General features: G+C 45.8%; 5 protein-coding genes across 14 annotated transcripts in view; 3 read left to right on the forward strand and 2 right to left on the reverse strand.

Annotated features, from left to right (window-relative positions):
- The window catches only part of TAOK3 (TAO kinase 3), a 161759-nt gene extending 135084 nt beyond the window's left edge, over positions 1–26675 (forward strand). For 5 of the 6 annotated variants that reach the window (XM_059676638.1, XM_059676643.1, XM_059676642.1 and 2 more), the window contains 8 exons: positions 1297–1533; positions 3615–3743; positions 7611–7814; positions 15131–15370; positions 17404–17616; positions 24098–24280; positions 25330–25394; positions 26402–26675. In XM_059676638.1, coding sequence (XP_059532621.1) covers positions 1297–1533; positions 3615–3743; positions 7611–7814; positions 15131–15370; positions 17404–17616; positions 24098–24280; positions 25330–25394; positions 26402–26549 — 1419 coding nt within the window. In that variant the 3' untranslated portion in view covers positions 26550–26675. Of the gene's footprint in view, positions 1–1296; positions 1534–3614; positions 3744–7610; positions 7815–15130; positions 15371–17403; positions 17617–24097; positions 24281–25329 lie in introns of all 6 variants that reach the window. The other variant, XM_059676641.1, reaches the window with a different exon arrangement.
- Positions 26676–32317: 5642 nt separating this feature from the next.
- Positions 32318–37731, reverse strand: PEBP1 (phosphatidylethanolamine binding protein 1). Its single transcript, XM_059677007.1, has 4 exons — positions 37472–37731; positions 36309–36418; positions 35455–35555; positions 32318–33039 (listed from the first exon to the last, which is right to left on the reverse strand). Exons 1-4 carry the CDS (start codon positions 37604–37606, stop codon positions 32822–32824), a joined length of 564 nt encoding a protein of 187 aa, XP_059532990.1. The 5' UTR covers positions 37607–37731; the 3' UTR covers positions 32318–32821.
- An 18815-nt stretch (positions 37732–56546) lies between these two features.
- Positions 56547–85985, forward strand: VSIG10 (V-set and immunoglobulin domain containing 10). 3 transcript variants are annotated; one of them, XM_059676308.1, is made up of 9 exons: positions 56547–56964; positions 61211–61492; positions 66909–67211; positions 69031–69298; positions 77716–78005; positions 80326–80436; positions 80726–80741; positions 82250–82479; positions 83229–85985. In XM_059676308.1, exons 1-9 carry the CDS (start codon positions 56892–56894, stop codon positions 83282–83284), a joined length of 1629 nt encoding a protein of 542 aa, XP_059532291.1. In that variant the 5' UTR covers positions 56547–56891; the 3' UTR covers positions 83285–85985. The 3 variants fall into 3 exon arrangements, with proteins under 3 accessions (XP_059532291.1, XP_059532290.1, XP_059532293.1); XM_059676307.1 differs by having other exon boundaries at positions 69031–69294; positions 77712–78005; XM_059676310.1 differs by lacking the exon at positions 69031–69298 and having other exon boundaries at positions 77712–78005.
- Positions 85986–87893: 1908 nt separating this feature from the next.
- WSB2 (WD repeat and SOCS box containing 2) lies at positions 87894–109976 on the forward strand. 3 transcript variants are annotated; one of them, XM_059676129.1, is made up of 10 exons: positions 87952–88030; positions 94186–94370; positions 94456–94624; positions 102860–103104; positions 103268–103399; positions 105985–106085; positions 107174–107346; positions 108091–108201; positions 108310–108417; positions 109016–109976. In XM_059676129.1, exons 2-10 carry the CDS (start codon positions 94247–94249, stop codon positions 109176–109178), a joined length of 1326 nt encoding a protein of 441 aa, XP_059532112.1. In that variant the 5' UTR covers positions 87952–88030; positions 94186–94246; the 3' UTR covers positions 109179–109976. The 3 variants fall into 3 exon arrangements, with proteins under 3 accessions (XP_059532114.1, XP_059532112.1, XP_059532113.1); XM_059676131.1 differs by lacking the exon at positions 94186–94370 and having other exon boundaries at positions 87894–88030; XM_059676130.1 differs by lacking the exons at positions 87952–88030; positions 94186–94370 and having other exon boundaries at positions 94437–94624.
- A 1051-nt stretch (positions 109977–111027) lies between these two features.
- Positions 111028–121596, reverse strand: RFC5 (replication factor C subunit 5). Its single transcript, XM_059676132.1, has 11 exons — positions 121350–121596; positions 119849–119913; positions 119459–119595; positions 118242–118321; positions 117332–117405; positions 115757–115916; positions 115013–115094; positions 114495–114624; positions 113832–113909; positions 112808–112862; positions 111028–111599 (listed from the first exon to the last, which is right to left on the reverse strand). Exons 1-11 carry the CDS (start codon positions 121427–121429, stop codon positions 111503–111505), a joined length of 1038 nt encoding a protein of 345 aa, XP_059532115.1. The 5' UTR covers positions 121430–121596; the 3' UTR covers positions 111028–111502.
- Positions 121597–142445: the final 20849 nt, after the last annotated feature.

Raw genomic sequence — 142445 nt, forward strand, 5'->3', positions numbered from 1 at the left:
GGTTTAGATTGAGAAGAAGTGGCTAATAGTACATAGGAATGACTAAATTGCTTAGTGAAAAACAAAACTAAAGTTATAATTTTTTTTCTAAAATAAATACAAGAGAAGGAAGTGACAGAGAATCTGACAGGAAAATAACGAGGGGTGATAAATTGAAGGAAGGACTGAAAAATCAGAATAGGTTAAATAGAAACGAGATATCAAAATTCACATTTGCAATGTTCAGTTTGTTGGCCATTCACTTGTGAATGGGTTAAGGAAAAACTAATGAGAATAGTGGCCGTCCAAAAAATCATAGAAATGTCATTTTTCTCTTTAGGACAGCAAGTAGATGTATTGTAATTTGTTAGCATCTCTTCTGAAGATTTAAGGGAGAGAGTTCTTTCTCTTTCTCTCAATTCATATTAAGAATAGGAAATCAGTCTTGTTCTAACTATTTTTTAAAGGATATTCAAGATTCCTATGACTGTTCGAGACATAATCCTTAACAAACAGCCCAGCAGTATGATATGGTGCAGTGGTTCTCAGTCAGAGGGATTGAGATGCCCCTACCCCCACCCCTACTCTGGCCAGGAGACATTTGGCAATGTCTGGAGACATTTTTTAATTGTCTTGACTTGGGAGGTGCTGCTGGACTCCAGTGGGTAAGCCAGAGATGCTGCCAAACATCCTACAATGCACAGGACAGCCCCCACAACAAAGAACTATCCAGGTCCATGTGAGTCGTGCCAAGGGCGAGAAGCCCGGGTGTAGTGGAAATAGCATTAGTCTGGAATCAGACAGAAATGGGTCTGAATCCCAGCCCCACTCCTTATTAGCTACGTGACCTTGAGCATATACAGAAGCGGGCAAAAGTAGGTTTACAGTTGTTTGTATAGAAAAAGACATGCAGGTTATGATTATTACAACAACTTCATTAACGCAAAAGGATGTTACTCACAACTGTAAACCTGCTTTTGCTCACCTCTTGTATATAATGATATATTAAAAACGTGTAAATCTATTTTGGCCAAATGAATAAATAAATTCCCCACAAGTCTCAATTTTTTTTCGTCTACAAACTCGGGGTGGTAACATTAGTCAACCACATAGATGAATAAAATGGATGAGTGAGTGAGATGGTTTTTAGGATTAGAGATAAAGTATATGAAGAGCATCCAGCACAGTGCCTGGTACAGGTAAGTGTTCAGGAAATAGTACGTAAATAAAACTATGCCAGAGGGTTCTTCTCCTTTGCCTGAAAGTTTGCCTTTCATGAACCTGGTTATCTGAGTTCTGTTTCCCAACCCAAATCAGGTTACACGGCAGATCCATGAGCATGAGCAGGAGAACGAGTTGCGGGAACAGATGTCAGGATATAAGCGGATGCGGCGCCAGCACCAGAAGCAGCTGATCGCCCTGGAGAACAAGCTGAAGGCTGAGATGGACGAGCACCGCCTCAAGCTACAGAAGGAGGTGGAGACGCATGCCAACAACTCGTCCATCGAGCTGGAGAAGCTGGCCAAGAAGCAAGTGGCTATCATAGAAAAGGAGGTCAGTATGTGTATGCATGCTTTCGTGCCATGGTCTTGCCAAGCCTGTTCCAGCCAGTTAGCAGGAGACAAGAGGGGTGTGATTTTTGGTGATAAAGGAACAGTATTCCTTTGGTGAGGGAGTAGGGATGGTTTTATGGGGCTACTTAAAATTATCTTAAAAGTTAATATAGTAGCCCTAACCGGTTTGGCTCAGTGGATAGAGCATTGGCCTGCAGACTCAAGGGTTCCAGGTTTGATTCCAGTCAAGGGCATGTACCTTGGTTGCGGGCACATCCCCAGTAGGGAGTGTGCAGGAGGCAGCTGATCGATGTTTCTCTCTCATCGATGTTTCTAACTCTCTATCCCTCTCCCTTCCTCTCTGTAAAAAATCAATAAAAAATATTTTTAAAAAGTTAATATAGTAACTAAAGGTGCGTACCATGTTCTTGTCTATTCAGATATATTCTGAGCATCAATCCTTTGCTGTTGGCCTGGGTAAAATTAAAACACACATACACACACACACACACACACGAAAGATGCTTCTAACCTATGGAAACTTGGACGGTGCCTACCACACCTACAGTCCTCTTCAAAGGAAAATTTCTCTACAAATAGTCCCTTTTGCTGGTGATAATCCTTGCCTACAGCTGATTGGACTCTGGATGGGCACCTGACTAATTGTAGCAAGTAATTAGTCTGGCTATTGTTTGAATATTCTAGAGAACATTTTATCTTCCCCATCCTGATTCTAACTAATTTTCAAAACAGAGGGATGGGTAAGGCAGAAAGTCAAAATTATCACCTTTATTGCTGATAAATGTTAGATGGGAGAAGTGATTTATATGTGAAGAAAGATGGGCCTAATCCTACTGAACAAAATTAGCCAGGCCTGCCTACCCAGGCCCTAGTAGTACTAAATGAGTTGCCTTCTCTGGCACCTCCCATAAGATTTACAAAGTGTGGAAAAGCAGGGTGAACATGTGTTCCCTGGGGATGAAGTGACTGGGGACAGGATGCCAGGGTATTTGAGTAATTAGACTCTCTCTCTCTAGCTACATGAAAGGAAAATATAGAATTATAGAAGAAGCATTCCACCAACAGCTATCCATCCATGAGGTCTCATGGATGTTGATTAAATAAACCAGTCAGATTCTTTCTTGGAAATTTGACTTGGTAGATATGTGGGGAGAATCATTCATAGTGGAAGAATGGTTGTTCATGGATGCTAAACATCAGATAAGATATATAAAAAAGAACCATGAAGCATGATTCTTAAGCACCTTATCTACATAAGTGCTTCATTGAATGGTTCCCTAAAATTTAGATTTGTTCACTCTCAGGAACCAATATTTATTGGGTTATCTTTTATTTGTTTGGCATTCAATCCACTAAGACGCCCCCAAATGTCCTGGTGTCTAACTGTTGTGAATTCTGGCAGGTAACTAAGAAATCAAATGTCATCAGTATATTAGATGTGAGATCTGATAGTTGCAATAATTAATCAATTAAAGTTAGATTCTTGGAATAAAACTGACCAGTTATGTTTATCTATCTTTATAATATAACCCTTCAGCTGTCAACAATATGAAAAAAAATTTATAATTTAATATAATTATTATTAGTTTACCATTCATCCCATATATTTTCGTGTATGTGTTTATGGTTTTCCTTCATATTTTTCCCATAAAATGTTTATTGAAGATACAGGGAAATCAGAATAGAAATTTCCTTATTTTGTTTTTAATTAATAATTTGTTCAAAAATTACATTATTCAGCATTTATGGATTCTTTCAATGCATTAGAGCAGCCGTGGACAAACTATGGCCCGCGGGCCGGATCCGGCCCATTTGAAATGAATGAAACTTAAAAAAAAAAAAAAAAGACCGTACCCTTTTATGTAATGATGTTTACTTTGAATTTATATTAGTTCACACAAACACTCCATCCATGCTTTTGTTCCGGCCCTCCGGTCCAGTTTAAGAACCCATTGTGGCCCTCGAGTCAAAAAGTTTGCCCACCCCTGCATTAGAGAATATATATGGCTAAATTCTGTGTGAAGAACAAGTCATCCAAGATCATATTTGGTATTTTTGCAGGCAAAGGTAGCTGCAGCAGATGAGAAGAAGTTCCAGCAACAGATCTTGGCCCAGCAGAAGAAAGATTTGACAACTTTCTTAGAAAGTCAGAAGAAGCAGTATAAGATTTGTAAGGAAAAAATAAAAGAGGTAAGAATACCAATATTTATAGTCACCAATTTGCCATTAGAATGGTTAGAACTTAAAATTAATTCATCATACATTGTGATCAATATGTAGTCTAACCCATTGATTCTCAAACTTTACAGTAGAATCATCTGAAATGCTTATTAAAACAGATTACTAATCCACTCGTAGATTTTCTGATTCAATGGGTCTGGAGTGGAATTTGAAATCCGCATTTCTAACAAGTTCCCAAGTGATGCTGATACTGGGGGTCCAGGCACCACACTTCATGAACCATTTGTTCTAACTCTAAACCATCTTGCTCACTTCTCCACACTTCAGACAGAGTGATCTTTTCAAACCATAAGTCTAGTCATATCACTTCATGGTTTTAATATTTACTGGCTTCCCATTGCTCTTAATATAGATCAAAATACTAGAAGTCCCCACATGGTCTACTATCAGCCTCTCCTCCAGTCTCACTTCACAGCAGTGTTCTCCCCACCTGCTTACCCCACCCCCGACACTTCACCGCTCCTGCCACAACAGTCACCTTTTGGTTCCTCAAGTGTATTAAACTCTACTCTTCCCCAAGGTCTTTGTTCATAGTGTTTCTTCCATCAGGATGCTCTCCACACGCCTCACCCTCAATCCCTCCCTGACTGTAATTCTGCTGTTTATTTTTATTCCTCCTCCTTGTAAGATTTAGGATCATTTATTAGTACCTTAACTTAAATATCACTTCCTCAGGGTAGCCTTTCCTGACTGCCTTGACCAGGGCAGGTGCCTTTGGTTTCATGACACTAGCTTTCAATTATACATTTTCTTTTAGTGATTCTTTGAGCTACTTTCCCTACTGGCCTGTTGGCCAGTAAGTGATATAGGTAGAGACCATGACTGCTTTGTAGTAGTAATTGTTGTTCTAGATGTTTTGTTGCCCATGTTGTGTGTGTTTTTAGTATCCCTGTGTCTAGTACATGTTAATATTTGATAAGTGAATGATTAATTCTTGAATGTTTGGTTGAAGACCACTAGTGTGGCCTCAGAGGGACCTGAAAGCTCAAATTTCTTCAGCTCTCCTTTTACCAGTACTTACAAGTAAATCGCCTCCAGTTCCATAGACTTTCCTTCTCCTGAGACTTAGGATTTCTTATTTGTCAATTACTAGTGCAGTGATGGCGAACCTATGACACGCGTGTCAGAGGTGACACGTGAACTCATTGTTTTGGTTGATTTTTCTTTGTTAAATGGCATTTAAATATATAAAATAAATATCAAAAATATAAATCTTTGTTTTACTGTGGTTGCAAATATCAAAAAATTTCTATATGTGACACGGCACCAGAGTTAAGTTAGGGTTTTTCAAAATGCTGACACACGGAGCTCAAAAGGTTCGCCATCACTGTACTCGTGTATGAAGGTTTAATAAAATTCAACATGGGCATTGTTCTAGTATATGAAATCATTCATTTGAGCTCAGATTCTAGGTAACAGTAAGAGTCTTAGCAAGGTTCCTCTCCATTTCTTTTTTCAACTGGAAAGTGAAAGCAAGTGCTTTGGGGTGGGCCCTCGGGATCTTTGGTCCCAGCCAGATGCGCCGCTGGTAATTGCTGGGCCTCACAGACACTTGCAGTGGCTCCACGCTGCCTGAATAGGAAGAACCTCTGACACCGAAAAGTCTAGAAAGCCAGGCTGTGGAGAAAAGTAGTCCAACTATGAAGGTTCACATTCTCTCCATTTTCTCTTAGTTATTGCTTAAGCATAATTATTACATCACAATAGAAGGATGTTTCTGGATCACAGAGATCACCTTGATTTTTAAGTAAGAAATTTTCTCAGCTGCAAATGTCTTCTTATTTCTAACGCCGTATGTTTACTCATGCTCTGGAGGCCATACAATATGACCGCAGCCACCATTTTGAGCTCTTGTAATAGTAAGGCATTTGGAGATTGCATGAGTTCTGCCTTTAGAAGATTCTGCCACAGAACAACATTCAAGAGTCCCCACTCAGTCTTCAGACATAAGACTGTTTGGGGTCCACCATGCTCAGATTTATGAGTGCAGGAGGCTACAGGCCTGAACTTACAAGTCACTCAATGCGCTCATGAAGAAAAATGGGCCTAAACCCAATTTGAGATAGCCTCACTAAGCCTTTCTGTGCAAAGCTAGTATTACTCCTTATGAAGTAAAGATTGGTTCACACTGTTTAAAGTGACATGTATATTTAGATGTTGGTATACTTAAAGGAATTGTCCTTGAAATGATAAAACAATCTCCATGATCCCCACTACAGATAGATACCAGGGGCATGGGTAATACAAAATGATGGGTGGTCCAGAAATAATTTATTCTTGATTTTGGAGAGAATTTTTATGAATATATATGAATTTGGGTGTGCAATGTGGTGGTTAATGCTAACCCTAGTAGTAAAGTTATGGCATTAAGAAGTGAGTCACCAGCTTCCTGTTGTGATCCCAGCCTACTCCATGCTGGAAACAGCACATGCTCTTGTTGATGCTAATATTTCACGTAAGCCTTCATTATAACAGGAAAGTTGATTTACAAGGACTTATTGACTAAGCACAAAAATAACCTAAATACTGTGTGATGCCTGTTGCATCACAAAACTTTAAATAAAACAAGTGTTAGCAATTAAAGGGGATTTCACTGAGTAGTTAACCAAATATTATAGGTCAAGCTTGTCCATAGGAACAGTATGAACAAAGAAGAGTATACTGTGCTTTCCCTAAAAGTGGTCATCTTACTTTCCCCATAGATTAACATCTTCTTAACTGTTCCGATTCACTGTTTTCTTCTCTTTACCATTATGGGCTGAAATACTAATGATTTTTGTCCTTTTGAAAATATAAGTGGCTTATAATCCCAAATGAAGACTGTTTTTCCCTAAAATTCAAATGAGTGACATTTGCAGAGATACCTCCTGTCTTTAAAACCTGTCTACTTCTCTGGGTCTTTTCCCCACCTCCTTTGTTCAAGTTTCTGTCATCTCTCATCTGGACCTTTGCACTAGTCTCCTAGCTGTCTCCATGGACACACTCTTGCCTTCTTTATTCTGTTTTCCACATAACAGCTAGTCATCTTCTTGAAATGCATCTCATTATAATAACCCACCACCACCATATGAAATCCATTTCTCCTATACTAAAGATCCTTAACTCAGCCTGTAAGGCCTCTAACCTAACGGTCCTGCCTGTCTGTCCAGCCTCATCTCATGTAACACTCTACCACACTCTGGCCTTTCAGTTCCTTGACCATACACATACCATGTTTCAGTTAACTCACCCTAATGGTTTTGCATATGCTGTTTCCTCTACCCAGAGTATTCTTCCCTTTCCTTTTGAATGATCAATGCCTATGATTTTTCAAATTTTAGCGCAGTTGTTACCGAGGTTCAATAGTTTCTGTTAAACATTCTTGTAGAACCAAGAACTCACCTTCAAAGCAGTCATCACAGTCATTTTTAGTTCATAGGGTTCTTTGTTTCATTTTTTATTCTAGACTGGAAAGCTCCATGATGATAGATACCATGTTCTTTTGTTCACCATTGTATCCTCATGCCTTGCACAGTGCCTATCACATTATGGGAACTCAGTAAATATGTATTTGATTGATGAGTGAACAAATAATTTCTGACAGTTGAGAAGTCAGAGACTTGGAAACTAACAAGTCTTCCTCTCACTTAATATTCAATTAATTGATTTTAAAAGGTGTATGTGTGTGTTTGGGGGAAGGGGGCAACATCAAGTCAGGCTGTGTTTACATTTTCATTTGCTTTCCAAATAATTCAATCTACCATTGCAATAAACTATTATAATTTCTCTGGCTGATGAGACTGGCATGGTCCCCCCCCCCTTTTTTTTCTTGTGAAGGAGATGAATGAGGATCATAGCACACCCAAGAAAGAAAAGCAAGAGAGGATATCCAAGCATAAAGAAAATTTGCAGCACACACAGGCCGAAGAGGAAGCCCACCTTCTCACTCAGCAGAGACTGTACTACGACAAAAACTGTCGTTTCTTCAAACGGAAAATAATGATCAAGCGGCACGAGGTGGAGCAGCAGAACATTCGGGAGGTATTTATGTTCCTAACTATTGTCATTTACTTATGGGACAGCAAGCCCCTTGCTCTGTCTAGTCTTTAGCATAGGACCTTGACACAAAGTAGGTACACAAAGAGCCAGGGAATGAATTTATCACTGATAAGCGAAAGCCCATTTACAGAACAAGAAATCAACTTTTTCCAAATAAATGTTATAAAGTTTTATTGAACACTCATTACAAGCCATATCATGCATTGGAGGATCAAAAGAAGTAAAATAACTTGCTTTCAGCCTGCTTTTCACAAACCTGTGTTTTTGTGACTCTACATCAAACACTTAAAAAACAACACGATGCTCTACAGTCAAGTTCACTCATTCAGTCATCCAGCACTTAGGGAGCGCCTCCTCTGTGCCAAGCCGCGCTGGAGACACCAGGGCTTCCGAGAAGCTGTCCTCCTTGCCTTCAAGTAGCCCTAAGTCTCAGAGGTGAAACAGACATGTAACAGACTAATTACAATAGAACATATTAGGTGCACTAGTAATAGACATATAAATGAGGCATCATGGGCATATAGTCAAGAAAGAGCTTGTAGGATTCAGTGATTGATGAGATGCTGAGTGTCTGGGTGTGGGGACTGCAGCATCAGAACAAGAGTAGCTGGAAGCAGAATGTGGAGGGCCTTGTTTCTTAAGCCAGTGCATTTAGATTTTAGTCTGAAGGCAGTTGCATGGCCGCCAGAAGTTTGTAAGCAGAGGAGTGATAATGAGTTTTCTTTATTTTGAGGAATGAGTGCATCAGTGTGAGGGTAAGCAGGAATGGTCAGAAGTCAAGTACAATAAGTTCAGCTAGGATGCTCTTCTCCAGTTCTACCTGGAAGAGGCAATGGGGGTAGAGAGATGTTAGATTTTTTTTATTAGCATATATCTTCCCTAGCCCAATACTATAAGATTCATATAAGCTCTTGAAGATTAGATCTGAGTGACATTTCTGAAGCAGAACTAAAAATAATTTGGACCTAATGGTGTGAGAATTTTAGAAGAGAGAAGAGTCAAAAATGACTTCAAACCCTCTACTCTGGGAAATTGGATGAATGGGATGTTTTTCACTGAGATGAGGAATAGAGAATGTGAATCAGTTGCAGATACAAAGTTCAATAGGAAATCATTGTAACCTGGTATAATCAAAGAGGAACCTCACAAATGAGCTAGCACATTGGTAAAAACAGCAAGTTTGGTAAAAACAAAAAAACAGTGTTTGTCTGCATGAGGGAAACAAGCACTTCAGGTACAATTAATGGGAATTGGTGTAATTGGAGAGCAATAGTATTCAAATGGCAAGGAAAAGGGCAGTGCAAACTTAAACTTATTGACCACAATTGTGAGCCAGGCTCAGGCTCTTTATCTGTGTTCTCTCATCTTATTGGAAGAGGGAGAAACTGCTGAACATTTTTGAGCCAGGCAGTGATATGGCTAAAATTTTACTATAGTGAGATCAGCCCAGTTTGATTAGAGCATGAATTCTCAGGGGCGGGCGGGGGGGGGGGGGGTGAAATGGTTCTTATAGGGGAGGAGTCTTAGATAGTACAACAATTTGAGGCCCTCTGAAGGGTCACAGTACATAAACAGATACACAGTATATCTATGGTATTTACATTTTAGGGGCAGAGATGGTCAGGGAAGGGGAAATCTAAAAAGGCTCTGATGGGGACAGTAATGGGGGGAAAGGGTTGAAAAATACCGGATTAGAGGGAATTAATGAAAGCAAAGAGATCTGGTGGTAGGAAATAGGCTATAGACAAAGATGGTGGTGATGGCTATCAAAAGAGAGGTGGGTTTAAAACATATTTTGAAGTATAAAATAAGCAGGACTTGGCATACAGTAAGATATGAGAGAAAATATGAAGGTAGAATCAGACTTATTTCTAAGGTTTAAGACTTGGGGAAATGCAGATTTGGGTGGAAACAGAGCTTAGAAAGGTGTTTTAAGAAACTGATTAATGCAGTACTAGGCATGCTGAGTTTGTTGGAAGGCAAAAAAAGTCTAAATGAAAAAGTCCAATAGCCAGTTGGAAATAACATATTTGGGATTCTTTTCATCTGGCAATTATTAGTTATTCTAATAACACATATTTGGAAGAAATCTGAGGCTAAGGGGACAGTTATTACCAATAAAAGCTATAGAAGAGAATTATTTCCCCAAAATGATAGAAACTATATTCATGACTTCATTACTATCAAGTTCTAACTAACTGAGCGAAGAATAGCTCTATGAGGGTATTTTTCTTAAGAATTTAGATTTTCTTTTGTTTAGTCTTATTCCAGAGCCTTCTTCATGAAAATGTTCAATTTTTCTTTCTGTTTGCAAAAGTAATCAAAGAACATTGAAAAAATACAAATAGAGAAAAATACAAAGTTGATATTCCCATCCTATCCAATCTCTACCCTGAGACAATTACCATTAATTTGCACACATATTTCCAGTTTTTTTCTGTACATATGTATGCATACATAAAGCTTATATATATAGAACTCTCACATATTATATAGAACTTTACAAAAATAAGGTTACATTATTATCAGTGGTTTATTTGATTTGAAAGCAATAGAAACAAACTGGTTGATTTAGCACAGGAAGAAATTTATTGGAACGACAACGAGATAGATGGCAGAGCTGAAAATCACACTGGAAAAGAGGAAGAATCAAGCTGGGAAAGCAACGTTCATGACCCAGAGAGCAAGCGCCAACGGACATTGCTCAAAGCATTTTTTGAATGTATCTCCTCCAACCATGTTTAATTTGTGTTTCATTGCTTCCGATTCAGATTTCTAGGAGAGAGAACTTGATTGGGTGATATGCTTACTCTTTTAATCCCTGATTCCAGAAAGGGTGGAATAGCATTTTGGGAAAAGCGGAGACTTAAAAGAAGGGGAAAGGATACTGAACTATACAAAGAAACCCCAGATGTCCACTATACTGTTTAGTAACTTTTTTTTTCCATTTACTATCTAGGACATACAGCTCTGCCTCATTCTTTTCAACCATTGGTATGGCTATGAGATTATTTATTTAATGAGGTTACTTCTCAGTGGGTATTTTGAAGTTTTACAGTATTACTGAAAATGCTCCAGAGAACATCTTTGTACAGAGATCTCTTTACACATATGCAAGTATTTTGTAGGATGCATTCTCACAAGTGAAAATTTCAGGTCGGAGTATATACATGTAGATTTTTAATAGATATTGCCAAATTGCCCTCTAAAAGGGTTTATACTCCCACCAACAAAGAGTACCTGTTTTTCTGTATCTTTGCCAAAAGTGAGTATTAGCAATCCTTTTAATTATTAAAAACATTTTTAAAAGATCAACATAGACTAGGTTGAGCCTCTTCCACTATTATCACTGTACACAGATGCCCACTGTTTTCTAAGCAGTTATGAAATTATGAACTAAAACTAAGAAAGCATTAAATGTCTTAGGCTAACAGCATCTCTACTTAAAATTTTTTTTTCTTTTTTTTAAAAAATATATTTTTATTGATTTCAGACATGAAGGGAGAGGGAGAGAGATAGAAACATCAGTGATGAGAGACAATCATTGATTGGCTGCCTCCTGCACTCCCCTTACTGGGGATAGAGCCTTCAAGCTGGACAGGTACTCTTGACCAGAATCAAACCAGGGACCCTTCAGTCTGCAGGCCAACGCTCTATCCATTGAGCCAAACCAGATAGGGCTCCATTTAAAATTTTGAATTCTAGTCCTTACTCACCCTCAGTGGTCATGAGGACAAAATTTGACTTGAGTGAGATCAACTGCTTTTAAAGAAGTGAATAGCACTTTCCACTGAAATTTAAATAAAATGGAATGATTGGGCCACAGTTAGGAAGGGTTGATTAGGGGACACACCCTGGACCCACATCTTATACAGGAGGTACATTCACATAAACTTTGGTGATGTGCTTTAGGGGCCATGGTATTTGAAAATACCTGTTTCAATACTAAGCTCAGACTCAACTTGGCGAGATGCTTAAAGTATGTGATGTTTCCCATTTCACACTCTTCCAGGGCGTGTACATTGAGTACACTGGTGGGCAGAATCACCTGTTCATGACATATGTTTTTGTATTTTTTCTTGGCTTACTTTGTTGAATTTGTAGAAGCTACAGGCGTGCACATGGCATGGCTATACTTTAAATTATGTCTTTTGTACAGATGAAGCAACCATTGCAGAGTGTCTAGCTAGTGCAGAGGAATTCTTCCAAATATTGTACCACAGACTGATAAAACAGAAAAATATAAGCCTTCAATGGGACATCTTTTAATGGAAAATGTCAAAAATCTAAAAACCTGACTTTTAGCCTCAGTTCTGCTTTATAGAAGTTATATGGTCTTATGTTAGTTTCTCAATTCCCAAATTCCTTACTATCTTGTATAAAAGTGGTAAAGCCTCATAATCTTACCACTACATAGGGTTCCAATTAGGATTAAAATATATGAAATCATTTTTAAAACTTGAAAGCACTTTCCACATTATTATGTAGGCACAGCACTGGGTAATGTTTTCCCCCATGTTTTAAAATATTATAGGCAGCTTACCATCTTACATCTCAGCAACTCAGATGTATGAATTAAAGGTTAAGGGAACAACCTACTATTATAACAGAAAAGCCACTTCAGTATCATGTTTATTTCACTTTCTAGTAGTTTATAAAAACTAGTTTTAAGACATTAACTTCTGAATACAGAAAAATAATAATGACATGTTTATGTATTCTGAAGCATTTTCTTAAGTTCTTTCATTTCATCTTCACAAGAATGGTAGTTGGTAGTGGAAGAGTTATCCTCACTTTACACCTATGGAAAATAAAACAGATTAAGAGACTTGCCCAGAGCTGTACATGAGTCAATGGAAGAGCTGAAACTGACTTACACCCTGAATATGATTCTCAAACTTTAGTATATGTCAGAATTAGCTGGGTAAGAACAATAGCTTGTATCCCAGGTACTTCTGATGAACAACACCTGTAGCATTCCATTAAACATAAAAAGAAGCATTTGATTTCTTCTGAAAGTAAAGTTTGCTTTTGCTTTGATCTTTTATTCCCCAGCACTCCTCCTCCCCCCCACCCCCCACCCCTCACCTCCCACCTCCCACCCTGCACCAGGAGATTCAGAGCTCTGGACAGCTCAGATGCAGTTTGGACTTCTCAATTTCGGAAAGTGTGGAATGTATAAGTGCCCAATATTGGGAGATCTGGTACTCAAAGGTTCAACATGACATAGTGACTTAGAACAGGATATTTACCCATTTCAAGGGCTTCCCTTGGCTTCCCTTGGTCAATGGACTGGAATAGCTTTAGTCTCTGGGAAGGACTCACTGTTCTTTAGTGCCACCTAGGGGCCAGTTAGTGCTTTTTAAAAGAAGACATTTGATGGCCCAGGCAAAGAGGAAAAATTAAACAAGGAAAAGTAAAAGCAAGAGGCGATACAGGGAGATGCTCTGGGATATTATGTTATATTCCTTAAAACAAATGTAAATCGCACTTCTGATATATCCCCACTAGAAAATAAACTCCACAAGGGGTGTACTTGTTCACTGCTCTCTCCCTGGTGCCTACAACAGTGCCTGACGCATAGGGTATGCTCAACAAGTAATTTGTGTAATACATAAATGAATGATTAGTGACTTTGCTCCAGTAATAGAAGCTATCTTCAGAATAGAAGGCCAAGGTATGCAAGATATTCTCATCCACACTAATATACAAATGTTATTGATAATTCTATGAAATAAATGACTTGCATTTTCTTCCCATAGTGGATCCCATTAGAGAAGAGAGCCAACCTATCATTCTAACTTAAAGCCCAGCTCAAAATCTTTCCCCTTGGCCTTTTTAAGTAGTAGTAATACTACACTTTTCAGAAATCTCACAGCATAAGATTTTTACCTGTTTTATAGCACTTAGCACTGCCAGCCTTGCTCTGTCTTTTTTTTTTTAATTTATACATAAACTTATTTCCCTGTATGAATTAAGATTCTTGGTTTGCATGTTACTAAAATTTATTTGAGCTAGCTTAAGCCAAAAGCAGGGAATTTACTACAGAAATATAGGAATGTCTCATATAGCAATAGCAATAGTACAGCTGTACCTACAGGAGTGCTTAGAACCAGTCAGAAACTTGGGCATCAATATATTCCCTGCACTTCTTTCTTCTTTCTTTTTTATTTTTGCTCTGAAGCCCAGCTTTCTCTAATCACTCAGCCTTTATAGCAGCGGGTGGCTACCACATATGTAGTTTTTATATGCTCCTCCATTCTAGCTGTACATAAAGATTCACTGTTTATGAATCTCAATTCCAAATTCCTAGTAGAGAAAATAAATTGACTCATGTAGCTGTGAGCTGAGCATATACTTCCTTACATGTCTAATACAGTTCCTTAGTTGAGGACAGAGTCATGGCTTAGTAAACATTTTTATGCACCCAGAGCACATGGTTCAGATTTTTGATACACTGCCATTCAGGAAATATTCTTGAACTGGTGAATGAAAAAAATTTCATCGAACTTATCCCTCCTTTTTTCTAGTTTCCTTTCTTTCCCCACTTCAACAAAAGAGAGAGACATGAGTAGAAGTGGTAAGAACAGAATGATTAGAACTAGAAATGATCAAACAGACTATAATGGACAAGATGAAAGAGAGATCTCTGCTTTTCCTCAGCATGCTGTGAACACTGAGATTTAAAAAAAATAGATAATTGGCCTACTTCTGATACATACAGAAAAAAAGGGTATTTTCCCATAAGAACACTGCAGACGTGATCAGTTTACTTCTGTGATTCTCAGCTCTAAGTGCCTATTAGAACCACCTGGGGAACCCTTAAAACTATTGATGTCATGGTCCCACCCCAGACAATTATCTGAATTTTAGGTTATGGGATTCAGTCATCTTGTGTTTTAAAAGCTTCTTCACATAATTTTAATGGGCAGTCAAGGTTGAGAACCACTGTTTTAACTGAAGAAACGTGTATTTAGACCTATGCATGTCACACCATCTAATTAAGGGTCACAACAACTCTGTGAGGTAAGAAGGGCTTGGGTAGAATTATTCCCATTTTACAGATAAGAGTCATTGTGATGGCGGGAAGTTGACCATCTTGTAAAAATGGTGGCCCCACATACAGAACCTAAATCTCCAGGGATTGTTAATCTAATCTTATTAGGTTATGCTGCTAAACACTAGTGGGTTTAATTAAGAGAGTTCATAGTGCTGTTCCTTGCTCTCCCTCAGTTGTGAATTCCATCCAGTCTGTCTCCATTCATCTCTCTCCCTTCATCTTTTGTTCCTGAACGCAGGAACTGAATAAAAAGCGGACCCAGAAGGAAATGGAGCATGCCATGCTGATCCGGCATGATGAGTCCACCCGAGAGCTAGAGTACCGGCAGCTGCACACGTTACAGAAGCTACGCATGGATCTGATCCGTCTACAGCACCAGACTGAACTGGAAAACCAGCTGGAGTACAATAAGAGGCGGGAAAGGGAACTGCACAGAAAGCATGTCATGGAACTTCGGCAACAGCCAAAAAACTTAAAGGTAAGAGGAAATGGAAGTATTTCCCTGTCTGTGCTCCAGAACAGAGTGGGCCTGGATCAGTGGCTCCTACTCCAGGATGATGATGGTCAGAGTCATCTGGGCGTTTCAAAATTACAGATTTCTGGACCCCACATCTACTGAATGAGACTCTCCAAAAGGGAAGCACAAGAATCTGTATAGAACAAACTCCTGAAGAGATGTTGCTGGGCAGGCTGGTTTGGAAGCCTTTCTACGAGATGATCTCTCCTTCTTTCTTTATATCCATTATGCAATTTCTCTGACTCCCTCATGACCTGCCCTTTGAAAAATTGTCATGTATGGACCAACAGCAGCCCATGGTTCTAAAACCAGGAAATAAGAAAGCTACCTGGCAGGTGTAGAGCAGATAAGTTTCATCTGTCAGACCAGTCATATGATTGGTAGCACTGCCAATTGAAAAAGACTGTATTGAAAAAGACTCTAAGCACACCGAGCCTTTAGGAAAGAGTGTGACATCTGCCATGTGGATGGGGATCAACAATGAATCTAGATGTGCCTGCGCTAGGGAGATGGAGCTCCTCTGGCCCTCACTGCCTCCAGATCACTGTAGCTGACTGCTAAATGGGCTCTAATGACTAGACCAGCGGTTCTCAACCTTTGGCGGTCGAACGACCCTTTCACAGGGGTCGCCTAAGACCATCCTGCATTACAATTCATAACAGTAGCAACATTACAGTTATGAAGTAGCAACGAAAATAATTTTATGGTTGTGTCACAACATGAGGAACTGTATTTAAAGGGCCAGAAGATTGAGAACCACTGGACTAGACTATTGCTCTATGTCAAGGGAGACATTGTCAGTTTTGACACAGATATGAACCATTCGATCACTCTGGCCATGCTCCTTTCTAGTCAAATCCTAACCTGTCCAATTAGTGATCCCTGTAAACACAGCTCCTTCAGAGGTTTAAGAAATACACATGTGATTGTGAGGCAAACTGATGGAATGCCTTTGGACTTACAATACACCCCACCTTCTCCTTGCCAAAATGCACATTTGATATTGCTACATGCAGTATAACCTCTTAATAGGGGGGCAGGGGTAATACTAAAATCACTTTTCCTTTTTATTTATGCTGAAATTTAGTGGAATTGTCAAGGAAACACAGAACAGTGAGAGCTGGCTTACACATTGTCATCTTTTTCTTACTTGGAAATGAGGGGAGCAACAAAAAATGGGGGAAAACAACAAATAATTGAGGACACTAAATATTTTGACTAGGAAACCATTAAAATAATGAACAAACTTTTAACAAACTGAGCTTTATAGTATGCCACAATCTGCTTAGAGTTGTGATTCCCCTCGTAACAATTCATATTTTCATCCATTCATAAATTCAAAATTACTTGTATTTATCCTATATAATAAAAGCCTAATATGCTGTGTCTGGTCGACCATTCGGCCATTCAACCAATCAAAGCATAATATGCTAATGATATGCTAAGGCCGCTCAACTGCTCACTATGAAATGCACTGACCACAAGGGGGCAGACAGTCGACTGGTCGACCATTGCTATGACATGCACTGACCACCAGGGGGCAGATGCTCCGACCAATAGGTTAGCTGGCTGCTGGGGTCCAGTTGATGGGGACTGAGTGAGATGGGCCAGACACGCCCTGGAGCCCTCCCGTGGTCCCTCCCCAGCCCCAATCGTGCACCAGTCATGTCCCTTGGCCTGGCCTGCACCCTCTCGCAATTCAGGACCCCTCAGGGGATGTCGGAGAGTCAGTTTCAGCCCGATCCCGCAGGCCAGGCAGAGGGACCCCACTGGTGCACAAATTTGTGCACTGGGCCTCTAGTTTAATATAAAAACGAAAGTATTGGTAGAGTTAACTCTTGCTGTGTCATATGTATTATTTGTCATTGACCAGTGGTCAGGGTCACTGCACAAAAAGACAGATGGTCCCAGCACCTGTATTGTATCGTTACAATGGAAGACTTCCTGTATTTACTGATGTGTCTTTATTTTCTTTTTGTCACTTTATCACACAGGCCATGGAAATGCAAATTAAAAAACAGTTTCAGGACACTTGCAAAGTACAGACCAAACAGTATAAAGCACTCAAGAATCACCAGTTGGAAGTTACTCCAAAGAATGAGCACAAAACAATCTTAAAGACACTGAAAGATGAGCAGACAAGAAAACTTGCCATTTTGGCAGAGCAGTATGAACAGAGTATAAATGAAATGATGGCCTCTCAAGCGGTAAGTGGTTAGGTTTGGTGCCATGGCTTCAAGAGTTTTGGGAATCAAGAAAACTCAAGATCCAGCCTTTTACTCTCAAGATGATTCTTGCACAAATTTAGGATATTGGTGTTCTTCTGCCCAGAGAACTGAGGAAATGACGACGCTGAATAAACCCAAGCCAATTCGGATACTTGCTGGAGTGTGTCTTATAAGATGGAACTCAAGGAATACCAAGCTAAACAGATCTGTGGCACATAGGGACTTTGAGAGCAAGATGTGATAGATATTGCATATAATATCACGTTTTCATTCGTCAAAAATTGCTCAACCAGTGTCAGGCATAAATGAGTAAGATGCACAGACACATTCATTCAATAAACTTTTACTAAGCGTCTGTGTTCAGCACCCTGCTGGACTCAGAGATAGAGTGGTGAGCTAGAGAGACAACATAAAGTAAAAATAAAGCATAATAAATGCTTTGAAGTGGGAGGTGAGGGGGCGCTGTGGAGGGTAAGTGGGAACAACTTATCTAGTCTAGGGAAAGTTTTTCAGCAAGAGCCAAGAAGATTGAAGAAACTTACTGCAGCAAACAGGTTCCATGGAAAGGGGCCTACATAAGCAGAGGTCCAAAAGTTGTAAAGTGTGCATTTGGGGACTGAAAGAACTTTGGTGTGAGCCCAAAGTTTAAGGAGGAGGATTGTGGGAGCCTAAAATAGAGAGGTCATAAACGTCCTGGTAAGCCAGAGATGGGAGCTTGCCTGGTAATTCTGTGGAGTTTTCACAAGGAGATGAGTCTTAAAGAATAATAGTTCTCCAAACAGACAAGAGGAAAAGTTATTCCTAGCAGAGGATACTGTATATGCAAAGATTCAAAATCCCGAAAGAGGATGGCACATTTGGGGAACAAATAGTAGATATGGCAGGAGTATAAAGGGAAACAGGTAGGTGGTCGGGGTCAGGTCCTCAAAAGCCATTGTAGAAGCAATGGAGAGCTCCTGAAGCCTATTTTAAGAAGGAAAGTGACAGGGTCACATTTGTGTGATAGAGACTGGCAGTCATGTGTCACATACAGGTAAAGAGACCTGTTAGGAAGCTATTGTAATAGTCCAGGGGACAAAGGGAATAAAGGCCTGAACTAAGAGAGAACGTGCTAATGGAGATGGGGAGGAAGGAGGAGGATTTGAGAAATATTTAGGAGGTAGAAATATTTGAGATCGAACTTAGTGACCATTGAAAGATAGGTTTGATAACAGTGGAATAGGTCATCATTTTACCAAGATAAATAGAAGAAGGGGCGCGTTTAAGTGCCTGGTAGATAATTGGCTGAGTGTGGACATGTTATCTGAGCTATGTCGGTATCCAAGCAGAGAGGTACAGAGATGGAAGTCTAGAGTTCAAGAGAGTGTCAGGATTAAAGACAAGCAGTTAGGCATCATTATTATATGGTGGCAGTTGTAGCTTTAGGAATACCTGAGATCTAGGGACAGGAGATAGTATTAGAGAGGGAGGAGGCCAAGGACAGAGTTGTGAACACCAACATGTGAGGGCCGAGTAGACGTAGACCGAAGATGAATAATCAGCAATGTGGGAGGGAAACTAGGGAGAGCATATCGCAGAAGCCAGAACAAAAGTTTCTAATTGATTTTAGATGTTGCAGAAAGAACAATTGGACCTACCAGTGGATTTGTCCATTGATTGTCACAATCAGTGGAGTGGTGGGAATGGAAGGCGAGATAGTGCATTGAAAAAGTGATTAGGTGAGCCCTAGCCGGTTTGACTCAGTGGATAGAGCGTCAACCTGCAGACGGAAGGGTCCTGGGTTCGATTCCAGTCAAGGGCACATGCCCAGGTTTCGGGCTTGATCCCCAGTAGGGGGCGTGCAGGAGGCAGCCAATCAATGATTCTCCCTCATTATTGACGTTCCTCTCTCTCTCTCTCTCTCTCTCTCTCTCTCTCTCTCTCTCTCTCTCTCTCCCTTCCTCTCTGAAATCAATAGAAATATATTTTTTTAAAGTTATTATGTGAGGTAGAAACTCACATAAGTAAGTGAGATTGCTTTTCCCAGTACTTCATGGGTGAAGGAAAGGAGAAAGAGAACTGTAGCTAGAGGAAAACACAGTTAAAAGAAGGACTTCTGTTTATTGGGAAAGGCTTAATAAACATGTCCTTAGGCTGAGGATAGAAGCCTGTGTACTCATTCATTCATTTATCCAGTAAGTATAGAGTGTTTATATACTGCGCCCCAGGCATCCTGGATGCTGTGGTGAATAAGACAGTCATCAGTCGTGTCTTCATGGAACCTAAAGAAGAGTGGAGGAAACAGACATTGAAAAAGTCTATTCATTGTAATGGCAGAGCAAGTGCAGTGTGTTAATAGAGTGTAAACCAGGAGAGGTAGGCTGATCCGGAAAGGTCTCTCAGACACAGTGATCATTTAAGCTGAAGTGTGAGAAGCACATTCCAGGCAAAAGGAACAGCATTTTTAAAGATGGGAAAGACAATGGCACTATTCTCGAATTCAAGCCCATTATGTTTAGAATGTAGAGAAGAAACAAACGCCTAAATGAGGAGAAGAAGAGGGTAAACATGCTAGGTCAATGGTCGGCAAACTGCGGCTCGCGAGCCACATGCGGCTCTTTGGCCCCTTGAGTGTGGCTCTTCCACAAAATACTGACTTCTGCGCATGGGCCATGAAGTTTCAATCACACTGTACATGCGCGCCCGCACGTGGTATTTTGTGGGGCCAAAGAGCCTCATGTGGCTCGCGAGCCGCAGTTTGCCAAACACTGGCTAGGTCATGTGAGGGCTTGCAAACTTTCTTAAGAATGTTTATCTTTATCCTAGAAGCAATGGGAAGCCACTAATGAGTATTAAGGAGGGGACTAATGCCAGATTTGCATTTTTTGAACAATCACTCTGGTGATATGTGGAGAATGTCCTGAGCGATGGCAAGGGCAGACATATAGGATATGGGCATGAGGGAGTGGTGGCTAGCCAGAGAGGGATCACTGGGATGAAGGAGAAGTGACTAAATTTGAGAGATAGGCAACAGATGGATTTGAAAGCACTTAGAAACAGATTGAATGTGGAGAGTGAGGTATTAAGGATGACACCAAGTGTCTAGTTTGAACAAAATGGTAGATGGTACTACCATTTACCTATATGGTTAAAAAATAATAACAGGGAAGTGGAGCAGATTGGGATAGTGGGAAGGGAAATATTTGTTATGTTGAGCTTGACAGCCTGGGAGACATCCGGGTGAAGACGATAAGCTAGCCTGGACCTCAGAAGAGAAGTCTGAAATAGAGGGACAGATGTGGGAGCTATTTGCGTGTAGATAGTAATTGGAGTCTTTGGAATAGATGAGATTCCTTAGGAAGTGAGATTAGAGGAAGAAGAGTGCCCACAACAAAGCCCTGAGAAACACCGACACTTAATGGTCCCGGAAGGTAGTGTGTACCTGGAAAAGGAGAGGAGAGGGAAAAACTAAGAGGGTGTGTGGTATCAGAAGACAAGAGAAAGAAAGATTTCAGGAAAAAGGGGGCAATCCATAATATCAAATGCTGCTTGGGAAGAGCCTTCATTAGTGACCTTAATGTGAGCAAATAAGTAGAGGAGTAGGATCAGAATGAGGAGTGCAAGATGGGTGTGCAGAGAGGCTGAAGGGAAGGAGAGGGAGAGAGAGTTGATAGGGACATAAAGGTTGAGACGATTTTCGTCTTGTTCATCTTTGTACTCTCAGCATCTGCATCGATGCCTGGGATACAGCAGTGCTCACTAAATGCTTGTTGTAGAAGATGGGAGATAATGTGTCAGGAATATAGGTTCAAGATTGCCCTTGGATAAAAGGAGAGAAACAGCCTTTTCTCTGCAGCAGGAAGGAGAGAAAAACAGAGATGATCATTGCAGCAGTCCTTTACTGACTGCTTACCATGTGCCAGGCACTGTTTTAAGTATTTTCTAAGTGTTATTTCATTTTTGTGAAACTCCTTTGAAGTCATTACTGTCTCAACCCTAATTTACCTCTAAGGAAACTAAGGTTTACTGAAATAGAGCCACTTGCTTAGGGCAGGAGTTGGCAAACTTTCTCTGTAAAGGGGCAGGTAGTAAATATTTTAGGCTTTGTAGACCACTGGATCTGTGTCACAACTGCTCAACTCTGATTGTAGTACAAAAGCAGCCATAGACAATACAAACTGAATGAGCATGTCTGTGTTCCAACAAAACTTTATTTACAAAAACAGGCAGCAATGCAGGTTTAGCCCTTGAGCTGTAGTGTGCCAACTCCTGACTTAGGGTCACATGACTAACTGGAGCAGGAGCTAAGATTTGAACCTGTTTTCAGGTGAGCTTATAAGCCTGTATGCTTGGCCACTACTACGTTATGCTGCCTCTATCACATTCTTTTCTTCAGTTTAATTCACTTTACAAAACAGACATGACATTTACCTCTACTTTTACTAATAAAATGTTGTGATGGATTTTGTATGTGCAGCTTTTAGGGGATCAATAGAAAATACTGGAATACCCTCTGATTTTTAGACTGGCACTTTTGTAGAGTCAGAGTGGTATAGAATAACATAGTTACTGACATTAATAGTAGAATGCCAGAAATAGGAGGAGCTGGCAGTGTTTCTCCAGTGCCCACAGGAGAAGCCTCTCCCCCACTTGGCCAGGGTTTATAGCAATTAACACAGATGAGTAGAAACGAACAGATTTTCATTCCCTTTATTGGTAAGGGCCTGCCATATAAGGAGGGAATTGATAACAATCTCATTGGGTCAGTAAACCCTTTGGCATTTATCTGTAAGGCTGTTCCTGCTGCAGATTAACTGCTTTTGTCTAGTATTTCTTCTGCCTTTTTTTCTCACTGAGAAAATGAGGAGAGATCCTCTTTAGTGGGTTTCAGCTAAAACTTACTAAGATGAATTATTGGAAAGCACCTTGGAAATATAATTTATTTTGTACTTATTTGCTATATAGTATATTTCTCCAAAAATACTTAAGAAGGTACTATGCAAATAACTTTCTAAAACTATTCTAATAATATTTCAGAGAGTCATTTCTCAATCAACATATTGAGATATATTGGTAATTGTCTTGTTCATCTTTGTATTCTCAACATTGTACAGATAGGGAAGGAAGCATAAGGTGAATGATAACTATCTTGCAAAGTGGTCTATGTGTATGGATACGTGCTGATAAACTCAGTAGAAATGTCTAATTCAAGGGTTCTAATCTCAGAGTTCCCAGCTGAACTGAGGGCTTGTCAAATCTAGACAAAACCAAGCCTGGGACAGGAGGGTCGTCATCCCTAAACAAACTCCTGCTCATGGCCCCAAACCTGCAACTATGCTCACCAAAAGGTTGTCATTTCTGCTGGCTGGCTTGGCCCATTCCCCACACAGGATCGGTATCATCGTGCACAACAAACACGAAGTTCAGGTGCTACAGGGAAGCGAGAAACTATTAGGCTGGTTTATACTCTGATTTTACTGCTTCAAACCAGAATATGCCCCTTATGATTATCAAGGCTACCTTCTGTGGGGAAGAGATTTTGAGCCACTTGAGTTTTAGATTGGCTGGCCAGCAGGGTAACATATAGCCAACCACAGGGACCAACATTACTTGCTAGGAGCATAACAGCACTATGGTGTATTCCTCAAGTGGACTCATTATATGTTTTTAGACTTAAGGTTATCTAAATGTATTATGATTTTAGTATTAAAGATATCTAAACATGGAAATGTTAGTCAAAACCAAAATAACAATAACAACTATTTATTGAATAGTTGGTATACATCAAGGACTATGCCTTAAGATTTTATATGAATTTTTTCATTTAATCTTCACACCAATCTTAGACACTTGTTGTTTAGAACTTGTTATTTTCCTGAGATGAGAGAGAGAGAGAGAGAGAGAGAGAGAGAGAGAGAGAGAGAGAGAGAGAGGAGAGAGAGAGAGAGAGAGAGAGAGAGAGAAAGAAAGAAAGAAAGAAAGAAAGAAAGAAAGAAAGAAAGAAAGAAAGAAAGAAAGAAAGAAAGAAAGAAAGAAAGACTGGGAGAGGTTAAGTAACTTGCCAAGGTGACACACCTAGGTGAATGGTGCAGCTAGAGTTTAGGTTCAGGAGTCTGCCTCCAAAGCCCAAGTTTAATCACTGGAGTGTGTAGCATTCCTGACTCCTGCTGGTGTGGTTTTTCTTAAGAATGTTTTTGTGTGTGTGTTTTAAGAAATAATGTTTTTTTTAATTGTTTTATTGCTTAAAGTATTACAAAGAGTATTACATATGTCAGAATGTTTTAAGAAAGAATGTTTTAAAGATGTGTTTTTAGAAGTGTGTAGCCCATTGGGTAGAGTGTACTATTTTTGATTCCTAACTCTGGATGTACCCAGGGCATCTCTCTTTTTTTTTTCTGAGAGGCCTGTTACAATCTGAACATCTTCCCTAGTTATTACATGCTTTAAGCTAGATTACAGTGTGTGTCTTCTGTGCCCACAGTTACGGCTAGATGAGGCTCAAGAAGCAGAATGCCAGGCCTTGAGGCTACAGCTCCAGCAGGAAATGGAGCTGCTCAATGCCTATCAGAGCAAAATCAAGATGCAAACAGAGGCACAACATGAACGTGAGCTCCAGAAGCTAGAGCAGAGGGTGTCTCTGCGCAGAGCACATCTTGAGCAGAAGGTATGAGTGTTCCTACGGGTCCTATGCAGCTGGGTGGAGGATGGGGCACAGCCTGGGAAACTGCCATTCATTGAGCCCTGCCGATGTACTGGGGGATTAGAGCAGACACTGTTCACTCATTACCTGCTTCTACACTCCTAGTACCAGAGAGGTAGGCATAATCTCCATTCGACAGGCAGGATACTAAGGCTCAACATGGTTAGGTTACTTACATAAATCTGATCTCAAAGCCTAAGCTCTTTCTATTACTCTGCTAGGAATCCCCCACCTTCCCAGCCAGAGGAATACATGGGTTACTGGGTAGTTGATATGACATGTAAAAGCCACTGCGAGCTGATAGCACGGCTGCTAAATGGCATGAGGAAGCCAAGTGCAGATTTGGCTTTCATTTTTAGCTATTTCTAAATGAAAAGAAATCACCAGCAAGGCTCTTTAAAAAAATTGAAATGAAGAAAGGCTGATATTGCCATGCATAATAAATGTTATCTGAATTGAAATATTCATTGCTTTAAATATTGCTGAGGAATATGAGTAGAAAAGATTTCATAAAGCATCTCCAAGCTGTGTTGACCATTTATTTGCTTAACCAGTTATTTGTACTTTCTTCCGCTACTTCCCTGAGACCAACGTAAAGACTATCATCCCAACTCCTGTTCTAGAACTAAATTGCTGATGACACAGGGGGCACTTGGCTCTCTATGGGACAGCAGCACAGTCTAATTGTGCTCGAGTGTCTTGTACCTTCTCCTGAGTTTTCTTCCGCTGAGACAGGACACTGACCTCCATCAGCCCAGCTGCTTAGCTTGCTAGAATGGTAGAGCTATAGCCCCAGGTGGCCCCAAACATTTTTATTCTTGTGAGCAAGTTTTAGATGTAATGGATTAGATACAAGACATATACCACAGGGCCCTCCCGTCTGTCCCCATCTAGTTTCTTCTGAGTTCCTGTGGGTCTGTGTGTCATATGTGTGGGTGTATGTGCACGTGTGCATGTGGGTGCCTGTTGGGAGATCCTTTCTATTAACAATCTGCTCATTGTGCTTATTTCAGATTGAAGAAGAGCTGGCTGCCCTTCAGAAGGAACGCAGCGAGAGAATAAAGTATCTATTGGAAAGGCAAGAGCGAGAGATTGAAACTTTTGACATGGAGAGCCTCAGAATGGGATTTGGGAATTTGGTTACATTAGATTTTCCTAAGGAGGACTATAGATGAGATTAAATTTTTTTGCCATTTACAAAAAAAAATAAAACAGAAAAAAATTCAGACCCTGCAAAACCACATTCCCCATTTTAACGGGCGTTGCTCTCACTCTCTCTCTCTCTTACTCTTACTGACATCGTGTCGGACTAGTGCCTGTTTATTCTTACTCCATCAGGGGCCCCTTCCTCCCCCCGTGTCACTTTCAGTGCTGGCCAAAACGTGGCCACCTCTTCTACTCATAGTACACGTCACAGTATTGATGTGATTTAAAACGTTTCAGTGAAAACTTCGGAGACAGTTTTTAAAAAACCAATAAACCAACAACAAATGTGGATGTATATTGCTCTAAGCAATCACTCATTACCACCAATCTGTGAAAGTAAAGCAAAAAAATAATAATAAATGCCAAGGGGGAGAGAGACACAATATCCGCAGCCTTACACCTTAACTAGCTGCTGCATTATTTTATTTTATTTTATTTTTTTGGTATTTATTCATCAGGAATTAAAAAAAAAACAAAGTTTTATTAAAGATTGAAAATTTGATACATTTTACAGAAACTAATTGTGATGTACATATCAGTGGTGACATATTATTACTTTTTTGGGGATGGGGGTGGGGGGTGGGGTGAAGAGATCTTGTGATTTTTAAGAACCTGCTGGCAAGAGTTTAACTTGTCTTCAGCATATTCTGATTGTATCATAATCATTTTCTGCTGTTGCAGAGGATGTGAATACACTTAAGGAGCTCACAGAATCCCAGTAGCACAAATTGGGCTTTGGCAAATCGTGTATTTTGTGTATAGAAGGAATTTAAGGAGAGGTATTACTTATTTTCATATTGTATTTTAACTGTTTCTCTGATCAAATTTTTTTACTTCCTCCTCCTATTCTTCCCCACCTCCCTCCTTTTTCCAATTCAGTATTTGGAGTTCAACACTGTCTCTCAATCAGATCATCTTGATCTTTTTCTTTATTTCCCTTCCCCTCCCAAAGTCCCATATCTTCTTGGTCATAAATATTGCATTATTCACACTTTCAAACTGTGTATTTTCTTACAATAAAAAATGATGAAAAAAAAAAGGCTTTACTTCTTTTGCATGCACTTTAAAAAACAAACATTTTTCAGGTTCCAAGGAAGAGCATGATAACTGTCAGAGCTTTTAATTATATTTGTAAATAAAAGTGTTCATCACATCGCCTTGCTGTGTTATTGTAGCAGGAAGTTTCCCTTCTAGGTTTACCGGTTCATAACTGAGATGGAGAGCCACCTCCACAAACCGTTCTCCATCGCCCTGGTTGCTTTGAGAAGAGCCATTCGAGATCCTCAGGTAAAGCTGTGTCTTCCAAGTTCTTCTCTGGGACTGAAAATAATGTGGCACTATTTGAAGTGGTCAATGGCACCTTTTTGTCCTTAAAAATGGAAAAAGGCACATATGTACACGCACGCACACACCAATGTGCCAGTCGTGCATAGAAGTACGTATTGCTGAGGAGAGAAATTAGGCACCCTTAAAGAAAGGCATGCTATGAAGAGAACATCATAGCCAGATATTTGAAATGATCCCACTATAATAGACCCCCACCTCCTATTCTGCTTTTATTAGAATAACTAGAGGCCCGATGCATGAATTTGTGCAAGGGGCTCGGCCCCCACCGCCGGGGCGGCTGCCTCTGCCCCCACTGCCACGGCTTCATCCGAAAGTTGTCCGGCCTAATTAGCATATTATGCTTTTATTTTAGATTTTATGTGCACAACAATGAGGTAGTAAAACATATAACTTATAGGATATGGCTTTGGGGGTTAAGACGACCTCAGTAAGATCTCGTATTCGTAGGGTTCAAAGTCCTGGACATTGAAAATCTAACGAGCATGATGACCTGAAGATGACTCATATTCTACAGGACATTCAGCCATCACAGACACATGTGACCAGTCATGTTCACTATAATACACTACAGCAGAGAGGTATACTAAAAACATACACAATATGTATCCACATGGATTAACCCCAACCATAAAGCCATTACTAGTCATCACCTGGTTTCCTAAGCAGCTTAGTTCATTGAAATTTCTGTTAGGTGCACAGAAAATAATAAAGGGAAGGCTGGAAAGAAGACTCATGATCCACAGAAAATAGATAACCTGTATTTCCTGCTTATGCTTACCATGTGATGGGACACTGAGCATTTTACAGATGAGGAAATAGGCTCAGACCAGCATAAGTGGTGGTGGTGGAGACTGAAGACCTGTCTGATTTCAGAACACACCCTCCTAAGCATAGGTCATCCTGTCAATCAGAATATTAAGTCTTCAATAAGGCAGAAAGGCTTCATGAAATCTATTTCATCCATTTGTCTCCATAGTGAAAGATGTCTAGCTAGCTTGTATAAAGGCCTTATGTCTATGAGATGACAGGTGCTGATCTTTATAAAATTTCCCTCTTCACAAGTTCGTCAGTGATGTGTTCCAAGGTAGAGTTACCAGAAGGAAGGAAGACCAGAAGGAAGACATGTGGGTCCCTGCTCTTAACACCTGGGACACACTGAGTCAACTCTAGTACCTTCACGAGGAGGCAGTTAGAATAGACAAGGACCAGAATGGCAATGGAGAACAGGTATGAAAGCGTTTCTGTGATAGCAACAGAGAGCCTGTGTCCTATAATTTCAGCATAAACCAAACTCCCCTGAGTTAAAAAGAAAATAATGATTGAAGGTTCATCATACATATTAGTAAGGGCTGCTTACCTTTGATTTGCAATGATTCATTCAATGATATTTACTGAGTACCTTATATGTCAGGTGCCAGGCCAAATGTATCTCAAACAGGTAAAGATCCTTGCCCTAATAGAGCTTACAGTCGGGGTGGGAGGAAACTGAAAACACAGTAATTATACTAAACGAGCTGACATGGTAATAAGTGCTATGGCTGAAGGAAAAAGTAGGGAAAAGGGATTGGAAGTGCCAGGATCAGCATATACTCATTCAAAAAGTATTTATTGAGCACCTACTGTGTGCCTGGGAGTGTGGCAGTAAAGATGGATGGGGTCACCCTGCTGGAGCTCATGGTGTAAATCTCTACTGAAACAAGTAAATCAGCAGTAGACTAAGTTAATCAACAGTGGAATAAGATGAGGCATGACAATGGAAGGACTGGGTGCTAGCAAGATTGTGAAGGAGCTGCAACCATTAGTCACAGAGGGTATCAGAGAATGCTTACCAGTGATGTCTAATGAACCGAGTCAGTTTATTTCTTGAATTTATCATCCTCTGCAATTATTTGCTTATATAGCGATTGAAAAAGTATTCCTGGGCAACTGAAAGCATGCCCCTGTAAAAACTCCATATACCCTCTGATTCTAATTTAGTAATATGTTTTGCCATAGAAATGACAGGATATAAAAACCACATTTTTATTGTTCCAGTTTAGCAGAGCAGTGTAGATCCTTCCTGCTAATTACAATGAAAACACTAGATAAACTGAAGACATGGAAGAATAAAAGCAGGTGGATTGTGGAAAAGCAAACAAAACCATTCTCAGATGAAGAAAAATTGAGAATTAATTGCCAACAGACAATCTACAAGAAATGCTAAAGCAATTCTTCCTACTGAAGGGAAATGATACCAAAAGAAAACTTGAATCTCTGGAATGAAGAACAACCAATGGTCGGTATCTAGATAAATGTAAGACTTTCCTCCCTCATATTCTCTGAACTATTTTGAAATACTGCCATGCTTCTAAATTTTACATGAAGTGGTACAATTTTTATTCTAAGCAGATTGAAAAAGTAGTTATGTATATTGTAACTCCAATTACCAAAAAAGAAAAGCCAGCCGAAACCGGTTTGGCTCAGTGGATAGAGTGTCGGCCTGCGGACTGAAAGGTCCCAGGTTCGATTCCGGTCAAGGGCATGTACCTGGGTTGCGGGCATATCCCCAGTAGGAGATGTGCAGGAGACAGCTGATCGATGTTTCTCTCTCATCGATGTTTCTAACTCTCTATCTCTCTCCCTTCCTCTCTGTAAAAAATCAATAAAATATATTTTTAAAAAAAAAAAGCCAAAGAGGTAATAGGCCCAAACCCAATAGATAAATTCCAATATTCAAATAATCCTAAAGAAGGCAGGGAAGGGAGTACAGAGATACCAAGAAAAAGAGGGGCAAACAAAACAATAAAGTGGTAGAACTAAATCTCACCCTAGCAATAATTACATTAAGCATTAGCAGTCTCTAAACAGTCCACTTAAAAGGCAGAGATTGGTTCTCCTTGCCTTCAGGAAGGGTCCAGTTTAATAGAAGAGATAAAATTAAATTTAAAATTACACATAGATGTTACAATTGTAATGTTGCCTTAGCATAGCTAAGAGAACCTAGCCTAGCCAGGGAAGGATTCCCGGAAGGTCAGTTAAGAGCTACTGAGAGAGTGAAAGGGATGTTATCCAAGAAAGTGGGGGTAGAGGGGAGAATCACAGGCAGCATTTGTAAAGGACCAGATCTGGAAGTAGCCTGGCATGTTCAGGGAACTGAGAGGAAGCCAGCAAGTTTGGAGTTTAATGAAAAGACAAGTGGCAGGAAGCTAGAGCGGCTAATGGGGATGAAATCATAGTCTGACAGGTCATGTTGAGGACCTGGTCTATATCCCAGAGCAACTGAAAACTGAAGAGTTTTAAGTAGACAATATAAGAACAGAAGTCCCTTGCTCCCTGATCAAGAAGAGGATTTAGGCCATGTACTATGAATGTTTAAGTATTAGAGAGATAGCAATCCCGTGTTTCTGAGATCTGGTCTCACTTATTAATCAGGGTTTAATGAGGGCCTTCTAGATTAGTCATGTTTACATATGTTCTGCCATGAAGTCAGAATGATGAGCAGTTGCCAAGGTTCCAGAGTTGTGTTAGAAACTGGGGTCTGGAGGGGCTGCTAAAGCTGCACTGTGATACCAAGTGGACTCCTGTAGTCTTCATTAGACCCTTATAAACACGCTTTTGGTAAATTTGTGACCAGACAGGAAGCAGCCTTGAAGAAAGTGACTGTAGACTTTGTTTCTGTCTGTCAATCAGGTCAAGTTAATCATCTACATGTATTCATCCACTTAATCTCAAGAAAAAAAATCATTGTTTTCCAACAACCCTGTGAGGTAAATATGGCAGAATGCTTCTCCCCACCCATTTTTCACATGAGGAAGCTGAACCGTAAAGAGAATTTGTAAGTGGACATGGTGGTTATGAACTGGGCTTTGAGGCCAGACCTGGGTTCGGAACCTGGAGCACCTGCTTCCTAGTGTAGTGCCCTTGGGCAAGGTCGCTTTAATTTCCAATTTAATAGGTGAAACATGATATCCCATTGTTTCTCAGGTTACTAATATATCTTTTCTTGTGTATCATTCTTTTTATGTGAACTTCTTGTGCACACACTTCACCTCTTTTTGGTTGAGTTGTTGACCTTTTTCAGAATCATTTATGAGTCTATCTGTTTTAGACAAGGAAACAGACTACTGTAATTCCTTATAACTAAGTACTGTGGTTAGCAAGATAAAAATCTCAAAGATAACAGTTTAGAGAAACAGTAAATGATTTTAAATATACATAAATACCAAATTGTCAAGTGTTTAAAGTTTGAGAAAATTGGTAATGGTATGGAAAAAGTTACTTTCCTATACCATTAACAGGAATATAATCAGTATGAGATTTTTGGAGGGTGGTTTGTCAGTATCAGCATTGAAAATGTATATGGTCTTTGAAATATTTCAATACTAAGAATTTTTCCACTAAATTACTTGAAAAAGCATTTTATATACATAAAATAGGTGTGTTGAAGCAGTTTATAATAGCAAATAACCAGAAATAATCTAATCACAGTTGGGAATTGGAGTAGTTAATTATGAAACATCCATAAAATAGAGTATTTATTCAAAAAGACATGAATTGTGCTGACCTGTTTACTGAATATAAAATGCATGAAAGTACATTAGTTGGGGAAAGACAGCAAAACTATGTATACCAGTTTGTATAGCAAGACTCTAATTTTTTCAGGATAAATATGTAAATATACTGTTACATTTCCTTCTGAAAGAAAACCAGATCTGCAGTTGAGACAGAAAGAGGAAACGTATTTCTTCCTACATTGTCTGCCTTGTCTTACAGGTGCATTACTTTTCACATTTATTTTTAAGGTCAACAAGGTAGTTTCTTTACAACTTTTGTTTTATAAAATATTATTTTAAAAATAAATTTTAAACCCCTAAAGTAAAAAAAATTACTCTCTACCTTATCTGCCCCCAGAGATTACAAGAGGCAACATTTCCAACAATTTTCCAGAAAAGTACAGCAGCAAAAAGGAGCATAAAGCCCAGCCTGGCTTAGTGCCTTCCAGGCCTAACCCGGGACCCTGTCCCCATCACAGACCAGGTCAGTGATATGGACCTTTCTCTTGGTACATCAACTGTCGTGAGTGATCGATCCACCCCTGCCCCCGCCCCCTTTCAATATTGATTCTATATGGATTATAAGTCAACACAAAGAGAGTGTAGGCTATTTCTTAGCCAACTGTTATGGTGTCCGCACACAACTACACCATGGGGGACCACTTACAAAAGCAAAGGTGCTTTTTGGGCAAAGAGACTTGGCTAAAGTTTTGTGATTTAAGAAAAAACAAAAAACCCTCAAATTTAAATGAATGGCTGTTCCTGCTATAGCTTAATGGCATGTATGGGTCCCTGAATCAAGTCCCAGTCATTTCAGCTGGTCAGTGAAAGGAATATTCACCCTTTCAGGTAGTCTCTTGACTTCCCACATTTCTGAAACCCCATATCCAAAAGGGCAAAATATCCGGAGGCTCAGTTTGTCCACACAATGTTTTTATTTTTATTCAACTGTAAGCAAACAGCAGAATTAACACAACATTTAGCAACTCCATACTGGCTTTCATTACACCAAGGAAGAGCAATACATTGAACAGGCAGACTAACGGGTTTCAGGTCACCGCTCACCCAGCCCTGCGGCTCAGCAGGAAAGGGCCTCTCCCGCTTGCTTTTCCAGTCTGCTCTTCAGAGGCTACGCCTTTAAATTCTGGGTTGTTGTTCTTATATTAACAATCTGATGACCACATCACAGTACCAAAACAGCCCCCCAAATGGAGTTCAAATCTGATCAAAACATAAATCCAGGGTGTGTGGCCCTGTACAGTTATGAAGGACAGGTAGAAGGAAAAGACACCCTACAGCTCTATCTGCTCAGGTCTCGCCTGTAAGAGTGGGAACAGGCAAGAGGAGAAATCAACATGCATCACTGAACTTGAGAACACTGCTTGGGGCCCCGGGGCCATGTCTGTCTCCTGGCTTTCCCCTACTTCCCAGCCAGCTGCTCATAGAGCTTGGGCACATAGTCATCCCATTCCGCCTGGTAACACGTGCCGGCCACTGGGGGCCCAAGGTCGTACTTTTTGCGGAAAGATGCCACCTTGAATTTGCCACGGTTGTCTCCAGATCGGTTGCTGAGAACGGGCTCGTCACACTTCAGCGGCTTGGCCTGCTCGTAAACCAGCCAGACGTAGCGGTGAAGGCCTGGAGGGAGAGGCAGGAGGGAAGATACACAGACAGCTAGGCATCTGATGGAGGCATCGTCCTTTTTCATAGCTTGGAGGGACCCAGACCACCCCATCTGCAAAGATGCTGAGAACCCAGAGAGGTGGAACGAGTCAGGTCACTCACCTGCTGAAACGCACCCAGTGACACTGCACTGCAAGTGGTATACAGTCCACACCCTGCATCACAGCCTCTTAGACGGACAGGGTTTGGCCCTCCTACTGCTCTTTGCTCCTCATTCATCCACTCCAGGATTCCCGCCCATCTCCAATAGGAGCTGGTCACCAGCCATTTCCCACCACTCCCATGAGGATGCCTATTTTACTTCTGTCACAGTAGCATGGCTATCTAAAACGCTTACTTGTTAATTTAACCGTCTCATTGAAAAGAGCCCCATAAAGCTACGGTGTTTGTCTTATTAACCATTATCTCCCTAGAACAGTGGTTCTCAACCTTCCTAATGCGGCAACCCTTTAATACAGTTCCTCATGTTGTGGTGACCCCCAACCATAAAATTATTTTCGTTGCTACTTCATAACTGTAATTTTGCTACTGTAAACAATGTGTAATTATGTATGTGTTTTCCGATGGTCTTAGGCAACCCCTGTGAAAGGGTCGTTCGACCCCCAAAGGGGTCACGACCCACAGGTTGAGAACCGCTGCCGTAGAACCTATCTGACTTCAGTGCCTGGCAGGCAGGAGATGCTAAAAAATACCTGAGAAATGGAGGAAGGGCACAGCAAATCACTGGCTCATCATACCACAATTATACCTGCACCGGCTAAAGGAGAACACCACCTTTCTACCTCCAAAACTGACTTCCTTGGAAGATAAGAGACCTGCTTTAAAATAAATGGCTCAGTTCACTTTAACCAACTAAGCAGCAATGCACGTTCGAAAGCAAGCCAGCAAGCACCCTATGAACCTTGCAGCTTTCTACGAGCTCCAATTAGGGACTGCACTCAAGCAGGTGCCATGAGTTGCTTTATGAAAGAAAAGCTATTTAGAAACTTGTACACCCATGTTTACTGCGGCACTATTCGCAATATTCAAGAGGTTGAAAATAACCCAAATATCCATTGGCAGATGAATGGATAAACACAACATGGTATAAATATACAATAGAATATTATTCAGCCTTAAAAAAGGAGGAAATCCTGTCTCATGCTACAACATAGATGAATTTTGATAGGGATCTACATGAATCTTATATGGATGGATCTTCTGAAACTTTCATATACTGCTGATTAGAGTGTAAAAATTTTCCATCACTTTGGAGAACTTTAGGCAATTTCTATGACCCGACAATTCTTCTCCTGGACACCTATGCCCACCAATGACAAGAATGTATACAGCAGGTTTATTTATAATATCCAAACACTGAAAACAGCCCACAGGAGAATGGCTGCACAAACTGGCATATTCACAATGGAATACCACTTAGCAATACAGAGGAACAAATTACTCACACAGTGACATGGATGAATCTCAAACATGATCTCCAGTGAAAGAGACCAATCACTCAAAACAAATGCATCCTGCATATCATTTATATGAATACAAAAGTAATCGGTGGAGAGCGGTGTCAGAACAGGGTTAGCTCTGGGAAAAGTTAACTGGAAAAGGTGCATTCACCAATACCCGTTGTCTAAACTCTTACAATCTGTGGCTTTATTGCATGTAAGTTACAACTTACTAAAAGAATATGAACAAAAGCAAAAGGAAAAAGTGTGAGTTACTGAGGCTTTTTTTGTTAATGAGAACAGAACTCCCTACTTGAGAGAATTGCTTTATTCTCATGTGTGTACTTACCATAATTAGCTGCCTAATTTTATAACTGCCCTAGAGAACTTAATAGATCCCTGAGAAAGATGTACCTTTACCGTCCTTTTATGAATGCATGAGAGGGGCGGAGAGTTTTCAAGATACCACACTTGATTTTCAGGAGAAAAGGGAAGGGAAATTATAGAGATAAAGGAGCCAATTTTTAATAATTAATTTGGAAACTATGATCATTTCTGAGACTTTTTATGGGAACTAAAAGCTCAAAGATCCCACAGGGCCAAAGTTGAAAATAGTACGTAAATGGTTTATCTGTGTTCAGTCCGTATACAGCCCCCGTAGGAAGCCGTTTCAAGCATCCTGCAACATGACTTCTTTAGTATCTTCTCAGACTTCCCTGTTTACTAACCAGAACCCAAGGTTCCAGCCATCTGACTCTACTGCCTTGGAAGCAAACTGCACTGCCTGAAGCCTCCACCAGGTAAGAGCTCTCATGAATAAAAGAAAAAAGCTCTAAGAATCAGACTCCAATCAGCAGCAGCACTTTCAGGCCAATCCTAATGTGCACCCAGGCTCCCCTCCCTCAACCCCCTAAAAACAGCCTTTACTGACCTGTGCCCTTGGGCGGCCCAGAGCCCACATAATCCGAGAGGACGGTGCCACTGCTGATGTCGTTGCCCTTCATGTTGACCACCAGGAAATGGTGCCATTCCCTATGAGAGAATACAGGACCATCAACACGGGGGAAGTCGGCACGCACTCACTGCGCCGACAAACGTGCGTGAAGCCCACGTTCCATGCCAGGATGCAGCGTCAACTGGACAGTCCTGCCTTTTTGGCCATCGCAAACCTCATGTGTCTGCAGAAGAGACAACCCAACACCTCCCTCCCCGAGACTGTCTAGAGCAGCGGCCGCCAACCGGTGGCCCACAGACCACCGGTGGTCCGTGAGGTCCGAAAGGTTGGCGGCCGCTGGTCTAGAGCAGCAAACTTTCTATAAAGAGCCAGACAGTAAATGTTTTTGGCTTTGCAGTTCACACTGTCTCGTTCACAACAACACAACTTTCTGGCGATAGCATGAAAGCAGCCACAGGTAAAATTTAAATAAGTTATCGTGGCCGTGCTCCAATAAGCCTTTACTTATGGGCACTGAAAGGTGAAGTTCACTTCATTTTCAGGTGTCACAAAGTATTCTTCTTTCTTCAATTTTCCCCCAATTACCAAAAAAATGTAAAAACCATTCTTAGCTTGGGGGGCTGTACAAAGGCAGGCCGCAGGCAGATGTGGCTCTCAGCTGTAGTTCCTGGTCTCCCCTCTGGGGAGGGAGGGCTGGAGACGCACACTCTGGCTTCGGCACGGATGTGCACCTCCCAAGCCAGGTCTAGCACAGCACTGTCCAGCCAGGGGCTGACACCGGGCGAGAAGCACCAGCTCATATGTGGATGACCCGCAGTTCCCCAACTTGCCTAAATTTGGGGTCCTTTCTGCTTGGAGCATCTGGGTCTGTAAGGACCAGGGTGTAGAGTTTACTTGAATCAAGGCCATCCCATGAAATACCAGTGGGCCGGTTCTTCACCTGTAGGAAGGGACCAGTGTGGAGTTAAAAGAAGTCAGAAATGCTAAAGTAACCAACCATCAAATTCCCAACAGAGTAGATTATTAATAAGAGCTACAGTGTATTGACTCTACTAAGCGCCAGGAGCTGAAGTTTAATATACTCTTTACATTATTTACTTTAGCCCCAACAGCAATACAAGGCTGGTAACCTAGCATATTATTAACAGAAAGACTTGGGATCAGGGTTTCAACCCTGGTGCTGACAGGGTCCTCTTAACAACAACCTTCGGCTGTCTGAAATGACGGGGTCTCCAGATTTGGTGACCAGGAGGTTACCTGGGCCTGCTAACGTGAAACCTGAATTAACTGGACATTCAAAAGTAAGTGCACAGAAAAGGTGGCCAGACGTGGAGAGCCAGGAAAAGGGTAGGCTTCAAGATGAGCACTTCATATTTCAAAACAATCAGGTGCCATCGATAGCAGCTGTATTCACACCAAGGCCCCAGAGCTTGGTGACTAACAGCTCGCCAGGGCCTTGGCACGCGGGTTTTCTGGTTTCTCCACTTCCAGGCGCCAGGACCTGGTCCCGCCTCGATCGAGGGCAGTCAGAGGCCAAACAGTAAAACAAGGCCCGTTGCCCTCGGGCCTTCCAGCTCAAAGGAGGCCGCGCTGGGCACTGACGATCACCAGTTACATAACGCGTCCTGTGTCCTCGGGTGGGGCCTCTGCTCCCCAAAACGAGACCTAAAATCCCCAGGCCCGAGGGGAGGCTCCGGGGACGAGGGGGCGACCAAGGCCGACTCCCCGCCCCGCCCCCCGCAGTCCCGGCCGTTTGCAGGCCAAGACCCGGCCGGTGCCTAGAAGTCCCGGGAAAGCGGAGGAATTGCTTCCGCAGGCCGCGCCCCGCCGCCAGGTGCGGACTTCCCTTGCCTCGAGTAACCGCAGGCCTGCAGCGTGGGCGCCCGACCCCCTGCCCTCAGCTGCAAGGTCCGCCCCACCTCCGCCCGGTCCCCGCCCCAACGGCCCGCCGGCCTCCGGGTGCCGGGCAGCCGCCTCCCGCGCCCTCGGGTACCTGGGTGGGCGTGAGCACTTTGCCCAGCTCGTCGACCTCCGCCCCGGAGTATTTGACCTGCAGCGGGTGCTTCGGATTCTCGTCCACCTCCTGCAGGCTCAAGGGCCCGGACCACTGGCTGAGGTCCACCGGCATCGCGCGGCCGAGCGGGGACTAGCGGGAAGACGCGGGGGAACCGGGCACAGGCCAACAGCACCGACTGGAAGCGGTTCCCAAACAGGCCGCAGACCGCGCGAGCCCGCTGCAGGGAGCGCATGCGCAGGAGCCGCCTGCGGCGCCCCCCTCCCCCCCCTCCGCCCGGCTCTCTGATTGGTGGCGCGGGGCGTCTCGCACTCGGGTCCGCCGCCAGCTTCGCCCTTCTTTTTGCCGGAAGGAAATCTGCAACCCGCCGTCCCCGATTTTCCCGGAGCTATGTATGGCTCGGCTTGCGGGATAGTTGCTTCAAGAAATGTAATTGAGCTACCATTGATCTTTTTTCCTTTTTTTTAACCTTTTTGCATGACCTTCTAAATTCAGAAACGTAAGGCCTTGCCTAAAACCAGCCGGACTGCCCGGAGCCCCTCGGTAATCTCGCGCATGCGCGCTTGTTTTGGCAACCTCCTGGTGGTAGGGCGTGAGCGAACTTTTGAGTATTTTTCTCTATGAGCAAATACATTGTATTGGATTCTCAACCCCCTCCAACTTGGTCCAAACAAAATTCCGGGGAAGTGATATTTTTAAACCTTTTTAATCCCTACTTTACTGACACGTGGCTCTCCCTCTACCAGAGCTGCTTTAATGCCCTTCCAATGGGTCCGCTTGTCCACGTCCCTCCATCCACCGCCCTCCCCGTAACGACTGGGGTGCTCTCCCCGCCTCTGACTCCAGTGTTCCTTTCTAGCCGTTCACCTTGCTCGGATGTAGGTCAGGCTCATCTACACTTCATCCCTCCCATTTCAGAAAGTCCTCCATGGCTCCCCTTTGCCTCAGGTGAAACCCGACGCCTGTAGATTTCTCCCACCTCTCTCATATTCTTTTCTCAGATTTGTCTTTCTACCTCTGGGACTTTGCACATGCCGTTCCCTCTCCCTGGAACACTTTGCCCGTCATTCCCCTTTTCCTTCAGTCCTGGTTTTACTCTTATATAACCCACTCGCCTTTACTCATCTTGAAGATCACCTCCACCTTCTCCCACCCATCAAGACTGGGAGGTGCTGCTCCCTGTGTCCACCCCCGTTCTGTCCTTTCTCTTTCCTAATATTCAGAGCATTTGGAATTGCAAACTTATCATCTGAAACACACCACTGCCCACTTGAATATAGACTCTCGTGTTCACTGGTCTTACCCCTAGTACTTAAAATGGTGCCTGCCACACTTGATACCTGGTAGTATCATCATTATATGAAAATAAGTGACTTTTCAAAACATATGGTCAGTGTTAGGTTCAAAGCTTCGTGTTGTATGTGTGTGCTGTTGTTGTTGTTTGTTTGTTAAAATATCACATTCAGAAAAAGGCTATTTTGCCTGTTACTCCGAGGTCAACCGCAACCTCCTTACGTTGCAGCAGTTGGAGGAAGCAGAACACCTTTCCTCTCACTGTTTATTTTAAACAGCTTTCATTAAATGCCCATGGGGCAACAGATGCCGTCCTACAAGCTCTGTGTTTAAAAAAGAAAACAACTATTTGGTCAGAAACGATGGTTGCAGATTCATAGAATATGCTCAGAAAGAGATGTTTTAAAACTTGCTTTGAACCACTCTCTGGGACTAAGCACAGAAGCTCATTGGATGTGTAAGAGGCGGGAGCCACTTCAAGGAGAGCCTATGGGGGACAAAGTGCTTAATGTGCTACATTTAGCTCCCTCACCTGCCCTGGGAAGGTGGTGGTATTCTCCTGGCTTGCTCAGGGAGTGATTGGGACCATCTGGATGTGCCCGTACCTTTCTCTGTCTCCACTGAGGAGAGAGAACTGGAACTACTAGTATTTCCACTAAAACAATGGTTGGAACCAACCAAACCTATTTACCGGGTGCCTCCTGTGTGCGGGTCAGCATGCTCCAGTAATGACCACTCCTGTTTACCAAGTGCATTCCACTAACAACCATACCATCACCTACAGAATGTACGTGCCAATGACAACAATTACCACTTACTGAGCACCTACTGTGTGCAGATCAGTGTGCTCCAATGAAGAAGGCTAACACTTACTGACCATTACCATGTGCCAGGCCTTGACACTGAGCATTTCATTTCACCCTCACATCAACCCAATGCAGTATCCCCTGCTAGTATCCTCATTTTATAGATAAGTAACAAACTGAGGCTTGGAAACGTGTAAGTGACAAAGCAGGAGTGAAAGCCTGCCTCGCTCCCAAGGCCAGATGTAAAGTCCTAAGCCCACCCTAGTGAGGAGTGCTGGGAATAAAGGGGAGGTGGACATGGTCTCTGCCCTCCAGAAAGCTTTCCCCTAGTGAAGGTGTCACATGGTAAATCACCAGGATAACCCCCCATGGCAACCTCGAGAATGCACCTCTGAGATCTGACTGGTGGGGAGAAACTAGTGGGGACCAGCTACGGTGCTCTGCTTTGAGTCCAAGGCCACTCTTTGGCAGATCTGCTGACGCTTCGATTTTAGCCCAGTGAGACCACTTCAGACTTCTGGCCTCCGGAAGTGTAAGATAATAAATGTGTGTCGCCCTAGCTGGTTAGGCTCAGCATCAGCTTACGGACCAAAGGCTCCGGGGTTCAATTCTGGTCAAGGCACATACATACCTTGGTTGCAGGCTCCACTCTGGCCAGGGCCCTGGTCCAAGTGTATGCAGGAGACAACCAATTGATGTGTTTCTCTCACATCAGTATTTTTCTCTGTCTTTCCCTCTCTCTTCCACTCTCTCTAAAAATCAATGGAAAAATATCCTCTAGTGAGGATTAAAAAATCTATATATATAAAAGCCTAAGTGACAGAATGACCGGTCAACCGGTTGCTATGATGTGCACTGACCACCGGGGGCAGATGCTCAATGCAGGAGCTGCCCCCTGGTGGTCAGTGTGCCCCCACAGCCAACCTCCTGTGGCCCCACCCCTGCTGGCCAACCTCTCGCAGCCCCAATGGCCCCAATCACTGACCAGACTAAGGGATCCCAACCATGCACGAATTTGTGCGCCCAGCCTCTAGTACAGCGGTTCTCAACCTGTGGGTCGCGACCCCTTTGGGGGTCGAACGACCCTTTCACAGGGGTCGCCTAAGACCATCGGAAAACACATATATAATTACATATTGTTTTTGTGATTAATCACTGTGCTTTAATTATGTTCAATTTGTAACAATGAAAATATATCCTGCATATCAGATATTTACTTTACAATTCATAACAGTAGCAAAATTACAGTTATGAAGTAGCAACAAAAATAATTTTGTGGTTGGGGGTCACCACAACATGAGGAACTGTATTAAAGGGTCGCGGCATTAGGAAGGTTGAGAACCACTGCTCTAGCAGAAGAATAAAAAATAATAATAAGTTTGTGTTGATTTTAGGTCACTAAGTTTGAGGTAATTTGTAACAGCAGCAATGGGGAACTAATATAGTATATGACTTATCCTAAGCCTCAGCATCAGTTTCCCTCTCTGTAAAATGGGTTTACCAACACCCCTGAAATGATCATTGTGAACATTAAATAAAGCACATAAGTGTGCTTCCTACACAGCCTGCACCCCCATGTGGGAAGCTGTACTGTTATTACATGTCCATTATATAAAAACTAGAGGCCTGATGCACAAAATGTATGCAAGAGTAGGCCTTCCTTCCCCCAGCTGCCGGCACCAGCTTCCCTCTGGCACCCAGGACCCGGGCTTCCCTCCCAGCCCCAGCTTCATGTGGAAGGTGGTCCAGCAGGACGTCTGGAAGGATGTCTGGTCTAATTAGCATATTATGCTGTTATTATTATAGATTCATAAATATCAATAAGTGAATGTAAAATTAAGTAAAGACCTTTAATAAGCCTAACACCCCAAACCAATGAGCATCATATGAATTTCCTTCCAGACTTCCTTCTAGTATATAAATATGAATATGCATATATGAAAGTATGTATTCCATATGAATGGGGCCAGATTATACATACATGCTGTTGTGTAATTTGTTTTTCTTCACTTCTTCCCATCATATCTATAAATAAATGACTACTGCAACATTATTATTTTTTTTAATATATTTTATTGATTTTTTACAGAGAGGAAGGGAGAGAGATAGAGAGTTAGAAACATCGATGAGAGAGAAACATCGATCAGCTGCCTCCTGCACATCTCCTACTGGGGATGTGCCCGCAACCAAGGTACATGCCCTTGACCGAATCGAACCTGGGACCTTTCAGTCCGCAGGCCGACGCTCTATCCACTGAGCCAAACCCTGAGGCTGGACCCCAACGGTTTCGGCAACATTATTTTTTAAATATATTTTTTATTGATTTCAGAGAGGAAGGGAGAGGGAGAGAGAGATAGAAGCATCAATGACAGAGAATCATTAATTGGCTGCATCCTGCACACCCCACATGGGGGATCAAGCCAGCAACTGGCATGTGCCCTGACTGGGAATCAAACCATGACCTCCAGGTTCTTAGGTTAATGCTCAACCACTGAGCCATGCCAGCCGGGCTACTGCAACATTCTTAGTGGCTACACAGGGTCTTATGGAGTGGATTGTCACTTGTTTTCAACACAATCCCTCATTTAGCAATATTTAAGGTGTGTTCACTGTTACATTCTAGAACAGTGGTCGGCAAACTCATTAGTCAACAGAGCCAAATATCAACAGTACAATGATTGAAATTTCTTTTCAGAGCCAAATTTTTTTTATTATTATTATTAGTTAAGGTATTACAAATGTGTCCTCATCCCCCCCATTAACCCCCAACCTCCCCCACACACACAAACTCATGCTCCCATCCCTCTATTGTCCATGTCCATTGGTTTGGCTTATATACATGTATACAAGTCCTTCGGTTGATCTCTTCCCCTTACCCCCGCCCTCCCCTACTTTCCTTCTGGGGATTGATAGCCTGATCGCTGTTTCTCAGTCTTTGGGTCTGTCCCTTTTCATCCAGAGCCAAATTTTTTAAACTTAAACTATATAGGTAAGTACATTGTTATTAATTGGGGTACTCCTAAGGCTTAGGAAGAGCCACACTCAAGGGCCAAAGAGCCGCATGTGGCTCGCGAGCCGCAGTTTGCCGACCATGGTTCTAGAAATATCTCTGCAACATGTATTGTTTTACATGTCCTTTACAAGTACTTTTTGGTGTTTCTCCTTAGGATAAAATCCCAGAAGTGGAGTTACTGGGTCAAAGAACATTCACCTTTTAAGTCTGAGATACCAAATTCCACATTGGGTGGGACCTCTGTGGTTGATCAATTCTAAGCCAAAAGGGAACCTAGTGATCAACCAGGTTTACCCTCTCATTTCTTTTCTTTTTTTAAAAACTTAACATCATCCCCATCTTATTTCTTTTAAATCTGTTTTTATTGGTTTTAGAGAGGGAGAGAGAAACATCAATGTGAGAAACATCTATGGGTTGCCTCCTGCACACCCTTAGTGGGCATGTGCCCTGACTGGAATCGAACCTGACACCTTTCCCTGCACAGGGACTACGCACAGCCAACTGAGTCACACCAGCCAGGGCTACCCTCTCATTTGTTTTCAAATATTTCTATCTCCACAAATTTTATTTTCATGTTCCGGACAATAGGTGTAGAACATGTGACCCACATCTCTTTTAAACGACTGCCCAATACAATGGCATGGTGAATTGTTTAATTCCCGCATGTGTTGTTAGAGTTGAGACTGTTTCTCATGTACCCCTCCTTTGATAGTGGAGAAAACTGAAGTTCAGAAAGTCTCAGGGACTTGCCAAAGGCCACCACCCACCTGAGAAGAGAAGCTATCTGGTCTGTGGTGAGAGCTGTCTGCATGCAGAGTGCGAGCAGGTCTGGGCAGAGGCAGGACACCCAAGAGAGAGCAACTCCCAGCCATAGCGGAGGAGCCGGGTGCTCCCGCAAATGTCTGCAGGAAGCCTCGTTTTTATCAAGAAACCAAGAAGTGCCCTACACACCCAGGCAAAATCCCAGCCTTGAGGGAGGTTAGGGGCTCCTGGCATGTCGCAGATGCTCAATATTTACCGATTACTCAGAGCACTGTTCATGTATTGGAAAGCAATTTTTAGAAAGAAAGAAAAGACAGAAATGTTATATGTTGGCACACATCCACCGTACACTGGGCGTTCTGGATTGTAATGTGTGTGTGTGTCTGGGCGGGCAGCTTCTGTCGGTGCTGCTGTGGGTGGGTTCCGACGCAGGAGCCTGGAAAGCCACAGGATGTGTGTGTTTGTTGAGGGAGAGGAGGAAATACACTGATGTGGTTATTTAGTGGGATGGCCTCACTCCAGTTTTACTAGCTGTGCTTCTGCTGGAGAAAGTGCTTCGAATGGGAGGCCTAGGCAAAAGAAAGCTCCACCCCGTAGCCACCGTTCAGAAACAGCTGTCCAGGCCCTGCCGTGACTTGTACTTGTGACCCCAGGGCACCCAGGCGCTGGCTCTTAGCCAAGGATCTGGACTGAGACATGGTTCTTGAAATCGACCTCCAACTGGTCTCTAGGCTTCCACGTGTTAGATTTTTTATGTTGAGATTTTTGCTTTTTCTCTCTTGAGAATCTCAAAGCATTTTTTTTTTAAAAAAAAACATTTTACATTTTTACTGGCATCTTCTGCATAAAATATTTTTAGGAAAGAGGCAGAAAATTAATTTTAAAAACAAGCAAATTCTAGTTCCTGAAAAAATAAAATTAACATATGATCCAGCATTCCACCTCTGGGTATAGATCCAAAAGAACTTGTTGGGGTCCAGCCCCAGCAGGTCCAGGGGTTCCCAAAGGTGTGGACAGAGTCGACGAAGAAGGAATGACATGGAGGCAGCATTCAGTTGATCAGCAGCCTAGCCAAGTTCTCCAGCCAGGTTCTCTCTCTATTCTCCTGTTACATCTGTATTTATACCATTTGATTTTAATCCTATTCATTCTATTCCAAAGGTTAGGGCGTTTGTTATCTCCATTCCAAGGTCACTACTCTACTGTTCTGTTAAGCTACAAGGACGTAATTGAAGGAGATTATCCTAAGTAAAGATTATGTAGCTTAAGCGTGATTGTTCGTAGTTAAGGTGATTAACTACCCGCCTGGCCCTTAGTTAAGGGGTTTTACTGATTTATTCCCTTCCTTAGTCCTGTTAATCCCTAACTCCAGGGGAAAATTCCCACCTGGGGAAACAACCTTTTTCGGATAGGTGACCCTGGTTAAAACACATAGCGCTAAGAAGGGGAGCAACCATATTAAGAACAGTATGCCATATACACCAGGTCCCTTGAAACATATGCTGTGCAGATGTTTCTTCCCTGCAGCGACTGTGTCAAGCAGCAAGGAAGGACCGGCTTCCAGCAAGACTTAAAGCAGAGGCTTGAAGAGGTATGTGCACGTCAGTCACAGCAGCATTATTCACAATAGCCAAGAAGTGGAAGCAGCCCAAGTGTGCATCAGCGATGGATGGATGGATGAAGGAAATGTGGCATATACTAGTCCGTATAATGGAATATTATTCTACCTTTAAAAAAAGAGAGGGAAGCCCTGTTACATGCCACAACATGGATGAACCTTGAAGACATTATGCTAAGTGAAGTAAGCTGGCCCCAAAAAGGACAAATACTATGAGATTCCACTAATATGAAGTATCTAAAATAGTCATGTTCCTAGGGATGGAAGTAGAATGGTGGTTTCCAGAGTCTGAGTGGGAAGGAGGGAATGGGGAATTGTTTAATGAGTATAAGGTTTCAGTTGTGCAAAATGAAAAAGGCCTTAATGTACTTAATGCCACAGAGCTATACACTTAGAAATGCTTGAGACAGTATATATATATTATTGATTTCAGAGAAGAAGGGAGAGGGAAAGAGAGATAGAAACATCAATGATGAGAGAGAATCATTGATTGGCTGCCTCCTGCTTGCCCGTATTGGGGATCAAGCCTGAAACCCAGGCATGTGCCCTGACTGGGAATTCAACCATGACCTCCTGGTTCATAGGTTGACTTTCAACCACTGAACAACACCAGCTGGGCAAGATGGTAAGTTTTGGGTTCTGTGTATTTTACCACAATTAAACATAAAAAATAAACAAAAAAACAAGCACATGCTAGTATATACACACATGGAATATTGTTCAGCCCACCCCAGGGAATGAAGTTCTGACACATGCTACAGTGTGGATGAACCTGGAAATTGTTGTGTTAAGAGAAAGGAGCCAGACACAAAAGGCCACATATTTTGACTTCTATGAAATGTCCAGAGTCGGTAAATTCGTACACACAGAATGCAAACTGACAGTTTCCAGTAAAGCATTCATCTTATATAAAAACTGCTGTTTGAAATTTTAACCCTGCTATTCTGGCTTCTGTCTTAAATAATAAGGAAAATAAGACTACTCCCATTCCAGAAAGGCCGTAAACTATGCCCCAGACAGAGTTGTCAGTGCTGACACCAGGCCAGGCCTTGAGATATGGTCTCTTGGCCCCTTCCCAGCACGCAGGCCTTCTTTCTCAGAAGGCCCAGAAGTCTCATTCCAAATCTGGGAGACAAAGGACTGGAAAAAGTATAAATAGAGGAGTTTCCGCCGTGTTGGGGGGCCCAGATTTGAAAGACACATTTTTCTCTGGGCCTGCACAGAATTTAATAATAAAATGTAACTCCCTTTCTCTAAGCGTGGCTTGGTTTTTCTCCAACACCAGACGTGGAAGGGGGAGGGAACAGGAGGAGCGACTGCTTGGTGGGCCTGGGGCTTTACTCTGAGGTGATGAAAATGCCCAGGAAGTAGACGGAGGTGGTGGTTGCACACCATTGTGAATGCACTAAATGCTAGTGAGCTGTTCACTTTAAAACGGCTAATTCTGTGTTATGTGAATCTCACCTTAATTTTTTTAAAGCAAATTTTGGAAGTCACAAGCAAAAAATACGTATGTAGGCTCAGGGGTTATTTTGCAGAATTACTTTGCAAACAGCACATCCTTTTAGAGACTGGGAAACAGCAATGAACAGATTAACGGGTGTAAACACTGGTGTTGCTTTGGCCAGGATCCATTTCTCTTTCTCCAATTACTAGTCTCCCCCCCCCCCCCCCCCCCCCCCGACTTTTCCTTTGGAGAATCACCCTCTGTCACTTAGTTCATGTGGGTGGGAGGGGCGGTGGTCCAGGAATGGTCATGTGACCTGAGGCTGGCCAATCAAGGCATTGCATCCCTCTGGCCTAGCTATTGGTTCAGGCATGTACAGGTGAACCAAGCCAGGCCAATGAGGCTCAGTTCTGGGACCTGGGTTGGAACCACTGGGAAGACAAAGATCTCTCTTCCAGCCAGTGCTGGGGAGGAAAGAGGATGTCTGCCTGGAGCTGCTGGTGCCCATCTTGCCACCAGAACAGAAGAGGGTACCTGAGAATGGAGCCAACAATGAGGAAAGTAGCTCAGAGAGAGAGAGAGAGAGAGAGAGAGAGAGAGAGAGAGAGAGACAGAGAGACAGAGAGAGAGAGACAGACAGACAGAGAGAGAGAGACAGAGACAGAGAGAGAGAGAAAGAGAGAGAGAGAGACAGAGAGAGAGAGATTATGGTATGATGACATTGACATTGACCTCTGCATGGAGCCAAGCACGGAGCAAGACTTACCCTGGGACTTTTCAGATACCTGAGCCAGCAAATTCCATTTGGGACGGTGCCTGTTTAAGTTGTTCTTCACTTGTGACAGAAAGAGTCCTTGGTCATTGCACATGACCTGCTTATTCAAAAGGAGCTGGAAATAGAAACCAGGCCTCCCGAATGCTGCTGAAACTCGGTGAAGCTTCATCCATTCAGACTTTAGTGCTGTCAAACTGTGGCCATTAGACCAGAATCTTCACCGTCTTAATGAAAAATGGTTGCCTTGCGTCTTGGACAAGACAAGCTGCAGACACCTGCCATGGCCGCAACCCCGAGGAAGCCCTCCTGAGTCCCCCCTGACCCACCTGACAGCCCCTCCACAGGCCTCTCATACGACCCGTGAACCGGCCTGGCTCACGGGATCCCCTGCACCAGATCCGACCTCTTGAACCTACGCTAGTACATAAGGAGAAACAGGCAGGTAAAGTCGGTAGGAGCGAATGCAGAAAGGAGAAGACGCGCTGGGGCCATGAAGAGCCTTGTGCAGGCCGGAAGTCAGGGGCGGCGGGGAGTTTGGGTAAAAGGATACACAGTATGGAGGACACATGCCATCAGCAGTGGGAAAACAGAGCAGATTCACAGAGAGAAACGGGCACCTGGAGAGACAGAGCCTCCAACCTCCTGCACAGCAGCTCCAGGTGAGGGCCAGGCCTCCAGCACCGGCTCTGCAAACCCTGCTCTTAGGCGACCTGAGCACAGCTCTGTCCCATGCAATGCAAAGAACCTGCCAACGTTTTTTTAAATGTTAATCGGGGCTCTTTCAGTTGCAAGAGACTAAAAGCCAATACAAACTGGAATCTTTAAAGAAGAAAACTAGTTGGGGTCCTGGGAGGTCAGTGGGTGGCTGACTTCTGTGTCTAGATCCGGGGGCTTAAGTGGTGCCATGAGAATCTGTCCCCACCCTATTCCTCAGCTTTGTTTGCTCCTGGGCTGGTTGCAATCTCAGGCAGACTCGCCCTTTATGTTGATTGGTAGCCCTTGTGCTGGGCAGCTTCTAAGAAGACCCAGGGATTCCCACCTCTTGGTATTCACAGCCTTGCGTAAGGCCCCTCCCCTTGCCTACATGCTTCTAACCCCCCAAAATAAGCACCGTTAATGGGAGGTCACCTCTGTAATTAGGTCTCATAAGACTGTGCAATTGTGTCTTGCTAGCACACGCTCTCTACTGCCTTCTCCGCTTTCCAGTTGCCATGACGTAAGCCGCCCGTGGGTGGAGAGGCCCAGGTGACAAGGAACTGAGGGTGCCTCTGGCCAACAGCCGGGGAGGATCCGAGGCGTTGGCCCCGTATCCCCGCAAGGACCTGAAACCCACCAACAACCACCAAGTGAGGTCAGAAGCGATGGGTTCCCAGTAGAGCTCTCCGGTACGTGAGGGGTCCAGCTCCTGCTTAAAAACCCGTGTGTGACTTCTCAGGCCCGCCCCACGCAGTTACAAAGGCTTTACCCCAAGACCTCGCAGGGGAAAGCTGCCCTCCCCTAACCCGGCTCCGAAGGAAGTTGCCGTTAAGGACTTAGCCCCTCTGCCCAGCCATGCTCTCTCTTTACACTGAGTTCTAACACATTTAGTCATCTGGGTCTAAGAGAGGGCAACGGTAAAGCATCAAATTAAAGCGTCAAACTGACAGGAGCAAGAAGTGCGGTTGTATTAATCATTACCAATTACTGGGCATCTGCTGCCTGCTTGGTGCTTTATTGGCACTCAGTAACCCCCAGAAACTGAGGCTCCAAGAGGGAAAAATAACTTTCCTAAGGACCCAGACGCAGCCGTGGGCAAACTACGGCCCGCGGGCCGGATCGGCCCGTTTGAAATGAATGAAACAAACAAACAAAAAAAAGACCGTACCCTTTTATGTAATGATGTTTACTTTGAATTTATATTAGTTCACACAAACACTCCATCCATGCTTTTGTTCCGGCCCTCCGGTCCAGTTTAAGAACCCATTGTGGCCCTCGAGTCAAAAAGTTTGCCCACCCCTGACCCAGAGCAAACCTGACCGATAGGAGGACCCGTGCTCGGTGCCTCACCCACAGGAGGGATTTAAAAAAGAAACAGCAGCCGGGGACCAGTTTGTGGGGGGAGCAGATAGGCCCGCGAGTTCCCGCAGAGAGCACAGCGCAGCAGCCGATTTCACGACGTTCCCACGCACAAAAGCTCACTCCGTGGCTCATCGTAACAGACGTCTGCATTGTGTCCACTGCGCTCTGTCCAGAGCCCTGGACCTCTGCGATACATCTCAGAAATCGCAGACCTTGGAGATGTGGTGAGTCCTGGCTTCGTCCAAGATATGTGACCTTGGACAAGCCGCTGAACAGTCCGGGCCTCTTCTCCTCCTCTGGGCGGTGGGAGTTACTGTTTGAACCAATAATCTCTGAAGCTGTTTTGAGTCCCACGCAGCTTAGACCAACTCTTATCTCTTAGAAGACCTTGGCTGGAAACCCAGAGGCCATCCAGGGTTGAGAGCGCCACCTAGTGATTCAAGTTTATAAGTAAGTTTCTATTGTTTTTGTGTGTGTGTGTGTGTTTTTAAAATTCCTCCTGGACCCAACCAACCCCGTTGACAATTCCAGCTTAGATCTGCAGGATTATCCCCCCCCTCCACCACCACCACCACCCAACCCAACTCCTTAAAATTGCTTTTGAAAATGTTGTAAATTTGTGCATTTTCTTGGGAGGAAAGTACATAGTTTTCATTACAAGACTCTTAATCCTCTCTACCCCCACTGTAAGTTTTTATTCCTGTTAAGTAAATGTGAGGTCCAAAGCAGAAATGATTCATTTTATAAACATGGGCTTGAGGCTCTGACGTTACTTGGGAATTTATTTCACCTCCCTGAACCTCAGCTTCCTCATTTGTGAGATGTGGACAAGAATAGTATCTCCTCGAGGTTTGCTCAAAGATGGAAGGAGACATGCCATGGAGAGCATGCCTGGCAAGAGCAGAATGTATCTTTTGTGACGGAACTTTCTCAAAATCTTACAGGACGTCAGCCGTCAGCTGGGAAAGCCAGTGTGTGAGTAGTTACTGTGCCTCTGCTGGTTAAGCAAGAACACGTTCTCTTGGAGGGAATGCAAAAACCTTAGAGTCGGATTAAGTTTAGTGTGCTTGTCTTTGCAAACATGGGATGGAACTTTTACAAGGCTGGGAGAAAGAACTGAAGCAAACAGTGCTCAGAGGCTGGGACCCTAAGAAGTTGGGGATCCCTGGCTATGCACCCAAAGGTGCTTCACTGAAATCTTTGAAAAAGGAAGAATAATGGCATCAGACACTACTTGGCCAAATCCCTGCCAGGTGCCTGGGCATTCAGAGAGCCCCGTCTAAAGAGGGGCAGGCTTCTGGAAAGAGCCACTCTGCTCACAGCAGAGCAGCCAGGGGAGAAAGGACACGCTATTTCCAGAAAGACACGTGGAGTGAGGGGAAGGCAGAGCGGAAACCAGGAAAGAGGTGGCCCAAGTCCTCTGAGTTCCTCAGTGCCTTAAATATTTATTGGCTGCCCATTAACTGACGAATGGATAAATAAAAGGTGGCATTTCCGTACAGTGGAATGCAATTGGGCCATAAAAAGGAATGAAGTACAGATACACGCTACAACGTGGGTGACCCTCAAAAACATTATGCTAAGCGCTCTGACCAGTTTGGCTCAGTGGATAGAGCGTCAGCCTGTGGACCAAAGGCTCCCAGGTTTGATTCCGGTCAAGGGCATGTACCTTGGTTGGGGGCATATCCCCAGTGGGGGGTGTGCAGGAGGCAGCTGATCGATGTTTCTCTCTCATTGATGTTCCTAACTCTCTATCCCTCTCCCTTCCTCTCTGTAAAAAATCAATAAAAATATATATATTTTAAAAAAACACATTATGCTAAGTGAAAGCAGCCAGTCATGACATATATTGCTTGAATCCACTTATATGAAATTTCCAGAATAGGCAAATCCATAGAGAGAGAAAGTAGATTTGTGGTTGCTAGGGCGGGGGGGGGGGGGGGGAGGGAAGGGGGAAGATAGATAAAGAGTAAGGTATTTCTTTTTTCTTTTTTAAATTTTTTTATTGATTAAGTTATTACGTATGTGTCTTTATCCCCATGTTACCCCCTACCCCCCCACTCATGCCCTCACCCCCCCTGTTGTCTGTGTCCATTGGTTAGGCCTATTATGCTTGCATATAAGTCCTTTGGTTGATCTCTCCCCCTTACCTCCACCCTCCCCTATTTCTTTTTTGGGGGCTGACAAAAATCTAAAGTTGACTGTGATGACTGTACTATCCCCCACTGAATTGGACACTTTAAGCAGGTGGATTTCTGGTGTGTGAAATACGCTTCAATAAAGCTGTTAGAAGAAAACTGTCATTGAACTTAAAAATCTGGACAATCATCACAGACGGGTCCTCTATCATCACGTAAACATTGAAAACACACGCGTTAATGCTGTATGATGCCCCAACAGGTGCCTGGCTGTCCTGCGGAAGAGGCCTGGGGGCGTACGGAGAGGCGGCGGAAGGCTTACTTTCAAGACATAAATTCACTGTACAATTGCTCGGATTTCCTTTATTTGATTCGTTAACAAAGTATCTTTGTTCTCTGTCCCTGAGGTGTACTTTTTCCCCCTCATGGTTTTCCTACTTTCCCATTTTCTTCTGCATTAAAAAATTTAATTGCGGTAAAACACACATAACAAAATGCACTGTCTTAACCTTTTAAGCGTATAGTTCAGGGGCGTTAAGTACATTCACATGGTTGTGCAACCATCACCACCAGAAGTCTTTTCATCTTGCAAAACTGAAACGACCTACCGACACGTTAAACAACTCCCGTTCCTCTCCCCCGAGTCCCTGGCAACCTTTCTGCTCTTTGTCTTTAGGAATTTGCACTAGAAACCTCAAGCAAGTGGAATCACACAGTATTTGTCCTGTGGTGACTGGCTTATTTCAATTTTTATATCTATATATATATATATATATATATATATAGATATAGATATAGATATAGATATAGATATAGATATAGATATAGATATAGATAGATATAGATATATATAGATATATATATATGTATATATTAGTATTTTATTACTTTTCCAGTTAAAAAGACAAATTACTTGTAAAAAAATTCACAATATATACTTGTAATATTAAGTTAAGGAAAAAGAGCAGGAATCAAAGCTTTGTGTAAAATGTTGTGACAACTCTGAAAAAAAATATCACACACATTGGAACTCAGCAGAAAATATGAGAAGTTTCTAGTAATGACTGATTATTTCTAGGTGGGTTATGGTTACATTTTGTTTTCCATTTTTTCTCATTATTCTAGAAGAGCACAGGACAAAGCCAATGCGATCTAAAAAATGGATACGTCACCCTCAGAAAACAATGTTTTATCTGAGCTTTCTCGGGGTACCCCGAGTGTACGACATTCCTCTATCCCCTTAAATTAAATGCACTTACTGTTGTCAATTCCTGTATCCCAGCTGGAGTTAGGAAAATAACACTTATCTTGGCCAACAAATGCATTCCATGGGTGAATGAGGAGAGTGATAAAAGATGGTTTCCTACCTGAGTTATCTGTTTGGCTCCCAGCAGGTGTCCCCGTGGGTGATCCTGCCCCAAGTGTCCCACTTTATTTTATTTTGTTAAAAATATATTTTTTATTGATTTTTTACAGAGAGGAAGGGGGAGGAATAGAGAGTTAGAAACATCGATCAGCTGCCTCCTGCACACCCCCTACTGGGGATGTGCCCACAACCAAGGTACATGGTACCTTGACCTTGACCAGAATCGAACCTGGGACCCTTCAGTCCAAAGGCCGACACTCTATCCACTGAGCCAAACCAGTTAGGGCGTAAGTGCCCCACTTTCTGCTCCCTGGTACTGACTCGGGAGAGCTAAGGGTGCCTATACAGTGTGGCCTTGACTTATGAGTGTCCCGACTAACGAGTTGAGATACGAGCCATCTATCTGCCGATTTTTTTGCTTTGAGTTGCGAGCTAAAATTTGGGTTACGAGCCAGCTTCAGATACCCCACCGCTAGTTGGCGCAGCGAACGTCACAGTGAACGCCACATCAGCCCAACATCACGTGTCTCACTCGTTCACTTTTTGATTTGGCATACGAGTAATTTGAATTACGAGCTCCGTCACAGAACGAATTAAACTCGTAAGTCAAGGCCCCACTGTAATTCCACAACCTCAAGTAGAAGTATTTACACCATGAGAAACGGTGAGCGCTGCAGATCACCCACCCCCGCCTGCAGGAGCCATGCTGGTGGTCAGACCTTCGCCAGCACACACACCTCCGGGCTGCTTCATCTGTTAGGGGGGCGAGCTACCTGCCTCTCCTCAGCCCTTGGCTGCCCACTTCTTAGGGAACTAGATGATCCTTTTCCTGGTCCCTCTGCAAGCGGCACTTCGCCTTCTGGGGTGGATCTGCCTTCTCAGTCCTGTGGTTCTCTGCCAGTCGGAGACTCCAACCTTCACCCCTCTGGTCTCCAGTCCAGAAAGGAGTCGAAAATAGTAGACATTTGACAACTGTCCATTTTCCATTTTTCCATCTCATCCTGTCAGCTTCTCCTTGGAACTTCGCCTGATTTCAGGGACTTTCTTGCTGTAGGATCTGTATCCTGATTCTTTCCTTCTGGGCAGGAGGTCAAGGGGAGGTGGGAGGTGTGGTTCCGAAGGTTTAGCAGGTTTTCTTCTACAGATGATCAGCCAGGCCTGCTCCTGTTCCTTGAGGTGCCAGCCTGTGGGTCCCAAGCCCATCCAAGGGGGGCACACATAGGATTTTGTCATTTGCCTCTTAGTCCTTCTTGCAGTGAGGGGTCCAGAGCTGGACCTGAGGGGCCAGGCTCTCTACCCTCAGCTGTTCCTGGCTGGCAGCCCTTTCTGAAGCCCCCCAGGAGTATAGTGCTAGGAGAAGCAGGTTGTTGCTAAGAAACCTTTCAGCATCACCTCTAGGGAGGAGACATGACAGAGGAGTAGGGGGCAGAAATAATGGGTTGCTTGCTGGCTTCAAAGACCAGGGCGGCTGCAGGAGCGCTGGCTGTGGCGTCAGGCCGAAGCCCCGTTCTGTTCCTCCCTCCAAGACTGAACAAGACAGCACTGCCCCAGACCTGGGTTCAAGTCTGAGCTCTCCCACCTACTTGCTACGCAGCGTGGCCTCTGAGCCGTCTGTAAGTCGGCACTGGCAATGCCTACCACTCCGGGTTGTACTGAGGATTCAATGGGATGTGAAGCACTTGCCAGGGTGTTTCCTGACAGCTCCTGTCTCGGGGGTGGAGAGGGCATATGTGTCCGGGACCAGCTCTGTCCCAGGCCGACTGGTCTCAGGCGCCCTTCAAGCCCTGCTCGGAGGAATGCCGTGGCTGCCGCCCTGAGGACACCAGAGCATCCAGACATGGCAGCCTTTGCGTAAGTGACAGGATTGGACTTGGACTTGAACAGACATGGGTTCCAGGCCTGGCTTTACCACCAGCTGGCTTTGTGATCTAGAACTAAACCTTCTCCAGAACTGTAGGTTTCTCCCTTATAAAATGAGATTGACCTGGCCAGTGTGGCTCAGGGTTTTGAGTGTTGACCTATGAATCAAGAGGTCACGGTTGGATTCCCAGTCTAGCACATGCCCAGTTGCAGATTATGCCCTCCCTCGCCCCCTCCCCCCACCTCCCAATGAGGCAGCCATGGATGATTCTCTCTCATCACTGATGTTTCTATCTCTCTCTCCCTCTCTGAAATCCATAAAATACATTTAAAAAATAATAAGCAAACTAACAAAATGTGGTTCAATGATTCCTTAGGCCCAAGAGTTGAGGGAGGCCCAGTGAGAGTGAGTTGCTACAGTGGCTTTGGGAAAGGCCCCCGCCACGCAGATGTGAGCCGCTACCACCTGCACTGTAGGCTGTGGAGGAGGTGGGTCTTCCTGGAGCTAGAGAGCCATGCATGTGACAGAGCGACCCATCAGGAGGGCCTGTGGCTGCAGTTCCCCTGCAAGCACCCCCAGGGCCATAAAATTCCCACCCTCCTCGGAACACTTGCCAGTTATTGATTTTACTGGTATCCTGTCAGCTTCAGTGAGGACGGAGGTGTCAGGAAAGCTTCAGGAACTGCAATATCAAAACCAATGAGCTTCCATGTGTTTATTTAACAGAATACAGGTTGGGTGACACCAGGCCCTGGGGACACAGGGAGGGGTCTGTCTAAGATGGACTTTGCTTTCCTTCGCCAGGTACAAGGGGAAAACCAACGCTGAAGGGGCTGGGGAAGGCGGGGACGGGCCAGGAGCGGGCTGAGGAGTTAGAATCATGCAGCAGACGGGGAGAAGGAAAAAGACTGTGCAACTTTATGGCTCAGTTCATCGGGCAAAACACACCCTTTTACTGGTTTCCAGAGGATTTCATCATGGGAGAAGTATTTCGGTCAGGGGCCTTGGAGCAACAGAACGAGGTTTTTTTTTGGTGTGTGTGTGTGTGTGTTTTTATAGCAGTTTTTGTTTTTTTTCCTCAACTTTTCGTGAGGAGGTGATGGGGACATTTCCCAAAGTAGAAAACGTGAACACCAACACCCCTATCTCCACCGCCTAGCGGATACAAGGACTGTTTTGCTGTGTGAATTGCATTTTTCTAAGGAGGAAGTTTCTGGTAGGGCTGTTCCAAGTGTCCCCACTTCCTGAGGATGTCGCACCAGGGTCCCCAAAGACGGAGGGACGGACGCGGGCGGGGTGGCGGGGAAGAGAGGAATGCGGTTTCCGGGAACCCGCCGGGACGGGGGTGGAGACGCTGAAAAGGGAAAACAAACAAAAGCGCCCGAGGAAGGCGTCCCGCCGGCTCCGGGGCCCGCAGTCCGACCCGGTGGTCTGGGCCAGGTCCCAGGGCCGGAGTCCCGAGGCTGCCTCTGGCCGGCGGGCCACGGGGTCGCCCTCCGCCCGCTCTAGACTCGCCTTCGTGCAGCCCCGGGCAGGACAGGCAGCGATGGCGGCCCCGGCGCCCGCCGGGAGCAGCGGGAACCAGGGAGTCCCGGGAGCCGCTCGGCGGGGACGCCCCGGGGACCGGCGCCCTGCAGCCTGGCCGCCCGCCCCTCGCGCTGGCGACGCGCCTCCCGGGGTGCGGGCGGAGCGCCCGCCGGGGAGCCGCTGGCCGCGGACGCTGGGGTGCCGTCCTGGGCAGCTGCAGGGCTCGGCCCGGCCCAGCGGTCCCCGCGACGCCGGCGGCCGCCCAGGGCGGCGTGGGCTCGGGGAGGGCCCTGCCTCCGCGCTCCGCCCCCGGCCGGCCGGGCAGAGTCGGCTCCGCGAGCCCGGGCGCGCGCCCTTTGCATAAAGCCCTCCTCCCCGGTCAAGGTAGAGGAAGTCGGGCTCCCGCCTGGATGGGCGGTGGGGGGGGGGAGCCCCGCTCCTGTTGTTTTCCGCGAGCGGAGTGGGTGGCGGGGACAAGGGGCGGGGTGCGCCCTCCCACCCCGGGCCGGGCGCTCGGGAGAGAGAATCGCACCGGGAGCCCCGCGCAGCTCGCCGCCCGTCAGACTCACCCGGCCCCCAGCATCCCTCCCGGGGCCGCGGAAAGCGGATCCACTCCGTCGGGCCGGGGACCGGGAGGAGCACTTGGTACCCCGGGGGCCCGAGCCCTGCGGGGCGCACACCCCGCCCAGCCAGCCCCTGCGTTTCCTGAGGGGCCCTGCCCGCATCTGCGGCGAGATGGCCGCACGGGCACCCGAGCCCCAGGTCCTCCTCTGCCTCGGGGCGCTGCTGGCCCGCTGGGTCGCCGCAGGTAAGGGCCGCGATCCGGAGGGAAAAGTTGAGGTTCGCCAGGCAGCAGTGGGAGGAGGGCAAGCCCGAGACCGAAGTCCCCCGACTCCCGGGATCCGGTGGTGGCCGCAGCCGCTCCCGCCCGGGCGGGTCTGGAGTTTCCTGCTCGCAGCTCGGTTCCCTGCAGAAAGGAATTTTCCCGGCGCCCCGTGCAGGGCGAGCTCTCTCCACTCCCCGGAGCGGGCAGCGGGCAGCGGGCAGCGGGCAGCGGGCAGACGGCCGAGGCCTGAGAGGAGGGGACGGGAACTTGGGAAACGGAACACGGGCATCTGAAGCTGGGAAAACGAAGACGCACGTGCAGGGAGAAAGTGTTGTTGTTGTTCAGCGTCGGGTGTAAACTCGCATTCTGGTTTTACCTGCTGGGCAGGTGCTGGAAGTGGAGGTTTTCTTTTCCTCTGGTCCCTCTCTCTGCCTGAGGTTGAACCTGCGTACACCTGTGCCCGGTGGTTTTCCCGGCACACCTGCAGGCAGGCTCCTCTGGACTCGCGCGTTGAAAGCCCTGCTTCCTTCCTTCACTTAGTTTTTTGCTGTTGTTGTTTTGAAATAATTTCAGGCTTACAAACAACTTCCTCTACACTTGGCATGACCTCTTACACTTGACATGATTGATAAAAAGATCTTAAATGCTTTCTCTCTGCTCTACCTTGTAGCAACAAAGAGCAAGGGGGTGCCTGCAAAAGTACGCAGAATATAAAAAGATGGGAAATATATTTTATTATTTAATTCACCAGCGAATGCATGTCTGTGGTGTGCAGGGCAGTGTGTGAGAGGTCGTGGGTGGTGATGGAGTTTGCCGGAATCTTTGTAGGGTGCTATTTTCTGTGCTGCCCAGCCCAGCACACCCAGCTCATCTCTTGTTGGTCCCTGTAGGCAAGTGATGGCGAACCTATGACACACGAACTCATTTTTTTCTTTGTTAAATGGCATTTAAATATATAAAATAAATATCAAAAATATAAGTCTTTGTTTTACTATGGTTGAAAATATCAAAAAATTTCTATATGTGACACGGCACCAGAGTTAAGTTAGGGTTTTTCAAAATGCTGACACGCCGAGCTCAAAAGGTTCGCCATCACTGAGCTTCCTAGCAGCAAGTGCCAAAAGTTCCTGTTAGGCTCGAACAAGGTTTTATTTTGTTTTGTTTTTAGCAATTATTTAGAAACAGTCACATCTCCCATAACCTCGGTTCCAGTTTATCTGGAAAATATTCTGAACATCTGGCTGCGCACAGCCTGCTTTCCTGCTGGAACTGAGCCCTGGTCCCCCCTTTCCCTGGGCCTGTGACCCCAGGTTTGTTTCACCTTCCTTGTGGTAGCACTCACCCCCGCCCCCTTTTGACTTAGTGACCACCCTGCTGTCTCTCCCCAGCTATTTGCAGCTTTTACTTCACGTAAACTCCGGGTCCTGGGGACATCAGATCCCGGCTTCAAATCATCCTCCTGGAAGGAGCCAGCTTTCAGGTGGGCTGCGGCTCACCTCGCAGGGCTCACCTTGCAGGACCGCTTCCTCCGCGGTCATGCCCAGTTATTGATGCCCCGGCCAAGTTCACCTCTGTGTATGGGGCTGAGGGCTTCCCCAGTTGTTATATATTTTTTTGTTTGTTTTCCAAATTGAGAGTTTTCTTGGGGAAAAAAAATTGCCTTTTTTTTTTTTGTCCCATAACTCCAGCCCGCGCTCATGCCTCCGCTGTTGCCGCAGATTGTAAATCCTGGGTCATTCTTGGGGAAAAGTTGCTAGAAAGAAAAACTTTGGGTACAATCCCATCTATAAATGATAATATGAGGGCAGCGCTGGGAAACGGCCGTTGTCTGTAGCTTTCCCGCCTGTTCCACTGGGAGACATCCGGGCCCTCAGGACACCAGCTGGATGACTTCTAACAACGCACTTACCGCGTCATATCGGCTCGCCCTGTCTGGTGGGGAGACCAGAGGAAATCCCTGTGGCCTGGAGTAGGAACACCTGAGTGTTCCCAGCTCTCCCAAAATGACTTAACGCTTTCTGAACCTCTGTTTTCTCAATGTAAAATGAAGGGTTATAGCACAAGCAGGCATGGAACTAAGGGACCCCCGGACTATCGTTTCCATGTCTGTTTCACAGACATCACTAATCCATGACTGTTCTCTCTGCACTGAGCCAGGACTCAGCCTGCCTCAACTGTAACCCAGCCCACAGGGCTGCCACATCTAAAAGGTCCCCAAGGTCAGCTTCAGCTTCATCAGTTTAAAAGAATGGAGTGAGCATAGCCGGGAGGAGAGGTGAAAGGGCCTTGAGATGGTTTCTTCTGTGTCACCCTGTTCCTTGGAGGAGAAGATCATTGTCAGCTCAGGTTCCGAGACTAACATTTCACCAGGGCTTTTCCAAGCTCCTTTATTCCTTTGCCAAGGAGCCAGGAAAGGGGCAGGTCTGTAGGTCTCATGAGTGCACGTTGCATCTGTAATCTACAGCTCGTCTCTCCTCAGTGGGAATTGTCACTGAGAACTTGGGTTCCCAGGCCCAATTGTTTAAAAATAATTCTCACTTGCTTTGTAAAGTGTTTTTTTGTTTTTTTTCCCCAGATGCACTTCTTGCCGTTTTGGAATCTAGCATTGGATGGCATTCTCTGCCTTCCAGGAAGTGGCTTAGATTTTGTTTTTTTCATCTTGTCCTGGGTTTGGGGCATGGTGTGGCCGAAATGGGGAGAGAATCAGAATATCCTGTGGTTCTGGGCTGGTTCAGATCGCTCAAATGGAGCCCCCGGGTAACCAGACAGAAGATTGGGTACAGATAACTGTTACTCCTTATTTCATAAAGGGGAAGGATTCCCAGAGGCAGCTGGCGGGTGTTGGTTTGTTTTTTCTTAATAATAATTCTATTGAGATCTAATTCGCATACCATAAAATTCACCCTTTTAAAGTGCACAATTTATAGTTTTTAGTATAGTCACAAGACTGTGCAACCATCAGTACTAATTAATTCCAGGACATTTTCATCACCCCAAAAATAAGCCCTAGCCCTAGCCAGTTTGGCTCTGTGGACAGAGCATCGGCCTGTGGACTGAAGGTTCCTGGGTTCGATTCCAGCTAGGGCACATGCCAGGGTTGCGGGCTCAATCCTCAGTAGGGGGCTGTAAGAGGCAGCCATTTGATGGTTCTCTCTCATCATTGATGTTTCTGTCTCTCTCTCCCTCTCCCTTCCTCTCTGAAATCAATAAAAAAATATTTAAAAGTCATAAAAAAAAAAAAGCCCTATACTCATTAGCAGTCATTCCCGACCCTCCCACTACTCCATTTCCTCCAGACCTAGACATCTGCTAATTATTTTCTATCTCCATAGAGTTGCCTGTATTGGACTTTTCAGATATATGGAACCACACAAGAATGTGGAGATATATATATGTTTTTATTGCTTTCAGAGAGGGAGAGAGAGATAGAAACATCAATGATGAGAGAGAATCATTGATTGGTTGCCTCCTGCACACCCCACACTGAGGATCCAGCCCGGAACCCAGACATGTGCCCTTGACCGGAATTGAACCCAGGAACCTTCAGTCTGCAGGCCGACGCTCCATCTACTGAGCCAAACCGGCTAGGGCAGTATGTGGTCTTTTATGACTGCCTCCTTTCATTTAAAATAATGCTTTCAAGATTCATCCATGACGTGGCATGTACTTCATTCCTTTTTAAGGCCAAATGATATTCCCATTGTGTGGACATACCACATGGTATTTATTCATTCACCAGTTGATGAGTATTTGGTTTTACCTTTTGGCTATTATGAATAATGCTGCTGTGAGCATGCACATACAAGTTTTTGTGTAGGCAAATGTTTTCTTTTCTGTTAGGTATACACCTAGGAGTGGAATCGCCGAGTCACACGGTAACTTTAATTATGTGTGAAAATGCCAAACCGTCTTCCTCGTAGCTGCAGTATGTAAAAATCCTACCAACAGTGTATGAGTTCCAATTTGTCCACATCTTTGCCAACACTTATTATTGTCTTTGATTTTAGCCATGTTAGTGGATGTGAAGTGGCAGGTACCTTATTGTGCTTTTGTTTGTGATTCATGTCAAGTACTGGCCAACCGTCCCAACAGGGTAAGGGCTCTGTGTGTTACTGCATCTTAAAACCACACAGCTGAGTTTTTTTAATTCCTAATGTGGAGGGACTGCAAAAGAGGAGGTTGTCAGACACCAAGAGAGGTAGTAATGGCCTGACCTTTCCTCGTTCAGGATTGGAGACTGTCGTCGTCGGAGAGGTTCATGCGAACATGACTCTGCGCTGTGGCAACATCTCGGAAGCGAGGGGCCTAGTGACCTGGTACCGGAATGACTCGGAGCCCGTCTTCCTCCTGTCCTCCAACTCCAGCCGCCCGCCGGCCAAGCCACGCTTCTCTCTGGTGAACGCCAGCTCCCTGCACATCGAGGCACTGAGCCTGGAGGATGAGGGCAACTACACCTGCTGGGAGGCCCTGAACGAGACTCGGTGGTTCCAAGTGTGGCTGCAGGTGGCCAGTAAGTGGAGTGGGAGGGCCCTGGGACCGGCTGGTGAGGTGCCCGGATCAGTAGACAGGAGGAGCGCTTTGGAGTCAATGGCCTGGGTTTCATTCTGGGCTCTGCCACCTGCAAGCTGAGTGACCTCTTGCACCTGTATTTTCTCCTCTGTAAAATGGGGATAAAAAGAATTCTTGCCTCATGGAATTGCGTGATGAATAGATACCAGTCAACCTATATAAAGTGCTAGAAATGTTTCCTGGCATAATAGCTAGCTATTCCTTTGAGCTTGTTGTTAATATCATTTTATTATACAACGAAGTCAGAGTACAACATCATCGAGTTAGACTACCTGAGTTCCAGTCCGATGGCCGTCATTCATCATTTTTAATAAGTAGCTTAATATCCCCGAGCTTCGGTTTTCCTTATGTGTTAGGTGGGATAATACACCGCATACCTTACCAGGTACGTGCTCTGAGGTTATGGTGCTTAGCACAGGGCTTAGCGTAAGCTACTATTACTACTGTGCTGTCCAGAAGTGGTGTCCATATACATGCATGAATGTAGACCATGTTGTTGGTAAAGTACAGCGTGTGGGCCTTATCCAGTCTGCTGCCTATTTTTGCTTGGCCTGCAAACTACCCATACTATTTTACATTTTTATACAGTTGGAAAAAAATCTAAAGAAGAATAATATCTGTGACATAGGAAAGTTATATGCAATTCAAATCTCAGGGCCCATAAATGAGGTTTTATTGGATCACAGCCACACTTGGCCATTTACATATTATCTCTCATTGCCTTTGGTGCTGCAACAGCAGCGTTGAGTGGCTGTGACACAGGCAGTATGGCCTGCAAGGCCTCAAATATTTATCCTCTGTCCCTTTACAGAAGTTTGCTGTGTAGTTTAGTAGAAATACCCGTATGATCACTTTGCTGCTCCCTACGTTTCCTCATCTGTAAAATGTAGCATTTACTCATTCCTTTATTCAACATATATTTGTTGAGAGCCTGATGCCAGGCACTGTTGTAGGCACTGGGCCAGGGGACAAGGTCCCCACCTGCCTGGAACTGATATTCCAGTTGGGGGCAGGCGGGCAAGGTTTAAATCTAGGTCCTGCTGGCTGTTGTCTTTGTTACATTGGGGAAGTCACTTGAACTCATCCAACCTTCACTTTATCACCCGTGGAACCTAAGCACAGATTCTCTGCACCTTTTCATGAGATAAACCTGCACAGAGCTAGACACACAGGATGTGTTGGTCCATGTTGCTTTGATCAGCTGGTTAGGCAGGTGATGGGGTTCCTGTGGGAAAAAGTGCATCTCAAGTTCCCAGCCATCAGCTTCGTGCTGTGGGTCGGGGACACTGTGTGCCCAGATCTCATTTGTCCCATCTTTCCCCTGACATGGTTGATAACCACGTCTCTTAAGGAGAAAAGTTTGGAAACATTCTAACATGGCCTCGCATGCTCTGGAGAAAATGTTCGAGATGTGACAAGTTGTTATCTGTAAGTGACTTGGAGTGTGTGACTGCAGAAGCACAAAGCCGGCTGTGTGAGGGCGGTTGCTTCTCCCTCCTTCCCACTTGGATCTTTGCGTACTGATCAGTGGGCGTTTGGTGAGTCTGCCTCCTAGGAATCGGGTTTCTGTACGCCTGGGCTGATGCAACCTGTCTGGAATGGGCACCACGATGTGATTCTCGTTATTCGGCTCAGGACAAAAAGTCCCTGCACTAATACTGGTTGACTTAATGGTGCCGTTGAGGATTGGGACTGCCTCTCCTGAGAGTACAGAAATCCCATGGTCCAGAGCAGTGCAGGGCCGCCATGGCGGCTTATTTCACTGACTTATCCATCCTCTCCTGCCTCCAAATTGAGGTGGGTGCAGGGTTAGAACCGCTGTGCATTTCCCTGCAGGAAGGCTGGAGGAGTGGGGACGGTGGCACAGACCTCAACACGTTCCAGTAGACTTTGCGCTTCTCTCAAGATACCATCTCTCATGCCTTGGGGAGCCGGGTGATCCCGCTTAGAGATTAGCCCGTGAAAGGCCGCAGTCATGGTGCACAGAGCCAGACTCCGTGTCTGTTTTTCTCAGGCCAACCCAGTGTAGAGGGAGCACCGGAGCCGGTCGCTCAGGAGCCCCGTTGGATTTAGTTGGGGTTTGGAGGATGGAGGTGCTACTCCACAGCGATGTGGCTGTCACTCCAGACTTACAGGAGACAGAGTCTCAGGAAAGTCCCGTGCTTCCCTCACTAGTTGGGCCCATCCCATCTGCACTCATTCTCTGTTGGCGGGGGTGACCCTGGGCCCACAACCGAAGGCCCCAGGGAAAGGACTGCTGGGCACGCTGAAGACAGACCGTTGACCCCCATCGGAAGACAGACGATCCTTGCCCAGAGATTGATTAATTTGAGTCTTGCCAAGCTCAGCAGAAGCAGAGATGGGTGCTTTGAATAGGCCGAAGACCGCTGGGTCCCCCCTCTTTGGACAGAATCGGCAGTCACTAGGGAGATGGGAGGCAGTGGCGTGGTTGTGTTTGCGTCTGTGTCCAGTCTCTAGAAGTGATAGGAAAACAGTCCCTGTAAGTTTCCCCAGGATCTTGTCCCGCTGTAGCACTATAAATGCGCCCACTGGCTAGCAGGGACTGCCCAGTGGGATCTTAGATCGTTTCCAAATAAAAGTGCTGGTAACAAGAGTAAATGTCTGAAGACCGCTTTTCCTATTGGCGAGGAACCCACACGCGGAGGTGGGAATCTCCCTGTGTGTGGTGCCTGAGATGCAGATTAACCATTTGAGACCCTTGACTGGCCAACCTGTAGTTATGGAGGAAGGAAAGAAGTGAGTTCTATGTCAAGAATGATAGCAGAGAAGAGGAAGGTAACAGCGGTGGTAGATTGTTCTAGAACAGGAGGCAGGCTTTTTCTGTAGAGATCCAGATGGTAAATATTTCGGACGTTATGGGCCAATGGGTAAAATTGAGGATATTATATACGTAAATACTTACATAAAAAGAAAGAAAACCAACTTTTACATCCTATTATTGACAAAATTCAAAATGTAGTGATAATTGAGTATTTTTTTTGGTAGTACAAGCCTATCAATGAGAAGAACAGAATTCTTTCTGGAGGAGATAACATTTCACTTAATTGGGCTTCAAAGTTAGTGTTCTCCCTCATCAAATCAATTGCGGATATCCATCTGTAAAAACCATTCTTAGCTTGTGGGCCCGATAAAAACAGATAGTGGGCCACCTTCTGCCAATGCTTGGTCTAGAGTCAATCTGCAGGTGTACTGCTGCCGATGCCATCAGATAAACACTTACAGACTACTGACCTCAGGTCAGACACCAGGTTACGGTGTATCTCATTGGATCCTTCAAAAACCCAGTGATAGAAGTTATTCCTGTGCTTTTCATTTCATGAGGACAAGAAAGTGAGAATGAGAAGGGCACCCCTTTCCTAAGGTAGTCCATTTATAAGCTGCTGTAGGATTCACATCCAGGTCTGTCTGAGTTCGAGTTCAAGCTCATAACTACTAGACTAAGGCATCCATCCCACAAAGAGTCAAGAACTGAAACTGACATTGACCGAGGCGTTGATAAGATGCCCGACCAACTGATCCACACTTGCCAGGGCCTTTCATTTAACTTTTTGTTTGAACTCTTGCACTTGCTTCCTTCTCATCTACTCCCTGTACCCAACTCCATTTCTTGCTGAGAATTGTGCGGGTCAAAAGCTCCTCCCAGCCAGTTTCTGGGAGTCCACATTGTCCATGTCAGGCTACAGTGGCCCATGAGACCACAATTTGAAAGACCTGGCTGGCCAATCTAACTCACTACCTTTACTGGCCCAGGCGTGGCTACCAGGACCTCAGAGGCACTCTGTGCTTAATTGGGTGTCTGCCAACTGTGGGCACACCCTTGGACCTGCTGGTCCACATACCTAACCAACTAGCCAGCAGCAGTGAATGGGACAGTTGAGCACCTCCCAAACCACAGTATAATCCCCCCAGACCCTCTGTGGGAGGTGACACGGTTCTAACAGATCGCTGAAACTCTTAGGAACCAGCCCCAACTTGACAAGCATATGGTCAAGGGCATTATCCTCAGAAATCCACAATTTCTAGGGTTTATACCACGGCTTCAGATATAAATGAAATAGATGCTGTACTGTGAGGGGCTCTGGAAAAGCCTTTTCCTCCCCCCAATAATTTTCCCCACTGGCCTATTTCTGCTCAAAATTTTCTGTAGTCATAGTTTTATTCCTTTGGCCAAGCATTGCCCTTCCTGGATTCTTCTTCTGGGAGAGGTAACTCCAAAATGACTTCAGTGTAAATAGGTGTTAGATCTATTCTTTTCATCAAAGGTGATGTGGCATCTTAGGGACACTGGGTACCAACAGTGGGAGGGAATTTCTGACAAGAAAGTTCAGAGATGTGAGGGGAATGAAGATAAGACCTAGCATTCATCAAGTGCTTCCCACAATCAGGCATTGTTCTGAGTGCTGTACTGTACTAACTCAGGTAATCGTCACCACCGCCCCACGAGTGGGTTCTGGTATCACCCCCATTTCACAGAGGGGGCAGCGGAGGCTGAGAGAGGTTGAGTGGTTTGCCCTGGCCTTTGGCCTTTGGGTGTGGAGTTGTGCTGGGGGCTCTGTGAGAGTCCTCTCCAGGAGAGCTCACAGGACTCGGCGCGTACCATGGTCATGGCAAAGGTACACAAAGCAAGATCAGCCAAGGGGAGAGGTACCGGGGTGCCTTTTATTGGGGGTGAGTCCAGGGAAGACCAGGAGCAAGCTTCCTAGAGTCCTTGCCCCGTGGGGCCACATGGACGCGCTTATTTCCTTGAGCAACAAGTGTGGCAACACGTGTGAAACGCTGTCTACCGGGAGCCATTAGAGACTCTGCACCCTGAGTTTTTATTGGGGGCCGGTCCCTCTGGCCTCCTCTAGCATGTTCTCAAACTCTAGACTCTCAGAAGGAAAGCTGGGGTTCAGTATAAACCACGCGGTCTGTACCAACAATGTAGGCACAGTGAGCCCCACTCTTAACCAGTTCTGGGAATGGTGGGAACCCCCTGACATCCAAGTTCCCAGTCACCTCGCAAGCTGGCCTTTTTGGAAACAGACTCGGGCCTGCTGTGTTAACTTTAGTGCACAGGTATCCTTCCCGCTCACCAGTGTTCTTAAAAAGGAGCGATTTCCTTTTCTTTCTTCTGTGATCTGTGAGGGTGGATCCCTGATAAACCAGACTTAATCACTTGGGGTTAAATGAGAGAACGTGTCCCGGCACTTAGCACAGCCTTTGCCATAGAGGAAGTGTTTGATAGCTATTGTTCTTCTTATTGGCTGCTTCCTGGTCATTTATGAGGCCAGTGAGAGCTGGTAAGGGGCTCCAATGAACTTTTCAGCCTTCCCCTCCCCCCCTGTCATTCCCAGGCGGCCCCTACCAGGTCGAAGCCAACATCTCCAGCACCGGCGTGCTCCCCAATGGCACCCTCTACGCCACCAAGGGCTCCCGGGTGGACTTCAGCTGTGCCAGCAGCTCCCGGCCTCCGCCCATGATTGAGTGGTGGTTCCGGGCCCCGGATTCCAAGACCGAGCCCTTTGGGAACAACCTGACGGTCAGCAGCTTCACGCTGCTACAGATGTCGCAGAACCTCCAGGGGAACTACACCTGCCTGGCCAAGAACCTGCTCAGTGGGAGACAGCGCAGCGTGACCACCGAGCTCCTGGTCTACGGTGCGTAAGAGGCACCCTTCCCCATGCCCTCACCCAACCCTTTGTGAGCCGCACGTGGGTGCCTCTGCCTCTTGTCTCCAAAGGCCTGCCCGCTGCGTGTGTCCTAACATGCTTCTGCAGCTCCCTCAGCACTCGTGTACACACCCAGGGCTGCCTGTCAGGGCGGGAGTCACCTCTTCTAGCAGGTTGCTGCTAAGTAAGGCACAGAGTCCCTGAGAGCCACAGGGGAAGTTCCTGCCTAGCTCATTGCTTTCTTTTTTCTTTTAAATCTATTTTATTGATTTTTTTTACAGAGAGGAAGAGAGAGGGATAGAGAGTTAGAAACATCGATCAGCTGCCTCCTGCTCACCTCCTACTGGGGATGTGCCCACAACCAAGGTACATGCCCTTGACCGGAATCGAACCTGGGACCTTTCAGTCCGCAGGCCGATGCTCTATCCACTGAGCCAGACCGGTTAGGGATCTTTTTTCTTTTTAACTGAGATGAAAGTACATAAAATAACATTAACCACTAGGAAATGTACAACTGGCATTTAGCACATGGACAGTGTTGTGCACCCATCACCTCTGTGTAGTTCCAAAACGTGTTCATCACTGCAAATGGAAATCCCGTGTCCACTAAACAGCCACCCCCGTCCCCTCCCCGCAGCCCCCCTCTCCTGTCCCATTGATCTGCGTCCTGTGTCTATGCATTTGCCCATTCGGGGCTTTTCCTATAAATGGAATCACACAACATGTTCCCGGTTGTGGCCAGTGTCACTGAGCACCCAGTTTCCGAGGTTCGCCCAGGTTGTAGCAGGAGGGAGCACGTCATTCCTTTTTATGGACCGAACACTCCTCCACTGTGTGGATGGACCACAATGTGTGGATTCGTTTCTTGATCCTCATGCATTGTCTTCCCGAACCCTGGGCCCTCCAGTGCCGTTAGGGACCAGCAGTTCATGAGCCTTTATTTTGGGGGTGAAGAAATTACCATAAATGCACCCATGGACAGAAACCACTGCAGAGAGGCTTGGTGCACTCACACTCCACGCCAATGAGAGGGAGCACGAGAACAGACCGTCAGTGGGCAGGAAAATGACACACGACTAATCCGTGCGTGTTCAGAACCTTGTACGTCTCTGTTTTCTCTACCCTAAGTGACATTTATTGCATATCAAGTCATACATGCTTGATGTGGGAAACACAGATGAGTATAAAGAAGAAAATAATCAATTGTACTCTAGGCATCATTTTGGCATATTTCCAAAGTTATTTACTTACGTGTATTATGTAAAATATATGGTAATATGCCTACATAATATAATATGCATATGTAATACATGTAAATTATATATAGTTAAAGTTAAAAATTTTGTGCTTTTTGTGCACATGGTGAACAGAAAGTCTATGTTGGGGGTGGGAGTGAATAAGTCCCACCTGTACCCCCTCTAGGGACCAAAACTGCCTACTAGAACTTTCTGTGATAACGGAAACGCTCTGTACTGTGTAGTCTAATAACCACCTACCACGTGTGGTTACTGAGCACTTGAAATGGGGGTAGTGTGATGGCGGAACTAAATTGGTCGTTTTATTTTGTTCATTTAAACGTATATAGCCACATGCAGTTCGTGAGAAATACAAAGATAAATCAGGCCCACGCCCTCGGAGATGGAACGCCCAGCAGAGGAAACCTGACTGTTGTCAGGCCTTAGTTGTGCTGGGAGCTAAGTCAAGGTCTACCACCTGTTTCTCTGCTCCCCTGGCTCCCTTTCGACGCAGCCCAATGCCTGAGCTGGCATCTGTGAGTAAGCCCATGCTCCCCTCTGGTGTTTTGCAGCTCCTCCCCCTTTGTCAGACCTTGAGTGCTGGGCAGAGATGCTGCCAAGATTGTTCGTGCTGCAGCTCACCTGCCGCTGGGATGGGGGATACCCACACCCTAACCTCCTGTGGACAGAAGAGCCAGGAGGTGTGGTTGTGGGGACGTCGAAGTTGGGAGTGGAGACGCTGAACCGGTCCCAGCTGTCGGATGGCAAGAAGTTCAAGTGCGTTGGGAGCCACATAGCAGGGCCGGCGTCGGGAGCCAGCTGTGTGGTCCAGATCCGTGAGTCTGGCTTGCCTTGTCCTGGGGTTGGGTCTGCTCGCCTTCTCCTGGGAGAACCACTGGAAAGAAGGTCTAGGAAAGAAATCTAAGGATGTCAGAATGAACCGAATTCCTTCCCTTTCTTCATTTCTTTTGCTTTGGGTTTCCTTCCTTTCAAACCTGGAAGCTTAACCAAGCTTCTCGGTCCTAGCCTGAGCTGTTTTTCACTTGACAAATGTTAATGAAGCACCGCTGTACACGAGGCAGTTTCTAGGTGCTGGAGATGGGCCAGTGAACAGACAAACGAGGTTTTTAATTAGTTATCTTCTATTATGTAACAAATTACCCCCAAACTCAGTGGCTTAAAACAACTAATCCCTTATTATCTCGGGATTTCGGTGGGCCAGGAATTCAGAGAGGGCACAGTGGGGATGGTTTGTCTTGGTTTCACCATGCCTGGCTCTCAGCCGCAAGACTCGCTGGGAGGGCTGAAATCATCTGAAGGATCACTTCTGAGGTGCTCACTCTCACACCTGGCAAGTCGCTTCCTCTCCAGGTGGGACTCTTCACAGGGCTGCTTGGGTGTCCTCACAACATGGCGGCCGGCTTCCCCCAGAGCAAGTGATACAAGAGGGAGTAAGCCAGGTAGAAGGTATCCTTTTTATGCCCTAGCCTCCAAAGTCACATGGCTCCCCTTGCACCATGTTCTGTTCATTGAAGTGAGTCACTCAGTCTGGTTTCGCTTTCAAGGAGAGTGGGAGAAATTAGGCACTATTTTTTTTTTTTTATTACTTAAAGTATTACAAAGGGTATTACATATGTGTCCATTTTTTCCCCCCGCCCTAGACAGTCCCCTAGCCTCCCCTATCCCCCGGTGTCTTATGTCCATTGGTTATGCTTATATGCATGCATACAAGTCCTTTGGTTGATCTCTTACCCCCCTACCTCCTGCACCCTGACCCTCCCCGGCCTTCCCACTGCAGTTTGACAACCTGTTTGAGGCAGCTCTGCCTCTGTATCTATTATTGTTCAAAAGTTTATAATGGTCTCTATTATCCATGAATGAGTGAGATCATGTGGTATTTTTCCTTCATTGACTGGCTTATTTCACTTAGCATAATGCTCTCCAGTTCCATCCATGACGTTGCAAATGGTAAGAGTTCCTTCCTTTTTAGAGCAGCATAGTATTCCATCGTGTAGATGTACCACAGTTTTCTAATCCATTCATCTACTGATGGGCACTTAGGCTGTTTCCAGATCTTAGCTATGGTGAATTGTGCTGCTATGAACATAGGGGTGCATATATCCTTTCTGATTGGTGTTTCTGGTTTCTTGGGATATATTCCTAGAAGTGGGATCACAGGGTCAAATGGGAGTTCCATTTTCAGTTTTTTGAGGAAACTCCATACTGTCTTCCATAGTGGCTGCACCAGTCTGCATTCCCACCAGCAGTGCACAAGTGTTCCTTTTTCTCCACATCCTCTCCAGCACTTGTCGTTTGTTGATTTGTTGATGATAGCCAGTCTGACAGGTGTGAGATGGTACCTCATTGTTGTTTTGATTTGCATCTCTCGGATGATTAGTGACTTTGAGCATGTTTTCATATGTCTCTTGGCTTTCTGGATGTCCTCTTTTGAAAGGTGTCTATTTAGGTCCTTTGCCCATTTTTTGATTGGATTGTTTATCTTCCTTTTGTTAAGTTGTATGAGTTCCCTATAAATTTTGGAGATTAGGCCCTTATCAGATATGTCATTGGCAAATATGTTTTCCCACACAGTGGGTTTTCTCGTTGTTTTGTTGATGGTTTCTTTTGCTGTGCAGAAGCTTTTTATTTTAATGTAGTCCCATTTGTTCATTTTCTCTTTCGTTTCAAGTGCCCTAGGAGCTGTATCAGTGAAGAAATTGCTTCGGCATATGTCTGAGATTTTGTAGGCAACACTTTCTTAAGGGAGGAGTGTCAAAGAATTTCTGGACACATTACTATTCCTCTTTTACAGAGCTTAAATTCTGGGTGGAAAGAAGACAGAAAATACAATAAATAAGATAGGTTCAGATGGTGAGAGTAATTATGAGAATAAAATGGTGTTTGTAAGAGTCTCTTTTTTAAAAAAAATATCTATTTTATTGATTTTTTTTTTATAGAGAGGAAGGGAGAGGGATAGAGAGTTAGAAACAGTGATGAGAGAGAAACATCGATCAGCTGCCTACTGCTCACCTCCTACTGGGGATGTGCCTGCAACCAAGGTACATGCCCTTGACTGGAATCGAACCTGAGACCCTTGAGTCCGCAGGCCGACGCTCTATCCACTGAGCCAAACCGGTCAGGGCAAGAGAGTCTCTTTTAGGGAAGGTGGCAGGGAGGTCTCCTTGGGGCAGTAATACAAGGTTGAACAAATGTAGGTTTACAGTTATAAGTATGGAAACACGGAGTTTATTCTTGTATTATTGTTTATTAATTACTAGATACCCGGTGCACGAATTCATGCACGGGTGGGGTCCCTCTGCCTGGCCAGCGATTGGAGCCGTTAGGGCAGGCTGGGAGGGTGGAGGGGAGGAGGGACCATGGGAGGTTGGCTGTGGGAGTACACTGACCACCAGGGGGCAGCTCCTGCATTGAGTGTTCGGTCAACCGGTCTTAATGGTCACTTAGGCTTTTATATAGAGAGATTGTATTATTTTCCATACGAATAACTGTAGACCTACTTTTACCCCACCCTGTACAGTTTTTGAGCTGAGACTTCAAGGACGAGAAGGAGTTGACTGGGTGAAGTTGACTGTGGCTTGAATATCTGTGGCAGAGAGGACAGCAAATGCAAAGGTCTTGAGGTGGAAACATACTTGGCATTTGAAGAACTCAGAGAAGATCAGTATAGCCAGAGCATTGTGCTTGAGGTACCAGTGAGCCTAGGTGGGTGTGGTGGGTTGAATTGTGTCCTCCCCGAAAGTTGTGTTCAAGTCCTAACCCAGGTACCTATGGAGTAAGGGTCTTTGCAGATGTTATTATGGTAGGATGAGGTCACAGGTCATACTGGATTAGGATGGGCCCTATTGCAATGGCTGGCATCCTTATAAGAAGAGGGAAATTTGGACATGGACACACAAGGAGAATGCCAGGTGGTGATGGAGGCAGGGGTTAATGATGCATCTACAAGCCAAGGAATGCCAATGATTGCTGGCAACCACTAGACCAGTGATGGCGAACCTATGACACGTGTGTCAGAGGTGACACGCGAACCCATTTTTTTGGTTGATTTTTCTTTGTTAAATGGCATTTAAATATATAAAATAAATATCAAAAATGTAAGTCTTTTGTTCTACTATGGTTGCAAATATCAAAAAATTTCTATATGTGACATGGCACCAGAGTTAAGTTAGGGTTTTTCAAAATGCTGACACGCCGAGCTCAAAAGGTTCACCATCACTGGCCTAGACACTAAGAAAGAGGCATGAGCCCTGGACGGTTTGGCTCAGCAGATAGAGCATCGGCCTGCAGACTGAAGGGTCCCAGGTTCGATTCTGGTCAAGGGCATGTTCCTTGGTTGTGGGCACATCCCCAGTGGGGGGTGTATAGGTGGCAGCTGGTCGATGTTTCTCTCTCATCGATGTTTCTAACTGTCTCTCTCCCTTCCTCTCTGTAAAAAATCAAATATATATATATATATATATATATATATATATATATATATATATATATATATATATATATAGAAAGAGGCATGGGATGGTGTCTCCTTCAGAGCATTTAGAAGGAATCAAGCCTGCTGATCCTTTTTTTTTAAATTAAATCTTTATTGTTCAGATTATTACATTAGTTTCTCTTTTTAAGCCTGCTGATCCTTGATTCTGAACTTCTGACTTTCTGAACGGTAGAGACTGCCTGTTGCTTTAAGCCACCCAGTGGCTTTGTTATAACAGCTCAGGAAACGAATACCACGGGCACGCTAGGGCCAGAGCGTGTTGGGTTTTATTGGCCGTGGTGAGATTTTCCTCGTGGTTTATCAGGATCATCTTCAGAGGCGCAGCGCTGAGAGCTGACATGCTGAGAAGTGAGCCTGGCCGTACCAGGAGGTGCTGGTTTTCCTAGTCACGTGCCATTCAAGCGGCATTAAACACACCCCAGGGGTCCCCTCTGTGTCAGGTACCGACCCTGGCCTTGGGCCGCAGGACAGACCAAGGCTCGCTCTCTGTGCTAGAACAGGGATTAGCAAACTGTGCCCCACGGACCAAATCGGCCCACGTGGTTTTTTGCAAACTTTAAAAAATGAGATATCATTTACAAAACATAAACTTTACTCTTTTAAGATGTATTAAGTCAGTGGTTTTAAAAAAATAGTTGATATTTAGAGAGAGGAAGGAAGAGGGAGAGAGAAACATCAATGTGAGAGCGAAACACTGGTAGGCTGCCTTCTGCCTGCCCCTTACCAGGGATCCAGCCTGCAACCTGGACATGTGCCCCGCCCAGACATCAGACAGGCAGCCTTTCCATGTCTAACCAGCTGAGCCACCCCGGCCAGGGCTAATGCAGTGTTCGCTTGTTCGTTTCGTACGTGCACAGTGCTGTCACCACGACCCAATTCCAGAACATTTCCATCCCCCACAAAGGAGCCCTCCATCCAGGGCAGACACCCTCCAGAGCAGTGATGGCGAACCTATGACACGCCTGTCAGAGGTGACACGCGAACTCATTTTTTTGGTTGACTTTTCTTTGTTAAATGGCATTTAAATATATAAAATAAATATCAAAAATCTAAGTCTTTTTTTTGCTATGGTTGCAAATATCAAAAAATTTCTATATGTGACACGGCACCAGAGTTCAGTTAGGGTTTTTCAAAATGCTGGCACGCCGAGCTCAAAAGTTTCGCCATCACTGCTATAGAGACCGTGAGAGTCCTCACTGCCCAGCGTTCCTCCTGCAGGAAGTGCTGCCCACCTTGTTTAGGCTTTCCCGACTTGCTAATGGAGACATGGCTTTATGACAGCCGGCATTATTGTCTATCATGCTATTATTTTCCATATGAACAACTGTAGACCCACGCTTGCCCCACCCTGTAAGTGCTCAGGATTAGCCAGTGTTTCTGGAGAAGGGAGCTGACAGGAAGTTTTCCTAATCCCGGGAGCCTGGAAGCAGGCACAAGGGCCTGGAACCTTCTGGACTCTGACATTGTCCCTCATGGCACTTGAGCCCCCTGCTTCTCAAGCCTTGATGTGCACACAGGTCACCCGGAGACCTGGGGACTCTGCACATTCGGACTCTCTGGGTTTGGGGGGGGCCCGAGACTCTGTGTTTCTGATCAGTTCCCAGCAAGTGCTGCTGCTGCTGGTCCACAGACCCCACTTTCAGTAGCAAGGGCTTTGGGGGGCAGGGGGGTGTCTGGGTCATCATTTCACTTGGGGGGACTAGTAAGTCATTGAAAGGTAATGTCAATGTCCACCTTAAGGATGCAGAGCAGCGTAGCCCCCAAAATTTTGGGGAGTCCTGCTGCTCATAACTCTCTTTAAACAGCATGTAGGTGCTTAAGCTGAAAAACAAACAAAAAACCCCAACTCAATCCATGAGAAGCTGCAGCACTGGCCAGCCCAGTATGTCAAGGAGCCGGTATGTGGTCCATCTCTTACAGATCTCTGAGGGCTTTGCATCACCCACCCCACCGCCCGACCCCACCCCTGCACACAGCATCCTCTTCAGGCGAAACTCATTGAATTCCTAGATGGATGGGTGACTCAGCTTTTTGAGGGGTGAATGCTGTGTTTGTCAAAAGTGTGTTTATGTACATGATCTTGAGGAGTTTGGAGGGACTAGCCAATTGTTTGTTTTGCTTTTAATAAAGGATGGGGGGGCCATTTCTCAAACTTTGGTTGGGGGCCTGCAAAATACAAACTAAGGCTTGACACTGCTGCTGGCTTCATGACCCCAAAGGAACTGTGGGTTCACACAGACAGGGGAAGGTGTGATTTAGCAACGCGGGGTGTGGGAACCTGACCATTGATCCAAGAACAGGTGCAACATGTGAGTGTCCTGAGCAAACGTAGGTTTGTGGGAATCTCTTCTGTTGACCTGACCTACAGAGAGAGGCCTGGTCTGGTCTGTCCCTCCCGCCCCGCCCCCCCCCCCCCCCATGCATTTTTAGAATTGAACCGTGGTAGGCAGAGTAAAAGTCCCCCCAGAGAGGGCCAGTTCCTAGTCTGTAGAGCCGATATTAGGTTACCTTCCGTGGCAAAAGGGACTTTGCAGATGTGATTAAGGATCTGAGATGGGGAGAGTGTCCTAGATTTCCAGATGGGCCCAATGTTATCACGAGAACCCTTACAAACGGGAGGCTGGAGGGCAACCTCAGTAGAAGGGGATGTGAAAACAGATACAAAAAGTTGGAGGGAAGGGGCCACCAGCCCAGGAATGAGGTGGCTCAGGAAGCTGGGAAGGCAAGGAAATGGGTTCTCGCCTGGAGCCTCCAGAAGGAACCAGCTCTGCCAATACTTTGCTTTTAGCCCAATAATGTCATTTTGGACTTCTGACCTCTGGAACTATAAAGGCACACATTTCTGTTGTTTCAAGCCACTGAGTTTGCTGCAGTTGGTTACAGCAGCAATAGGAAACTAATACAGCTGCCTTATTGTCTCCCTGAACACCCTTGTCAGGCTGTCTGCCCTTTTTAAAAAAATATCATCAATGTGGCTATTATACATAGAAACCTACAGCATAGAAGTAAGGAATGTGGTCTACAAAAGCCTGACTGTTTGGCCTCCAGTCTTACACAGGGGAACCAATGCACCCCCGTTTGCCCAAGACTTCCCTTGTTTGCGCATTGAAAACCCCATGGCCCAGGAACCCCTCAGTCTTTGGCAAACCAGGACGGTTTGTCACCCTAAATCTTAGCTGCATCACTTACTTAGTTGTGTGACTTTGAGCAAGTTACTCAACTTTCTCTGTGCCTTAGTCTTCCCATCTGCAAAATGGAACTAATGACAGGGTTGTTATGAGAACTAATTGGATTAATATGTATAACAGTGCCTCGCCCATCGTTAGTGCTCAGTAAATGTTAGCGTTTATTATTATACTAGTGGCCCTGTGCATGGAATCGTGCACATTGAAAGGAAATTAATTAGGATATTTTAGTATCACTATTTGTCCTTTCTCTATAATAGAAGTGTCAGAGATGAAAGAAAATTAGTAAAATGTATATGAAAATAATATATAAATTGATTAATAAACAATAACAATATGATATAACAACAACAAAGACATGATAGAAAAACAACAAAAACATGATAGAAAAACATTGATAAAAACAATGACTGGTAAATTGATTAAACTTATTCTAATATCTCCCTGTACACCACATTGAGAGTAAAAACACTTGCAGAGTGCTTGACTAATTTCCCTTGTGATGAAATATTTACAACTTTAACTTAAACGTCACATGCTCTTTGAACTCGAGAGAAAGCAACATATAACTGACCATGTCCGAAAATGGGTTCAGGTGGGAATATTTCTACTCTGTCTACAGATTGTCCTTGTGATTTATTAATAGTCATTGCAAATGCTGGCATCACAGGAAACTGTCTTTGAATTAATTCAAATGGGAGGCCAGTGTCAGATGGGGACAAATCAATTCTTGGAATCAGAATAACCTCTCCTTCCTCAGACCCTGTTAATACTTCAGCTTCGATTATGTTAGGTCGCAATCTTTTGACATAAATCGAGTACCATTACAAAGACCCCATTTACTATTAAGATTTCTCAGTAGCATAATGATTGCACCCACTTTCAATTTTAATTTATGACATGGCATTCCCGAAGGAGTAATACTATTAAGAAATTCGATGGGAGCTTTATATGTATCACACATGCAAGAGTCAATGTTTATTTTTAAACTAGAGGCCCAACGCACAAAATTCATGCAAGGGGCTCAGCCCTCACAGCCCCGGCTTCATCCAGAAGGTTGTCCAGAAGGACAGCCAGAAGGTCTTTCGGCTATCTGGTCTAATTACCATGTTTCTCTTTTATTAGATAGGATTGCCAGTGCACGTCATATGTACCAGCAGGTCGGACAGTCGGTCACTTAGTCTTTTATATATATAGATAAAACCAGGTGTGGTACAGAAATTCCTGAAGTTGCTTCATTAGGAAGGAGATAATATTCTTGAAAATCTCAGACCACCACTTGAATCTTCTTTTTAAAAAAATATTTTAATTGATTTCAGAGAGGAAGAGATAAATAGATACATCAATGATGAGAGAGAGAGAATCATTGATTGGCTCCCTCCTACACAACCCCTACTGGGGATTGAGCCCACGACCTGGGCATATATCCTTGACTGGAATCAAACCTGGGACCCTTCAGTCCGCAGGCCAACACTCTATCCACTGAGCCAAACTGGCTAGGGCTGCTTGAATCTTCTTAAGCATTTGTCTTTCTTTATCTTCTTCTGATCACCAGGGAGCCCCTCCCTTCTCTCGGAGCCCATGAAGACGTGCTTCGTGGGGGGCAATGTGACCTTCACCTGCCTGGTGTCCGGAGCCTACCCCTCTGCCAAGATCCTGTGGCTGAGGAACCTCACCCAGCCCGAGGTGGCCATCCAGCCCAGCAGCCACTATCTCATCACCCAGAAAGGCCAGAGCTCCACCCTGACCATCCACAACTGCTCCCAGGACCTGGATGAGGGCTACTACGTCTGCCGGGCTGAGAACCCCGTGGGGGTGAGGGAAGTGGCCATCTGGCTGAGCGTGAAAGGTGAGTGAGCGGAGAGGCACCAGATGCGGAAGCTTGAGAGCTTCAGCTTGGTGCGTCCCTGCGGGTGGGTCCTGCCGTCTGGGAGAAGGCAGATCTGCTTGCTTGCGGCTTGACAAGATGGATGGGTAAAGTGAGTGTCCAATCCTAAATCTCTATTTGCATAGAGATAAGAGTGCTTAGTATCTGTTATACACCAAAGATTATCGATCTGTCTGTGAAATATATATACATATGAAATATATAAAAATAAATAATACAATGTAAGTTGTGAAGCATCATAGCAAAATAAACACCATCCCACCCAAGAAACTGGTCCAACATTGCTGCAGTTACCGGTAGGCATTGTGCCAGATGTGCCAGATTCAGAAAACAACATCAAAACTAATAAGATGGGATACACACTTGAATTTGCATTTCAGAGAAACAAAGAATAATTTTAAGTGGTGTATGTCCCAAATGTTGCATGAGGCATACTTATTCTAACGCATTACTTGTTGTTTTTCGAAATCCAGATTTAACTGGGTATCCTGTATTTCATCTTGCAGCCACATCTGTAGGCCCTGTTTTAATCTGGTCCTGGCCTCCTAAAAAAAAGTAACCGCTATCCTGAATTCCATGTCTTATTTAAGAAAAAATGTTGTTATGTATGTACGCACTTCTAAATAATACTGCTGTTTGTTTTGGTTTTGAGTTTTAAGAAATGCTGGTTACCATACAAATATAGTCTTTTGTGACTTCTTTTCTTCACTCCCCATTTTGTTCCTTGGATTTATTTACGCCAGTGTGTCTCTTCATCGCTGTATAACTCTCCATTGTGCCATTATTACACAACTACGTGACTGATTTTCCTGTTGATGGACGTTTGTGTTGTTTGTGATTTTTTCGTTTTGTTTTGTTTTGATGAACAAACAGTGTTGCTATGAAAATGTTTTACCCAACTCCTGTGTGTACATATACACTGGGTCCCCCTGGCAAATATTTCTCTAGGCGATGTATCAGGAGTAGAAATGAAGGGTAACAGGTTATGTGCATTTTTATCTTTTGGGGGTAACCAAATTATCTTACAAAGTGATTATATCAGTTTCCATTTGTAACAGTATTTTATGAGCATCATTGTTCCACATTTTCACCAGGGCGCCTTTATGATTTTTGCCCTTCAGGTAGGTGTAACATGGAACCTCACTGTGGTTCTAATTTGAATTTCTCTGATTACTCAGAAGGTCGAGCATTATTTCATGTATTTGCTGCTTATATTTCTTCTGTGAAATTCATACATATTTGTATCTTTGGCTATATCTCACCCTTCCTTATAGATATGTAGGCAGTCTTTAGAAATTCTGCATGCCAATTCCTTGTTTGTTTTATGTTAGCGGTATCTTCTTTCAGTTCCTTGTTGGTCTTTCTCACTTTCTTTATGGCATCCTCTGATTAGCAAACATTCTTTTTTTTTTTTTTAAATATATTTTATTGATATTTTACAGAGAGGAAGGGAGAGAGATAGAGAGTTAGAAACATCGATCAGCTGCCTCCTGCACACCTGCTACTGGGGATGTGCCCACAACCAAGGTACATGCCCTTGACTGGAATCCAACCTGGGACCCTTCAGTCCGCAGGCCGACGCTCTATCCACTGAGCCAAACCAGTTAGGGCAAGCAAACATTCTTACTTTAATGTAGATGGTTATATGAATTTATTTTTATATCATTAACAATTTCTATCTTAAAAATCCTTAACTGTCCAACAATCACAATGATAGTAAATGTTTTAATGTTTTGCCTTCCACAATTAAATCTTTAATCCATCTAGGGTTGATTTCTGTGAATGGTGTGAGGTCAGGATCAAGTTTTTCTACCCCTAACCCCTAATTTATTCCAGCACCCACTTCTCAAATAGTCCCTCTTTTTACTCACCAATCTGTCATATACATATCAGCTTTCCTTTTATGCATGGGCCTGTGAAGTTTCCTTTTATGTGTGGGCCTGTTATTGGATTCTCTATTCTGTTCCACTGATCACTGTTTATTGTGGCACCAGTAACTTGCACTCTTAATGACCGTGGCCTTCTAGACAGTCTTGATGTGTGGTAGACACACAGAGATGTTAACTTGCCAACATTCCCATATATCGCATGCTCCACCTGGTTCCCACGCGGGCTGAGGTAGGGAGATGCGATATTGATCCTGCTTTGCAGAGAGGTCATATGCCTTGCCCAACACCATGAAACCAAGATAAGACTAGGGCCAGACAGGGGAGGGGAGCATGCCTGTGCTGGCTGCAGGCGTGCCGGGGGGAAGAGTCAACAGTGTGATTCCTCTTTGCAGAACCTTTAAACATCGTGGGAATTGTGGGAACCATCGTGAGCCTCCTCCTGCTGGGACTGGCCATTATCTCGGGGCTCATGCTGTATTACAGCCCTGTGTTCTGCTGGAAATGTAAGCTCTTCTCGGGTCCTGTTGCTTCTCTTTCGGGCTTTTTGCAAGGGTGTGGCTGGGGAGGACAGAGGGAGGCCCCTGTCGGGCTCCCACTGGAAGTCCCACCCCATAGGCTTCTGCATTGGGCCCAGATGTTCAATCAGCACCATTCCAGAACACCCTGTCACCTCCCTGGCTGGGCCGGTGTTCTGGTCGTCCTTCCTTTTGTAGATATTAGATTGATTACAAACGTTTGGGAGGCTGAAGCGGCTGTTATTTGATATTAATTGTTTTTCCTTTCTCCCTTTAGTAGGAAACACTATCAGGTGAGTGTTCCCTAGACCCATGTCAGACACCCGTTTCCATGATCTGCCTTCACCGCGGTTCTGTTTCCTTTCCTAAGACCACGAATAGCTACTCCCATCGAGGACCACCCATGGCCAGCACTGGCCGGGGGCTTCCCTGGGCATTATTCATAAACGCTTCCATAAACCCTTCGGGCGCAGGCGGCACCTCCACTTTCCAGACAGGGAGACAGTGGTCCGAGGAGGAGTTGCTGCCGGCTCATCCCGGAAGTAAACGGCAGTGCTTGCGTTCAGACCTGGGTCTGACTGTTCCAAAGTCTGTGTTCCTTTTACAACGCTAGACCTCGGGGTGGGGCAGGCACGTTGCTGGGCTGTTGTTGAGGCATAAAGACAGTGTGTTCCTGTCGAGCCCAGTTATTCATGCATTTATCTCACCTAGTTTTCTAAAAGGATGAATAAGCCACAGTCCTCCAGCTGCTTGGGAAAGCTAGTCTGAGCGCGCCTAGGAGCCCCTCCCACGAGGGCACCTCAGGAGGCACAAAGCGCTAAGTGGACCGTGTGCCCTTTGTTCACCGAGGAGGTTTTGGGCGGGAGCAAAGGACTCTCGTTTCTCTTCACCCACTGACAGCCATGGAGGTTACTGCTCTCAGACCACCCTTCACAGCGAGGGGATATTATTGCCTTGGGACCCTTTTCATTCATGGGGACAGTGTGACCTTTGCTGCCTGTGTCTGGGGACCCTTCTCCCAGTGAGTCTGTCCTTCCCCAGGCTTCTTTCTCACAGGAGGGAGCAGTGAGGCACAGTGGGAAAAGGCTTTGGAATCAGCTGACCTAGGTTCACATCGCAACTCTGCCTTCCCAAGCCCGGTGCTCAGGGAAACCCCCTGACCTTCTCTGAGCCGCTGTGGCCTCCGTGTCCCAGAGGGAGACGGTGAGGATTAAATGAGGGTGTGATGCTCCTAGGACTGTCCCTGGCCTGTGGCATGTGCTCTTCTTTCCTAAAGAAATGTCCAGTCTGACTGGGGAGGCAAAACCAGCAATAAACCAAGAGCGATTGCACGCTCCACCGCTGGGCACGGGCTCCAGATGCAATGGAAGTTCAGGACCGGACGTCAGGGGGAAGGGGAGGACTTTACCTGGGCCCTAAATAATGAGGAGACATTTTAGTTAGGGCAGCAGAAATGAGGGCATTGCAGGAAAGGAACGGAGCTTTTGAGTGCGTGCTGGGCAGGGGGTGGGGGGCGGGTAAGATGTTAGGAGCCTGGGACAATGAGGCCACCTTGCCCAGGAGCAGGGGGTGAATGACAAAACTCGCCCCGAACAAGATAAGGTTATCTGTACCCATCTGTGGCTGTATCTCTCGGAGAGGTACAGCCACACTGTCACCTCCTGACGTAACCGAGTTGAAGGCCGGAAGAATTTTCCATGTTCCCAAGGGGGGGTGCAAAGAATCCAGTGTCTCCTCTTCAGCGAGGGCTGACGTTGGAAAACACAGGCCGTCTTCCTGACTCTCTCCCTTTGGCAACTAGGGGACAAGACATGGGTGACGTCATGGTTCTGGTGGATGAGGAAGAGGAGGTGGAGGAGGAAGACAATGCTGCAGAAGAAGAGGAGGAGGAGGAGGAGGAGGAAGAGGAGGAAGCCAATGAGAGGGAGGAGTTCCCAATAGAAATACACAAGCACAGCCACATCCACAGGGTGACGGCCCTGGTGAACGGCAACATAGACTGGATGGCCAATGGGCTCCCGCCTCTGCAAGGTGAGCTGTTTGCTTCGCAGCATTCCTGCTAAGCTGTGGGGAGGAAGCCTCTACTAGGTTTTTTGAAGGCTGGAGAAGACGGTTAAAGTTTAATCTGGAACCTGAGAATCCATTATCAACGACCAATGCAACAATTAAACGGATAAACGTCTCCCGGCGGCCTGCTCTGGGAGAGGCACGGCATTGGCGCTGTAGGATAGAAGAGAAAGGCACTGCTCCCTGCAGGCAGGGAGCTTTCTGAGGCCAGTTCAGAGCGAACAGATTAAAACGTGGGGACCATGAAAATAGGCAAGACTTACCCAACACTCCGGGGGAGCAGAGGGGCGCTGCCGCAAGGAGGAATTGGGCTGACTGCCCGATGAACGACTTGCTTACCAATCACAGGACCTCAGGAGAGAGATGAGAGCTCGGAGGGCTCCTGGGTCGGGAGGAGCTTAATGGGAGAAGTGGGCTCTGAGGCAAGTCTCAGGATAGTCCAGTTTGAATGAGCTGGAAGGAGAGAGGGCGACCCAGGTGAGGGGGGTCCGTGAGCCACGGGGAGGAAGGATGGACAGTGTCCAGCACGTCTAGAGGATGTTGAGCAGGAAGGACAGGTGGAAAGGGAACACACAGCCCGCCTCACCTGCTCCTGCAGGACATGCGGTTCCGAGGCTCACAGGAAAGGACCAGAGATCAAGATGATGGGAGGCTGATGGGAGCAGGTCACCTCTGTTGAGATCACTCCGAACCTGGTGTCGTTTTCCCCGCAGACGACAGCAGTGAGCAGCAGAGTGAGCTGGTCCCCGAGGAAGACAGGCCAGTGTGAAGAAGAGAGCTGGCCTGCGTGATCTGCCTGAAGCGCGGGGGAGCCTCATGGAAGATGAGCTTTTCCTTTTGCTTTGACTTGACTTGCACCCCTGCCCAAGGGCTTAAAAGGGGCGCGCACGCACACACACACACACACACACACACACACACACGTCTTTCCGTCCATTTTTTTAAAAAGCTGGTTTGATTTGCTGTAACTTTTCCTAATGATGCTAAAAAGCGTTGGGAACAGGCAGTGTGTTGGGGGAAGCTGCCTTTGGCATCTGAGGTGCCCTTTCCGCTGTGACTTCTGGCTTTGTCCAGGTCGACTGATGCTGATTTGGGGGGAGCAGGAGTGGGAGGAGGCCCTTGGCCGCAGTGCCCTTTGCCACTCGTGAAGTCTGTAACCAGCTTCGCTCAGCACACAAGGGCATGGCAAGGGGGGACAGGGACACTTCCTTGATGACTGCCCAGCTGAGCCAAGGAGTCAGCTCACTGGAAAAAGTGAGGAGGTGTCAGCGACTGATGCTGGTCAGAGGGAGGCAGTGTGGGCCAGGCTTTTGGAGTTGGAAACACCCAGGATTGAGTCTGGGCACTTGTTTCATGGGCTTGGGCAGGTGCTTTCCCTCTCCCCTGGGCCTCAATGTCCTCATCTGTAAAATGGGTGGAATCACACCTATCTGACGGGTATGGTGAGGACTCGGGGATGTGAACGTGCCTAAGAGGTGCTCAAGAGATGTTCGTTCTCTTCTCCCTTGCCTTCCCTGGTGGAAGGAAAACATGACTGTAAGTTGGGAGCTCCTGCCTGGACCCGCCACTCTTCTTTGTGGAGTGGTTCCGGGCGAGGGCCTTCTCAGAGCTCTCCTGACGATGTTTGTTTTGCTTCCCCAGAAATAGAATTATTTTCAAGAGTTAGGGCCCCTAAGAGAAAGTGCCTTTCATTAGAACCTCACATTTTGCAAAGCTTTGTGTTTATACAAGAGCCTCTGACATGACGCTGTTAGCTTTCGGCCTTTCCCCTGGGACGTGCGAGAAGGCAGGAGAAGTGCTTTGTGAGGGAGTACCTGGTGGGAGGTACTCCTTGGGCAGACCAGCCCATCCGGCCGGGGATGGAGAGCTTGTTTCCGTCTTCTCTTTAACGATGTTATGAAGATACACTGACCAACGATGCTAAGTTTCTAATGAAACTATCGTATGATGGGTTTAAGCTGCTGATGCCTTCGGTAGAACCTGTATAGTTTAGAGATATCCCCCGCCTCCCCCCACCCCCTGATTTCACTCAAATCTCTTTTCAGTGTCAGGGGCCTTATAAAGGTGCAAAGGGTGTGTGCTAAGTGTGAAAATCTGACTTGAATTTGCATTCTTTAATGTTGCACATTCTGCTCTGATGGGCAAGACCTAGAGCTTAAAGGAGAACTTCCCTTCTGCAGTAACGGACTGGGACTGGTAAAATGAGACACCAGTTACCCGCAGGTGTGCTGGGGGTTGGTCTATTTTCCTGAAGGGACTAAACTAAGCAAGTCCCTAAAAGGGAGCCCCGTCCCGAGCTCAGAACACGGGAGCCCAGGAGCTGGCTGCACATGTGCACCCCTCAGGAAGAGCCGTGACCTCTGCAGTCGCGTTGGGCTGGGTCCTTTGCTGGTGGTACCTCGTGTATGTCACCACCCTACCCAGTCCAAGTCGGTGTCATTTACAGAGCAGGATACCAGACAGGTTGCTTCTGCAGTTACTGAACACAGAGCTAGACTCTTCAGAATCTTCGATGAATCCCATTTCTGACTCTAAGTGTCTACTATGCAGAGGCAACAATACTTTTTAAAAAGAAAAGCAACTGCAGGAAAAATTCCCTAGCTGGGAACACGGGGTGATTTTCAAGATCACTGAGGTGTTTCTGCAAGTTCCTCTTCTCTTGCACACGTACCTGGAAGGTAGCAAATCTTCGAGGCAGAGTTTTTCCGCTAGCAAATGGGAGCTTCAAGATCTTGGTGCCAAACACTAGAAACCCTTGACTAACTGAGCGGTGACTGCTCACTTCTAGCTGAGCCCTGTGTGCACATTAATATGGCTGGGTCAGTTAAGAACCCAGGTCCTGGGGGATCGTCAAGTTTTAAGGATTTTTAAAGAATTGGGGCTTTTTTTTTTCTTTTAAGATGACCCATCCCCAATTGAGCAGGTCACTAGAAGTCAGTGGCCCATGGACAAGCCTGTTGACAATGGTTACAGACGCTGTGTGGTCACATCACCCTGTACGTGCATTCTTATCTGCATGTGTTGTAAACTCAGACACCAGATCTTATCGGAACCAGGAAGATAAACATTTCAGGGCTATCACAACTGACACTTCTTTTTCTCAGAACCTGGTGGACATTGGGGAATGGACTCCTGCAATGTTGTGGCTTTGATATTAGCTCCAGTTCTCACAAGCACATACAGGCCCTATTCCTGCAGCAGGAAAGCACATGATGGAAATTTTCCACAGCCCATGCACTGACACCTGGGAAAGCCTCCTTGCTGGGTAACAGTTATGATGATGCAATAAGTGCCAACCGGTATTTCTCACCATGGGGCTGGCCGGGATCTGCTGCAAAGAAAAATAAGCAGATCTTCTGCATTATTTACATTTTAATATTTGATGCGGGGAGGTGGGTTGGGAGAAATTCATTCTGAGATTATAATGGATTTTTTTAAAGATTATGGAATAAAGTTATTTTTAAATAAAAGCTTCAGTGTACTTGATTGAGACTTGATTAGTAAACGGAAAGATTTGGGGAGATGGGTTTACCTCCCCCAGTGTTTTACTAGCTTTCCCACTGCAGGTGACAATATTGTCCTGTGGCCCTTTTATTCTTTTCCGTGGCTTGTAGGTACTACCCACCCTCTCAACCTACCGAGACACCCTCACCTTCTAAAATCTCCCTGAGAAATGTGTTCTTCCATCTTCTCCGCCCTGCATGTGCCCCTTTTTGCTCAGGCTGTAGGTTTTCTAAAGGGCTGGACGTCCCCATGGAGAGCACAGAACCGAGGGACCCCCGACAACACAATTCCTATGGGCCTTCCGGTCCGTCGGCCCGCTGGCTGTTGATGGCTTTGGAGCTTGTCCTGGGCTCCGCTGGCTGCAGTCCCCGATGGCTCACCCACCTCCCACTGGAGGTTGCCCAGCTCCTTTCCCTTACCCTGTCCTGGCCCTTTCCTCCTAGGTCACCCCACACCCCCCTTCTTCACTGCACTGCAAGCTCCCTGGCTCCTGAGCAAAGCTGCCCCATTCCAAAGGCACTTCCTTCCTACCCAACCCACGTTTCCTACCGTAGCCGCCTCCCACGGGAGCCTGTTCCCACCCGTGCCTCCCTGTGGACGTGGATGAGTGTCTACGCCAAGCCCCTCTTCTGAGCCCCATGGGCTCTGCCTGTTCTCCCTTGCGGGGGGCGGGGCGCATCCCGGGGTCCCCCCCACGCCCCCGCAGCTTCTCCGTCGTTGCCCCCGCATGTCCGTGCCCGGTTTTCTCAGGCCAGCGGTCCCCTCCGCACCGCCCACGTTAACCTCGGTCCCTCCATTCGCCACGGGGCTCTTTTCCTGGTTCCCATTTTTTAGACATTGTATTTATTTGTTTACTTTTAGTCTTTATTGAAAGTATCACACAGGCCCTCTTCCCCATTGGCCTCTCCCAGCCCGCACCCCCTTTCCCCGCTCTCCCGCCCCCCCTCCCCACCCACGGTCCCGGGTTATGCAAACAAGTTCACCAGTTGGTCTGGTTCCCATTTTATTTTAAAAAACCGCCCGGCTCACCCCTCCTCCGACCCCCGCGCCCCCAGCCGCAGTGGCCGCCCCTCCCCCTGGGCTCCCCCGCCTCTGCGGGCTCCTCGGCTTCTCCAGCCTCAGGGCAGCCCCCTTCTCCCGCGGGGTCCCCCGCCGGCCCCCCCTTCTCTCCTCAGGCCGCGCTTCGGTCTCCCCAATCCCTGGTCCCCGGTGGCTTGGGTCCTTTTCTAATCAGTTTCCTTCCTACTCTCCCCCTCCCCCGGTTTCCCCAGCCCCAGCTCCCCGAGTTTTCTCCTCAGTGTCCCCTCGCTCATCCTGCTCCCTGCCGCACCCCACTTTTTTCACCCAGGTCTTCTTACCCACCCCCCGCCCCCCGCATTATTGCCCAGCCCTCGCGCTCGGTCTCCCCACCCGGCTCCCCTCGACTCCGTCCCTTCCCCCTCGGCTTCAGCCTCCCCCCACGTTCCGCTCCCCCTCATTGTCACCGGTTGGTGGTCACCTGAGCCTCCTCCCGTTTCCCTCAGCCCCACTCCCGCCCCCCGATTCCTTCGCTCCCCTCCACCCCCTACTCCTGCAGCGCCACTGCCCTCGGTTCTCCCGGCGCCTGATTCTACCCCGCCCACCCGCCGTGTTCCCCTGAGCCTCCCCATTTGTCCCGCCCGCGCTCCGCGCCCACCCCCTGCAGACCCCGCCCCCCGCTCCGGCCCCGCTCCGGCCCCGCCCACAGGCCCTGCCCACAGGCCCCGCCCACAGGCCCCGCCCATAGGCCCCGCCCACAGGCCCCGCCCACAGGCCCCCGCCCTCCCGCCCGGCGCCACGTGACGGGAAGCAGCTGATGGGCTCTCCGGGCGGCGGCGGGCTCGGCGGGGCCGGGGCGGGAGCGGGGGCCGGGGGAGCGGGGGCCGGAGGAGCCGGGGCGGGGGCCGGGGCGGGGGCGGCGGCATGAGGGCCGGCGGCCCGGGGGGCTGAGGCGCCGCCTGCCGCGGCCGTACGTCCTCCATGGAGGCCGGAGGTGAGTGGGGCCCCTGGGGCGCCGGGCTCGGGGCGGGGGCGGGCGCGGCCCGGAGGGGACGCGGGGGCGCCGCCGGGGCCGTGCGCGGGCTGCGGGGGCGCGGGGCGCGGGGGGCGGCGGCTCCCAGCTTTGTTTCACTTTCGCTGTCAGCGCCGCCGCCGCGTCCCCCGCCGCCGGCAGGACCGGAGGACGGGCCTCGCGCGGCGCGGACCCCCAGCCCGGGGAGTAGGGGTCCCGGGTGGGACGCGGGGTGATGCCCGAGGGGGTAGCTGCCGGGTGCCGGGTGCCGCACGCGCAGGTCGGGGGGAGTCGCGCTGCTCCTGACGAACGGTGCGGTCGGGGGCCCCCCGGCCCCCCAAGTGTCAGTTTTACATTCACAAAACGGATAGAAAAATTCCTGCCTCCGTGGGCGCTTCCCAAACTTGCCTCCTCGTGAAAATGGGGTCTGGGGCCCTTATTTAAAAAACAAAAGTAAATGTACATAAATATATGTAACACACATAAAACACATATGTAACATTTATGTCCCCAGCCTTTCCCAGTGCAGAGGGATTCGCGGGGCGGGGCGGGGCCGGGGTGCGGGCCCCGGCGTGTGTGCGGAGGGTTGAGTTTCGGGGGGGCCCTTGCCGGCGGCTGTCACCGAGGCCAGTGTGGACTCGGGGTGTAGTGGCCGCCCCCGAGCCTCCCGCGAGCTGTCACCTCCGTGGGGAGGAGGGTGCCCTTGTGCAAAGGCAAAACCTCAGGACGTGCCCCTTGTCCTCCCAAACACCTTGCCCCGAAAACCCACCCGTGTAGAAGCGGGGTGTGTGTGCGGGGGGTTTATGGTGGGAGACTTCACGCTCTCGTGAACCCCCTGCTGACGGCAGCTCCCAGAGCAGCCATGCTAAGCCGGGTCAAGGCCTGGGGCTCGGCACGTGTTCCAGAAGCTCCTGTGCTCCCCTCCCGGCGGGGTCCAGCTTCCTCCGCCCTGGATTGTGGACGCCGGTCCCCGGCTCGTCTGGCGGGGCAGGGCTGCGGGTGGGAGGTTGCAGTCCCAGGCTGTTCCCGGGGGTAGTGTAACTTTTTAATTCGGGAAGTGACAGCTCTTTGTTTGCTGGAGCCAGGCATTCAGTGGAAGGTGTAGAGGCACCTGGGGCCTTCCCATCTAGATAAGGGCTTTCTTTTCAGTGCCTGTTCCGCACAGGACTCTCTCTAAATGGCCCCGACTGTTCGCCAGAATCGTCTGTGAGTCTTTTTATAGCTTCCGCTGTCATTTTCATTGACCCCTTAATCGTTAAATCTGAAAGCGATCTGTAGCGAGCTTCTCTTTTTAGCACGAATCTGTTTCCAGTTCAGGGTTTTTTCCTAGTGATGGACCACTGTGTTTCGGGGTGTGGGCAGAGCTGTTGAGAGCTGCCAAGCTACTGTGGAAAAAAAAAAAAATAGCCTGAGCGTTTTACATTCTTTTAAACTGAATCAAGCCTATTGTCATGGGGTTACAATGGACAAGAGTGGGTATCTTCAGAGCAGTGGTTGGAGTTCGTTTATTCATTCAACAAGTATTTGTGGAGTACCTGCTTGTGCTAGCACTGGCCAGTAGAAATGAAACGTGAGCCACATACGTAATTTAAAATGTTCCGGTAGCTGCATAAGAAAAGTGAAACAGGTGAGATTAATTTTAAAACTATATCTTTGTCAGTCCAACATGTCTAAAACATCATTTCGATATGTACTCATGATTACTAATATATTTTAGGCCTTTTTTTGGTATTAAGTCTGCAAGAGGAGATGTATATTATATGCATAATCTTAATTTGGACTCACCACGTTTTCATTGGTCAGTAGCCACGTGTGGCTAGTGGTTACTGTATTGGACAGCACAGCCCAATAGCCATGAACAGATAAGTTTGGGCTGGGGATGGGGAAGAGATGGACAATAAATACATAAAAATGACAAGTGCCATCAAGAAAAGTTAGATGAGTGATAGTTATAAAGAAAATTTAATGGAGTGAGAGGAAAGTGACTGGGCCACTTTATTTATTTGTTTATTTTTTAAAATATATTTTTATTGATTTTGGAGAGGAAGGGAAAGAGGGGGGGAGAGAGAGAGAGAAAGAGAGAGAGAGAAACATCAATGATGAGAATCATTGATCAGCTGCCTCCTGCGCACCCCATACTGGGGATCGAGCCTGCACCTCGGGCATGTGCCCTTACAGGGAATTGAACCAAGACCTCCTTGGTCCATAGGTCGACACTCAACCACTGAGCCACACCAGCCAGCCTAACTGGGCCACTTTAGATTGTGAAGCCAGGAAGGCTTCTGCGAAGGCAACATCAGCACCAGCCCTGAAGGGTGAGATGGGACAGCCAGGCAAAGATCTGGGGCCCGCCAGGCAGCGTTTCCCAGGCCGATGGACCATCTAATGCAGTGTTTCTCAACCTTCTGGCCCTTTAAATACAGTTCCTCATGTTGTGACCCAACCATAAAATTATTTTCGTTGCTACTGTTATGAATCGTAATGTAAATATCTGATATGCAGGATGGTCTTAGGCAACCCCTGTGAAAGGGTTGTTTGACCGCCAAAGGGGTGGCAACCCACAGGTTGAGAAACGCTGGTAATGTAATGATCCTGAGGCAGAACCAATCACCTTGCTTTCTGCTGCCTGGAGTCATAGCTTCCATCTCCATGTTAAGGCGAATCTCCTTTCACAGACAGGGCCCATCATGAATATCTTTCCATTCAGCCTGTGTGTCCACACACATCCCAGTGTTTAATTAGAAAACCCTGATCTCTTTCACCAAGAAGGGCCATGGCAGGTGCAGTCCCAGATGAAGCTGGATCCCCATGGCTCTGCTTGTGTAAGCTCTGCACTAATTGCGGCTTTCTTTCCCAGCAGCCAATTTCAGTTGGGGCCCAGACTCTCCCTTCAGAATTTCCTTCGTTCTAGAAATGAAGAGACAGGAGTCACTGGGTTCTTTCTTCTTTTAGCTCCTGGATTCCTGAGCCTGAAATAGCAAGAGATTAAATCCCCAAATCACAGAAATAGAGTGTGAAATCTGGGAATAGCTCATGTTTAGAAGCATTTCATGTGAAATGTTTGGCACAGGCATCATAATAGTTTAAGGGGCTTCATTTTATATATATATAAGGAAGGTATATCATGTATATTTATTCAACAAATATTTACTGACTGCCTGTTCTCTGCCAGGAACTCTGCTAGGAACTGGGGGTAAACATACAAGGTCCTTGCTCCCGTGGAGTTGATGTCCTAGTTGGGGAAGATAGTTAATAATCAAATTAGTGATTGTGCTGTAAAGAAAAGTGAGAAGCCTTAGCCAGTTTGGCTCAGTGGATAGAGCATCGGCCTGTGGACAAGGGCCCCAGGTTCGATTCCGGTCAAGGGCACATGCCCGGGTTGTGGGCTCAACCCCCAGTAGGGGGCGTGCAAGAGGCAGCCGATGAATGATTCTCTCTCATCATTGATGTTTCTAAAAAAAAGAAAAGTGAGCCCTAACCAGTTTGGCTCAGTGGATAGAGCATCAGCCTGCGGACTCAAGGGTCCCAGGTTCGATTCCGGTCAAGGGCATGTACCTTGGTTGCGGGCACATCCCCAGTAGGGAGTGTGCAGGAGGCAGCCGATCAATGTTTCTCTCTCATTAATGTTTCTGTCTATCCCGCTCCCTTCCTCTCTGTAAAAAATCAATAAAATAAATTTTTTTAAAAAAAGAAAGAAAAGTGAGAAGTTGAAGTTGTGACAGAGATTGACTTGGGGGTCAGAGAAGGGCTCTCTAAGGAGCTACCATTTAAGCTGAGACCTGAATGAAGAGAAGGCACCAGCCCCAGAGGCATTCCTGGGGATGAGAATAGCTGGTGCAAAGGTCCTGGGGTTGGAACTAATGAAGGGTGAGAGAAGGCTAGTTAGTAAGCTAGAGCCAGGAGCAAGAAGAGAAATAGAAGCCCAGGTGGGAGACAAGGCAGGGGCCAGTTTCTGCAGGACTCTGGGGCAGGATGAGGAGTTTGTATTTTAGTCTAAGAGTGATTGGAGCGGATTACTTTGGAAGGTGAGAATGGATGGTAGGGGCCAGAGCGGGAGCTAGGAGAGCAGTTGGAAGGCTGCTGAGAGAGAGAGGATGATGTTGCATAGATTAGAATAGTAGCCATGGAGATGAAGGGAAGTCAGGTTTGCCAAGTCTCTTGGAAAAAGATTTGATAGCACTTACTAAGCAGCGGTTCTCAACCTGTGGGTCGCAACCCCTTTGGAGGTCGAACGACTCTTTAAAAGGGTCGCCTAAGACCATCCTGCATATCAGATATTTACATGACGATTCATAACAGTAGCAAAATTACAGTTATGAAGTAGTAACGAAAATAATTTTATGGTTGGGGTCACAACATGAGGAGCTGTATTTAAAGGGCCAGAAGGTTGAGAACCACTGTGCTAATGGATTTGGATTGGGAGGTGAAGAAAAGAGAAAAGTCAAGGATGACCCCTTTTCATATTATGTAGAGCCTCTGTGGTGTCCCAGAGGATGGCTAGTGTGCATGGGGAGGAAGTGAACCATGTGTAAATATAGTCCGGATGGAGTCATGAAATTTGCCATTGTCTGTGTCATTTAGTATTGTGTACATACGGGGTCTCAGCCTCGGCACTACTGACATTTTGGGCCAGAAAACGCTTCATGTGGGGGCTGACCTCTGGATTGTAGGATGCTTAGCAGCACCCACGGCCTCCACCCCTTACATAGCAGTAGCACCACCCCCAGTTATGACAACAAAAGTGTCTCCAGACATTGCCACGTGTGCCCAGGGGGCAAAATTACCCCCTGTTGAGAACCACTGGGCTACATGTAGAAGGCATTAACAGATTAGGGCTGTGTCACCATATGGAAATATCTGGAAGGAGCTGTTGCAGGATTGCTGCATAACTTTAAGAGATCTGTTTTGGATTTAAAATATACAGTAAAATATTCTTGTCATGTAAACATTCCCATTCAGAGGAATATGCTTCTACAGAAAAATAATGATATAAACGAAAGGATCACGTGTACAAACACAAATTTCTAGGAGGAATTACCGGGGTCTCTACAAACACCAGTGTAGACTTAATATTTTAAAACCTAGATTTACATATAGAACCTCAGGGAATGAATATAAAGGAAACTTCCTTAAATGGCAAAGCCACCAAAGCCTTGATATAATTATATGCACTTATATGTGCATCTTTACCATCTGTTTCATTGAATCCAAGATATGGATCATATTGGCCTATGTATCACTGAGAAAAAAAATACTGCCTGTGTAACCATGAAACAGCATCACTTGTGAGACATATCCTGAGATCATGGAGGTCAAAATGTGAGAAGACATCAAGATGTGTCCTAGGAGATATGAACTATGGGGTGCTTAAGTTAGTTTCTATCTGGTAACGGCTATAAAAGGGTCAAAGTCTCGGAACTGTTAAAGTGGAACATACACACGAGGAAGTGACCTCATGCAGGAGGGAAGCCAGTTATTATATTAGTATGTGTCACCATTACACATCATTGTGGTCAGAAAATCAATTCCGAGGGCCTTTAACTTACGAGCTTCACCAGCCATGGAGACCTTCCAGTGGAGGAGGAAATGAAACCAGGGCCTGCCCTTCCTGTTGCTGGAGAAGCACCTTCCCAGCACTTAACTCCTCACAAGGTGCCGACCTAGGCCCGACAGACCCAAAGATTAAATCGTCTTGCTGTTTCTGAACAAAGATGCTTACATTCTGCAGGCGGGGAGGCGCAGAGGGAAATTGGCTATTACAGGAGAGAATGAAATAAGCAGAGGAATAAGTATTTCTTCTCTGATAGTGTGAGATCAGGGTACGCTTCCCATTTGCTAATCTAGGTGGGATTCTCCAGAGCAGAAAAGGAGTCCAGCTGTGACATGAGCTACTCCGGGCATGACTCTGGTCTAAGCAAGAGGAAGCAGGGCAAGTGCTGAACATTTTATTTTAGTCTTGATGATGGGGGGGGTGGGGGCGGGGGGGGGGGGGGCGTGAGTTTCAGATAACTCTTTTCTCCCAGGAGCGGGCTCTTTTGAGGAGAATTTAAATACATTTGAAAGCCTCCTAATCTGCACCATCTAACAGCCTTGCCTGGGCTAGTCCTGATCTGGTCCCCTCCTTTCTTCCTCTTCAGGCATTCATAGGAAAATGAGGCCTCTGGTCACTGGGTTTACCCTTCCAAAGGTTACTGAGTCATGGGTAACCAGCAGAGGGGAGTGCCAGAGCTGAGTAACCACGGTGGAATGTGGCCTTTGGCTACTGTTACTGCCCCAGGTCATTTAAGTGGCAGTTCCCTCCCAGAATCCCACCCGTGCCATGGCGAGACCGTGGCTTTCCGGGTCTGAGTCAGGGCGGCGAGGAGGGAAGTGAGTGCTGGTTTGAAGCATGCTGTCTCCTGTCCCAGAGGAACCGCTGCTGCTGGCCGAACTCAAGCCCGGGCGCCCCCACCAGTTCGATTGGAAGTCGAGCTGTGAAACCTGGAGTGTGGCCTTCTCCCCAGATGGCTCCTGGTTTGCTTGGTCGCAAGGACACTGCATTGTCAAGCTGATCCCCTGGCCGCTGGAGGAGCAGTTGTAAGTACTCTGGCCTCCCAAGGCACAAGGGAGTCCTCACGCGCCGAGGAACGAGAGCGCTTATTCAAACTGCTACCTGCTCTTGGGTCTTGCTGCCCGAGAACAGGAGAGGGAAACGGCGGGACAGTTCAGGAACCCGTCACCGGACTCACAGAGCCCCACGTGCAGGACGTGGGAAAATTAATTCCATCGAGATTACGTTAGCCCCAAGTTTTTAAAAACAGATTCATTGAGAGATAATTTACCCACCATACAATTTGCCCATTTAAAGTGTATCTATCACCATGACTAATCTTAGAACATTTTCATTACTAATAAAAGAAACCTACATCCCTAAGCCAGCACCCTCCAAACCCCTCTACTCGCCAGCCCTGAGTAGTCACTAATCTACTTTCTGTCGTTATAGGTTGCCTATTCTGAACATTTCATATCAACCAGATAATACGTAGACTTTTTTGACTGGCTTTGTTCACTTAATGTTTTCAGTTATTTATGTTGATGCATGTATCAGTACTTTATTTCCTTTCATTACCAAATATTCCATTGTATGGAGACAACCACATTTTGTTTACATATTTATCAATCAGTGGACATTTGGGTTGTTTTCACCTTTGACTGTTACAAAAGAATGCTGCAATGAACATCTATGTACAAGTCTTTGTGTGGACATGTTGTTACCAGAAAGGGGACCTGGCCCTTGGTGGTTCTTGGTGCAGGAAAAATTTCACAACACGAGCCCGGATGACTATGAGGGAACATTTATTAAAGCTGGGGTCGCAAAACAAGACAGGACCCGGCATTGCAGAAGCAGCAGGAGAGCCGAGGCTGGGCTCCTCAGCTCTCTGGGAAGTCAGCGAGAAGGGCGCCTGGGGAACATGTTCAGGGGACTAGCCTTTGATGACTGAGCTGCCGCTGCCCATTGCTCCCCAGGTGCAAGTCTTGGTCCTTTGGGGTGTAGGAGAAGCATGCTGGGGGGGAGAGAAGGGGAAGGAATGGCAGGGGCTGCTCCCTAGACCAGCGGTTGCCAACTTTTCGGACCTCACGGACCACCGGTTGGCCCACTGCTCCAAAGGTTTCCTTAAACCAGTGGTTGCCAGCCCCTTCGGACCTCACGGACCACCAGTGGTCTGGGGACCACCGGTTGGCGACCACTGCCCTCGACCCAGAGCACGCCCTGGGTCCTTTGTCTTGAGACTTTATCTCAAAGGCGGGAAGGTCTCAGGGGAGGGTCTCCACAGAATATTCATCAGTCTTCTCGGTGTGTCCATCCAGGTTCTGGTCTTTACTGATTGGTCAGTGTTAGGGCTGGGAGTTGTCAGTCATCGTGGCTGGTCCTGGTGTCGCCCACCTGGTTTTGCTGCTTTTCTTGGTCTGGAGGCTGGCATACAGCTGAGGCCTAGATGTTATTTCTAGGAAGGCGACCTCCTGTATCTACTGTAAATTGCTTTGCGAGTTTGTTCAGCTAACTGCCTCAGTTTCCCTATTCCATTTGTCCTGGCTTACTGTCTGTCTCAATATGATTTCATATGTTTTCTGTTTTTAACTGTTTGAGGAACTATCAGATTTTTTCAAAGTGGCTCTACCGTTTTACCATCCCACCAGCAATGTGTGAGTTTAAGAAATGTTCACATCCTCCCAACACTTGCTGTTGTCCGTCTTAGTGATTGTAGCCCAGCCGACCTGGCTGGTTTGAAGTGGCCTCTTAGGGTGGTTCTGATTTGCATTTCCTTGATGGGCACTGATGTTGAGCACCTTTCCATGTGCTTATTGGCCCTTCGTATATCTGCTTTGGAGAATTGTCTCCTCAGAGCCTTTGCCCATTTTAAAATAGGGTGTTGTCTTTTCATTATCTACCACGTTTAGTTTCTGATATTTTTCTTTCTTTGGGCTGGACAGGTCCCAGGGTCTGATAGCTCTGAGCCCCCAGTCAGTGGCCCAGCATTTGCATTTTTCATTTGTCCCACGGTAACTCTGTCTGCATTTATGTTTTCAGCCAACATTTGTTGCAAATCTTCTTTGCCTAAAACTGAGCCAGGGGCGAGAATCCTAAATAAACCAAACACACAGCCTGTGCCCTTGAGGCTTTCATTTGTTTTGCTTTAGGCATTTCTTAGAAGTTGTATATTAGATTTAAGTTTTTTAGAAGTTTAGTCTGAAATGCGTTGCCTTGATAATAGGTAAAGCTGATGAGAGTTTGCTGAGATAAGTTCTCTGTACACTGTTGGGGTTGAGGGGTAAATTTGTGCACTTTCTGGAAGGAAGTCTGTTTGACAATAGGCATCAAAGACCTTAAAAATGTCCTTCCAGTGATTTAGGAATCTCAGAAACAGGCTTATCTATTTATATGCACTGATTTTCATCATGAAATTAATTATATAGTTAAAAATCAGAAACAGTTACAAATTGGGTGATGAGACAATGGTTAAGGACATTATGGCATCTCTCTCTCTATATAAACTCTAATATGCAAATAGACCAAACGGTGGACCAACTAACCGGTCGGTATGATGTGCGCTGACTACCAGGCGACACACTCAGAACATGGCGGGCATTGGCAGCAGGCGGCACAGTGGGAAACATGGCAGACATCAGCCATGGCAGGATGGTGGAGCAGGTGAGCGGGGGCACCAGACCAAGGCGGGGCGCCAGTCACTGTCATCGGGGCAAGCCTTTGGTGGTTACTGAAAATTCTTTGCTCCCCCACACCGTGGTCCCACCTGGTGCTTGCACCTGCTGCCGGCGCTGGTCTGCTCACACCTGCTGCCAGCAACGGCCCTGCTCTCACTCACTGCTGGCGCCCCATGCAGGTCCTGATCACTCCACACCGTCAGTGGGTGAAGTGGTGGCTGCCAGCCCCAATCGCCCCTCGGGGCTTCTCCATCTCCCCCTGCTCCTGAGGGGTGATCAGGGCAGTAGCTGCTGCTCGCACCCACTGACAGTGCCAGCCCTGCTGGTGCCGGCCCTGCTCGCATCGGCTGCTGGCATTGGCCCCAATGGCTCCACGCCGTCAGCGGGTGTGAGCGAGGCCGGCGCCCTCAGCGTGTAGGAGCAGCGGTGGTGGTAGCAGACCTGCCAGCAGACAGGGGGCTGGGGGCCGCGGCAGGAGGGGCTGGGTGGGGGCACGGAGGATGGGCCGAGACCCGCCCCTGTGCCCACCTCAGCCTCGCTGCCCACAGTTCCTTTCAAGGTGCACGAATTTGTGCACTGGGTCCCTAATTTTTATATATTTTAGCAGCTGTCAAAAATTGTGTGTATTTTTTAATAAATCTTTATTGTTGAAAGTATTACATATGTCCTTCCCCCCCCCCCCCATTGCCCTCTTCCACCCTCCTCTCCCCCAAGCCTTTACCACCCTATTGTCTGTGTCTATGGGTTATGCATATACACGTATGAGTTCATTGATTTATCTCTTTCTCCCTCCACCCTCCCCTGCCTTCCCTCTGAGGTTTGAGCCTGTTCGATGTTTTTATGTCTCTGGGTCTATTTTTGTTCATCAGTTTATGTTGTTCATTAGATTCCACATATGAGTGAGATCATGTGACACTTATCTTTCTCCATCCATGCTGTTGCAAATGATGAGTTCTTTCTTTTTTACAGCTGCATAGTATTCTGTTGTGTAGATGTACCACCGTTTTTTAATTCACTCATCTGCTGATGGGCACTTGGGCTGTTTTCAGATCTTAGCTATTGTAAATTGTGCTGCTATGAACATAGGGGTGCATATATCCTTTCTGGTTGGTGTTTCTGGTTTCTTGGGGTATATTCCTAGAAGTGGGATCACTGGGTCAAATGGGAGTTCCATATTTAATTTGCTTAGGAAACTCCATACTGTTCTCCACAGTGGCTGCACCAGTCTGCATTCCCACTAGCAGTGCACAGGGTTTCCTTTTCTCCGCATCCTCACCAGCACTTGTTGTTTGTTCATTTGTTGATGATAGTCATTTTAACAAGTATAAGGTGGTACCTCATTGTCATTTTGATTTGCATCTCTCAGGTGATCAGTGACTTTGAGTACTTTTTCATGTTTCTTGGCATCTTTATGTCCATTTTGGAGAAGTGTCTATTTAGGTCCTTTGCCCATTTTTTAATTGGATTGTTTATTTTCCTTTTGTTAAGTTGTATGAGTTCCCTGTGGATTTTGGAGGTTAACCCAAATATGTTCTCCCATGGGGTGGGCACTCTTGTTATTTTATCGATGGTTTCTTTTGTTGTGCAGAGGCTCTTTATTTGGATGTAGTCCCATTTGTTTATTTTCTCCTTAATTTCCATTGTCCTAGGAGATGTATCCGTAAACATATTGCTACAAGAGATGTCTAAGATTTGGCTGCCAATGGTTTCTTCTAGGATTTTTATGGCTTCATGTCTTACATTTAAGTCTTTTATCCATTTTAAGTTTATTTTGGTGTATGGTGTAAGTTGGTGGTCTAATTTCATTTTTTTGTATATATCTGTCCAATTTTCCCAACACCATTATTGAAGAGACTATCTTGACTCCTTTGTCAAATATTGAGCATAATGACTTGGGTCAATTGCTGGGTTCTCTGTTCTGTTCCATTGGTCTATATATCTGTTCTTATGCCAGTACCAAGCTGTTTTGAGTTAGGTGCCTTTGTAGTATAACTTGAAATCTGGTATTGTGAATCCTCCAACTTTGTTTTTCTTTCTTAAGATTGCTGCAGCTATTCGGGGTCTTTTTTGATTGCATATAAATTTTTGGAATATTTGTTCTAGCTCTGTGAAATATGCTCTTGGTATTTTAATAGGGATTGCCTTGAATCTGTAAATTGTCTTGGGTAATATGGACTTTTTTTAAATCTTTCTTTTTTTTATATTTTATTGATTTTTTACAGAGAGGAAGGGGGAGGGATAGAGAGTTAGAAACATTGATGAGAGAGAAACATCGACCAGCTGCCTCATGCACACCCCCCACTGGGGATGTGCCCACAACCAAGGTACATGCCCTTGACCGGAATCAAACCCGGGACCCTTGAGTTCGCAGGCAACGCTCTATCCACTGAGCCAAACCGGTCAGGGCAATATGGACATTTAAATGATGTTGATTCTACCAATCCATGAACATGGTATATTCTTCCACTTGCGTATATCTTCCTCTCTCTCTTTTTTTCAATGTCTTGTAGTTTTCCGTGTGTGTGTGTGTGTGTGTGTGTGTGTGTGTGTTGTTGTGTTGGTTTTTTTTTTTAGTCGTGATTTTCGGTTCCTTCTATAGTCAGTTAAATAATGCCAAGGTCATTTATTGTTGTTGTTTTTTAAGTATATTTTTTTATTGATTTCAGAGAGAGAAAGGGAGAGGGAAACAGAGATTGAAACGTCAGTAATGAGAGAGAATCATTGATCGGCTGCCTCCTGCATGCCCTTTACTTGGGATGGAACCCACAACCCAGGCATGTGCCCTTGACCAGAATCGAACCCGGGACCCAAGCATAAAATGGCCCTGGCCAGGTGGCTCAATTGGCTGGAACATCGTTCTGTACACCAAAAAAATTGTGGGTGATTTCTGGTCAGGCACATACTTAGATTGCAGGTTTGGTCCCTAGTTGGGTGCAACCAATCGATGTTTCTCTCTCTCTTTCTCTCTCAGTTCCTTTCTCTAAAATCAGTAAACATATCCTCAGATGAGGATTTTTTAAAAAGCATAAAATGAAATATATGTTTTTTCCTAAAAGTGATTTTTGTACTTAAATATATACAGTATTATAGGTAAATATAGTCTTCCCATATTAACTGTTAATAGCCTCACTTCCAAATTTTCCCCACATTTCTGTTATTTTTATAATTCAAAATAATTTAAGTCCTTTAAAAAAGGAGGAGTCTGGGGCATTTATGATCTTCTTAGGATGGTTACACCTTTTTAAAAAATATTTTATTGATTTCAGAGAGGAAGGGAGGAGGGGGAGAGAGATATAGGAACATCAATGATGAGAAAGAGAGAATAATTGATAGGCTGCCTCCTGCACGCCCCCTACTGGGGATTGAGCCCACAACCTGGGCATGTGCTCTGACGGGAATTGAACCTTGATTTCCTGATTCTTAGGTCAAGCTCAACCACTGAACCACGCTGGGCAGGCCCAGGATTGTTACACATTTTAAAATGTCATGTGTGCTTTTGATATGGAGCAAGTAATTGATACTAACCAAATAGTTGTAATACTTTTAGAAATAAACTTTTTAAAAACTTTAATTTCAGTGAAGTTAAGTTCTCCCAATGAACCTACCTTGCCCCTAGTTACCCCTTTTCAAGCTGCACCTCCCCACCTCCCATGTAGCTCATCCCTTGACTCATTGACAAACTCAGAAGTCCAGGGGATCTGTTGAGCAGTAAGCTAGGATACCCAAGACTTACTTATGTTCTGGTTCCAGATCTGCCCCTGATTTGGGGACCACAGGAAAGTCAATTCTACCCCTAAGGTGGAGATTTTAGTATCTTTCTAGAGAAATTAAATGTATGATATTCAAATGATTTAACATATTAATGTGCCTTAATTTCTTTGGCATAAAGTAGCTATAAAAGTATCCCTTAATTCAAATACAGAAATTAGGATTTTATAAAAAATAAAACAAATATAACTTTGGAGGGTCACGCCGTCCTGTAAAGTTTTTCCATAGCCTGCCTTTTACGTGCTTTTTCCCTGGATGGCAAACTCAGGCTCCTGTGCCAAGGCCAGGCAGGTCTGCGATGTGTGTGGGGCCTTGTGTGGGTTGGGCAGGCCCAATCTAAAAGATACTCATTATCACCTCCACATGTTTTGTCAGAATAACAAAATCTCAGACTATATTGGGCCATTTAGACCAGGGGTCAGCAATTTTTTACTGTAAAGGCCCAGATAGTTAATAGTTTCGGTTTTGTCGGCCGTATGTCTGTCAGCGGCACTCAGCTAGGCTGTTAGAGCATCAAACACCCGTAGAAACAGGTGAGCACATGAGCGTGCTGGTATTCCACTAAAACTTTACTTATTTTTTTTTTAATATATTTTATTGATTTTTTACAGAGAGGAAGGGAGAGAGATAGAGAGCCAGAAACATCGATGAGAGAGAGACATCGATCAGCCGCCTCCTGCACACCCCCCACTGGTGATGTGCCCGCAACCCAGGTACACGCCCTTGACCGGAATCGAACCTGGGACCTTTCAGTCCGCAGGCCGACGCTCTATCCACTGAGCCAAACCAGTTTCGGCTCCACTAAAACTTTATTTATAAAATCAGGCTGCTGGCCTAGGCAGAGCTTGCTGACCTCTGATTTAGATTAATAGAGCTTTAGAGCCAAAGGTTCCATCCCTCCTAGCTTTATAGGTGAGCTTGGTTAAATGTTTTTAGTCTATTTCAACCACACAACTGACAAACATGTGATTTCCTTCCTTTTGGGGACAAATGTAGTACCTAAAAAGGTCTCGCTACATATTTGTGATCTAGGATTTCTCATGGAACTCAGTTCCAGCGTTGTCATCTCCATTTCCCCTAGTTTGATATACCCCAGACTGTGGTCAGGGTCACGTAGGAAAGTAGGACCTCATGCTCGCACTGATCAAGTGCATCACCGGCAGGAAACGTCAGGTGTTCTGGCTGAGCCGCCGGCTGTCTATAACTGCTCATGCCTTTGAGATACTGGCTGCCAGGCGAGTGGTGGAGGGCCCAGTAGTTAGGGACCGAGTGTTAAAGTAGAAAGTTAAAGGAAGAGGGTCCAGTTGCTCAGTGCACCCCTGAGTGGTTCTATGGGTTCTTTCTCTCTGGACTATCCTGCTGGTTGGAAGTAAATGAAAGAGCCTTATTAATTGGTTGGAACATAGTGAGCGAAGGCAGAAATCAGTGTGTACCAAGCCAGGTGTGGGCAGGAAAAGGGTATATTCCCTGCTGCTTTCTAGAGATGGGAGGCTCCTCAGGCAGGAGAGCTGCAGACGGCTAGCGAGGCGCTCAGTTCTGTGCTAGCTGCAGACCTGCCGCGTGCTTGCTTCCCCGTGGGAAACGCTGAGTGCGCCTCTCCTTTCCCACACCCCCAGAGGACTTGCTCCCACAGGCAGGCCCCCGTCGCAGGGCTGTCCCAGATGGGATGAGCCAAGGCCAGGGAAGCCTCTGTTACACGAATTCGAAAAAGAAAAGTCACACCAGAATTCACCGAAGCCCAGCTTGTTGCCAGGACTTTCAAGTCTTAGATACCCAGGATGAAAGGGGGGTTCACTTGGTGACAGTTTCGTACTCATTAAGAACTCTCTACCTCCCCAGCATCCCTAAAGGGTTTGAAGCCAAAAGCCGAAGCAGCAAAAATGATACAAAAGGGCGAGGCAGCCCGAAGGAGAAGACTCTGGACTGTGGGCAGATTGTGTGGGGTTTGGCCTTCAGCCCGTGGCCTTCGCCACCCAGCAGGAAGCTCTGGGCACGCCACCATCCCCCAGGGCCAGACGCCTCCTGCCTGATCCTCGCTACGGGGCTCAACGATGGTCAGATCAAGATCTGGGAGGTGCAGACAGGTAGGTCGTTTCTGGCTGGACCTTGTGGTCCTGGAGGCTCGTGTGCGTGTCCTCATCGGGGGCTTGAGGGGCCCCGGCCCCCCAGTCAGCTGAGGGGTGCAGCTGTGCCGGGCAGACCAGGTGCCGTCTCTCCCACTGACTGAGCGCTCCTGCTGCCCCCCAGGGCTCCTGCTTTTGAATCTTTCCGGCCACCAAGATGTTGTGAGAGATCTGAGCTTCACACCCAGCGGCAGTTTGATTTTGGTCTCTGCGTCTCGGGACAAGACTCTGCGCATCTGGGACCTGAATAAGCATGGTATGGAGGGGATGAACTCCCGGGGACTCCTAAAATACCGTTTGCTCCTTTCCCTGTGTCATTTTTACCCAGAGTAGTGTTTCTCCATCTTTTTTTCTATTCTTGTTTCTTTAGGAGCCTTTTCCGACAATTTTTTCTTAATCATTCCCCCTCATCCCTTGAAGATTTTAATTCTGTATATCTATCTGTTGATTGAATACATATTTATACACTGTAAGGAAAAAACTGAGATTTTTTTAAACCAATAGAACCAGTTTTTGCCACTGTTGATCTCACCTTTATTGAAAATGCCGTGATGGAGAATACCTTTCCCACCATGGCATCGCTGACATTTTGGGCCGCGTAATTCTTGGTTATGGGCTCTACCCTGTAGATGCCAGCAGCACCCTCTGCAGTCTGACAACCACAGTGTGTGCAGACATTGCCAGTGTCCACGTGGAGGGCAGTCTCCCCAGTGAGAACCGCTGACCTAGAGGAAGTCATCCTCCCGGGCACTTCCTGTTAGAAGTAAAGTTTCTTTGTGAAGTAGAGTCGAGGTCTAGAAGAATTCTCTCAGGCTCAAGGGGGTCGGCTTTTACGCAGTTCTGCCTGGAACAGAATTATAGAGGAGCAGCCCAGTGAAGAATTCCGCGCGTCTCTGGTGTTGATCCTCGAACTGGAAGGTGACACCGGGAAGGGGAATTCGTTAACAGGTCATTCCTCTCCCACCTGGGTGGGCACGCGGAGGCTGGAGGGAGGTGGGAAGAGGAAATGGTGGTGCGGGCAGTTCATGAAGAGACACACTCATCCCTGATGATGCAAAGGCACCGCACTCTTGCCGGAGCCATGGCTGTTCTCTAAACCATGAGAGGGGCCTGTCTGTTTCCCTCTTAGAAACAAGTCCAGTAATTTGTCAGAACAGCTGAGGAGGAGGTGCATGCAGTTTCCTCACCTGAGGGCCCCTCGTCACTAAGAGACCTCTGTCCAGTTCCTCCCGTGACGGTGGGGCTCGTAGTCATACCATCCAAGCTAGGCCTGCTGACCGAGGGTTATTCAGAGGCAGTGCCACCGTGGAAGGCAGGTTCTGGAAGTGGCTTTGAAAATCACTTGGTGGTTGGGAAGCTGCGGGTGACAGAGTGGGCAGAATCACTAGACCAATTATTAGGGCTTTTCAAAGAGGAGGGGAATAAGACAGTGTTCCCAGGTATTGGGCCCTGCCCTACCTGACGTGCCTTAATTTATTCAACACTCACGACGACCTCAGGGCAGGTGTACTGTTCTTGTTTGATAGCTGGAGAAACCATGACTGACTCTTAAAAATTTATATTTATCCACATATACCCATAAATTTATAAATGTCCATATATATTCTTAAAATAAAAAATATATATTTTAAAGAATAAAATAGCATATATGTTTATTTTTTATTTTATTTTATTTTATTTTTTTCCTGCCCTGGTTGGGGCTTTTCAGTGGTTAGAGCGTCGGCCCAAGTACTGGAGGGTCTTAGGTTTGATTCCTGGTCATGGTCACATACTTGGGTGTGGGTTTGCTCTCTGCCCCTGATTGGGGGTCGGGGTGCATGTGAGAGGCAACCAGTTCATGTGACTCTCTCACATCAATGTTTCTCTTTTTCCCCCATCCTCTTTTCCTTCCACTCTCTCTGAAAAGCAATGGAAAAAATATCCTCAGGTGAGGATTAACAAAACAAAAATATTTTAAAAGTTTTTTCCCTTTTCTTTTAGCTTGATTCCCACCCACGCCAGCCTTGCCATCTAATTCTCCCTTAGGTTGAATTCCTCCATAATCCCCTGTAATCTCGTGTAGCCCATGCTAAGAGTCTTCCATATTTCTTTCCATAAGAATGGAATCATAGTCTTTATATTTTTTTCCTGAATCTTGTTTTTTCATTAAAGATACTCCATGGGAAATCTAGATTCTTAATTTAATATGAATTAACAGGGTGGATCCACCTGTTACACTCTCTATGCACTCATTTCCCTATGGATGGGCATTTTGTTTTTTACAAAAACTGAAACCTGGAGAGGTTGGTGAGTGATTCAGGATTGTGTGCTAAATGGACAGTGGAGCCAGAGTTCAAGCCCAAGTTCGCTTGACTCCAGAACACGTGGCCCTAGTAACTGCACCATTGCTCATCCAGACACCTGGGGGGGGGGGGGCGCGAGGGGGAGGGTGTGGGGTGGGAACCTCGTGGCGAGGGGAAACCATTACAGAGAGAAGTGAAGATACACACTCTCAAATTCGGAAGGATGCTTCTAAGTATAATTGAGGTGGTTGGGGGACTGGAGAAGAATGTTCTTTGCTATCAAAGGGATCTATCGAACCTGATCTGTCTACACCGTTTATCCTGATGATCCTGTGGAATTTGGTGAAGCAGTGGGCAGTGATTTCCCTTGGGTGTTAGAATATCATATTAATAGATTTCAGGTATTTAAATGGCAGGTTTTGTCATATTGCTTTCTCTGCATTAAAAAGTGGGCGGTGGCACTCAGTTGCTAGAGAACTGGGTGGGTGGCCCATCACTACCCTCAGTCTTCCTGCTTCGTGGTTTGAGACCGCTCACTGTCTGCCCCTTTGTCTGCCAGGTAAACAGATTCAGGTGTTGTCGGGCCATCTGCAGTGGGTTTACTGCTGCTCCATCTCCCCGGACTGCAGCATGCTTTGCTCTGCAGCTGGAGAGAAGTCGGTAAGTCTCACACATCAGGTGTTATTTCCTCTGTTGTGTTGGTTCGGCAAGCCCTGGAGGTGTTGTAGCCGCCTTGTGTGTGAGAGGGTAAGTAAGCCAAGCGTCTCAAACCCTGCCTCCTGCATCCCTCCCTTTTGATTTGCACTTCGACATGAGCCAAAAGAGGAGGTTAAGTTTACGTAGATCGCTATCTTCATTGGAGGCCTGTTTGTCTTGACAAATGGGAAAGGGGTGCTTTTTAAATTTCTTTTCCCTGTAGAGAGTCTACGATTTCAAAAGTTGCAACCCATGTATGGATCCAGATTTCCTTTGAACCATCTAGTTTATAGCTACCTAATTAGGCTTTTCATTTCAGATCATAAAATGTACAGCTACTTATTGAACTTTGCCCTGACATCCTGTCTGCTATTTTTAAAGAAGTATTAGAAACCCAAGAATACTTTGGGAACAGTTTTGCATGGAGCTGTGTGCTGTGGCTGACTTGGGAAAGTTAATGCACTGTTTGGTGCAGCCCAGGTGGTTAGTCATTCATTGGAGGTTTGGAACTATGTGAAAGTGAGAGTTTTCTTAAAGGAAAGAAAATAAAAGCCTATTTGTAAGACTCTCAGGAATGTTGAAGGTGATGAGCTGTGTCCGAGGTGCAGGGTGGGGCAGAGCTCCATGGCTCTGAAGCACACGGTGTGAAATGCCACGGCCGATTCGGGTGTTGGTAGCCCCGGAGTTCACTCTGACCCCTTTTTTGGTATTAAATGAAGGGACAAGCTAGCATGTGGCTTAGGTCTGCATCCACACATACTGCGTGCTTGCAAACAGCGCTCAAAAGCAGAACTCGGAAGCTTCTACTGACCCATGTTAGCTGGCAATCTTCCTGAGGTTGGCCCTGTTTGCTCCTCCTTGAGCATGTCCATTGGTTAGGCACCACGAGAATGCGGACTGTTACTTTATTTAAGCCTATGATACACTTTAGAAGAGCTGTAGAAGCAAGGGTGGGATGTGGCTTCCTCTGGCCGTGGGGCCTGAAGTGGGCACTGCTCACATTGTAAATAGTATGTTTCCGCCCCTAACCAGGCCCCTGTCGCTTTCCACAGGTCTTCCTCTGGAGCATGCGGTCCTACACATTAATCCGGAAGCTAGAGGGCCACCAGAGCAGTGTTGTCTCTTGTGACTTCTCCCCTGACTCTGCCTTGCTTGTCACGGCTTCTTACGACACCAACGTGATCATGTGGGACCCTTACACTGGCGAGAGGCTGAGGTCACTCCAGTAAGGACCCGCATCCCTGCTTACGGCTTCCTTGTGGGGTGACTGAGAAACCTGTGTTGGATGAGACATGTCCCTTTTAGAGTCGGGGCATGGGAGGGGCATCCTGGGTAAAAGACACGATGGGTTCAGTGCTTATTCTGAGGCTGGTGTACAGTAATGCTTTCTTGTCAATTAAGTTCTCAAATTAGACCCAAGTGCCTTCAACCTTCCTGCTAAGTGAGACTTGACTTCTTTGGATTCAGCATTAAGAAACCTCAAAGTGACTCTTTTTTTTCCATTTACTAATAACTGTAGTAACAAGTTCAGAACGATCCTTTTATCGAAACTGCTATTTCCATAATGAATTTTCATGTTTGCACAACTTTGGTCTATTTTTCTCCTTTATCTCTGTTGTTTTGTGAAGCGAATAATAGGTAGTCCTATAATTATCATGTATCTGAGCATAAAAAAGACTTTCAGTTTGTACCGTGGCATTCAAGTGAGGGCTGACCTACTTTGCATAAAGAAACTAGCACAGGGAGTGTTAGCAACCTTCGGCCCCCTCTGTAAGACACTGGGAGCCTTAGTAAATGCACTTTTCTCCAGTCTTCTTTTCTAGTCCGCAAGTCCCAAGGTTTTCCATATGGGGTACAAGATGCGTCCTGAGCCTTTTCATAGCCAGGTAGTTTGGCCTCCTGCCTGGGGGTGAAGGTGAAGGGTGAGGGGTGGCCATCACTCCTTACTGTCCTGTTTCTTTCTCCTCAGCCACGCCCAGCTCGAACCCCCCATGGATGACAGCGATGTCCACATTAGCTCCCTGAGATCTGTGTGCTTCTCTCCAGAAGGCTTGTACCTCGCCACTGTGGCGGATGACAGGTAACAAGAGGCTCTCTGTATGTGGCCACGGAGCAGGCGCTCGCACGTCACTGTGGCGTCTGGCCCCAGGTTTGCTAATGTGCAAACATGCTTTTCCTTCTCATCCAGACTCCTCAGGATCTGGGCTCTGGAACTGAAAACTCCAATTGCATTTGCTCCCATGACCAATGGTCTTTGCTGCACATTTTTCCCACACGGTGGAGTTATTGCCACAGGGTAAGTATCTGAGCTGAACCAGATGGGCAGCCATTTCTGCTGCGTGTGCCATGGAGCTTTTTAAGGAAAGAAAGCATTTAGTTTTCCTGCCTGCAAGGAAGGCTTTAAGGAAATGCAAGATTACATAAAACTCTAATATCCTATTCTGCCACTATAGGTTGTCATTTATTCTTAATATTTAATCCAAGTATCATTGAAGAGTTACAATTCATGACAGCTTATGGAGCAAGCCGCGAGGACGCATCCACTAAGATGATGCAGAGCTTCTATGGAAACCCTTCCTGCAGAGACCACCTCTCAGGGACCATCTATAACTCAGGAGGTGGCGTCCTCCCTCCTGTGGCCTCAGTGTGATTTAGAAAGGGCTGTGCTGGCAGAGAGCACTTGGTGTCAGAGGTGTCTAGAGTCTTACAATCCTCTTAGCAGCCTTAATTATTCAGCACCACAGCTTTTACACCCATTTCAGCAGCCAGGGTTACATTTCACTCTCCCGAGTCTCCTGCTAGTGCAAGTCGGAGTAGAGACATCAGTGTCCGTCACAATGGAAACAGGTATTTCCAAGGTCTGTCTTAATGCATTGGTTTCCATTTTGTTTCAGGACAAGGGATGGTCACGTCCAGTTCTGGACAGCTCCCCGGGTCCTGTCATCACTGAAGCACTTATGCCGGAAAGCCCTCCGAAGTTTCCTCACCACCTACCAAGTGCTGGCACTGCCAATCCCCAAGAAAATGAAAGAGTTCCTCACGTACAGGACTTTGTAAGCAGCGCCACACGATCTCGTGTGTTTTCTCTGTAGCAGATACAGCTCCCTGGCGAAGGAGTCGCTGGGAGAATGGGCCAAACACCTGGTCTTGGATGGACATAGTTTCTCTTTGGAATTGGGAACAGAATGTAGCAAAACCAGATTCCAGTGGACTCGTCATGGATCTTGTCCCCTCGACATGTCAGTCATAGAGGAGGGGACTCCACCTCCGTGGCCACAGCGCCTTATCTTCAATCTTCAGTCCACTTAGAAGCAACAGTTTTGAATTCTAGTAGTTTTGATTCAAAGTGCAGATAATGAGGTTTCGGTAAGAAGAGTTATAGGCCTCGCCAGCCTCTGTAGCGGCCGAGGGGTTTCAGCTCCCTCTGCTGGGAAGTGTGGCTCCTGCCTGGTCCCGGCTGTTTCAGATGCGGCAGCAGCGGCCTTGTTTCAGCTCCTCTCCTGTTGTCAGAGTTGGTGTTGGCAAGTCTCTCCTTCCTTTAGCTTCTCTCTGAGCAGCGGGAGTTTCCACGGAGCAGGCTCTGGTATTAGCTAAATTACAGGTGACGCAGGCTGTGCTCCTGACTAATACACTATAATTGGCTTTTTCTTTTTTTAAACAATGGTGTGCATGTGCAGATGACAAACTTATATGCCAGGTTACACAAGGATTTACTCCTAAACTGCATGACTGTTCAGATGGCTGAGTTGTTGGTTGTTTGCCTCTCATTAGCATATTTATTTTTATTTTCTCAACAGATGTTAAGGTACAACTGTGTTTTTCTTGATATCTAAAAACCATAGTACTTAAGTTGAACAGTTGTGAAGATGTCTCCTTAATTGTGTAAAGCATTGTGTTGTCATCACTTCAGCTGATACTCTCATGTACGAGGTCTGACTGCTGCTGCTTCTCATTGGACGTGTGAGCCAGTTTCAGCTCTACCCCTACACAAATATAGCTCCTTAAAAGTACTCTTCTCCTCCAGTGACGTGGTTATCTAATCAAGACACCTCATTCAAACATAACCTGCCTTTGGGAAATTTATTTTAAATAATTTTCAAAGAAATGCAACATCTTATCTGGCTTTCTTACTAGGTGCTTTATGGAGGCCAGTGTAATATAAAACGTGTTGTAAAAGGAGAGAAATCACTCCTCTACTGCCTTTGTCCTGAAGAAAACATTTCTTTTCAAGATGAGAGACTCATGGAAGGAAAGTTAAAAGCTTTTGGCTTTCCGTTTCATTCCTTCCATTAGGGGGAAAAAGCACCTGTACAACAAGTGAGTACAGCCGGACAGCTGGGAATGGAGTGGGCAGGTTTTTAATTGTGAGGTTATCTTGCAAAGTCGCGAACAGTGCAGTCTGGGAGCTCAGGCTCCTCGAGGCCCCCTTAGCCATTAGCTTCCAACGCTGCTGGCGTCCTTGGGGAGCGAGCCCCTTGTTGAGTGATGGAAAAACCGTCTTCTCCCTTGTGAAGAACAGCCTCCAGAGTTGCTTCTGTGATATGAGAGGTGAAAGTTTCATAGAGGCAGGTTGAATAAATCACTGTCTTTATAACTAAGGAAGAGCCGCTTGCAACACAACCAACAAGAAGCTGCTTTATTTTCATTCTGAAGAGCGGTATCAATGCAGCATGGACTGCTGCAGCGAGCTGCCACATCTGTACCCAGGCCCATCCTTCCCAGTGGCAGGTGTAGAGTCAGGCTCAATCCTGTGCCCCCTCCCCTCTTGCCACCCCCTGCAGTAAGTACGCGTTATACAACTTCTGGCCCCTAATGGCATAAAAATGAAAGTTTCCTCTACCGTCCACGCACAATTAGGAACCTGCTAGTAAGTCCTCTACTTCAAGAGGAGAAATAAAAAGACCAGTTTTGAAAGGAAGAGAATTGAGTCCATTTTATGAGTATAATAGTTTGGGCCAGAAATCTGTTCACATCTACCCTCAAAGTAGACACAGGGTCACAGACTATATGTGACTTTGGAGATGTTCTGTTTATCCTGAGTTGGCAGACACATGGGCCACATTAGGTTTGAAAGCCTTATAGCCCAAAAGGGTAAAAGCCTTACGGTTGAAATAAAGGTGTTTGCCCTTTTCTACCTATAAAACACAAGAGGGCAGTGCAGCAAGACAGTTGTTCACTAAAATTGTTCTGTCCACTCTGCTCCAAACAGCCACAAACAAGGTATTTTATATGTCTGCCCACCCATGCCTAGAACAAGAATTTTCCAAGACTGGGTGACTGTGGCTTCACCCCCTCACGCGGGCAGCAGTTCGTCCTGTAACCAGATCCCCTGTGCTCTAGTCACTGCTGGGCCTGCGACTGCAGCAAATGGTCCTCAGCGTCTAGGCCTCCGAGACGATCAGGTCTCTGGTGACTTGAAAAGCTGCGATGAGGGAACTCAGCTGAATCTTCTCGCTGGTGCCCACAGAAAGTCTGTACCTAAATGAGATCAAAAGGTCAGAGCAGAGAATACCACACACAGCAACCCTTCGACAAGAAAAGAAAGATCAAAGACAACACCTGAAGGAGGCGAGGAGGTCATGAAAACTGATCCTGGATGTCACCTTGTATGTGTCCTCTAACATTTTCTTCTGTCCTAAACACTCATAATTTTTTCTCACCAATTTGAAGGAAAAATTAAGTCTAAAAAACTGTCAGCAGTGTTCTGAACTTAACTTTGTTCTAGCTCTATAAAGAGATGCAGTTTATGTGATTAAGGATTATTTCTTCACCTACAAATGGCACTGGGGAGTTGTAATGAAGATTTCCTTCCTCTGACTTCACTGGGAAGTGTGGCTGATATGCCTGTGGTTCTGTGGTATAGTCGGTAAGCAGGATGCTGCCATTTCATCTTGCCACCTTTTATTTTTTTATATATTTTTAAAAATATTTTTTTTATTGATTTCAGAGAAGAAGGGAGAGAGCTAGAGAGATAGAAACATCAATGATGAAAATCATTGATTGGCTGCCTCCTGGAGGGCGGGGGGGATGGAGCCTGCAATCCAGGCATGTGCCCTTGGCCAGACATGAACCTGGGACCCTTTAGTCCGCAGGCCAACACTCTATCCACTGAGCCAAACCAGCTAGGGCTCATCTTGTCACCTTTTAAGCGGTTAAGCCATTGAAAGCAAGATCATATTCACAAGTAGTGATAAGTCACCTAATTTGTGCATCCGCAAGCCAATGAGGGCAGATTAGAGCTGGCCTACGCTAACAGTCTGATTTTGAAACCAATGCTTTTGTCTATTTAAATGACAGCAGCAGCTTCCCTGGGGGCTAATAACTGCTCACTGAACCAGGCAAAGTGGAAAATCGAGTTTGTTTACTCCCCCCAGTAGGCCGCGTATGCAGAAGGCCTTCACAGCTGGAGGTCTGCACTGGAGCATTAACAGAACCAATGCAGACCAAGCCTTCGAGGTCTTTATCTCAAATATGTACCTGAGTCAGACCTGTCCTTGTGTTTATTCATGTTCTTAGAATAAGCACCTCACACCCTTCCCCATCGTTCATTCAATAACCCCACCAAAAACTGGATCAGACTTGTACAGGAAGGATTTAGACAAAAAATTTGGAGCCAAGCAAATAGAAACAAACCACCACAGGGGAAAAAGAAGGAAAAGAATTAAAATTGGGAAGTGAATACTCACTCAATTTCTGCCATTTTGGTTAATAAGTGTATTCGAACTGAAGATGGGAAGTCAACTGGGGGGAAAGGGAAAGCACAATCAAATGAATGAGCCTGTCATTCCTTAGAAGACAAGTGTTTGTTTAAAGATCAGATGGTTAACACTTTTCTTGTGGCCTCAGATCACTAGATACACCTCTAAGGAAGCAGCAATTAGGTTTTCATCCCTCCATCTGTGTCTTCACCGTTAGCCCCTCCCCCGCCGCGCCATTAGATTCCGGAGTGACCAGAAGGACATGGAAGAGTCTCCAAGTTGCTCTTAGCAACTGGGCTGCTTTGTAAGTTAACATAAAAGCTGGTCTCACTTCCTCTCCCAATTTTAAAAACAAACATAAACTTGATTTTTTAAAAGTCAATTTATGCTCAGTTTTCACAAAGCACAAAGCTGGGCTTGAGCCAACCATGTTCTTGGGCAGAAGTTAACATGCCAGCCAGCCAGAAAGAGGCCCGTAAAGGTGCCGGTAGAAGCAACATTTCTGGACATTCACGGACCCGACCGCCTGTGCAGCTGGCTGCTGTGGAGGAAAGAGCTGATCCAAAAGGCTGCACAACCGACCACCTGGCTCCCCAGCAAAGGCCAGCGGATTGGCCTGGGGTGATTCCTATGTGGAGAACCAAGTCTCTGTATAGAAGATACAACCTAGTGTGGAACTTAAGATGGTTTAGTTAAGACTGTTCTGGTTTACATGAAAACAGATCTTCCTTCTCCCTCTCCTTTTGGGGAAAATATTATTTTAGAAATGTGAATTACAACATACTACTTACTGCTGCAAAACAGCACTCTCCCCAGCAGCTCTAGGGGTTCAGAGTGTTTTCGGAATGAAGGTTTAAGTAACGACAAAACTAAAAATGAGGGGTTCGGTTTATAATTCTTCATTCCTGTTTCTTTGCTTCAAAAATGAAGCCTCGTGTTCCCTCTCTAATCACCCTTAACCATAAAGCACGCCCCCTTCTGACGGCGTCTACACTGGAGAATGATGTGTTACCTCTATGCACAAACAGGTGGATCTCCGTCAGGATGTCATGCAATGCCAACCCCTTCAGCGTCTTCAGCTCCATGATATCTAGAGAGGAGCAGTTAAGGCAACGGGGGAAAGTTCCAGAACAAATGTGCTGCAGGTAATTTTGAATCCAAACCCTCGTGAGCGACTTAGAAAGCAGAGCTTCTAATCTCAGTAGTTGTTGGTTTCGATGTGAAACTGCACATGAACCCCAATCCTTTTCTCATTTCCCTCTTCACTGAGGGCTTTCTGAAGGATGCAGTGGTGGCAGCTGTCTATAGAGAACAGAACCAAATGCACTCCCAGGTGGCTTCATACCACGACAGCCAGCTTTTACTTTCACAGCGAGACAAGATTAACTGGCTCCTTGGAAACGACTGCAGCGCCCACCATGGTCCAGCTGCCTCTCTCCATCTGGGGGTCGGGTGGCTTCCGGGTACCCAGGTCAGAGTCCTTCAGGAAGAACTCAGGGCATCAGACACGTATCCACTCCACCCACAGCCATCTTACTCCTACATCTTACACGCTGAGCAGAGTCTCTCACGGCTAACTTTCTTGCCAGAGCGGGGAGGTGCTGGCTGTAGCATTGGGGTCAAGTTCAGGCCTTGGGAACAGAAACCGCTATTAGTAGGACGTGAGAAAGGATACTTCTGTAGGCTGTGGTGAAGTCTTGATTCAACATCCAGTCCAGGATGTTGGCGATGTCTGACTTGAGTGGGTGCCCTGTGCAGGTGTAGACCGTCTCCTCAGTCACCTTGCCAAAGGCCATGTTGGTGCTCTGCGCAGACAGGGGGAGAGAGAGTCACGGCAGCTGTGACAGCCACCGCCAAGCTGCAGGCAGGTCGGGCGGAAACTGCTGAGGCAGCAATAGCACCGGGCACAGGAGAGCTGGGATCTGCATTCACCTACACTGGAAAAGGTGGCCTCACGGCAGATGCAGCTGCTGTTACAGCTGTAGCATCCTTCCCTATCTTCCCCTCGTTTGCAACAAATTACTCTTTCAATTAATCAAAACACAAAGGGTGGGGAGATCGCGACACATTAGGAGGTCAAGGTCTTCCCAGTTCTAGATTTCTGCATTCACAGTGGCTGTACTATTGCTGATGTATTTCTTGAAAAACTATTCCGAAGCCACAACTTAAGATTTGCTACAAGTAGCACTGTACCTGCAAAATGTTCAGAGCCCGTCGCATATCTCCACTGGAAAGAGTTATAAGCGCTTTCATTCCATCTTCACTTACATCAACTCTGAAAGGAAACAGGCAGGAGATGAGAGGCCCTGAGAGCCCAGGCATTCCCCCAGGGAACAGGATGGCCTGAAATGATTTAAGATTTGGAAACAATGAAAGAAAAAAAGGGGAGGACGGAGTTAACCGCTCTTCCGATCTACAGGATCTAGAATTCACCCTGGTATTCAGGGGCGGCGGCTTCACGTTGGCAGTCACAGCCCACTCAAAGTCTAGAATGACCCTCAGGTAGGACCAAGCAGCGCTGTGTTGAGCAGCTGGCTCTGAATCGTGCTTCCTGGGAGGAAAGAGCACGGGAGAGGTGTGATCAGAGTCACAGCACCTTCAAATAAGCAGCAGCGCAGCTTGGTTTCTTGCTCGGCATCTGATTACACGGAATGTATTATCCCAGGACCTTCCCTTCTAGTCAAAAAAGGCGAGAGGCATCTCGGCAGCAGGGACTTGGCAGCGCGCAGTTCCCAATGACAAAAGAAGAGGAGGGAACTGGGACCGCTTCCAGGGAGGGGGATGGAGGCAGAAGAACCAAATGACTTTCCCGCACAATGCCCCGGACATGCCACTAACGACCCTGCAGCTGGGCGCCCGGCTAAGTCCTTGACAAATACCACTCACCCCACACTCAGTTCCCGAGACCCCACCTTTCCTGCTTCCCCATATACTTACTTCTCTTCCTCTATGACATGTTCCAGGCGGGGGACCATGAGTTCAGGGGTCAGGGGGCCGAATCGGAACCTTGTACACCGGGACTGCAAAGCGGGGATGATCTTTGACAGATAGTTACAGATGAGGCAAAATCTGGTATTTTCCGTGAATTTCTCGATCACTGGCAAAGGAAAAGAAAACCCCCTCATGTCCATCCTGATTCTTCAAAGGACCCAGAAATACTGAATGGTCACGTGAACGGTGCAGGGAACAGGAATGTAACAAGAATTCAAGAATGCAAACAAATGATGCTACAGGAACAAGAGAGGGTGTCACTGGGGGGGTCAGGACTGGAAATCACCCCCTCTCTTCCCAAAATCTGACCGACATGTCCCCCCACAGGCCTTATGAAACGCTTCTTTAAGATGCACCAGGATTCCCGTGCCCTTGCCATCCCATCCATAAGACACGAAACCCAGTGCTCCTGCCCTTCGGATTCCATTCTGTTTGGCAGGTTGATGCTCCACCCTCTACAAGGTGGGGAGGGGGTGGCCTTTTGCGGACTTTCCAGTGGACCTTGTCTCAAAGCCTTAGACCAGGGGTCCTCAAACTACGGTCCGCGGGCCACATGCAAATACAAATATTGTATTTGTTCCCGTTTCGTTTTTTTACTTCAAAATAAGGTATGTGCAGTGTGCATAGGAATTTGTTCATAGTTTTTTTTAAACTATAGTCCGGTCCTCCAACGGTCTGAGGGACAGTGAACTGGCCCCCTGTTTAAAAAGTTTGAGGACCCCTGCCTTAGAGCATAGCATTGATGAGAGAATAACCTGAACTCAGAGATGCTTAGACACCAGCTTCCCTGGGTCGGTACCCAATGTTTCTGCACAGGGATCTGCCAGACTGACAGTCACTCTGCAGAACAAGATGCCAGAGAAAGCCTGCCAAAGCTCCAGGACCAGATCTCTGTCCTCCTCCTCCTCCTCAGCCTCTCCTCCCCCCACCCCGCCCCCCCCACCCCCGGACACCTAAAGATCAGCCTTTCCTTTGAGCTGATTACCTCTGAATCTTAATGAGATGACCAATGTCCTTTCAAAGAAATGAACTGCCTGAGCCCCTTCAGACAGACAAATCACAGGATACTCTCCCTTCCCTGCCAAATCATTTCCTTGGCAAGGAGCGAAGTAATGTCGGCTTTCTGAGTGTGACTAAATTCCTGGAATTTTCCTGGCTATTTCATATCTAAGGGTACCAACAACAGAATGTCCATCCAGCAGTTTAGGGATGAAAGACTTTCCATAACCTTCCATCAAATGCTACAAAATCCCCAATCTTGAAATTGAAGCCAGCTGAAAAGGAGAACGAGACACCACGAATCCCAACAGGGCTTGTGTCTTTAAGCTGTGGAAAGGGGAAACCCCCGAAATGGAGATATTTTGCCTAGATCGTCAGGTGGCATACATGGAGAAAGGTAAACAGATTCCTCTGGGCCAGAAAGGAATGAAGGTGGAAATAAGTCACGTCGTATCTTATGTCCAGAGTTCCCAATTCTCCGATGTGCTCATCAGCCAACACGCTGTACTCAGCAGCTCCTACCTCTCCTCAAGGCATTCTGGGCGTCCTGAGTCATGGCATCCGCCTCATCCAGGATCACCAGCTTAAAGCCTTTCCTAGGAAAAAAACGGCACCACGTAAAGATTTCAATCTCACTTCAGCTTCAGACCCAGACCTACATCTTCACATGCGCCATCAGGCCCTGTTCAGCCCATTTCTCCCAGAACTCTGGCCAAAGCTGACATCTGTGGTCACAGAGGAAATGCCCCCATCACTCCTTCAACTCTTTTTTTTTAATTGATTTTTTACAGAGAGGAAGGAAGAGGGATAGAGAGTTAGAAACATCCATGAGAGAGAAACATCAATCAGCTGCCTCCTGCATACCCGCTACTGGGGATGTGCCCGCAACCAAGGTACATGCCCTTGACTGGAATCGAACCTGGGACCCTTCAGTCCGCAGGCCGACACTCTATCCACTGAGCCAAACCAGTCAGAGTACCTTCAACTCGTAAAGGGAACTGAGGTCTAACGTTATTACTCTAGTGCTTTTTCTCCCTACCTCCTTCACTCATGCCTGTCTTTTTATCTTCTTTATTTTAGCTACCATCCTAGTTATTCATCCTGATCTCAATTCATTTTTGTCTAAATTCAAACGAGCTCATCCAGGCTTAAAATGGAATCGGTCCTCAGTTAACTAATAAAATGAAGTCAATGCTTCCCCCAAGAACTGGCTAATACAGACTTAGATAACATTTTATTTCAATATTTGCATTTTAACTTTTTTTTTTTTTTACCACCATCCCTGTACTTTATCTCTTTTTCATGGCTGCTTTTGACAGAGTCATTTCCCCTGGCCGTTATAAACTGGCAAAGGGGAGGCTAAAAAAAATTAAGCTGTATAGTCTCACTGATCAAAATCTCGGGGGAGAGAAATTATGCAAATACTTCTTACTTAAATATTGTCCTCGTGCTAGCAAAGCTCAGGATTGGTCCCCGAACGATGTCTATTCCTCTGTCGTCTGAAGCATTCAGCTACGTGTGGAAGAGAAAAACCAGAATAAATAAAAAACATGTTGATGGGCTATTTATGAATTAATTTACCTTTCCATCATTCTAGCTCAGCAAGCTAGGTCTCCGAGTCTAATGACAGCTAAGAGATAATCACTATTCAAAAACAAGATCACATTTGTATTTAAACTCCTTGCTCACTAGGTCATTCAGTCTGAAAGGCCAAAGACAGACTTTCCTCTCCCCTTCTGAGGACGATCACTGGCAAACTCTGGAGGAATAACTCAGTGGCCTGGTCTCAATGACCTCTGACCCGAGCAGAATGAGGCTAATGTCAGCTACCACAACCTAGAGCAACCCAGGAGTTACCAAGTGTCTAACACACTGAGGTAGGAACATGTGTGGCAGCAAGGTTCTAAGATCTCAAACAAAAAAAATAAATGTTTTTCTTGCAATCAACAATATTTAGAATTTTGTAATCTAAGTGTATTAGTCGAGTCCCAGCAGTAAAGAGATGGCACACTCACGTGCAGTGCTTTGAAGAGAATTACATGAAGAAATATGTTAAAAGGTATTGGTGGGGTGTGGGGAAACCACAAGGGCTAAGTAGTAGGTCAAGGACTACTGGGGCCCATTACCACCCCCAGGTCTTAAGGGGTTGGTGGGGCAGTGGTGAGGCCACCTGAGAAGGCAGTGTGATACGCCCCGTAGAGGGGGATGTTGTCAGCCCATGGTGGCTCCCAGGCAGGACTAAGCATCGTTCTCCTCCCCTCCCCCACTCCTGCCAGGGTCCCTATTGGCCAAACCTAACCGGGAGCCAGAGGGTAAGGGAGCTTGTAGTCAGTACAACTCAGCTTTCCGGACAAGAACCACTGCAGCAACGTGGAGAAGCCGTCTGGAGGGGCACATGGAGGCAGCCAGCACCTGCGTGACCATGGCGTGTTGGGGACAAGCTGGCAACACAAGGAAGGTACCTGGCCCTACAACTGCCTTCGAGCTAATGCCAATCCAGACCAAAATGTCAATTACAGAAAAAAGTGAGTGGACCTATCTTATGTCTGCTTCTTTCCCAACCAGCAGGACAACTTACTTGTGAACTAAAACAAAAGTAGAACTCAAAGAGACTGGAGTCCTTTATCAAGGAAGAATAACCCCATTTACCTCCAGGACCATGGAGCCAAATTCTTTATCTCTGTACAGCTGTTTAGCACAGGCCAGGATGGTGGATGTCTTTCCTGTCCCCGGAGGCCCATAGAGAAGCAGGTGTGGCAATCGATCTTCACTGATGAATTTCTGAACTGAGGGTTAGGAAGAAAGAGACTCCTCAGTTTCTGAGAGCCTCATTCACTGTGGGCCCTCGGGGTGGGCTGAATGCATGGCAACCCCATGTGTAAATCAGAGGCAGATGCAGGAATAAAAGATCTGAAGGGCTCCACGCTTACAGCACCTTCCATAAAGCTCAACGAGACTCTTCAAAGTGATTACTCAGCAGAGACAACACCCCCAAGGAAGTGACACAGGTCCTTCAACTAGGAAAACATGGATGCTTACTGGTACTCAAAATGTCCTGATGAGAAATGAGATCGCTCAGTGTCTGTGGCCGGTATTTTTCAACCCTGAAATACAATTTAGCATGGATTACACCACACGTAAATGCAAGAACATGTTGTTATGCACAAAAGAATCCTTTCATATCTTAACTAAAAGAGGAAGAGAAACAAAACCCTTTATGTTTGAATACAAGACCCGTGGTTCTCAACCAGGTAACATTTGGCCAGACCTGAAGGCATTTTCCGCTGTCACAGCTGGGTGGAGGTTGCTACTGGCACCTAGTGGGTAGGCCCCAGGAATGTTGCTAAAGATCCTATAATGCCCAGGACAACCCCCCTACTCCCTCCCCCCCCAAACACACACCGCCCGATCAAGTATCTGGCCCAAAATGTCAGTCATGCTGAGGTTGATAAACTAATTTCACCTCTCCAGCGGTCTGCCTTTACCCTCAGCGTGGATGGGCACCTATGATTTCAAAGTGAACTCAAAATTGAACTCACACCCAATACATAGAAACAGATAAATGGTGGTGTATCCAAACAAGGGAATATTATTCAGCCATAAAAAGAAATGGTGTTACACACAACATGGACGAACCTTGAAAACACGGTAAATGAAAAGAAGACAGTCACAAAGGCCCACATATTGATTGTATTTATATGAAATATCCAGAAAAGGCAAATTCATAGAGAGAGAAAGCAGAGTCATGTTTGTCGGGGGCTAAGAGAGGGAGAAATGAGGAGCGACTGCCAGTGGGCATGTGGTTTCCATCTGGGGTGACGAACAATTTTGGAACTAGATAGTGTGATGGCTGCACCACTACTCAAGGCACTGAATTGTGCACTTTATAATGCTTTCAACTATAAATTGAAAGTTACAATTTTTACAACGATATAAACAAACTGAAGTTATTATTAGATAAGAACAACTTGGAATTTGCTGAAATTAAGCCAAATCCCTGTGGTCTTTAAAACATCATTAGGACAGAGTTGTGAGTACAAGCCTGAATGCGGACCACTTGGGTTCAAATCCAAACCCATTTTCTAGCTCCGGATCTAATGCAAGTCACTGAGCCTTTTGGCTGTATTACTCCAACTGTAAAATTGGAATAAGGAACACCTACCTCCTAGGATCTTAGTAAAGACCCAACAGCTACTCGGGTTCCTGCTGATCTAACAGAAGACCATTTAAAAGTGAACTAGAGAGTGTGATTATTATTTTAGCTTAGAATCTGACCAGTAATCGCACCGGACATGTTGGCACTGTGGCCGATGCAACGTCCAGACGCGGGATCGAATCCCCGTGCTGTCATCCAGGCACAAAAGCCCCGGCAAAGGTCCTAAGAACCGAGGGGCTGGGGGAGCTGGGGGAGGTCGAGACGAACCTCTGAGGCCCCGCCCGGCCGCGGGTCCCGGCCGCAGGGGTGAAGTCCCGCGGGCACCCGGCCCCCCGCCTCTCCGAGAGGCGACCCCCTCCCCGCGGCAGCCAGGCCTCCTCCTACCAGGGCAGGTTCCTGATCCTGGACGCCGAGGGCTGCGGCTGCGGCTGCGGCTGCGGCTGCGGGTGCGCTGAGGCTTCCATGGCGGGCGATGAAGGCGTCCGATCCGCGGGAGTCGGCGCCCCCGGGGGTCAGCACGGAGCCCGGCCCAGGTCTAATCCCGGGACCCTCGCACTTACAGTTCGCGCGCAAAAGCAGCTCTCGCGAGATTCAGCCGCTGCTTCCGACTTCCTCTCTAGGTCCCGCCCCCTCCCTGTTGCTAAGGCGCCTGTTGCCTAGTTACCGCGAAGCCGGGTCCTCCACCTCGCATGCACTGCCCGCTCCGCCTTGCTGGGAACCTCCCTGAGCCCAGTGAGCGGGGCAGCAGGAGAGGCAAGGCCGCCCCTGCAACTGCCAGTCGTCATTGCAAATTAAAGTCTCCCGGGCGACGCCCCGTCCAGGCAGCGCCCAAGTCCAAACGCTTGCCGTTCAAAGGAACAGAAAGCCGCCAGCGCTGTAAAATCCGGAGGAAAAACATCCCCGCACGACACGCCAGCTCTTGAATATAGGTGCCATCTGAAAAGAGCCTGGGAAAACCTTTTGGCCCCAAAGCTGTGAGGTGAGTACTACGAAGGGAAAAGCAACTCCAAACAAACACACTTTCAATGTGTCCCAAATCCATGCCCCTCACCCAGCAAAGTGCAGAGACCCAACCTCCAGAAACAAGTCCAGAGTGAAAACAAAACAAACAAACAAAAAGAACTTCCGGTTATGTTAACATGTGTAACTGGACCGGGCCAGTTAATAGGCATGGGGGGCAGGCTCCCTATGATTTGAAGATAAGAGGGGAATTGCTAACAAAATTTTAGTGACCCTCCTCGCCTCCTCCCCCCCCCCCCCCACCACCTTACCCCCGTGGTAAGCGGATTATGGACCACTTTTATTTTCTTCTGATTTACTGGGCTGTATTTCCCAGCAATGAGTGTCTTTACATCCTTAATAAAGGTTTTTATTTTTTATTTATTTTTTTTACATGTTTAGGAAGACAATACGGGAGATGAGACTGGCCTGGGGTCATAGTGTTCGGGCTCAGAAGTAGCTGTAGCTGCTCCTCGCATCTTATTACATCACTGTCACTTGCTTTGGGAACAGAGTAGAGGGACAGTGGGCGAATACATGGCTGCAGTATGGCTTCACCCTTGCGCCTGCCTGGGGCTTCAGAAGAAGGGGTCAGCGGTGGCTTGTGGTAGGACAGTGGCCCTCCGCCCTGCTTGCTGCCAGGCCAGCTCTGATATAGTTGTCCAGGTCATTAGCATGCCACTTCCCCACTTAGCTTAGGGCAGGTTGCTTCCTCCTCCGCCCACAATCTCTACCCCCCAGTGATTCCGAGGAGTAAATGCAGTAACATCGAGAAAGCATCCAGTGCATGGCCACCTTCTCTTTGCTTCTAACACTCTCCACTCCTCCTGTTCTCGTTTTGAATGTTCCCTCTCAAACAAAAACTAAGGTATTGGCTGGTGTGACCGTGCCTGTGAGGGTTCATTTTTTGTGTTATTTTTGAGATGTGTCTCGAGGATAGACTAAGTAAAGGAGATCTCCTGAACCAATGTGACTGGGCATCATCTAATCTGTGGAGGGGCTGCCTTGAACAAAAGGCAGAGGCAGGGTGAATTTGCTCTCTTTTTTGAGCTGGGACATCCATCCTCTTCTGCCCTGGGACATCTATGCTCTTGATTCTCAGGCCTTTGGAATCAGACTGTTATACCTCCAGCTTCCCCGGGTCTTCAGCTTACAGATGGCAGAGCATGGGACTTCTTGGCCTCCATAATCACATAAGCCAATTTCTAGAATGTATAAATAACTATCTATAAAAATATTTAAAATATCTCTTATATAACTAGGTTATTAATATATGTTATATAGTAATAATGTATATTTATTGTATAATGTCGAATATAGAAATATATTTTTAAATCTGCGTAAATAAACATGAATATAAATTACACGTGGATGTATATATATTTTATTTTTCTATTGGTTCTATTTCTGCGGCGAACCCTGGTCAAATGCCATAGCCTGGGCTCATTCAGGCACCATGGTAAGAGCCATCTTGCTAAGGGGCCTTTGCATTAGAAACATGATGCCGCCACTTCCTTGAACTGGAAGATGCGAACAAGACTGGATCAAGTTCTCATGAAACTCTGCTGTCCAGTACGCTGGGAGCGCAGCATTCTTCTGGGTGACATATGTATTTGCAAGGTTATTGTGTGCCTCCACATGGATTGCAAGCTCATTGGGAAGCTAGGCTTTGAGCTTATTCACCCCTGTACTCCTGGTGCCAGGAACAGTGCCTGGCTCAAAGGAAGCACTTAATAATTGTTCAATGAATGAATGAGTGGTAATAGCTAATATTTATTAAGCAGTTACTATAGGCCAGACATAGTTCTAAGTGCTTTCTCTTTATTATACTCACTTGATGGTTATGATAAGCCCAAACTAATATCAGCCCCATTTCACAAATGGTAACTTGCCCATGTTCTGACGAGGTGTCAGGGCAGAACTGGATCTTACCGGTTAACGTGATTCTATAGCCTAAGCCTTCGCCACTACACTAGTGTGGTCCTTGGACCAGCAGCACAGCAGCTGTCCCCTGGGAACTTGTTAGAAATGTTAATTATTCTTCTCCCCACCCCAAACCCCTTGAACCTGAAGCTCTGAGGGGGGCCCAGCCACCTGTGTTATAACAAGCCCTCGGGGGGATTCTGGTGTGATCAAATTTGACAGTCACTGCCGAACACTCTACTGCTTCTCCGTCCTGGAGCTCTCCATGACTCCACTTTCTAAGAAAAAGAAGGGGTGCTCACATGCATATTCTGGGAAAACGAAGGTGTCCTACTGAATGTCATTTATGTGTGTGTGTAGTTTTGTTGGTTTCTGTTTTTGCAATTATTTGAAGGTATAGGCCTTTGGGCAAGTTGTTTAGTATTTCTTTGGATCTCAGTATTGGCACCTATAAAATGGGGAGAAGTGGAGGGGCCACATTAAAAGTACCTGAGGATTTTTAAAATTCCAATGCCAGAGATCCAGCCAGACGAATTAAACTGGACACGTGTGTGTGTGTTTGTGTGTGGTGTGTGTGTAGGACCCAGTATTGGTATTTTTTTTAATTTCAAGAAAAACGATTTTAAATATAATGATATGACATGCAATAAACATTAATATTTCAAGAAAAAAAGATTTTAAGTATAATAATATTACCAAAAATGTACTAACATAGTATAATATCAAAAAAGTTGTAGAAAATATAAAAAATCTGCAAATAACAGGATTACTTCTATTACATTCTAAAATATTTTTTTTCTCTGGCTCCATTTTTGTTCATCAGTTTATGTTGTTCATTACATTCCACAAATGCGTGAGATCATGTGATATTTATCTTTCTCCGACTGGCTTATTTTGCTCAGCATAATGCTCTCCAGGTCCATCCGTGCTGTATTCCACTGTGTAGATGTACCACAGTGTTTTAATCCACTCATCTGCTGATGGGCACTTAGGCTGTTTCCAGATCTTAGCTATGGTGAATTGTGCTGCTATGAACATAGGGATGCATATATCCTTTCTGATTGGTGTTTCTGATTTCTTGGGATATATTCCTAGAAGTGGGATTACGGGGTCAAATGGGAGTTCCATTTTTAAATTTTTTTTAATTAATATATTTTTTATTGATTAAGATATTACATATGTGTCCTTGTCCCCACGTTACCCTCTACCCCCCCCCCTGCTCATGCCCTCACCCCCCCCCCATTGTCCGTGTCCATTGGTTAGGCCTATATGCCTGCATGTAAGTCCTTTGGTTGATCTTTCCCCCTTACCCCCACCCTCCCCTACCCTCCCTCCAAAGCCCGACAGTCCAATCAATGCCTCTCCGTCTCTGGATCAGTCCTTGTTCATCAGTTTATGTTGTTCATTATATTCCACAAATGAGTGAGATCATGTGGTATTTATCCGCTCTCCAGTTCCATCCATGCTGTGGCAAATGGTAAGAGTTCCTTTTTCTTCTTCCTCTTCTTAAAGAATCCCTTTCAGCATTTCATATAATGCTGGTTTGGTGATGAACTCCTTTAGCGTTTTCTTATCCGTGAAGCTCTTTATCTGACCTTCTATTCTGAATGATAGCTGTGCTGGATAAAGTAATCTTGGTTGCAGGTTCTTGCTATTCATCACTTTGAATATTTCTTGCCACTCTCTTCTGGCCTGCATGGTTTCTGTTGAGAAATCAGCTGACAGTCGTATGGGTACTCCCTTGTAGGTAACTGACTGTCTTTCTCTTGCTGCTTTTAAGATTCTCTCTTTGTCTTTTGCTCTTGGCATTTTAATTATGATGTGTCTTGGTGTGGTCCTCTTTGGATTCCTTTTGTTTGGGGTTCTCTGCACTTCCTGGACTTGTAAGTCTATTTCTTTCACCAGATAGGGGAAGTTTTCTGTCATTATTTCTTCAAATAGGTTTTCAATATCTTGCCCTCTCTCTTCTTCTGGCACCCCTATAATTCTGATGTTGGTACGCTTGAAGTTGTCCCAGAGGGTCCTTACACTATCTTCATATTTTTGGAATCTCTTTTCTTTTTCGGTTGGGTATTTTTTGTTTCTTTGTATTTCAAATCTTTGACTTGATTCTTGGGATCCTCTTGTCTGCTGTTGGATCTCTGTAAATTATTCTTTATTTCAGTCAGTGTATGCTTAATTTCTAGTTGGTCCTTTTTCATGTCCTCCATGGTCTCACTATACTTATTGAGGGACTCATTAAATTTATCGGCGGTTTCCATAAAATTCTTGAAAAACCTTATAAACGTGGCCTTGAACTCTATATCCAGTCGTTTGCTTTCCTCCGTTTCTGCCATTTGTGACCTGTTTCTTTGTCTCCGCATTTTGGCTGCTTCCCTCTGTTGATAGAGTGGCTTTGTGTGCTAGGTGTCCTGTAGGGCCCAGTGGCTCAGCCTCCCCAGTTACCTGAGGTGGACACTCTTGGTGCACCCCCTTGTGGGCTTTGTGCACAGTCTTGTTGTAGCTATGCCTTGGTTGTTGTAGGATCACTGGGAGGAATTGACCTCCAGACCAATTGGCAGTGAGAATTAGCTGTGTCTGCAGTGGGAGAACTTCTGTGCTGGAGACACCCTTCTGGGGCAAGACTTGCTTCAGTGGGGCTTTGGTGCTCACTGAGACTGCACCCTGAGTGTGTCCCTTATGGATCTGAGGAGTTGTGATCTGGATGGTCCCCCTCTGACCACTGGGTACAGTGGCTCTTGGATCTAAGGAGGTGCTAATTTAGCCTCTGCCTGAGGTTACACAGCAGGAACTACGAAGAGAACTGCAGATTCCCCTTCCTTTTTTTTTGGAGTTTGGAAGTGCCCTGATGCTGCTCAGCTGTGTAGCAATGCAAGCCGCTGTGGGGCCTTGGGCCTTCTCTTGGAAGCTCTGGGTCTATCTGGCCCGGCTGCAGTTAGGTAATTACAGGTTGCAAATGGCCGGGGCATTCATATGCAAAAGCCTCTGCAGCAGCCTGGGCCGGGCGGGGTCTCTAGGAATCAAAGGGCAGAGCAAGCAGCTATGTCAGAGCCTCAGCCCCGCCCTAAGGAGTCTCGAGTCCCAGTGTCCTGGCAATGGCTGCAAGCACCTCTGAGGGAAAGCCGCCCTCAAGCTCGCCCGCTGCCAGACAGACCAGTTTCTCCCCGTATGAGTCCTGGGTCCCCAGAGACTTCCTGGAACCGGATTTCAGAGCTGTCGGGAGCTTGTGTCTCCCTCGGGATTCAAAAAGACAGCCGCGTCCTCAGGTGCCAGACCCTTTCCATGCGTGCGGGCCCCCGTACCTCTACACTCCACCTCCACAGCTCCTCTGGCTCTCAGTGTGCTTTTCTTTCCTTCTAGTTGTAGAATTTACACTCAGCCAGCCTTCCTGAAGTTCTGGATGATGTCCGTTTTGTGTTTTTGATGTAATTTTCAATTGTTGTGGGAGTCAGCAATTTCCCAGTGTTTATCTATGCTGCCATCTTAGTTTCTCCCATTTTTAATTTTTTGAGGAAACTCCATACTGTTCTCCACTGTGACTGCACCAGTCTGCATTCCCACCAGCAGTGCACGGGGTTTCCTTTTTCTCCACATGTTCGCCAGCACTTGTCGTTTGTTGATTTGTTGATGGTAACCATTCTGACAGGTGTGAGTTGGTACCTCATTGTCATTTTGATTTGCATCTCTCGGATGATTAGTGACTTTGAGCATGTTTTCATATGTCTGTTGGCCCTCTGTATTACCGCTTTCAAAAAGTGTCTGTTTAGGTCCTTTGCCCATTTTTTGATTGGATTGTTTATCTTCCTTTTGTTAACTTGTATGAGTTTCCTGTAAATTTTGGAGATTAAACCCTTATCGGAGATAACATTGGCAAATGTGTTCTCCCATGCAATGGGCTTTCTTTTTGTTTTGTTGATGGTTTCTTTTGCTGTGCAGAAGGTTTTTATTTTGATGTAGTCCCCTTTGTTTATTTTCTCCCTCATTTCCATTGACATAGTAGATGTATCAGTAAAGATATTGCTATGACAAAAAAAAGAAAAGAAAAAAAAAAAGAAAGATATTGCTATGACATATGTCTGATATTTTGCTGCTTTTGGATTCTTCTAAGATTTTTATGATTTCCCATCTTACGTTTAAGTCCTTTAGTCATTTTGAGTTTGTTTTGTGTATGGTGTAAGTTGGTGGTCTAGTTTCATTTTTTGCATGTATCTGTCCAATTTTCCCAGCACCATTTATTGAAGAGACTGTCTTGACTCCATTGTGTGCTCTTGCCTTCTTTGTCAAATATTAATTGAGCATAGTAGTTTGGGTTGATTTCTGGGTTCTCTATTCTGTTCCATTGGTCTATATGTCTGTTCTTGTGCCAGTACCAGGCAGTTTTGAGAACAGTGGCTTTGTAATACAGCTTGATATCTGGTATTGTGATCCCTCCTACTTTGTTCTTCTTTCTCAGGATGGCTGCAGCTATTCGGGGTCTGTTTTTATTCCATATGAATTTTTGGAGAGTTCTAGGTCTGTGAAATATTCCGTTGGTATTTTAATGAGGATTGCATTGAATCTTTAGATTGCTTTGGTTAGTATGGACATTTTAATGATGTTGATTCTACCAATCCATGAACACGGTATAGTCTTTCATTTGTTTGTCTTCCTCTGTCTCTTTTTACAACCTCCTGTAGTTTTCCAAGTACAAGTCTTTTACCTCCTTAGTTAATTTATTCCTACGTATCTTATTTTTTTGTGTGTGTGTGTGGGTGTGCGTGCAATGGTAAATGGGGTTGTTTTTGTTTTTGGTTTATCTTTCTGTGAATTCATTACTTGTGTATAAAAAAGCGATAGATTTTTGGGTGTTGATTTTGTATCCTGCTACATTGCCGAATTCATGTATTAACTCTAGTAGTTTTTTGATGGACTCTTTGGGTTTTCTATGTACAATATCATGTCATCTGCGAATAAGGACAGTTTTACTTCTTCTTTTCCAATTTGGATGCCTTTTATTTCTTCTTGTCTGATCGCTATGGCTAGCATTTCCAGTACTATATCGAACAGGAGTGGTGAAAGTGGGCATCCCTTCCTGTCTTGTTCCTGTTCTTAGGGGAAATGGTTTTAGTTTTTGCCCATTGAGTATGATGTTGGCTGTAGGTTTGTCATATAAGGCTTTTATCATGTTGAGATATGCTCCCTCTATTCCCACTTTACTGAGAGTTTTTTATTAAAAAAATGGGTGTTGGATTTGGTTGAATGTTTTATCTGCATCTATTGATATGATCATGCGATTTTTGTCTTTTAGTTTGTTTATGTGATGTATCATGTTTATTGATTTGTGAATACTGTACCAGCCTGGCATCCCTGGAATAAATCCCACTTGGTCATTGTGTATGATCTTTTTAATATATTGCTGGATGCAATTTGCTAATATTTTGTTGAGGATTTTAGCATCTATGTTCATCAGGAATATTGGCCTGTAATTCTCTTTCTTTGTAGTGTCTTTATCTGATTTTTTTTTGTTTGTTTTGTTTTAAATTAAATCTTTATTGTTCAGATTATTACATTTGTTCCTCTTTTTCCCCCCCATAACTCCCCTCCTCCCAGTTCCCGCCCCACCCTCCGCCCTCACTCCCCACCCACTGTCCTCATCCATAGGTGCACGATTTTTGTCCAGTCTCTTCCCACATCTCCCACACCCCTTTCCCCCCCAAGAATAGTCAGTCCATTCCCTTTCTATGTCCCTGATTCTATTATAATCAACAGTTCATTCTGTTCATCAGATTATTTATTCACTTGATTCTTAGATTCACTTGTTGATAGATGCATATTTGTTGTTCATAATTTGTATCTTTACCTTTTTCTTCCTCTTCCTCTTCTTAAAGGATACCTTTCAGCATTTCATATAATCCTGGTTTGGTGGTGATGAACTCCTTTAGCTTTTCCTTATCTGTGAAGCTCTTTATCTGACCTTCTATTCTGAATGATAGCTTTGCTGGATAAAGTAATCTTGGTTGTAGGTTCTTGGTATTCATCACTTTGAATATTTCTTGCCACTCCCTTCTGGCCTGCAAAGTTTCTGTTGAGAAATCAGCTGACAGTCGTATGGGTACTCCCTTGTAGGTAACTGACTGTCTTTCTCTTGCTGCTTTTAAGATTCTCTCTTTGTCTTTTGCTCTTGGCATTTTAATTATGATGTGTCTTGGTGTGGTCCTCTTTGGATTCCTTTTGTTTGGGGTTCTCCACGCTTCTTGGACCTGTAAGTCCATTTCTTTCACCAGGTGGGGGAAGTTTTCTGTCATTATTTCTTCAAATAGGTTTTCAATATCTTGCTCTCTCTCATCTTCTGGCACCCCTATAATTCTGATGTTGGTACGCTTGAAGCTGTCCCAGAGGCTCCTTACACTATCCTCACATTTTTGGATTCTTTTTTCATTTTGCTTTTCCGGTTGGGTGTTTTTTGCTTCCTCGCATTTCAAATCATTGACTTGATTCTTGCGCTCCTCTGGTCTGCTGTCGGGCGTCTGTATAATATTCGTTATTTCAGTCCGTGTATGCTTAATTTCTAGTTGGTTCCCCAATATAAGATCGAGGGTCTTATTAGTTTTTGTGTAGATCTCATTAAGTTTATCGGCAGCTTCTAAACAGTTCTTGAGAGACCTTAAAAGTGTGGTTCTGAACTCTATATCTTCCATTGACAATTTTGTCCTGTTTCTTTGTCTCCGCATTTTGTTATGCTTCCTTGGTGCACCCCCTAGTGGTCTTTGTTCGCAGTCTTATAGTTAAATCTTGATTGTTGTAGCTAATTCCAGGGAGGGTTTGACCTCCAGGCCAAGTGGCTATGAGAATCAGCTGTGTCAGCAGTGAGAGAACTTCTGTCCTCTAGGGAGGTGCTAATCTAGCCTTTGCCTGAGGCTATCCGGCAAATGCCTCTGTGCAGGGCTTGGGCGGGGCGGGTCGCACTGGATCAACAGGGTGGGCCGGAGAGAGCAGTTATGGCAGCTCTCAGTCCTGTCCCCAGGGGCTCTGCCTCTCTGAGTCCCAGCACCCACTGCAAAGCTCGGAGAGAAAGCTGCACTCGCTCTGACCGAAGCCAGACAGTCCCGCTTCTCCCGTTTGAGTCTGGGTCCCTAAAGACTCGCCCGGATCTGGAGCTCAGAGTCTGCAACTCCCTCCCGATTGAAAACGCCAACTGCGCCCTCCGCCGCCAGCCCGCTCCACGCACTCCGCACCTCAGAATTTGACTTCAGCACTGCGCCTCCTCTGAGTGTCCGTGTGCGTTTCTCTTTCCTCCTAGTTGTAGGACTTCCACTCAGCCAGCGTTCCTGTGGTTCTGGGTGATGTCCCTTCCGTTTTTTGGTTTCACTTTTGAAGTAGTTGTTCAAAGCAGCAAACTCCGGCGTTAACCTATGCCGCCATCTTGGTTCTCCGATCTACTCTCTTTATCTGATTTTGGAATAAGGATAATGCTGGCTTCATAAAAAGAGTTTCAAAGTGTTCTTTCCTCTTGGATTTTCTGAAATAGTTTGAGGTGTAGATGTGTTAGTTCTTCTTTGAATGCTCGGTAAAACTCCCCTGTGAAGCGGTCCGAACCTGACCAGCATTGGTATTTTAAAATACTTTCTAGGTGACTCTAATATTCAGCCAAAGTTGAACTATAGACTAAGCCAATCACAGCAACCCTAGTTCCCGATTGGCTTACAGGGTGAAACATGTGACCCAATTCTGCCCAATGAGATGTAAGGGGACTTGATGTAAGTGGGGCAGCTCTGGCAAACTTTTCTCATTACTTTGTGATCCTCATGGTAGCGGATTTTTAACCTCTCTCCCAGTGCCAAAATGCTATCACTTTGAAGAGAAAGGGGGAGATGAAGACCAGGGTTACAAGCTCTCATGTCTATATGTAGCCCAGAAGTGAGAATATAAAGGAAGAGGATTTGGTGGAAACTGTGCCCTGCCTCAAGAAGTAGAGTTTCTAGTTGAAAGATTTAGACGGAAAAGGGATGCAGCAAGGAAATATTGAATAGCTCACAATCAGCCGGCAGGCTAGAGAACTGGGCTTGGGAAATGGGACAAAGACAGGCCATAGAACTAAAACCACGGTCGAAGTCACTCCACAGAACCAAGCCAGTAAGGAAACCGGTGCTGCCAGTAAGGAAACCGGTGCTACTGCTGACCCCTACAGTCCTTGGAACCTGGATGTTGCTTCCACCATTTCTACTGTCAGAAAGAATTTCCCAATTCTCTCCTGCACTGGATTCTTCCTAAAACTAGCACCCCATTTAAAAGCCTGGGAGATGTCCCAAACTGGCCAGGCCTGGGTCATCTGCTAGTGAGTACCTGGTAGATGACTTGCATGATGGGAAAAGCCTTATGAACGGGAACCTCTCCTGAACGTAGGAGAGGGGATGCAGATGCTGGCGGCCAGAGGATCACAAATGTCTGCTGTGCCAGTATTCAGCCATTTGAGGCAGCAGCCAAATGTTGCCAGATCTAAATTTTCAAGAGAAACCAGAAATTTGGATTTTTGTGTGAAATTCCTGTAGTTAAATGTCAACAAGTTAAAAACAACAACAACAACAACAAAAAACTGTTGGCCCAACAAAACTACTGTAGGGTCACTTTGTGACTTTTGGTCTCTCAAGGTCAGAAGATCAGGCAAAATATATGGCCATTCCTTCTACCTTCTGCTTTGATTTTAGACTTGGAGGATGGAGGGCAAACCAAGCTGGTATCTCCATATGGATTTGTGGCAGGCACACACTTTTCTTCTGTAATCCGCAGCAGATTTGGAAATGCTTTAATAAAACATCAGGTCGTGGAGATGGCTGGATGAGAGGCGACAAGCAAAATGACCGGTGAAAGGCATCTGCGCTTGAAATCGAATTGGGAAGAGGGACCCCTGGATTTTGTTCCTGTCAGCTTTGGAACAAACTCGGCTTTGGACGCAGCACTTTCTGCCTTCATTTCTTTTTAAGACTTATTTTTATGAGAGAGGGGGATGCTGCTGGCAGAAGAAAATCAAACTGGGTCTTTCTCCTGAACATGTTTACCCTGGTGAAGTCATATTTAAATGAAGAGCAAGGACTTGAAGAAGGAAAAAAATCTCAAAGAGCAGTTTGAAGAGTGGGTGTAAGGGGAAGGGCCATTTTCTTTGGTGACCATGGCAAAACCATTGACAGATAAGGAATTTAAGTCCTCAGATCTTTTGGGGCTCTTGAGTTCTTCAGCTACTTTTTCTTTTCTTTTTTCTTTTTTTTTTTAAATATATTTTATTGATTTTTTACAGAGAGGAAGGGAGAGAGATAGAGAGTTAGAAACATCGATGAGAGAGAAACATCGATCAGCTGCCTCCAGCACATCTCCTACTGGGGATGTGCCCGCAACCCAGGTACATGCCCTTGACCGGAATCGAACCTGGGACCCTTCAGTCCGCAGCCCGACGCTCTATCCACCGAGCCAAACCGGTTTTGGCTAGCTACTTTTTCTTGTCAGAAGCCCCAAAATGCCCCATATTGGGGCTTAGGGAAATCCATTCATCAGCCCCTAACATTGTTGATTGAAAAACTGATGGCCTGGCTGGCCTGGCTCAGTGGTTGAGCATCGACCTATGAACCAGGAGATCATGGTTTGATTCCTGGTCAGGGCACATGCCTGCGTTATGGGCTCAATCCCCAGTGTGGGGTGTGCAGGAGGCAGCCGATCAATGATTCTCTCTCATCATTGATGTTTCTATCTCTCTCTCCCTTCCTCCCTGAAATCAATCCTATATAATAAAACCCTAATATGCAAATAGACCGACTGGCACTGACCACCAGGGGGCAGATGCTCAATGCAGGAGCTGCCCCTTGGTGGTCAGTGTGCTCCCACAGGGCTGGCAAGTGCAGCAGCGGTGGCGGGAACCTCTCCAGGCTCTGCAGCAGCACTAAAGACCTCTCGGGGGATGTCTGACTGCCAGCTTAGGCCTGCTCCCTGCATGGGCCTAGGCCTGCTCCCATGCGTGGGCCTAAGCCAGCAGCTGGACATCCCCCAAGGGGTCTCAGACTGTGAGAGGGTGCAGGTCGGGCTAAGGAACCCTCCGCCCCCCAGGGCACGAATGTGGTACACTGGGCCTCTAGTAAAAATATATTTAAAAAAAGAAAAGAAAAACTGACACATGGTTACTTATTGATTCCTGAATCCGATTCTCTTTAAGTTTGAGATTAAAAGGGTAACTCATATGAATTTGCTCTATGGTACTTGGGCTCAAAAACATTAACATTTCTTAATTCTTCTAGATTAAATATATTTGGCTCAGGTCCTCCGCTGATCCTTTCCCAAGCCAAGGTAGTCTGGAAATTCAGTCTATGGGGAGTTGGGTTCCTCCCCTTCCCTGGGGTCATTTAAGAATCCTAAGAGGCCGTGGGGAAATAGGCCCAAAAATTTGGAGAAGGGCTATTCGTGCTCAGTTCTTTCTGTAGTTTGTTGGAATAGAGGCTCTGTGTCTGCACAAATCCCCCCTTTGGAGATGGGCAGCTCTTGGTAACAGTGTGCTTTGCCTCAGTGTACAACTCAGCCACTCAGAGCTTTGGCCATTGCTGCCAGCGGTTCCAAATTTAGACTTTCCTGTGGCCTCCTTTGAAGTCCGACCTACTCCTCCTTACCCCTTACGACTCCACGTGGGGTCCAGGACCAATAGCATCGGCACCTGTGGGAGCTTCTTAGAAACGCCGGGCCTCCGGACCCACGCCAGGCCTTCGGGATCAAAATTGCACTTCAGGTGTCCAGGCAGTTCGTGTGCACGTGCCAGTGGGTCAGCCCTGGACACCGCACGATGCAGCTCTCACCCACCGTCCTGCTCCTCGCTGCTGCTCCGCATCCCTGTGCGGAAGTCTTCGGGGAGCTGGGCCACTCCTCTCACACAGCACTCCCGCCTCCTTCCCTCCAAGGGCCTGGCCTTTTGGTAATTCAACTCCAAATCCCAAAGTTCCTAGGCACCTGAGCTCCCCTGAGGTAGGCCAACCCAACACCTCAGGACTCTGTGAGGCTTAATTGCTTGGGGGTGGGGGTGGGGGTGGGGGTGGGGGGCCGTAGTCTTTGTGATGAGTCCAGAGTAGAAAACAAGTCCGATTAATTTCTCAGTCACATTATTCTGTCACACTAATAACAGGCCCTCCAGGCTGGTAAAATGAAAAAATATTTCTCTGGTCTCTTTCCTGATTCTCTCGGCATTATTGCCCTGGGCTGGACTCTCTGGGGTCATCATGATTGAAAAAGAGGAAAAGTGTGAGTAAGGAGGTGGTGGGAGTGTAGTTACATTCTTCCCGGCTCTGTTTGATGTAAGTCCAGGCTTGGGTGTGTGAGGCTGAAAATGCAGAGACAAAAAAGCAGTTGGGCGAGTACCTGTTGTACAATCTGTACGCTAAACAAGGGGCCTGTCTCCCTCCCCTCAGGGAGATGTAGCGGGAGGTGAGACATAGACCTTCATTTTGGCAAAAGACTGTAGATTCAGTTCGAGGACGAATAGTAATAAGAAAACGCAAGCTACTCTCATTACGTGGTAGGGCAGAGTTGCACAACACTGTATTAGAGAGTAGGTGCTACACGAAGAGCTGCTACTCAGCGACATTTCGTCCCGTCCCTCCAGTCCCCTAAAGTACTCACTCTTTCAAAGCGTTTGGCCCAGCGTCAATGGCCGTGTGATTTTTAAAATGTGTATTTTAAATAAATGCAACGCTGAGAAGTAAACGAGAGCGTAGGACTGAAGATGGATGAGCCAAGGCTGTCCCAACTCAATGTGGAGGAGAATTTTTAAACTTGACGGTCGTCCACGTGTTTCCAAGATATTAATGGGCAAAATATATTTCAAAAACCTCTTTCAAAATACAAGAAAATGTATTTTGTTTTAAAAGGGAGGCCCCTTAAAATTAAATCTTGTTCCAAACTTGGCAGATATGCAGGAAATTAAAATATCTGGCATGTTCATTACTATGAAGATTGGACAATTGTGTCTTGAAAAAGTCTTGAAATTTAAAGGTCATTTAAAGTACACATTTTAAAAATTTTTAACGAAAGCACATTTCTTCCTTAAAGGGGTCTAATTAAAGTTTCCTCAGTCTCATGGGAGTAGATTATTTTACACCCTCTGCTTTAAATTTTTTTTCTTAGTCTAAGGGGTATTAGACAAAAACAAATATTCAATATGTCATATTCTGGCAAGTGTCAACCGGAACTGGCTTGTTAAATATGGGTTATCTTCAGTTTGTGCCAATTAATTAAAATGTTTTCTTAATGTTAAATTTAAATAAGTCCTTGGTTTTTATACAACTTCTAATGTTATTCTGTTGCTCAGGTGATTTGAAATTATAATTGAGAATACATTTTGCAAAATTAACACATAAAAGGGCATCGCTGGAAACATTTTCCATTGCATAATTCCAAATGCTATGGAAGTGGTTTGTGTGTTTGGATAGTCATGGAACTTAATTCCATACATACACATGTCAGAATTATCCATCTGCTTAACACCAGGAAGGGTAAGATCTTGGTGTACCCGATAGTGGAGAACTTGGTGTGATAAAATTTGCAAAATCAAAATCATGTTATTTCTTTAAAAATAATTAGTGAGGTTAGAACGTTATTCCAAAATTGCAATATGGTATTATCAGAACAAGAAAACAAGGTCATTGATTCGTGTCTTCCCACACTCCTCAGTGACCACCAGGAAGACCCAGAGCTAATGAACAAAAGGTAATATTGCACATGCTAAGGACCAGGTGAGTTTAACTTAAGCTTTAATATTAATCAAGTGAGGTTGCACCTCCTCTCTTGAAATTGTAGATGCTAACATTCAAACAATGCCCTAAATAGACTTACACTGGGCAAGTACCTGCACATATTTAGTGCCAGTACTATTAACTACCTAGTACTAGTACTAAACTATAGTTAGTATACTTATCTGTTGATTTATAGCAAAAACAGAATGAGTGCTGTTTATCTGGGTAACGTGATCAGGATAGATTGTCTGCAAAGGTGGCTACCAACAGTTCCTCCCATCCCTACGGGCGCCAGCAACTCCGTGCCCTCAGGGATGAAGTCTCTGTCCTCTCTCCTTGAATCTGGGCTGGGCTTTGACTTGCTTTGACCAATAGATGTGGTGGATATTCAGTTCTGGGACTTCTAAGCCGAGGCTACAAGTTTTAACTCTAACCTGGGGGGGACACACCATCTGCCATGTCAAAAAGTCCAGGCTGTCCTGCTGGAGAAAGAAGCTGAAAGAAGTGACTCCAGACCGCCCGACGGCCAGAAAGGAGGCCCCCTGACAGCCAGAAGGCGCAGCCGCCTTCTCACACAGCCCTGAAGCCCAGCGTGGGCAGGAGGCCCACAGCCGCCCCTCGGAGCCCTGCGGTGTTCCTCACCCACAGACTCGTGAGCAAATGAAGTGATGGTCATCTGAAGCCATTACGCTGAGGTGTGTGGCCTGTGATGCAGCAATAGGTAACTGATACAGAACGGATTTTATCAATCCTTAAAATTGGGATTTACAAACTTAAAACTGGGTGGAGGTTGAGAAGAAAAGCCAGGTGGAATATGTATTCACCAAAGCTGACACACGAAGATTTTTTAACAAGTTCTTTTGAAAAAGCTTTGGGGCTGTGCTTCTAAGCCATTGTAGTTGCTGAGGTTTCTGTTATGGAGAGTGATTTATTTATAAGTTAGTTAATGTGTAACCTTGATTAGAGCAGTGACGAAAGTCGTCAGTTCAACACTTAGCTCATTTTCCCTCGCTGTTATGTAAATGAGAAATTCCAAGGAAGCCACGAGTAGGAATGGACCGTCGTATAGACGGGACCCTCTGCAATAGCATGACGGGGCTGCAAACATTACCCACGTAAAGTTCACCGACGTCCTTGTACGGCAATAGAAATATTCACGTGCATATGGACCTAGATCGAAGTCCCCAATAAATTGATCGAGGTCTAAAATAACTTAAATATGACTTGTAATACTAGTATTGAGGGTTTTTTTTGCCTTTTTATTAAATTTATTGGGGTGACACTGGTTAACAGAATCATACAGGCTTCAGGTGCACAGTTCCACATCACATCATCTGTACCCTGTGTCATTTGTTCACCAAAGACAGGTCTCCTTCCATCACCACTGATGCCCCCGGTACCCCCTCCACCTCCTCCCACTGAACTTTTGAAAACAGCCCTCCGGTGTTTACAAGTTTGCTGGCATTTTGACAACGGAACGCGTGGAAACATGGCTAGAAGTTTTGCCGACCTCAAGTTTTTTTCCCATCTGCAAGATTGGTATAGATTTTTTTTTTTTAAGAGAAGAGCAGTTAAATTAGCAGGTTTCATATAGATCAAATACTAGCTATATTTGGTGCCTGTTCACTGGAAAATTACATAAAAGAATAGTTAGGAGAGGAGAGGGGGGAAAACAGAAGAGACAAATACGAGGGGGAGGAAAGAGTGGTTTATACGAGAGGAAGGTATTAGCATCGGGCATTTTGTTCTATAATGTAACTGTTTAAGGTAAGAGAATAGGAGGAAAGTGGTAAATATACAGACAATAAGAGGAGAACAAAGTGACCTTTTTAAAAACCTGAGGGAAAGATCTAAATATGAGCCGACTGGGTTTCTATTTTTGGCAATATTTTGGACTAGATCATCTAAAAACTTCCCCACATTTAATAGTCATCTCGAAATGCTAGACAAAATATAGCGAACACCCCTGTCAGTGCCAGAACAGACGGACAGTCCGCAGGAGTCGGAAACGAGGGTGAGGCACCGGAGTGGCTAGGGTGGGCGCGTGCAGCGGGGGAGGGGATTGAGTTGTAAGCCTCCTGAAGGACAGGGGACGACAAGCTGGGGGGATTGGAACTGCAGCCTCCACACAAGCAAGGACCCCCAAAGAGTGCCACCTTTAGGGTGGGGGATGGGAGAGGAAAAATCCGGGAGATAACGAGGACGCGGATCTTTCTTATTCTGAGCAAGAAATGCCCTGCTGAATTTGTCACATGGGTGTGGGGTTCAGATGTATACTGAGGGGAAACCCCACGCCAAGAAATTAGCTGACCACAGACTCTGGAGGGACAAACCTTCGGCCTAGTGGTTTCCCCCAAATAAAGATCTACTCCTTCCAAACAGAAAAACACAAGGAAACACACCGTCGTCCGCCGTGAGCAGGAGGCCACAGAAACAAACAAGCTCAGCTCATTGGATTATGAGAGACTCGTTTAAAATTGGATTATAATGAAAGCCATGAATAAATTAATACAAACCAGAAAAGAATGATTCTTAAAATGGATGAGGTGCTTTTGAAAGAGAAACTAGGACGCCTTTTATTTTAGTAAAAGATTTTTCTCTTTCTTCTCATTGTCAGTGGAACGAAATATTCAACGTGAGACTGCCCCTACATATTTTGTGTATTAACCAGAAGCAGTGAAATTTCCCTGTGAGTCACTCATCATTCAGCAAACATTAGGGCTCCTACAAGGTGCCCCTGACAGTGTCATGCCCTGAGGGTACAGCAGGTGACGGAGACAGACCCTGGGGCGGGTCAGAGAGACCTGTAGGCAAAACAGCCTGTTCACTACAAGTGTGATGCTTGGAACCAAGTGAAGGAAAGTGAGGGAAGACCAGGGTGGGAGGGGCTTAGGTGGACCCCAAAGGAAATGATGCTTCAGCAGAGACCCAAGAAGTGAGTAGAACTGTGTCCTGATGATGAGGGAGTAGAGAAGCTGTGCAGGCAGAGAAGAGAGCGCATTGAGGCCGGTGCGTCGGAGAGCCTGCAAGGCCGCGAAGGCCAGTGGGGCACTCGAGGTGAGTTCGTGTCACAACACCAGGCTGAGTGGCCCCGGGGCAGATGGTGACAACCCTCCTATGCTCTGCCAAGCGTCTCCGCAGGCATGGGGAAACTTAGGAGCGGAGAGATCTTCCAACTTAGGCTTTTGAATTGTCCTTCTGGGGACCAGGTGCCAGATGGTTTACTAAACGGTAGACCTGTCATTCCTCAAGGTTGTTGTAAGCAGGACTTGAGCTGCAAAAGGAAGTTCCTCTCCTGCCAGTTTTGGGGGAAAACACTTGAAACCCGTTCTGAAGAGCATCGATAAGGGAATAAAACAGCAAAGAGGAAGTGAGAGTGGAAATATACCCACTGAGCATCCCTACATGGAAAACCCACGAGTAAAATATGTAGAACACGCTCCCATTTTTAAAAGAAACAAAACCTAAAATTGTCCCTGCATGCGTGTGCGTGTGCGCGTGCACGTGCGCACGGATAGGAAAAATATATTAATATGAAAAGAAATCTGAAAGAGCTTCCAGACTCTTGTTCTTCAGGTTCCTATTGTGGATAGTTGGGGAAGACAGAAATGTGTTAATTCCCGTTTTCAAATTCATGGCTGATTATCTAAGGGGATAGAAAGGAGAAAAGCTTAAAATTCCTCCAAGGTCATCATATGACCCCCTCACTGGAAATTAAGCTCCCTCGAAGTAAACCACAGGTTTTATTCATCTTTGAATTTCTTCAGTGCCTGGCACGTAAATGCCCAATAAAAGCTTATTAGGTTTGAGAATGAGAATATGGGAATTTGGGAATGCCCTATGGGTTGTGTGGGAACTGGCAAGAAATTACTTTTTTGGGGAGTTAAATTCAACAAATATTCATTCAGCCTTTGTCATGCACCACCCTGAGCTGGCACATCATAGGGTGAGGGGAGGTGGTTGTGTTTAGCAGCCCGAAGGCCAAACCTTAGCAACAAACAAAGGAGGCTTAGAGAGACATGGACAAGGGCACCAGCTCTGGAGTCAGGAAGACCAGGGTTTGAATTAGGACTCTTCCATTTACTGGCTGTTGACCAAAGGCAAATAGCTTCACCTTTTGGGTTCCGAATTCCTTATCTGAAAATTAAGGGTTATAATAACAGTACCTACCTCAGAGAGTATTGCGAGAAATAAGTACATATATTCATGTCGAGTACTTAGCCCAGTGCTTGCTTGGGAGAAAGTAAACTCCCGATGTACATGAGATATTATTGTAGACAAATGTAGAGATCAAATTCAGTGTATCTGGCTGGTGCTACTCTTAACAATTACTCTAGAATATCTATTTGGTCACTTCAGTAGGCAGAATCATGGCCCCCCAAATATGTCCTAATTCCCAGAACTTGTAAATATATTATCTTCCATGGCACATGGGACTTTGCAGATGTGATAAGTTAAAGATATACATATTTTTAAATTTCATTTTCAATTACAGTTTACATTCACTATTATTTTGTATTAGTTTCAGGTGTACAGCATAGTGGTAAGACAATCATATACTTTACAAAGTGGTTCCCTGGTATTTCCAGTATCCACCTGGCACCATACAGTTATCACAATACTACTGACTGTATGCCCTGTGCTGGACTTTACGTCCCCTGGACTATTTTGTAACTACCAATCTGTACTTCTCAATCCCTTCACCATTTTCATCCAACCCCCCACCCCCAATCCGCTCTGGCAGCTACCAGTCTACACTCTGTGTCTGTTCCAATTTTGTTTTGTTCATTCATTTATTTATTTTTTAGATTCCACATATAAGTGAAATCATGTGGTACTTGTCTTTCTCAGACTGACTTATTTCACTTAGCATAGAAACCTCTAGATCCATCCAAGCTGTTGCAAATGGTAAGATTTCATTATTAAAGATCTTGAGATGCAGAGATTATCCTATATTATGAAGCTAGGCCAAATGTAATCACAAGAGTCCTTATAAATGAAAGAGGGAGAAGAGATGTGACAGTGGAAGCAGAGGTTGGAATTAAGTGATTACTGGCTGGGATCATGAGCCAAGAATTGTGGGCAACCTTAAGAAGATGGAAAATGGGAAGACATAGATTGTCCCCTAGAATGAACACCTTGACTCCAGCCCAGCAAGATGATTTTGAACTTTCCACCTCCAGAATTGTATGATAATAAGTTCGTATTGTTTTCAGCCAATGTGGAATCTTCCCTTAAAAATAGCCCATTGGGAGACATATTTATTTCCTCTCCCTCCAAAAATCTGGCTAACAGACAATAAAGAGTGAAAAAAATATTAACCCACAAGGACAAAGAGAATGGGAGGAGAGACAACAGTGGATGAGAGATTTCAATAAATATTGGAAGACAAAGTTCGTTGGAGGGATTTACAGTTAAACATGGCTTCTTCCAGCAGACCCACTTAGACAATATTAAGGAAAAAAATAGGTATGTGTTAGAGACAGATGTGCCACACCTGAGGGGAAAGCAGTTGATAGCTTCCCAATCTAGCAATCTATACCCGGCCAAACTATCACTGAAGAGTAAGGTTAGAACAAAGATATTTTCAGGCATGTAGATACTTTAAAAAAATCATCTCCCATTTTTCTTCTTCTAGTAAAATTTTATAAATGTGCCCAATGAAATGAAAGAATAAAGTAAGAAAGAGGAAGATAAAACTAGTGAAGAAGAGATTCAAAATGGCTGAGAGGCAAAGGGGATGCTGAAGACAAACAGCAAAGAGATGGTTCAAAATGACAGCTATGCACCAGATCCTACAGCAACTTATCCAGATTGGAGC

The sequence above is a fragment of the Myotis daubentonii genome, chromosome 19 (genome assembly GCF_963259705.1).
Source record: "Myotis daubentonii chromosome 19, mMyoDau2.1, whole genome shotgun sequence".
Taxonomy (NCBI): Eukaryota; Metazoa; Chordata; class Mammalia; order Chiroptera; family Vespertilionidae; genus Myotis; species Myotis daubentonii.

Excerpts from the sequence above, each read along its gene's own strand:
- WSB2 (XM_059676129.1), top strand. The coding sequence starts at position 94,247 with ATGGGTAACCAGCAGAGGGGAGTGCCAGAGCTGAGTAACCACGGTGGA. Across the intron at positions 103,105-103,267 it reads GATCTGGGAGGTGCAGACAG|GGCTCCTGCTTTTGAATCTT; the intron begins GTAGGTCGTTTC and ends GCTGCCCCCCAG. Across the intron at positions 103,400-105,984 it reads CTGGGACCTGAATAAGCATG|GTAAACAGATTCAGGTGTTG; the intron begins GTATGGAGGGGA and ends TTTGTCTGCCAG.
- PEBP1 (XM_059677007.1), bottom strand. The coding sequence starts at position 37,606 with ATGCCGGTGGACCTCAGCCAGTGGTCCGGGCCCTTGAGCCTGCAGGAG. Across the intron at positions 36,419-37,471 it reads AAGTGCTCACGCCCACCCAG|GTGAAGAACCGGCCCACTGG; the intron begins GTACCCGAGGGC and ends CCCTTCCTACAG. Across the intron at positions 35,556-36,308 it reads AGAAAGGACCCCAAATTTAG|GGAATGGCACCATTTCCTGG; the intron begins GCAAGTTGGGGA and ends ATTCTCTCATAG.
- RFC5 (XM_059676132.1), bottom strand. The coding sequence starts at position 121,429 with ATGGAAGCCTCAGCGCACCCGCAGCCGCAGCCGCAGCCGCAGCCGCAG. Across the intron at positions 117,406-118,241 it reads AGCACGAGGACAATATTTAA|GAAAGGCTTTAAGCTGGTGA; the intron begins GTAAGAAGTATT and ends TTTTTTTCCTAG. Across the intron at positions 114,625-115,012 it reads GGGCTCTGAACATTTTGCAG|AGCACCAACATGGCCTTTGG; the intron begins GTACAGTGCTAC and ends CTGTCTGCGCAG.
- VSIG10 (XM_059676308.1), top strand. The coding sequence starts at position 56,892 with ATGGCCGCACGGGCACCCGAGCCCCAGGTCCTCCTCTGCCTCGGGGCG. Across the intron at positions 56,965-61,210 it reads GGCCCGCTGGGTCGCCGCAG|GATTGGAGACTGTCGTCGTC; the intron begins GTAAGGGCCGCG and ends TTCCTCGTTCAG. Across the intron at positions 67,212-69,030 it reads CACCGAGCTCCTGGTCTACG|CTCCTCCCCCTTTGTCAGAC; the intron begins GTGCGTAAGAGG and ends GGTGTTTTGCAG.